Source organism: Eurytemora carolleeae, unplaced genomic scaffold (assembly GCF_000591075.1).
Source record: "Eurytemora carolleeae unplaced genomic scaffold, Eaff_2.0 scaffold986, whole genome shotgun sequence".
Taxonomy (NCBI): domain Eukaryota; kingdom Metazoa; phylum Arthropoda; class Copepoda; order Calanoida; family Temoridae; genus Eurytemora; species Eurytemora carolleeae.
In genome coordinates, this window is record NW_019397034.1 from 1 (window position 1) to 121,873 (window position 121,873).

At 32.6% G+C, this 121,873-nt stretch overlaps 8 protein-coding genes and 1 long non-coding RNA gene across 16 annotated transcripts; 7 read left to right on the forward strand and 2 right to left on the reverse strand.

The window, feature by feature from the left end:
- Window positions 1–7,790: 7,790 nt before the first annotated feature.
- On the forward strand, window positions 7,791–10,996 carry LOC111711295 (coiled-coil domain-containing protein 12-like; the record flags this gene model as incomplete). Its single annotated transcript, XM_023485619.1, has 6 exons — window positions 7,791–7,867; window positions 9,746–9,794; window positions 10,129–10,219; window positions 10,306–10,356; window positions 10,710–10,755; window positions 10,915–10,996. Coding segments are annotated over 6 exons (396 nt in total), but the record flags the coding sequence as incomplete, so codon positions are not given.
- LOC111711296 (bromodomain-containing protein 1-like) lies at window positions 10,706–40,512 on the forward strand. The gene is made up of 33 exons (XM_023485620.1): window positions 10,706–10,755; window positions 10,915–11,122; window positions 11,568–11,649; window positions 12,512–12,577; window positions 14,668–14,769; window positions 16,387–16,431; window positions 17,109–17,201; window positions 18,718–18,798; window positions 18,927–19,046; window positions 19,976–20,042; window positions 21,075–21,151; window positions 21,999–22,136; window positions 22,806–22,907; window positions 24,075–24,208; window positions 24,819–24,945; window positions 25,628–25,731; window positions 26,734–26,829; window positions 27,046–27,121; window positions 27,906–28,001; window positions 28,336–28,452; window positions 29,975–30,148; window positions 30,527–30,623; window positions 31,119–31,194; window positions 32,119–32,330; window positions 32,755–32,846; window positions 34,150–34,302; window positions 34,815–35,373; window positions 35,926–35,985; window positions 36,936–37,064; window positions 38,125–38,254; window positions 39,163–39,282; window positions 39,487–39,541; window positions 40,453–40,512. Exons 2-33 carry the CDS (start codon window positions 11,058–11,060, stop codon window positions 40,510–40,512), a joined length of 3,705 nt encoding a protein of 1,234 aa, XP_023341388.1. The 5' UTR covers window positions 10,706–10,755; window positions 10,915–11,057.
- Window positions 40,513–40,568: 56 nt separating this feature from the next.
- On the forward strand, window positions 40,569–41,890 carry LOC111711298 (uncharacterized). The gene is made up of 2 exons (XR_002767217.1): window positions 40,569–41,231; window positions 41,327–41,890. It is a non-coding gene; the product is annotated as an uncharacterized LOC111711298 (long non-coding RNA).
- Window positions 41,891–46,176: 4,286 nt separating this feature from the next.
- Window positions 46,177–49,452, forward strand: LOC111711299 (actin, clone 403). 2 transcript variants are annotated; one of them, XM_023485622.1, is made up of 3 exons: window positions 46,177–46,284; window positions 46,783–46,973; window positions 48,342–49,452. In XM_023485622.1, the coding sequence occupies exons 2-3, from the start codon at window positions 46,784–46,786 to the stop codon at window positions 49,280–49,282; spliced, it is 1,131 nt and encodes a 376-aa protein (XP_023341390.1). In that variant the 5' UTR covers window positions 46,177–46,284; window position 46,783; the 3' UTR covers window positions 49,283–49,452. The 2 variants fall into 2 exon arrangements, with proteins under 2 accessions (XP_023341390.1, XP_023341392.1); XM_023485624.1 differs by lacking the exon at window positions 46,177–46,284 and having other exon boundaries at window positions 46,781–46,973.
- Window positions 49,453–52,516: 3,064 nt separating this feature from the next.
- Window positions 52,517–63,878, forward strand: LOC111711292 (enhancer of mRNA-decapping protein 3). Its single transcript, XM_023485611.1, has 11 exons — window positions 52,517–52,623; window positions 53,398–53,496; window positions 54,163–54,282; window positions 55,355–55,636; window positions 56,252–56,378; window positions 57,089–57,171; window positions 58,350–58,641; window positions 58,941–59,011; window positions 59,223–59,350; window positions 62,207–62,300; window positions 62,946–63,878. Exons 1-11 carry the CDS (start codon window positions 52,546–52,548, stop codon window positions 63,015–63,017), a joined length of 1,446 nt encoding a protein of 481 aa, XP_023341379.1. The 5' UTR covers window positions 52,517–52,545; the 3' UTR covers window positions 63,018–63,878.
- LOC111711291 (putative ATPase N2B) lies at window positions 63,877–87,186 on the forward strand. Of its 3 annotated transcripts, XM_023485610.1 has the most exons (19): window positions 63,877–64,132; window positions 64,383–64,456; window positions 66,079–66,164; window positions 67,400–67,488; window positions 68,322–68,388; window positions 68,768–68,867; window positions 69,468–69,567; window positions 70,521–70,623; window positions 71,256–71,344; window positions 71,862–71,947; window positions 75,846–75,890; window positions 77,464–77,584; window positions 77,962–78,039; window positions 79,123–79,159; window positions 79,338–79,405; window positions 80,288–80,372; window positions 81,865–81,933; window positions 85,976–86,063; window positions 86,549–87,186. In XM_023485610.1, exons 1-19 carry the CDS (start codon window positions 63,897–63,899, stop codon window positions 86,614–86,616), a joined length of 1,689 nt encoding a protein of 562 aa, XP_023341378.1. In that variant the 5' UTR covers window positions 63,877–63,896; the 3' UTR covers window positions 86,617–87,186. The 3 variants fall into 3 exon arrangements, with proteins under 3 accessions (XP_023341378.1, XP_023341376.1, XP_023341377.1); XM_023485608.1 differs by lacking the exons at window positions 85,976–86,063; window positions 86,549–87,186 and adding an exon at window positions 85,624–85,851; XM_023485609.1 differs by lacking the exons at window positions 85,976–86,063; window positions 86,549–87,186 and adding an exon at window positions 85,624–85,851 and having other exon boundaries at window positions 64,383–64,447.
- Window positions 87,187–87,248: 62 nt separating this feature from the next.
- Window positions 87,249–101,624, forward strand: LOC111711293 (ankyrin repeat and SOCS box protein 1). 5 transcript variants are annotated; one of them, XM_023485612.1, is made up of 19 exons: window positions 87,249–87,356; window positions 87,473–87,519; window positions 87,588–87,637; window positions 90,563–90,595; window positions 90,768–90,802; window positions 91,454–91,516; window positions 92,022–92,111; window positions 92,450–92,501; window positions 92,893–92,941; window positions 93,654–93,707; window positions 93,895–93,960; window positions 94,448–94,504; window positions 95,233–95,306; window positions 98,860–98,943; window positions 99,004–99,083; window positions 100,023–100,130; window positions 100,189–100,237; window positions 101,371–101,485; window positions 101,543–101,624. In XM_023485612.1, the coding sequence occupies exons 1-19, from the start codon at window positions 87,258–87,260 to the stop codon at window positions 101,589–101,591; spliced, it is 1,254 nt and encodes a 417-aa protein (XP_023341380.1). In that variant the 5' UTR covers window positions 87,249–87,257; the 3' UTR covers window positions 101,592–101,624. The 5 variants fall into 5 exon arrangements, with proteins under 5 accessions (XP_023341380.1, XP_023341381.1, XP_023341382.1 ...); XM_023485613.1 differs by lacking the exons at window positions 100,023–100,130; window positions 100,189–100,237; window positions 101,371–101,485; window positions 101,543–101,624 and adding exons at window positions 96,178–96,324; window positions 97,240–97,326; window positions 97,770–97,972; XM_023485614.1 differs by lacking the exons at window positions 100,023–100,130; window positions 100,189–100,237; window positions 101,371–101,485; window positions 101,543–101,624 and adding exons at window positions 96,178–96,324; window positions 97,240–97,326; window positions 97,785–97,972.
- On the reverse strand, window positions 101,621–105,297 carry LOC111711294 (uncharacterized). The gene is made up of 5 exons (XM_023485618.1): window positions 104,718–105,297; window positions 104,094–104,204; window positions 103,048–103,143; window positions 102,361–102,458; window positions 101,621–101,794 (listed from the first exon to the last, which is right to left on the reverse strand). The coding sequence occupies exons 1-5, from the start codon at window positions 104,775–104,777 to the stop codon at window positions 101,704–101,706; spliced, it is 456 nt and encodes a 151-aa protein (XP_023341386.1). The 5' UTR covers window positions 104,778–105,297; the 3' UTR covers window positions 101,621–101,703.
- Window positions 105,298–120,517: 15,220 nt separating this feature from the next.
- Window positions 120,518–121,873, reverse strand: LOC111711297 (homeotic protein distal-less; the record flags this gene model as incomplete). Its single annotated transcript, XM_023485621.1, is given in 1 exon segment — window positions 120,518–121,873. A coding segment is annotated over 1 exon segment (438 nt), but the record flags the coding sequence as incomplete, so codon positions are not given.

Here is a 121,873-nt window from a genome sequence, read left to right on the forward strand (position 1 = left end):
GGAGGTTGCGTGAATGTTAAATAGCATGTTTTAAAATGTTCTCCGGTGGGAGGTTGCGTGATTAATTCTTACTCCGTTTCATCTAGCTCCGGCTCCGGTGGGCCGGAGCAAAAAAATATGCTGCTACTATCTTCCAGCATTCTTAGTGCAATCAGATTCTGTTTTAAAAAACATAAAAAATCTCTTTTTAATCAATTTTGACTGTGGGACATGCCAAATAATATCCTATGACTATGACTAGCCTTTAAAAGACATTTTACCCTAAGAAAAAGGTGTGGAAAAGAAATACTGTACTGTGCTGCCACAAATTCATTTTGTGGCGTCATTTGTGGAATAGAAGCATATTAACACATAGCAAGTAAAAAAGAGATAATCTAGCCAGTGCTAACCTCTATAAAGGACTGGGGACCTTGGGGGGTCGGAGTCTGAATCAATTTATGAACAGGGGCGCATTCATGAATTTGTCCGGGGAGGCCTTATTTTTTACTCTTTCCAGGAGGGAGGGGGGGTAACAGCACAAGCTAGGGCCTGAAACCCCCATGAAAACCATGGATTTTAATGGTCTAAGGGTGAGGGCTGAACCCCCAAAACCGCATCCGTAAATAAGTGTTACGTTTTGATTGTAAAATTGATTAAAAAAGGTAATCTCCTAAAAAGAAATTTTGAACATGTGGCCGCAACGCACCACCCCCGTGGATCCGCATTTGAACTACTGCCGTTTGAACATATTGATCATTTGAACTAATGATAATGACGCAGTTTCCTGTAGTTCAAACAACACATTATTTACTCATTTGAACTATCAAATATGAATTTAAAATTTAAAAAAAATACAGGTCCAACAATTATATCACAAATATAGATCAAAAAATATTTCACCATGCGGACATAAATATAATTCAAATGACCAAATAAATAGTTTAAAATGTAATAGTTCAAATGAGCAAAAAAATAGTTCAAATTAACCAAAAAAAAGTTCAAATGAAAAAAAAATATTTATGTTGTTTAAGTTCAGGACAATTTCTGGGCCGAGCGCTGCGGCTAAGACAGGCTAGGGGGCAGAAGCGCTGCGGCTAGGACAGGCTAGGGGGCCGAGCACTGCGGCTAGGACAGGCTAGGGGGCCGAGCCCTATGGCTAGGACAGGCTAGGGAGCCGAGCGCCACAGCTAGCACAGGCAAGGGGGCCCGGCGCTGCGGCCAAATAACCAACTTAATCCTTGTGTTTGTTTCATTTCACCTGATTTTTTTGAACTATTTTTTTTGGCTCATTAGAACAATTTTTTTGCTCATTTAAACTATTTTTTTGCTTATTTTAACATTTTTTTAAACTCATTTTAACTATTTTTTTTGGCTCATTTGAACTTTTCTTTTTGCTCATTTGAACTATTTTTTAGCTCATTTGAACTATTTTTTAGCTCATTTGAACTATTTTTTGCATCATTTGAACTATTTCTTGTAATAGTTCAAATGAACAATAAATCTAAGGAACAAAAAAAATAGTTCAAATGCGCACATAATGTAGGGTTTGAACTACTACACGTGGAACCTTGTGCATTAGTTCAAGACCAATTGTTTAAAAAGTCAGTAGTTCAAACTAAATAGCACCAGGTCATAGTCTAGGGGGTGGCACACAATTTTAACTAATCATCAACCTAATATCTATTTTTCATTATGTTAGCGTTATGCTGGGTTAGGACAATTTCTGGGTCGAGTGCTGCGACAGGCCACTTGTGCAACTATATCTATGTGTTGCCTTTAATTTTGGTCCGTTTCTGATTTTGAGATACAGTAATAAATTCTTGGTTTGTTTATTGGTTTCCTTCTTTTTGGATCCGTTTCCACATATTTTTGGTCAGTTTCCGGTTTTCAGGTTAAGTAAAAAATGTTTCAGTTTGTTGATCGGTTTTCCGCATATTTTTGATCTGTTACCAGTTTTATAAAGCAATCTAAATGTAAATATATAAAGGAAAATAGACCGTACATGCAAATAAATACAGGAAAATATACCGTACATGTAAATATATACAGGAAAATAGGTCGTACATGTAAATATATACAGGAAAATAGGCCGTACATGTAAGTATATTAAGGAAAATAGGTCGTACATGAAAATATATACAGGAAAATAGACCGTACATGTAAATATATTAAGGAAAATAGGTCCTACATGTAAATATATACAGGAAAATAGGCCGTACATGTAAATATAAACAGGAAAATAGGCCGTACAAAGTATATACAGGAAAATAGGTCATACATGAAAATATATACAGGAAAATAGACCGTACATGTAAATATATATAGGAAAATAGGCGGTCATGTAAATATGTAAATAGGTGGTTCATTTAAATAAATACAGGATAATAGGTCGTACATGTAAATATGTAAAGGAAAATAGGTCGTACATGTAAATACATACAGAAAAATAGGCCGTACATGTAAATACATACAGGAAAATAGGCCGTACATGTAAATATATACAGGAAAATAGGCCGTCATGTAAATAATATAAATAATAATAAATAAATAATATATAAACAATTTGCCCCTAGCAACATCTTTTTTTAACAGCCTCTTTGCAGATGATACTAGTTTTTAAAGTCATCTCCTGACATTGCAAGCCTAATACTTGATGCAAACACTGAACTAAAAAAAGCAGCAAAATGGTTTCAAGCAAATCGTTTGACACTAAATGTCTCCAAAACAAAGTATATAGTATTTAGAAATAGAAATATGCAGTTTGACCCCAACAGTTGTAATATATAAACAGGAAATGAGATAATTGAAAGAATTGGTAATGACTGTGTGAACAAATATTTCAAATTTGTTGGACTTAAACTTTTTTTTAAACTGGGATTTTCAAATTGAACATATCTCGAATAAAATTGCTAGCTCAATCTTAGCTTTGTCTCAAATTAAGAATATCTTACCATTAAACATTCGTCTACTTGTTTATAACTCTCTTGTAAGGCCTCATATTGAATATGGGGGGGTTAAAACTCTAAACTGCAAAAAATCAGATCTTTGCAAAAAAGGCAATCAGAGCGGTTAATAATAGTACTTTCAAGGCACATTCAAATCAATTATTTTCATAACTAAAAATTCTTAATCTTGATGATACATACAAACTTTGTGTTCTGACATTTATGCATTAATATACTTTAATAATAACCTTCCCTCTTCCTTCGAAAATATGATTAAGTCTCTAGCTGAACCAAATAGAACAAAATCATATAAATTAGAACGGGTTTAAAACAAAAATCTAGAAAGCTTTTCGTCCGCAATGTTTCCTAAATTGTGGAATGCAATTGAAATTGACCTTAAAGAAACTAAGTCTGCAAAAATATTTATACAAAGAGTAATCAATATTTATCCTGAGAATTATGAGAGGTTTAAATGCGAAAAACCTAGCTGTATATCGGGTGAATAGATTTTATATAAAAAAAAACTAAGAAAACTGAAACTGTAATATCTCATTGTGTTTCTGTATCCACCATCCTTAACACCCTGTATCTACATAAAAATCCCTCTGATCTCCCTGCCACAGATAACCTGACAATCTCCTTCCTTCCAAACAACTCCTTACCCATCATACATAACTTGATATGTGTAACCAATTATATTCAGTATCGTTAATTAACTTCGGGCCAACCACTCACAACAACCTACCCTGGTTAGGCGGGTCCAAACTGCATAATAAATTGTGATTGCTTATTTGAAATATCTCATGCTTTGTAGTTGAATAAAAATATGAAATGAAAATAAATACAGGAAAATAGGCTGTAATAGGCTGTACATGTAAATATATACAGGAAAATAGGCTGTAATAGGCCGTACATGTAAATATATACAGGAAAATAGGCTGTAATAGGCCGTACATGTAAATATATACAGGAAAATAGGCTGTAATAGGCCGTAAATGTAAATAATACAGAAAAATAGGTCATAAATGTAAATATATACAGGAAAATAGGGCTTCATGTAAATATATAGAGGAAAATATGCCGTAAATGTAAATATATACAGTAAAATAGGCCGTACATGTAAATATGTCAGGTACAATACAATACTACATGCACATATCTTTAGTACAATTTCTACAAAACTTAAATCCTTAAGTACGTGTTATTTTCTGCATTATATTATGAGGATTATTTCTTTTCAATGATATTATTTGCGATCCTTTACTTTTTTGACAAAATATATTTATACTGCTATATTATTCGACATTTTTTTTATAATTCCTTAACGATTTTTCGAAATTTTTGTGGGTTCTCTATAAGATTAAGAATTAATTGGAGATACTTTTTGCTTTGGATTACAATTGAGATTTGAGAAGATAAAAAAAATATACGGAAACCGTACATGGATCAAAAATATGGGGAAACATATTGAAACAAAGGGCAAACCATTTGATAAACTGAGAATTTTTTTTAAACATAATTACAATATTGTGAATAAATGCTAGAAGTACAATGTACAAATATATATACGAATTTGCTTTTACCCCAAATTACAATTACAATATTGTGAATAAATGCTAGAAGTACAATGTACAAATATATATACGAACTTGCTTTTATCCCAAATTACTCTCTGATAAAGAATTTATACGATCGAAAATAACAAAAACAGAAATATTCTGACAAATAAAGAGAAGACTTTTGACATTACATGATATTGATGGAGTTTGATGCAAAAATAAAATGTCCTTAAAATATTTTTAATTGTACACTATTAGAAAACTACCAGTACATTTTTCTCCTCACATGTTTGTCAGATTTCCGATATTTTTTATAAAATTCATAATACGTTGTGTGCACTCGGTATGTGCACATGTGTAGTGGAAAAAATTACATTTTGAAAATTTTATTTTAAGCCCACCAGTAGCGTACACAGGGGGGGAGGCAGTAGTCCTCTTGCCCCCCATGGGATTTTTGGGCAAAGGTAAAAATCAGGTGTTCTGGGTTAAAAAAAGAGCTTGCCCTCATCATCAAAGGGGTGTTTTCCCCCTTAAAAAGTATAGTTGAAAATTTTCTTGGCGCTTCACGCCATTTATTTTCAAAATTTACCGTTGTATTTCCATTTTATCTAAAATCTCCACCCCACTGCATACTTGATAAACAAATATAGATAGCTATATGCATTATGCACAGACGCGTACACAGGGGGGGGGCAGTAGTCCTCGTGCCCCCTGGGAAGTATGAGCAAAGGTAAAAATCAGGTGTTCTGGGTAATAAAAAAGAGCTTGCCCTCATCATCAAAGGGGTGTTTTCCCACTTAAAAAGTATGGATACTAGGAAATTACCAAAATTTTCTTGGTGCTGTGCGCAATTTATTTTCAAATTTTACCGTTGTATTTCCCTTTTATCTAAAATCTCCACCCCCCATACTTGATAAACAACTATAGCTATATGCATTATGCAAGCGTTTGGCATGTTTTCCCAAAAATACTGAAGGATACATTTAAATATATAGTCCGTGGACTTCAAGGGTAAGTAGTCTCAGGAATTGAGAGAACTATACAGAGGGATACATTAAAATATATATAGTCCTTGAATTGGGACTACAGTGGACTAGAAAGGGGAGTAGTCTCAGGAGATTACTCAGGACTTCAGAGAGTAATACAGAACTAAACAGAGGGAAACATTGTAATATATAGTCCTTGAATAATAAATGGGTCACCTAGGGGACTTAGTATACTTAATATAGAATAACAGCATTTTTAAGGCCAGGGGGGGGGGCAAAAAAATTCGCGTGGAAACTTGCTCTCCTGGCTTAATTCCTGTGTACGCGCCTGACGGTGAACAAGGTTGCTTTTAAAAGGTGATTTAATAGATAACGATTTTTGGACCCACCCCCCGCCAAGTCCATTAGTTAGACGAGTTTTAATTGATTGATTAACGTTTATTTCTATGTGCATCCAAATTGGCAAGCACCTTAAATGTGTTAGACGAGTTAGACTAGTTGCTCTGAGACTGAGTGAGCCAAGAGTAAGACTGAGCTTGAGTCCTGACTCTGATGAGTGATCGAATGCCGCGTTATATATTTAAGTAACTTTTCAAAGATGCGAAAGACGACATATTCGTATTACCAAACCAAATATTAGTGTACAGTAACAATAAGTTGTTTAGTTGCCGGATTTTTCAAAAACACAAACAACGATTTTTTTTGCAAAAAACTCGTTGAGTAAGCAAGAAATTTTCAATTTTGTTCAAATACAATATTTTTCAGACAGTTAAAGTTTATATTTACAAGACTTTATCTGCCAGATGGGAGAAATAGGTAATTTCTGGGTTTTAGATTGGCTACCATATTATAAACCTATAATTCGTTTCTTCGGCCTGAATTTAATGAATTTGTAATTAATATATCAAGGCGGAATCCAGATTCGATTAGAAAATAGGATTTCTACTGTGTAATTTCGTTATGTGAGATGAGATCTGCCAGAATTTCTTTATGCCGTGATAATATATAACTAAATTTGCCTCTATATGTTAAAGGTTAATAGGAGTTGGCGTGGAGGGGGGGGGTCTTTTAGGAAAATAGGCTGTAATAGGCTGTACATGTAAATATATACAGGAAAATAGGCTGTAATAGGCCGTACATGTAAATATATACAGGAAAATAGGCTGTAATAGGCCGTAAATGTAAATAATACAGAAAAATAGGTCATAAATGTAAATNAGCAGATTTAGATGTATAAGTTGATAAGATGTTTTGTTCTGAACCCTGCACATCCAATTTTACAGTAATGCACATCAAACTTGTGTAAAGTAAGACGACATTTAAGCTTTTATTTGTGTTTTTGATGTTGCAAAGGTTTACCAGTAGCTTTAAATTATTTTATCTATTGAAAAGGGAGTGTACAGTTCATCGCACAATTGCTTTGTTTATAATCATTGGATTACTTTTAAATCGTAACTTGCGTCCTACACTCGTCTTTCTATGACACAGTTAAAGGGTCTCACTATATATAATATAACCCGTCCCAGCGTCCTACCAAATTCCACAGCGACGAAATCTGATCATGATCAGATTTATTAAAGGGAGTGACCGGCAATGTATTAATTAGTTTACTGTAGAATTTTGTTACATTTTTTGTCGTCGTTATTTTAAAACAATCGATTTTCATAATGTAACCACCCAAATGGATGATTTTAAAAGTCGATTGCTTAAACTCAGTAATTATACATCATTAAAACTGTTTTATATGTCTGAAATGAATCCTAAAAAATTTCTCCACAAATCTACATTTTCAGCAATATCTGGAGTACCCGGCGTTGCCCAGATTTATATTATTATTTATAGTCATGGTTACTCCTGCCGTTTACTAATGCTTGCTATTATCTATTATTTCATTTGTTTTGGCTGAAGTGCCCGGGCCCTGCCTTACTCCTAGTATTTTAAAAATTTCAATTTTTTAGCTTTTGCCGCCCCTGGGATAAGGGATATGCATGGGTTCCCTAAAATTGTTTAGTCAATTTTGTCCTGGCGTTTGGCCAACTATAGCAAACATAAAAAATATATATATTTGAGCTGAACATAAAAAAATATATATATTTGAGCTGAACATAAAAATATAAATATTTGAGCTGAACATATAAAAAAATATATATATTTGAGCTGAACATAAAAGATTTACATATTTGAGCTGAACATAAAAAATATACATATATGAGCTGAACATTAAAAAAATATATTTAAGCTGAACATAAACAATATACATATTTGAGCTAAGTGCTTTATTTTAAAGATTTTTCCCTTGGTTTTATTTAAATGATTTCCAGGGTGATGGAGGAGTAGATGGTGGAGATGCTAAGAAGGAGAAGGAAGAAGAATCAGATTTACCTAAACCAATATTCAGGTTAAGCTAGATTTATCTTATCTAATCAATCAGTAAATCAATTAAGATCTTATCAATCAATTAATATCTTATCTTATCTGAGTTCGTTTCCCATATGTCCATTTGACAGCTCAAATTTTATTTTGAAAAATCTTTTTTGTTTGTTTATTTTCTTGTGATTTTTAACAAACATTTTTAAATTTTTTTTATCGATTTTGATGGTTATTATATCGTTAGAACTGACGTGGGTCAACCCAGACATTAATATATTTTCAATAAATGTGAAACTAACATCTACTTTTTACTCTACAGAGGTTTGGTCCATCACCATCAACGAATTTTAAAAATAAGATCTCGTCACCAATTAAGACCTCATCAATCAATTAAGATTTGATAAACCTATAAAATTAAAGAGTGACAGGCACTGGTAACGCCGGTTTCGTTCATCTCCTCTAGTTTTTATAACCAAGTTTGACTAAAAAAGTAATGTTAAAACTTAAAAATTATCAAATTGCATAATTGAATTCGCATTTAGTTTCAAAATGTATAAAAAAGGGGCAAATACAAAAGATTTGATTTCTCTCAAATGTCGTCTTCCTTTCAAATTTTCAATTAATTGACATTTGTTCGAGGCATAGATATAATATCTTGCGTTTTTTTTCTATCAAAATACATTAATAAACATCTAAAAGTGTCAAAACATAACTTTGATCTCTAGCATTGTGTAGAAATCATGAAATGGTTAAAACACCGGGAGATGAACTCAGGGGTGTGTATTTTATCGAAAAATCATCCCTCTCCCCTTCTTTGAAAACAATATATAAATTTTCTCTTAAAGATGTGTATTTTTTTAAGGTTTTATTTTCTGAATTGGAAAATTTATGTATTTTAATGAGTAAAAAGAGTGTAAAACACAAAAGAAAGAAAACTTGTCTGTCAATGTCCAAAATTCCATTTTTCCCCATATTATTCAAAAATCGTTTCCGGGGTGGTATTACAAATATTCACACTAGGGGTCTTCATTTTTAGGGTCACTTTTGGTACAGAGATGCAAGGTCGCCAGAAAGTTGCAAAATTTTGCAAGATTTTCAAAAATGATTTTTAAAAAATTCTTAAAATTTTTTTTCAGGGTGCGCCAATTGATTAAAATTTCACCTTTTTTCGTTTTTTTTTTTCACAAAAATTGTAATATGCCCATCCCTAATTTGGTTATCAACATGCAACTGTATATATTCTAATAATAGTATCTGCCTACTATACTGTATTAAACCAAGTACAACTATACTGTACATATTCAAGAAATAGTATTTGCCTACTATACTGCATTAAACCCAAGTAAAAATGTACTGTATATGAGGAGTTTTTATGATTTAATTCTTCCATTTCTACTAAAAAGAGGGGGGACACGCCCCCCCCCCGGACAAGTTGAGATGATACTGTCCAGTTTTTGCGTAGTTCAAGAAACCATTTTGCGCACACCTTTCCAGTCAAGATAGGGTTTTAATTTTTTGTGTGTGTATTCTAGACATGTTTATATCCATAATAACTGATATGCATGTTGATAACCAAATTAGGGATGGGCATACTACAATTTTTGTGAAAAAAACGAAAAAAGGTGAAATTTTAATCAATTGGCGCATCCTGAAAAAAAATTTTAAGAATTTTTTAAAAATTATTTTTGAAAATCTTGTAAAATTTTGCAACTTTCTGGCGACCTTGCATCTCTGTACCAAAAGTGACCCTAAAAATGAACACCCCTAATTCACACCTGTGTGAACTGGCGCAGAACACGGCGCGCTTTCCGCAAGTTCTAGTTTAATACAAAAGGAAAAGTGTAGAGATAAGAAAAGGTAAAAAGATATTAAAATAGAATTAAAATAATATTGAAATTTTGTTTAGATCTTACAAACCGGTTACAGAGGAGTTAGGTGCTAATGTTCTACCGACGGTAATATATTTTCTTTGAATCCAAAACATATCAGATGAAGAACTTGATTTATTCACTTAAAACCTTAAAAACTTAAAAACGTCGTTTCTGTAAATACCCTTTATTGGCATGTTATTGTGAATATGTATTAAAATGTGTATATGGGTGTTATTTTAGGNGTTGTTTTCCCTCTGAAAAAATCAATTTTAAGGTGAAATAATTGATTTTTCACTGTTCATTTTTTCCTTTTAACAATCACGGAATGGCATAGTGGACAAGATTTAAATGCTTAATCCCAAGATTCACTCTCAAAAGTTATAACTTCTAAGCTAAAACTAATATTGAAGAATACCAGGCTGAACCTGCGAATGTGGAAGAGGTAGTCAGAGAAACTATTGAAAGCGCTAAAGGAACAATACTGGAGGACTTGGACTTCATGAACTTAGGTTAGTTAATATATTCCTGCAACATTCATATCATTCTATTGGTACGATTTTACCATGATTTTAACATTAATTGGTTTTTTTTGTAGCTCCGCGGAAACCGGACTGGGATTTGAAGAGAGATATTGCTAAGAAACTAGGCAACCAATTTACATAAAAATTCCATTCTTTTGGAAACATTTTATTGCTCTAATTCTACTAATATATATTCATTGGTGGCCTTGCTGATATAAATTGGTAAAACAATAAAACCTAAACTAAAGATTGCGAATTTACTGCTTACTAGTTTGCGGATTTTTTCCATTTCTGTACATCCGACCTTTATTAAATTTTAGGATTAGATAGAAATAATATAGTCAATTATCTTTGCTTTCCTATCCTTCAGGTTTTAAGAAAAAGAGAAGTTTTGCGGATTTTATTCGCAAATTCCTTACTTGTATGCTAAAAAATGTTTTGTCAAAAAATATAATGTAAAATTGTTTTAACTTCATAGAAAAACTGGAAAAAAGAACTTCAAGAGCCATTGGTGAGATTATTAGGTAGGAAACCAGAAAATATTATTCTTTAAATATTTCTTGTCGGTAACACAAGTTAAAAACTTATAATTCAGAAGACGGTACACACTAGACACTAGACACTAGACACTAGACACTAGACACTAGAGACACTATTTTTTATTATTATTTATTTATGTCTAGGGAGAGACTGAAAGGAGTGGATCTAGCAGATGCAGTTGCTGCCGGAGCCTCTCATGCTGCCGCGTCACAAGAAGACGATTAATTATCACAATAAATGATAAACTTAACATTCTGTACATACATTCTTTTCATTTCAGATCAGAATGGGGTCAGATTTTAATCTGAACGCCTTTTTAGAAGAGATGAAGGCCTGTAAACCACCCTACAGGAAACCCAGACAACTTCAAAAAATTATAAACTTGTGTTTCTATCACCACAGATACCCATAATCGAAATTGAACTAAATGATAAGAACTTATTTTGAAGAATTTCCCCCTTTACCCTGAGGGGAGGGAAATGGTTTTTTTTGTAGTCGACATCAACTAATAAGTTTCCCGCCCTTTTTTGAAACTTCAAACTTTTAAACTTTTGTGCGAAATCCAATTATTTTCCCCAATCAGCAATAAAAATCGATACAGTTAACAACGGTAATATATTGCTAGGATATTTTCTAAGACCTATAACAATTAATTTCAAACTTGTTTGAATGATTTAATTTAATTTAATTTGTGTTTATCTAGATAATTGACGGATCGACTGATTAATTAAATAATCAATTTCTTCTTGATAATTGATCAATTGATTTATAACAGAATATTGTCTGGTGGGTCCAGGTGTCCGTTTGAGCACTGCGGTAAGGTTTACAAATCCTCCTCAGGAATTATTGCTCACATACATCAGTGTATATCTGACAAGGTAATAGGAGTTTATATTCATTGAAATGTCCGGGGAGTGCAAATTTTTTAACTTTATACTTTTCCCAATAAAACCCAGCTTTCCCAAAAATGTCTATTTCAGCGATAACAACATAAAAAGAAATTTTAAAAAATGTTTCAAGAAAATGAGCATGAGAGGCTGCTTTTTGGGTTTAAAACTTAACAGTCAAGTCCTAATTTTTTATTTTGCACTTTAAAAAATTATTAGAAATCGTTGGGACTAGGTTATGCTTTCTTAGTTGGAGTGCGTCTGAATTATGCAATACAGGATCCCGGAAGCCATGTCGGAATTATGCAATACAGGATCCCGGAAGCCATGTCGGAATTATTCAATACAGTATCTCGGAAGCCATGTCGGAATTATGCAATACAGGATCCCGGAAGCCATGTCGGAATTATGCAATACAGGAGCCCGCAAGCCATGTCGGAATTATGCAATACAGGATCCCGGAAGCCATGTCGGAATTATGCAATACAGGATCCCGGAAGCCATGTCGGAATTAATATTGACTGAATTTCGGAATTTGCCTTATTGCCATAATTCAGGGTTACCTATAAAGAATATGACATAAATGACGACCTGAAACTGTTCAAATAAGACTATCTTGAGGTTGAAATTGAACTCTTCTACTTATTTAAGTTTTTAAAATGTATATCAGATGATTTGGCTGACATAGAAACAAGCTTCCAACCACAGGGTAGCAGCAATTCGAGAAAATGACGGATTAAATTCTGTACAGTCGTCTCTGAAGTTTCATCATTTGTGTGTAACCCTGTACAATATACATTTATGTTTTCGAAGGAAGTCCAGATTTTCTATTTTTATCTCGATATTATTTTAGGAACGAGAAGCAGAAGATGAAGGAAAGGATTCTATTCCAAGACCTTTCTTTGGTTCCCCTCAAAAGGTAATACTAAAAAACATGAGTTTTTGAAATTAATAATTTTGATATATGAATTAATTCTGAATTTAACCTTTCTAATATTCTATACCTTGACTCATTTTCCATTTCATATTAATCTAGGTTAAAACCAAAAAGGCCAACTAGGCGTTATATAACGAGGTTGGTGGTGTGCATAGTACTGCTATTGTGTACCCACTCACATCAAACTACCTGAGTAGTTCGTTGAAAAAGCCATTATTTTTTCGAATAAATTAAAATTTTTATTCGGGAGAATTTTTGCGAGCCACCCTTATTGTATCTTATGTATTATGTCTTACACTTATTATATTATTAAATAACGCCGCAATTGGATAGTTTTCAATTGATTTTGAAATACGTATTGAATTCTTAATCAAACTTTTAAATAATTAGCGCAATTTTTTAACTTACATCAAAGACTTTGGATTTGTATGATACTCGAGTTCGATCATTTAAACTTTACATTTTTAACTTACTTTGCAGAAAGGTTGATTAGAAACTTATTTTTAATTAAATAGAGAGAATCAATACATTTTTAAGATCAATAAAAGGGGGGGGGGGGCATGAAACGTATTACTCTCCGTAAAATTTAAACAGGTGTTTAAACATAAGTTAGAATTGTCGTAGGAGGCTGATTTTCTGCATGCAAACTCAGAATTATGTATATGACAACGCATTTTTTGGTTTTGAAGGAATCTGAGCAAAAGTGCGCGCGCGCGTTTTTTGTAATATGTTTTGCATGTAGTATGTCGATTCTGGGGTACTAGAAACAACGATTCTCTTTCTTACGTAAAAAAATAAGTTTCAGGACTCTGATCGGCGCGTTGCTGGCCATAGGGTAATCATGGGTTCAACCTATCATAGAAAAATGATTCATTTCTGATATCATTCTTCTTCTTACCATTGTTCTAAAAAATTAGTTTTGTGCACGGGAATGGATTGCTCTGATCTAAATACCTATAAAATTACACACAACATGAAAAACTATGATAGGTTGAACCTAAGAAAGAGAATCGTTCTTTCTAGTACCCCAGAATCGACATACTACATGCAAAACATATGACCCACAAGGTGACTGCTGGCTGCTAGCACGTCGATCAGAGTACTCTTACAAAAGTTTTTACTAAGAAATGGATAATTGTGCCCAATTACCTATAAATCGACATACAACATGTAAAATATGGGAAGATGACCCATAATGGAACTGCTGGTTACTAGCGCGCCAGTCAGAATGCTCCAATGTTAAATTTGACCTCGGAAATGAATTTCTCGTGCCAAATCACCTATGAATCGACATACAACATGTAAGTATGTGGAAAGATGATCCATAATGTAACTGCCGGCTACAAGCGCGCCGGTCAGAATGCTCGAATATTTATTTTGACCTCAGAAATAAATTCCTCGTGCCAAATTACCTATAAATCGGCATACAACATGTAAAATGTAAATAATGTACTTAGATCACCCACAATGTAATGGTTGGCTACTATCGTGCCGGTCAAAATGCTCCAATTTCTATTTTGACCTCGGAAATCAATTTGTTGTCCCAATTTTGCTATAGTTTGATGTATCTCATGCAACTGTTATTCTAACTTAGGCCAAACTTAGCACATCAGTTTTCAAAGATATTTTCTTTTATTGCGTGCCTTGTGAATTTTTTTAGTGCATATTCGTTTCAAGAGTGTCAGGAAAAATGTTCAAGTGCAATTAATGAAGTTAACATTGATTTACTGTCAAAAAAGTCGCATTTTTTCACAAAAAGCGCGCGCGCACTTTTGCTCAGATTCCTTCAAAATCAAAAAATGCATGTACTATACATAATTCTGAGTATGCATGCAAAAAATCAGCCTCCTACGACAATTCTAAGTTATGTTAAAACACTGTTTAAATTTTCCGGAGAGTAATACGTTTCATGCCCCCCCCCCCCCCTTTATTTAAGATTAAAATCAAAATATAGCTTATAATTAAGTATTATATAAAGCTGCCAAATTTTCCAGAAGCAATTCTGAGTTGAAGCATTTTAAAGTGTCTTCTTTACACGAATTAAAAAGTTTTCTTACATTAGTATACTCTAGGATAGCCTGGTATACACTGAGTCTGAGAAGATGGTTGAGTTTGAAGCAGATGGCAGGTTTCACAAGTTCAGCATATACGATGCATTACAGCTTGTCACCAAGGAATACAGGATTCATTAGTATATTCAGATCTTACGCAGTCCCAGCTTGGTTTTGAAACCCGTTTTTACATTAAATAGATCTTAGTCAGCTCCAACTTGGTTTTGAAACCCGTTTTACATAAAATAGATATTTTTCAGTTCCAACTTGTTTTTGAAACCCGTTTTTACATTAAAATAGATCTTAGTTATTTCCAACTTGGTTTCGAAATCTGTTTTTACATTAAATAGATCTTAGTCAGCTCCAGCTTGTTTTTGAAACCCGTTTTTACATAAAATAGATCTTGGGCAGCACCAACTTGTTTTTAAAACCAGTTTTTACATAAAATAGATCTTAGGTAGCTCCAACTTGGTTTTGAAACCCGGTTTACATAAAATAGATCTTAGGCAGCTCCAACTTGTTTTTAAACCCCGTTTTTACATAAAATAGACCTTAGGCAGCTCCAACTTGGTTTTAAAACCCGTTTTTACATAAAATAGATCTTAGGCAGCTCCAACTTGGTTTAAAACCCGTTTTTACATAAAATAGATCTTAGGCAGCTCCAACTTGGTTTTAAAACCCGTTTTTACATAAAACAGATCTTAGGCAGCTCCAACTTGGTTTTAAACCCCGTTTTTACATTAGATAGAGTTTTTTTGTTTGCATTGTTTTTACATGAAGTAAATCTTACGCAGCTTTTCTTTTTATTCTGCAACGTGTCTACATAAATAGATCTTACGCAGCTTTTTAAAAACCGCGTTTTTTACAGAAAATAAACCTCTATAAATAGATGTTTTTAGATGGTTATAAAATGGGCCTTACGCAGCTTTTTTTTCAAGACTATTTCAGATGAGAAAAGATTAAAAAGTTTTATCAGCATACATCTCTTTTAAAGTTACAGAAATCCTTCTTGGCTTTCTTGTTGAGTTATTATTTTTTGATTATTATTGATGTGACTTAAAACTAGTGCTAAGGATCCATTCCATTTTGCTGTGAATCCTGGATCCGTCCTGTGGAATATGGATCCGGATTATCATCTTAATCCTTATAGAATACTAGCTTAAGCACCCGGCGTTGCCCGTGGAATAAAAATTTAGATTTTTGAATAAAAAAATATGTGTTTTAGCATACGTTAGGTACCTCCTGCTACCCATGGGTTCCCCCCCCAAAAATTTTTTTTAGCCAATTGGGGCCAGCCGTTTTGCCAGTTATAGCTAACATATATATATATATACATTATATATGAGCAAAGAGCTTTTTATAATATATGGATTTCTACAGTTTTACTAATCTAGAAATAAATGGCGCATGTTTTTGTTCTTCGATAATTTTTAAGCTGATCGCATGATTTACCATGTAGAGACCAGGGACCAGATTTAATGAATAGAAAGAATTAGCTGAACCATGGACTGCCGGGTCAACCAGAAAGCGTGTGTGGCTGGTCAAGCAGGAGAGTTGTGGCTCAATTTTGTGAACGTAGTTAAACTACTTCTCCTTTTCATTAGATTTGGTCCCAGGAAAGTTATAATAATCTCCGATGAGTTGACTTTAAGGTTCTGATTCGGATCCAGGGAGCCAATATATCCTAAAAACTGCGTAAAATCATTATTTATCTGTAAATGAACTGTATAATCCTTACAGGAGGACTACGAGGCTAGTTTACCCCCTGATATGAAGGAGAAAATGGTGGGTGTATAAATTTTCACAGTTTCATAATTAATTGTTTGTAGTTTTTTATATGTTTATAATGTATTTTTTATCTATAAAGCAGGATTGATATGTAATATACATTATTTAGTAAACAAAAACTGTTAAAAAAATAGTTTAAATGGTTGAGAAAGCCTTAAAAATGGCAGAATATTAAATTAATATTTTATCATTAACTTATTTAGGTCAAGTCAAGTGTTTCATTATGCATTTAAAAGGTTTTTGATTAATTGTTGCTGAGCTGGGAACTTTAGAATGGTGGATATCAGGATTAATGCTTAATCCTCTGTTTTGGCTAATCTCGAGACTAACAGAATCTCGAGATTATGTTAGTCTCGAGATTAAATATTTAGATCAACAAATTAGATTCCAAGAGCGCTACATTCTTACATCTTACAGATTAATCTACCTCCTCATTTTTCAAATCTTATTCGTATAGATACCTAGTCTTATTTAGAGACTGACTTTAAATTACAAGTAGTTTAGTCAAGTCTAATATCTAGTTTTATTCTAGATATGGTTCAATGGAATTTCCCAAAACTATATCCATGTACTGCATACTCTTTTAATCTAGTTTTTAATTTGAAGTACGTAGACTGCAACTCTAATATTTGGAATTTATATAATGACCAAATTCTTAATAAAACTATTTTTAGGTTAAAAAAGAAGAAGAAGTTGCGAGTACCCCAGTCAGTAACAAGAACTCGCATAAAAAACGAGGAAAAGCTCCCAGATTTTCAACACCAAAGGTATTTTCAATAGATTTTGTTGGTTGGTCGGCTTTTGATGAGTTGGTCGGCTTTTTGATGGGTTGGTCGGCTTTTTGATGGGTTGGTCGGCTTTTTGATTGGTTGGTCCGGTTGGTCGGCTTTTTGATTGGTTGGTCTGGGTGGTCGGCTTTTTTGATTGGTTGGTCCGGTTGGTCGGCTTTTTGATTGGTTGGTCCGGTTGGTCGGCTTTTTGATGGGTTGGGCCGTTGGGTCGGCTTTTTGATTGGTTGGTCTGTTGGATCGGCTTTTTGATTTTTTGGTCCGGTTGGTCCGTTGATTCGGCTTTTTTATTGGTTGGTCCGTTGGATCGGCTTTTTTATTGGTTGGTCGAAATTTTGATTGGGTGGTCCGGTTGGTCGAATTTTTGATTGGTTGGTCCTGTTAGCGGCTTTTTGATTGGTTTGTTGGTTGGTTGGTTGGTTGGTTGGTTGGTTGGTTGAATTGATTGATTGATTGATTGATTGATTGATTGATTGATCGATGTATTGATCGATGTACAAAAATGGAATGTCACGTGTGAGAAATTGTTTTGTTTTTTACTGATTAACAGATTTGCTTAATGGTTCCTGTTTGTTCTTACTGAATGGGTCAATGATTGATAAGTTGACTATAACTGTGATTGATTGATTGATTAATTGATCAATTAGAGTCGCTGTTGAGTTGATTCCTCCCTTATCTGGGTTTAATATTGTTATTCTGGGATTATAAAGTTTAATGTTTCTTTGAAGATTGAGAGATTGGTTTATGATTAGTGGTTGAGTTTTGGGTTGATCATGAATGGTAAATGATATGTAGGTGAAATATGAACTATGAGAAGTGGTTGTTGAAATAAGGTTGGTGATAAGTTGATTTATAAGAAGATATTGCGTAGTGTTGGCCAATATCGGATAACTGACTAGTTATTGACTTATTAGAAGTCACTGTTATTGTTTGTTAAGCGTTGATAATAAGTGGTTGATTTATGAGAAGTAGTTGCCTATGTTTTGATGAGGATCCCGTTGATAATCAATGGTTGATTTATGAGAAGTGGTTGCCTATGTTTTGTTAGGATTCCGTAGATAATGGTTGATTTATGAGCAGTGGTTGCCTATGTTTTGTTGAGGATCCCGTTGATAATCAATGGTTGATTTATGAGAAGTGGTCGACTATGGTTGATTTATGATTTTTGCTTCGGGCAGACTGCTTGGTATCTAAGGAGTTTCTAGAAATGGACCTGCATCAGGCAGCCCGCCTGTTGTAAGTTTTCTCCCTAGGGAACCGTAGACTGCGGTGCCCATGGATACGTTTCGGCGGCTAGGAGCGCTGATCCCTTTTTCACCGAATGATGTCCGTTAATAATAATGAAAATATGGAACGAAAGTTCCAAACCTAACTCAGTTTCAGGTCTGGTCAAAATCATGGTTTGGAACGATTTCCTCTGGACAAGAGATTGCCTGGCGGATTCATGATGAACAATAAATTAATTGATTGTTAAATGAAAATCTAAATATTTCAGAATCCTAATCTGATGCCACGTAATCTTGAGAAGACGATGGATAAAGATGAAAACAAAGATATTCAGCCAATAGATAAAAAGGTAACGCAATATTATTAGGACACCTAAAGGGACTGTACACGTGATTTAAAGTAAATCTAAAGCAAGGCATGTCTGATTTACTGGAGGGGGGGGGCGGAGGCTTCACATTTTTACTCATATTCCTGTAGATGTTGAAACTGCCTGAAGCCCAGTATCGCGAGATTTCCAACTACGCTCTTAAACCTGCGGATTCTATGCCGGAGAAATATTTCAAGTTCGAGGAGAAAACTCTAGAGGAACTAGACAAGGTAGATGGTGGGAATATTTGCTAATAAAGATGTTTTTCCATCGATTGACAATTATTATTGAAAATGGCATTTTTTGTCGTAACTTTTCATCAAAACTGAAAGAATTACTATAATAGGGGTAAAAAACATTGTAAAACATAAAAAAACACATTTTTAAGAATTATCTGTTATTAACTTTCATGCAATTTTAAGCAGAAAAAAATTGTCGTTATTTTGAAAAACCTCAGTTTGTACTTTTGTCTTCAAAACAGTTATTTTCGTTCGTTCATTTTCAGAATTAACGGATTTTGCTGTTTGTTGACGGAATGCTCCGTTAATATCCTGTTTGTTGGCGGAATATTCCGTTAATTTTCTGTTTGTTGACGGAATACTCCATTAATTTTCTGTTTGTTGATGGAATGTTCCGTTAATTTTCTGTTTGTTGGCGGAATATTCCGTTAATTTGTTTGTTTTTTGACGGAATATTTCGTTAATATCCTGTTTGTTGATGGAATATTCCGTTAATTTTCTGTTTGTTGACGGAATATTTCGTTAATATCCTGTTTGTTGGCGGAATATTCCGTTAATTTTCTGTTTGTTGATGGAATATTCCGTTAATTTTCTGTTTGTTGACGGAATATTCCGTTAATTTTCAAAAACTGGTCTGCTAATGGAATATTGCCTAGTCCTATCTGCCTTAGACCAATAATGAGAAAGATATTGCCTTTTTTATCTTGAAAATTGTTAATTTCTGAAAAATTCCTTCTTTGTCTCTGCTGCATATATCAGAGTGAAAGGGAAATCGTAATTGGAAACTATAAATGTTCTGTAAAATAAAAAAGGGTATCTTAATAAATTTTGCTCAGCCAATGGTTATAACTAAGGGCATGAAGCGGTTTAGGTAATTAAAATAGAACTGATTATCCTTTAAACTAACTCATGTTTATCAGGAGGTTGAGTATGATATGGATGAAGAAGATGTTGCCTGGCTAAAACTTATGAATACACGAAGAAAAGGTGATCAAGGAATAATAATTAAATCGATTATATTTGATGAAATAAAATAAGATAAAAGCGTGGAATTTGTTCGGTTGATGCAGGAGCTTTCTGTGGAGGTGGTTATAGGAGCCCTTATCTGAGCTTTAGATACTTTCAATAGGAGAACTTAGTATATAAGAGGATAATCTGGAATATTTGGAGGAAGATCTGGTATATTAATAATCTGGAATATTGAGAGGATAATCTGGTATATGTAGAGGATAATCTGATTTGTTTAGAGGATAATCTGGTATATTATGAGATAATCTTTTATGTTTGTGGCTAATCTGGTATATGACAGGGTAATCTGGTATATTTAGAGGATATTCTGGTATATTTAGAGGATAGTCTGTTATATGTAGAGGATAATCTGGTATTTTTAGTGGATAATTTGGTATATTTACGAGGATAATCTGGTATATTAGAGGATAATCTGGTATATTTAGAGGATAATCTGGTATATTAGAAGATAATCTGGCATATTTAGAGGATAACCTGGTATATTTAGTGAATAATCTGGTATATTTTGAGGATAATCTGGTATATTTTGAGGATAGTCTGTTATATGTAGAGGATAATCTGGTATTTTTTAGGATAATCTGGTATATATAGAGGATAATCTGAACTATAAGAGGATAATCTGGTATATTATTAGATGATAATCTGGTATATTTAGTGGATAATCTGGCATATTTAGAGGAAAATCTGGTATATTTAGGTGATAGTCTGTTATATGTAGAGGATAATCTGGTATATTTCGAGGATAATCTGGTATATAAGAGGATCATCTGGTATATTTAGAGGATAATCTGGTATATTTAGTGGATAATCTGGTATATTTAGAGGATAATCTGGTATATTTAGATTATAGTCTGTTATATGTAGAGGATAATCTGGTATATTTAGAGGATAATCTGGTATATTATGAGGATAATCTGGTATATTTAGAGGATAATCTCGTATATTTAGAGGATAATCTCGTATATTTAGAGGATAATCTGGTATATTTAGAGGATAATCTTGTTGGTATAAGTGAGGATCAGTTTGAACTCCTGATGGATCGACTAGAGAAGGAATCCTATTTTCAGGTAAGCTTTAAGTCTTCAAAAATTGAAATATAAATTTCGAAGTTTTCATGAAAATTATTAGAACAAATTGTATTTTGCACATTTTGAAGATTAGAAATGTCACCCTTGCAAAATTAGATCAAGTGCCATATAAAGAAAAAAAAGTTTTATCAGTGCAATAATGTTATTTGCATTAAAATTCAAAATAATCATTAAAAAGATGAAAACATAACTGATACAAACTGTTCCACTCTATCCCCGTAGTAAATTTGAATTCGAACAGGACCTACCCAGTTTGTACTGGCCTGCCAGATAACTGCGTGTACTGACCCGATCCTATGGTACAGTACGTCGCCCTAACCAGACTAACATACGACAGGGGTCAATTTTCTTGGCATAGTCCCGTGCGAGGGCTAACTATGACAACTCCCATGGCGCGTTCAGACTTTTTACAGTACACGGCCTAATCCTAGGTCTATTTGACCGACCCTACTGGCTTAGTCCACCGTAGTTCTTTCTGAAACTGAAACCAAGTTTGCAGACTACAGCTTTTCTAGAAAGATGCATGAGACTTTCTACAGCACAGTGCTTTTTTTCGAATTAAAAATGATTGGGTAACCTTTCGATGGTATTCGCTCCCCCATGAGATTTTTCCGAAGAGTTTGTTGTATGTAGGTATTTTAACGAAGTTATAAATGGAAAAAAATTGTCGGATAAAAGATTTTTTCTTTTCTGAAAATATTGAAATGTTTATGTTGTGTGGTCTCTTTCTGATTCCATTTCCTTATGCCCCTTACTGTTCCAGGATTTAGTATTAACTGTGTTCAGAATCCCTGTAAGAATACTTGTGTATCTATCCTTTTTCAAGGTTGCGTCCTCAGGAGGTTCCCAGAACTACACGGCTCCTGTTGATGAGGACGCTATCTGCTGTGTTTGTATGGATGGGGAGGCAACAAATACAAATGTTATTCTATTCTGTGATCTGTGTAATCTCGCCGTACACCAGGTTAGAATAACAGTAGGGGTGTAGATTTTGATGCTTGGGAGAGAAAAAAAATTTAAAGTGTTCTACATCCTTTTTCATTCACCCAAGAATTCATTTATTTTCCCTAAAAAACATACCTTACATCTGGGAATGAAAACACTTCAGGTGGAATAATTTTCAAGAAATTGTATACCCCTGTAGGATAGTTAGGATAATTTTGTCTAGGAATATATATTATAAACTAGGCTTTGAGGGCGCTTCGCGCCCATCTTCTATTTCAATTGTGAACATATTCTCTTTGTATACAATACATGGTAAAACAAAAACAAATAAAAATATCGCGGATTTTCAAAACTTTCAAAAATCGAATTTTGTTAGGAGTATTTTTTAAAAATTCAATCATCCATAAACCTTCCATGTGGTCACAAGAGGTCCCACAAAAACTTTGTGCCCGATCGGTTCGGCCGTTTTGACGTTTATTGGATACAAACAGACAAACAAGCAAAGTATATTTATAGATTATGTCTAGGAATTATACTGGATATATATAATGTCTAAGAATGCTAAGTTGTGAATATAAATCAGTGAAAACGCAACAATCTCCTGATAACCTTTTATTTATATTCAGAATTTTTACACTTGATTTGATTTGACGCTAAATTCTAAATGAAATCTATATATATTGTCTAGGAATGCTACGGAGTTCCCTATATACCTGAAGGACAATGGTTGTGTCGAAGATGCCTGCAGTCTCCAAGTTGTAGTGTGGAGTGCTGCTTATGTCCAAATAAGGTAGGATTCAGCCTAAGAATTCTAGGCTAAGATTGATATCTAACACAAAAGTTTTGTCCTTCGTTTATTTAAACTGTGGTTTGGAATTTATAAACACAGACTGGTTTGGATAGCGCAAAGCTACATCGACGAAGCTCTATATCCACAGCTTGGACTTTTAAATTGACGGTTTTGAGATAAATTGCGGGAATGTTTTTTATCCTTCAATTATTTTTGGAGCCGCATCTTTTATATTTGGTTTTCTGTGTACCTTGGTGAACTTTTTCGCGTTTTTCAAGCAAAATTTTAAAATTATACAAATCATACAAATGTCGTGTTCACAATTTTGTTTTAAAAAATTGTTAATAATAAAAGCAGTGGTTCTAACAAGAATAGAACACAAAAAAATGAAACTTTGCAAATCATTTAATACATTATGCATTTCAGGGAATATCTAAAGTTTCTTTATGAAAACTGAAAACTTTGTTTTACAAATACAATTATAATTTATAAGCATATACAATTATTGTTAACAAAAACTTTTTATAAAAAATGTAATCTATTTTTAAACAGTAAAAATGGCGTTAAATCAGCATGATATCTTAATGAAAATTTATAGCTGATGAACGCATATGTAATTTTGCTTGAAGTTTTGTTAAGAAACAATCTCAAGAACTGACGAGGTTCAACCCAGACCGAAATATATTTTCAATAAATGTGGAACTAACATCTACTTTTTTACTCTACAGAGGTTTGGTCCATCACCATCACCGAATTTTAAACCAGTGTGCAGGTCACATAATTCTGATTCTGTATTTAACGTTCTCATAGAATCTGCTAGCTGTGTGCAAAATTTAAAAACGTGCATTACATAGACTATTTTGGGGATGACCGACTTGATATAATAAAAGTGCACCGTTTATGAACAGCTTTATTTTTTATACTTGCTAGTTGGTTGGGAGTCGAGCTTTGCGTGGAAACTAAACCTTTTCTTTGCTAGTCAACTCACTAAACTAAGATTATTTTAACCAAGACAAAAACATTTCCATGGTTAGAACGAGTTCCCCAATCAAAATTTGAGGCAAATCGGTTCCCATGTTCCTATCGAACTTACTAAAAACAAACAGACTAACTAACATATTACTAATATTTAATTTTTGAGCTCAGTTTAACTACATTTATTTGCAGGGTGGAGCCTTCAAACAGACGGACGATGGACGGTGGGCTCATGTAGTGTGCGCTCTATGGATTCCTGAAGTTAGATTTGCTAACACTGTATTCCTTGAACCTATTGATAGTATAGCAAATATACCCTCAGCTAGGTATTTATCTATTTATATAACATTGTATTCCTTAGACCTATTGATAGTACAGCAAATATACCCTCAGCTAGGTATTTATCTATTTATATAACATTGTATTCCTTAGACCTATTGATAGTACAGCAAATATACCCTCAGCTAGGTATTTATCTATTTATATAATACTGTATTCCTTGAACCTATTGATAGTATAGCAAATATACCCTCAGCTATGTATTTATACTATTCATGTAACACTGTATTCCTTGAACCTATTGATAGTATAGCAAATATACTCTCAGCTAGGTATTTATCTATTTATATAATACTGTATACCTTGAACCTATTGATAGTATAGCAAATATACCCTCAGGTTAGGTATTTATTTATTTATATAATAACTGTAATAGTCATATTTCACCAGGAGTTTTTTAAAGATATTTCCTTGGGTATGTGCTCATGGAACCTCACAAAATGATATAATATGTAATAATGGAATTCTAAAACTCGATTAACAAATCTTGATGCATTCTTTACATCAAGATTATTTCATCTATTTCATCTCGTTTAACAATTTCCATTATTCAATTTTTTCCTCAATAGATTTATCATATTTTGATGATTATTACAGATGGAAGCTACCCTGTCGTGTGTGTAGACCGAAAGGAACTGTAGGAGCTTGTATACAGTGTCATAAGAATTCATGTTTTGCTGCCTTTCATGTCACCTGCGGTTTACTGGCAGGTCTACATATGAAGGTAATATTTCATGTCACCTGCGGGTTACTGGCAGGTCTACATATGAAGGTAATATTTCATGTCACCTACGGGTTACTGACAGGTCTACATATGAAGGTAATATTTCATGTCACCTGCGGGTTACTGGCAGGTCTACATATGAAGGTAATATTTCATGTCACCTGCGGGTTACTGGCAGGTCTACATATAAAGGTAATATTTCATGTCACCTGCGGGTTACTGGCAGGTCTACATATGAAGGTAATATTTCATGTCACCTGCGGGTTACTGACAGGTCTACATATGAAGGTAATTTTTATGTAGTAAAAGGAAATGCTCATGATCTTCTCCCCTTATCCTTCTTAGCAAAAACATAGCATCAGCATTTTTCAAAAACACTTCTGTAATCCATTCCACGAAATTTTTTCCAATTTGAGCTGGTTTCTTTTGCTTGATTTTTTTATTTATTATTGTTTTGCAATGATAAAAGAACCCAGCTTTGCCCGGAAAATAAACTCTCTCTAAAAGTCAATTCACTTAATATAGAATTGTTAACCTGGCCAAGAACATTTCCGTAGTTTCATTGAGCTTAACAATCAATATTTGAGGCATGTCAGTCAAGAGGTTCATGAGTTATGATCGGTCATTCGAACAAACAAATAAACAGATATACATACAGGGATTACTACTTCATTATGTTTAGATGGAGACTGTACATGAGTCTGGTCCAGGAGGTACAAGCATAACAGTTCGTAAAAGTGCATTCTGTGAACAGCACACCCCGGCAGATAGTGATGCAAAACCAAGGTATGTGTTCACTGTACAATTGTATGTTTATACATAATTTATGTAAAATTCTGTAAATCTTTTTTAAATTATTATTATTCAGAATTTTTACACTTNGTTATTAGTGTTATTAGTGTTATTAGTGTTATTAGTGTTATTAGTGTTATTAGTGTTATTAGTGTTATTAGTGTTATTAGTGTTATTAGTGTTATTAGTGTTATTAGTGTTATTAGTGTTATTAGTGTTATTAGTGTTATTAGTGTTATTAGTGTTATTAGTGTTATTAGTGTTATTAGTGTTATTAGTGTTATTAGTGTTATTAGTGTTATTAGTGTTATTAGTGTTATTAGTGTTATTAGTGTTATTAGTGTTATTAGTGTTATTAGTGTTATTAGTGTTATTAGTGTTATTAGTGTTATTAGTGTTATTAGTGTTATTAGTGTTATTAGTGTTATTAGTGTTATTAGTGTTATTAGTGTTATTAGTGTTATTAGTGTTATTAGTGTTATTAGTGTTATTAGTGTTATTAGTGTTATTAGTGTTATTAGTGTTATTAGTGTTATTAGTGTTATTAGTGTTATTAGTGTTATTAGTGTTATTAGTGTTATTAGTGTTATTAGTGTTATTAGTGTTATTAGTGTTATTAGTGTTATTAGTGTTATTAGTGTTATTAGTGTTATTAGTGTTATTAGTGTTATTAGTGTTATTAGTGTTATTAGTGTTATTAGTGTTATTAGTGTTATTAGTGTTATTAGTGTTATTAGTGTTATTAGTGTTATTAGTGTTATTAGTGTTATTAGTGTTATTAGTGTTATTAGTGTTATTAGTGTTATTAGTGTTATTAGTGTTATTAGTGTTATTAGTGTTATTAGTGTTATTAGTGTTATTAGTGTCACTGTCACTGTCACTGTCACTGTCACTGTCACTGTTATTATCACTGTTATTATCACTGTTATTATTATTATTACTATTATTATTATTATTTTCATAAACATAATCATAATAATTTTTTATAAATTTAAGGTTGGATGATGTTGCAGCCCTTGGTATAGTAACATCTAAGAATAAAAAATCTCCAAAGAAATCAGTTGATGATCATCCTCTTCCAATTTTATTCAGGAAAAAAATCAACAAAGATCACTTTTTAAAAATTTGTATCTCAAATGTCTAAATTGAGTTTGAAAGTCCATATTGCTCCTTCAGATTTTTAGAAATTTTTAGTTTTTTTGTTCATATAAACGTGTTGTTTGGCGATAAAAATATTAATTAAAAAAAAAAAAATTCTTTGTATTGTTTATTAATTTTGTTCTTTTGTCGACTTTGATTTTGATTCAGAGGATTAATGAACTTCAGTCCTCAGTGCCCCTGGGATAAGGTTCAGAAAATAGCTTCCCTAGTAGATATTCAGAAGGAATATTTTCAAATCAGAATTCAGAGTTTTATTATTTAAATAAAATTGGGTCTCGACTCTCACTCCGAGGATTACCAAATTCAATGAAATATAGAAGAAAGTAGTCGAACTACGTAGACTAAGTTGAATCATTTCTCTTAAACTGTAATCAACGCACAAGAGAAGTAGTTTAATTCTCTATTTACTCTCTGAAACCACACTTATATCAACCTAATTGACCGGATTAGAAGCTTTAGCCGGATTTCAAAGAATTAAAAATGGGCTTTTATTAAATTAATAGAGTTCTAAAGTTACAAGTTAATCAATATTTACTAACCCTATCCCTATTGAGCTATTTTTCTGTAATAAAGTTTGGATTAGGGGGGGAGGGGTTTCCAACCCCCCCCCCCTCGATTTTCTCTTTGAGATAAGGTTGTGTAATACATGTTCCTAGACCAACATTTCCAGGCCTGCTCATTAAAAAATTAGACCGCTTTCTTTAATGGTTAGGGTGCAAGGGGGGATTTTTAAGCAGTTCAAAAGGTACGTCGGAAAAAAGTTCAAAAATAGTTATTTTTACTTTTGACAAATATTAACATATGACACAAAGTTAAAGTTGAAAAAGTGAAGAAGTTTTAGTGTTATATGTCAGCCATCTTTAAGTTATTTAGTAAATACCACAATCGTGCTAGGGTTAAGATAATTCTATCAAACCACATTATTCATTATTCATGTAGTACACTTCCCAAACCCCCATACTTTAATTTAAGTGTACTACCGTTTCTGATTTGTAAACGTACTGCAGAAAAACCAGTTTATTCAACGGTTAATGGCGTACTGGACACTCAAGCGTCAAACTAGAAATGGAGTTCCTCTTATCAGACGGCTACAGTTTGCTAAGGAAAGAATATACAAAAGTGCTTAGGATCCATTCCATCATCATGAGGATTTCTAATTTCTAAACAATTATTTGTGTTCCTTCTTCTGAAACAGGAGGGGGGGGGGGGGATGTTAAACGTTCTGAGATTTTTTCAAGAAATTATCTGACTAAAACAACATTAGCATTATTTGTGAAATCAGAGGTTTAAAAGACGTCCGTTGAAAGTTTGGATAAAAAAGTTTTAAAAAAATGTAGACCTTCATTCTTTATCTTAGTTGTTGCAACTTACTTCAGGGTTACGTTTAACTCCTTCAATCTGACATTTCTCCAAGTTTTTATATTCTTGTTTGATCAGTGTGAGAAGAATATGATCGAGACTCCACAAAAGAATTCTCAATCACAGCGAGGAGACCGGATTAAGGAGTTAGAATCAGAAAACGAACAATTGTCTCCTGTTAGGAAGGAGAAAAAGGTAGGCTAAAGGGAATCATTCGGAATATTCTATAAGTGAGGAATAATTAATAAACTAAAGAAATGTTAAATTGTTAAAACATTTAAGGAGACAAGATTATCAATGAATATAAATTTTTTAAAAGAGGAGAAGAGAAGGAGCATTAAATAATGAAAGCGAACAAAATCAGAGAATGAAACGTTAATTTCCAGTTTCTTTATTCGGATGTAAATGTATAGTAATATACCGTCTACGGACCGATGAGGAATTGAACTTCAAAGGTTGAGTTACTAGTATAGTACTGTATAGTACTTTTCATAAGTTATGTACTTTTCTTTAAAAAAGGCAGAAAATACTGCATTAAGAGCCAGTAAATAAAAAAGGAATTCTCTTCATTAAATCAGAAAATGCCTCTAGGGATATTGTTTATATTTTTTATTAATGATCTGAAGTCAGAACTGTGTTGTAAATCTCAGTTTCAAGCATAGATATGCATATTCTGCTGATCTATGGATTAATCTTCGATATTCCGTGGTCATACCTTGCGGGGATAACTAACTGAGGGATTGATCCTAAAATTTATAAGTGCCCACATTGGATTTCGAGATCAAGCGTTCCGCTCAAAATTTCCAATCTCAGATCATTCTTGAGATTTATCAGTTGTAACACTTGCACAGTTCAGTAGTAGGTCTCTAATTATTACGCAAGCACAGTTCAGTAGTAGGTCTCTAATTATTACGCGAGCACAGTTCAGTAGTAGGTTTCTAATTATTACGCGAGCACAGTTCAGTAGTAGGTCTCTAATTATTACGCGAGCACAGTTCTGTAGTAGGTCTCTAATTATTACTCGAGCACAGTTCAGTAGTAGGTCTCTAATTATTACGCAAGCACAGTTCAGTAGTAGGTCTCTAATTATTACGCGAGCACAGTTCAGTAGTAGGTCTCTAATTATTACGCGAGCACAGTTCAGTAGTAGGTCTCTAATTAATTATTACGCAAGCACAGTTCAGTAGTAGGTCTTTAATCATTACGCAAGCACAGTTCAGTAGTAGGTCTCAAATTATTACGCGAGCAGAGTCCCTTTAAATCTGTGGTTCATCTAAGATTTTGTGGCAGGTGTAAGAATTCAATTTAATGTTTGTGGCAGATTCTACGTTCACTTTATTTGGAGCCGACTTTACGGTTTACATGGTCTTTGGTATTTGGGGCCGCCTTTACATGGTCCTTGGTATTTGGGGCCGCCTTTACATGGTCTTTGGTATTTGGGGCCGCCTTTACATGGTCTTTGGTATTTGGGGCCGCCTTTACATGGTCTTTGGTATTTGGGGCCGCCTTTACATGGTCTTTGATGTTGGGTGTGGCAAATTCTTTGTGTTTATAAGAGTAAACGCGTATATTTGACAAAATTTTCTAAAATAAGATATATAGTGAGATGGATTTGTTTGGAAAATGGGGAAGAGAGGTAAATATTGTTTTCACAAAAAAATTACCTACAGAAAACGATGCCCTCTGGAGAACAAGTTTACTATTTTTATATTTTTAGAAGAAGGAAAAGAAGAAGGTGAAGGAAGAGAATGAGACGGAGAAGACGGGAAAGGGTGATAAAACTGAGAAGGCTGAAAAGGTGGAAAAGACCGTGTTGACGATAGCGGAGAAGGCGGCGGAAGATTTCAAGAAGATGACGGATGAGAGAAGGAAGATGAGAAGATTAAGACAGGTTAACAATGGTTTTGATTTATTTAAAGGCAGTGTTCGCGGAAAATTAATATTTCGAATCTAAAGGGACTCTCCACGAAATTTGTAGTGAACATTTCAAGACTTATATGTCTGAATTACAACGGAACCCATTAAACCTATTTTTGAGAAAAATTAATTGAGATATTCCTGTTTTCATCTCTGAAATAGTTCAAAATTTTCGATTCCAGGGTCTCTATCTAAAAGATTGTGGTTTTATGCAGCAGAGACGAGACAGGAAACTTGCAAATTTAACCTTTTCATCATGAAAGCAAGAAAAAATTGATGTTTTCTTTTTCGTTTTTAATTATATAAATCTTTCAACAATAAAGTTGTGAATCTGACTATTGAGTATGTTTAGGATCTTGAAAGAGTTAGATTACTTTGTGAACTAATAAGAAAGAGAGAGCAAAGAAAACGGGAAGGTGTTCTTCTTGATGCTGATATCAAAGTTTTAGGTAATTTTGAAATAAGTTTATTAACAAACTCTTTAATTACAACGAAGAGAAAATTATGTAATTCTAAGAAGATTTGTAATTTTCATATTTCCATGTTTTTCTAATTTTCATATTTCCATGTTTTCTAACTTTCATATTTCCATGTTTTCTAATTTTCTAATTTTCATATTTCCATGTTTTTCTAATTTTCATATTTCCATGTTTTTCCAATTTTCATATTTCTACGCTTTCTAATTTTCATATTTCCATGTTTTTCTAATTTTCATATTTCCATGTCTTCTAACTTTCATATTTCCATGTTTTCTAATTTTCTAATTTTCATATTTCCATGTTTTTCCAATTTTCATATTTCTACGTTTTCTAATTTTCATATTTCCATGTTTTTCTAATTTTCATATTTCCATGTTTTCTAACTTTCATATTTCCATGTTTTCTAATTTTCAAATTTTCATATTTCCATGTTTTTCTAATTTTCATATTTCCATGTTTTTTAAGAATTGGATCCGTTCAACTACTTCCTGGGTCGGATAATAGATATTCTACAAGAACAGGATACACAGGATATATTCGGGTAACTTTCATTCATTTTTTTTACAAGCCTAAATAAGAACTATTGAAAAAAAGAGTATTAAAAACTTATTATTTATAAATGGTTTATCAAGTAATACCATGAAAAGTTGCCAAAAAAATATTTGAAAATTCTTTTTTTTTTAAAGATCAGTAAATCTTAGAGAAATGTTTATTACCTGGATCTGGATCCATTTTTTCAGGGTCTGGATCCCCAATCCCCATACACATTTAACGTATTCTAAGCACTGCATGCGTTAATTCATAATTGCTTTTAGCGCACTCACGTCAAAGAAATCGAAATTTTTTATCTTATAAAATAGATTGAAATGGGTATAGGCTGAAACTTGAGAATCTCAGGAGTTTATTGATGTTCCTGTCTCGAGAAATTGATATAAAACTGTGTCAAAATTATACCAAAACGTATAAGATTCGTAGTATTAAACAGATCATATTAAAAAAATACGCAACCATTCTGAAATCAACGCTATCCCAGAGGAGCCTGAGAAACTCAAGTTTTCTCCTATTATTATTTGAATTCAATAATTTTTCATTTTTAATAGATATAATTGATAATATTATTTATGCCTCCGGAACATGTTACCAGAACTCTAACCGATAGCAGTGCAGTATTATTGTCACGTGTCTCCGTCTGTATCACGTGACCAATCAACTGCACTGCCATTACAAGGAATTCTGGTCATGTGATACGGACGTATATCTTACATATATACGTTTTGGTATAATTTTGACACAGTTTTATGTCAATTTTATCGAGACAGGAACGTCAGATAGATGTCTTAAAGGTATCGTTCAACTTCTAAGATTCTCAGGTTTCAGCCTTTACACCCTTTCATTTTTCCTTTACAGTCCCTTTAAATAATTATTGAAAGCTCGGTGGCTCTGGGTCAATTTAACATATGTGTAGGGACCCAGTTGACCCAGCAGAGGTCCCTGATTACCTAGACCTCATCAAGAAACCAATGGACTTCTCTACAATGAGGAAAAAGGTTGCAGACTTCAAATACGACTCTTTCGGTGAGTGCGAGATAGTAATAACTAAATTAATGTTTTTGGAAAACCTTCCCCCAGGCTCTCTCTTGAGAAATATTCGTTCCAGTTTGTTCATGTTAAAATGTTAACTTTTTTATTACAAATAAAAAATGCTGGAGAAAATATGATTTGTATTTTGATAGTTTTATCAGTTTTGCTAGTTACAAGGATTGGATTTCAAGGAGTAGAGTAATTAAGGGGGCGGGGACTGGGGGTGGGGGGAGTATATAAAATGCCATGACCAAATATTATGAAAAACAAAGATTTCTCCATTATGGAAAATATGTATCGCTTATTACGAAGATCACTTCATCTTTTAAATAAAGCTCTTCTCTTTTTGTATATATAATATCTATATATATAAAATATTTCAGCCAATTTGGTTCTGCCATTTGATCAGCTGTAATTGTATAGGCATACTTGTCCTCAAAATCTCGTAATTTTCCTTAAAAATTTTAAATGTTTGCCTTAAAAGTTCAATTCAGCCAAAAAACTGTCCTAACATATTAAGCAGTTTATGATATAATATTTAGACAGCTAAGAAGACAAGTTGAACAGATTAGACAGATGGGGACAGATAATCCTTCCAACCCACAGGAACAGGTGAAAAATAAATGTTAAACTCGTCCTAGGAGCTAGTCCCTAAAAAATAAAACCCTGTACAAAATTCCTATTCCTGGGTGATTTATTCCAAAAAAATATCCTTAAAAAATAATACGCATTTTATGAATTTTTTCCAGCAGAACATATTTTCTACTGCTTAATGATGTAATTGTACACTGGTAAACAAGCGGACAAAACATGTTACAAAAAATAAAAATGAGTATGCACTCATTGAATATAATAGGTTTGGAATTAAAATAAAAATACAAAAATAAAGTTACCCATAGAAGTTTGCAGTCAGGGTTTCATTTTACGACTAAGACCAGCTCCTCAGATGTATTTACATCTTTTTTTTAAACATAAGATTTAGATATAGTGTGTCTCAATAATCATGAAAACTGTGAGATAGTTATGGTTTTCCGAAACTATTCAATGAGAGATAGTTCTGGTTTTCCGCAACTATTCAATGAGAGATAGTTATGGTTTTCCGAAACTATTCAATGAGAGATAGTTCTGGTTTTCCGCAACTATTCAATGAGAAAGTGTGTATTAGAAAACTTTTTTTTCTATCTTTAAATTGACATAGATGTTGAATGTTCAGACTTTAGCTTTATTTTATAAATTAAAATCTCCTTAAATTTTCATACGGTGGTAGGCGTATGTATCAATACAATAAAGACGACTTTCAATTTAAATTTTGATTTAAATCAAGCTGTTCAACAGCATGGATACACTTAAACATAGAAGTCAAGAGAATCTAACAACTAAAAAAGCTTCTTTTTGAATTACTTTTAAACTTGTAATTCGAAAAAAGATTGTAAACAATTAAAATAAAATTTCGTCTCAATTGTATTGATTTAATCGTTTACAACCTTAGCAAAAAAGCAGATCACATTTTGGTAACGCTAGTACAATGTTTTTTTCATGATTTTTGTTTCATGAATACTATATTTTTAAATAAAATTTAAATAAATTTTTAAATATTTCAAAAAGACAAGATGTTCTTCTTGACTGATCATGGCATAATCATGTTAAAAATGACTTTAACTGTTTATTAAATGAATTTTCCACGTTCAGCTGAAGAATGTGGATTTTTAACGGTTTGCAATAAGTATCTAATAATTTTGAAACTAGTTCAATTTAAAGGAAAAAATGTTTTGAAGCATAGAAAATATTAAAAATATCTTTTTTCATTATTATTTTAATAGAAACCAAAAACGCAATTTAACCTGTCACATGACTAAAATATCTTAACAATTCTTTAATCTGAAATTGCTTTATTTACAAAAACTTTTCTGATCAGGAGGAGTTGTCTGATTTGAAGTTGATGAAGGAGGTGGACACCTTCCTGAACGACGAGGGGAGGGAGAAGATGAACAAGAAGGAACACCTGGAGAAGTTGTTGGTCTGTAGTGACAAGGTTCAACAGATTCACCACCCGGCTGCAAAGAAAAAGGTTTAAATTATTTTCTAAAGGGAGGTGCGCGGTGAATTTTTTAAAAAGTTTAGCCAAATGGCATGGAACGAAAAAAATATTTTTATATCTTTTATTCTAATTTCGGAAAATCAATCATATTTCCTTTCAACTTTTTCATCCCAACGCTTTCAAAAACAAGGGCTGGGTGAATAACCTGTTACTTAGGTAATAACATAAGATATCATTTATAACCGATATACCATCGAAAGAATTCTTTATCTGATCTAAAGCAACGAAAAACTATCAAATTTTTGTTTTGAAGTTTAGATTTTTATACTCTTCTCTTATACTCTATTTTTGGACTTCAAGTTATTATTTTAAACTTTTCTTTTATGCTTTTATGCTTAAGCCTATAACCTAGATTGAAGGTTTGACAGCGATTATTATTATTATTATTATGTTATTTTTAAATATCATTATTTGTCAACAAAAAGCATTTACATATTTGTTCACTGCTAGTTACTAGTTTTCATGGTGTATCTATGTTCTAGAGAATACAGATTGTGAATTCTGAAATCCGTAAACTGAGACGCAAAATCAGTTTGGAGGATAAGAACACAGAGGAGACTGCAGAGGAGAAGGGAGGCAAGAAATCCACTAAACCTCTCGGGAAGGGAAGGAAAAGGAAACGAAGCGTAGCCGAGGAGGAAGAGGAAGAGAAGGAGGAGAAGAAAGAAGAGGAGGAAGAGGAAAAGAAAAAAAACGGGAAAGCTGTTGCGGGTGTCAACCGGAGAAATGCGGTTCTATTCACACGGAAGAAAGCAGCTACGGAGGATAAGACGGATAAGAAGGACAAAGACAGGGTGGAGAGCGAGGACGAGGATGGAAAAAAGAAAAAGACTGAGGCGGAAGAGCCGGATACTTTTGAGTTCCATGAACCGGAAACTCCTCGTGAAGGGTACAAAGGGCGGAAGACAAGGAAGGGTCGGGAGCTGGAGAAATCTATTCTTGAAGCTAAGGCGGAGAGGTTTGTTGGAGGACCTAAGATCCACGAGGAAATGTTTAAAACCTACAGACAGGGAGGAGGAGTAGATACAGATACAGACACAGGTATATCTTGTCAATAATTTCTGTATCTTTATATTTGGCTTGTCTTTTTTTTTGTATCAAATAAAAGTGAAAACGGTTGAACCGCAAAGCGCCATATAAACCTAGTATTTATGATTTTTGGATCTATATATATTTGGCTTCTTTGTTGGTTTTTATCCCATAAACGTCAAAACGGCTGAACCGATCGGACCCAAATTTCTAGTGGTAACTCACATAATCCCAGGGAAGGTTTATGGTCAAAGTTTAACAATGTTGTCAAAAAGAAATTTCAAGTTTTTTTTTAATTGCCTAAATTTACACGAAAATTTGAGAATGGTAAAATATGGCCACTTTCAGGGCAACAGTTAAAAGATAAAATTGTTATAAGGAAAAAGTGCGCGACTTCAAATTGTTACTAGAAAAGACGTGCGAAGCGCCCTGTAAGTTTACTGCGTATATTTGATTTCTACGGATAATGGCTTTCCATTTTTTATTATAATTATAATTAAATTATATATAAATGTCATGTATAGATTGTGATTTACTTTTTCATTTACCAGGTTTTATTTTTAGGTGCCGAATCTACCAACGATAACAATACTACAGATGACTCTGAGGATTCTAGTGATTCAGGTGAGTTTGTAAATTAGTAAACAAACAATTCTGGTTTAACAAAAAATCAAGTAAAGCCTTGTTCTGTCCCAAACTGGTCTTGATCAATGGTCAAAGCAAACCATCTTAAGATGGGAAAAAATTGATAATTGATTTATACTTGAAACTTGAATATTTTTTATCATATTACTTACAGGTTTCAAGGAATTCCTTTTTCAATCTTGATTAAACACTGAGCAGTGTCATATACTTTTTAGGCTAGTAAGTTGGGCAATTTCTTGCTCTAGAATGAGGCAAACATTCGGTTATCTTTTGCCCTTCTTCAACCTAGAAAATTCGGTGATTTTATGATATTTTTCAATTCTTGCCCCCTTTCAATCTAGAATGGAACAAAAATTGGACTTTATCTTGCACTTTTTTAATCTAGAATGGAACAAATATTGAGCAATCTCTTGTTCTTTTTTAATCTAGAATGGAACAAATAATTGACAATCTCTTGCTCTTTTGAATCTAAAATGGAACAAATATTGGACAATCTCTTGTTCTTTATTAATCTAGAATTTAACAACTGTTGAGCAATCTCTTGCTCTTTTCGATCTAGAATGGAACAAAAATTGGACAATCTCTTGTTCTTTGTTAATCTAGAATGGAACAAATATTGGACAATCTCTTGCTCTTTGTTAATCTAGAATGGAACAAATATTGGACAATCTTGTTCTTTATTAATCTAGAATTTAACAACTGTTGAGCAATCTCTTGCTCTTTTCGATCTAGAATGGAACAAATAATGGACAATCTTTTGTTCTTTTTCTGTATAGAATGGAACAACTATTAGCCAATCTCTTTTTTATTCATGTTAATGCTGTTCGTTTTTAATCTGAATTGGTTTAAAGATTGTACTTGGAAATCCCCAAATTAAAGATGGCGTAAAAATACGTTGACAATCTAGTGGATAACAAACTCTCATTTAGGAGATGACTCTTATTACGGAGCCGGAGCTCTGAATATACCTCTTGAACCTCTGGACCTAGTGTGGGCTAAGTGTCGAGGATATCCCTGGTATCCTGCTCTCATTATTAATCCTAAAATGCCAAGAACAGGTGACACCTTACTAGATCTTTCTGAATATTTTATTTTAAAATACAACCTACGGGGGTACTCACAAAGGATGAAACTTTAATGAAGACCTGTAGCTATTCAAATATTATGATCGAAAGATTGAATTTGGCTTTCTGTTAATAATAATGTTTATAATGACAAACTAATTGATTTGGCGCTGAACAAATTTAGCTGACAACTGATAGGGGGTCATAAATTTAAGAATTCAGACAGAATAAATTCCGTGCAGTCGTCTCTGAAGACTCCCCTGTAAGTAAATTGTTTTAAGATCAATTTTTTCGTCAATCTTTCGACAATGCATATTGCATATGAAAGTAGACCATGCTTTTTCTTTTTATTATTATTATTTATGATAGGGTCTCGGTTTTGATTTCCACGCAGTGATGGTTTTGATAGTTGATTGTTTTTATTATTATTGGGAAATCTTTAAAAACTTGTTCTAATGCAACAATTGCAACAATTTTCAATTTTTTAATGTTTATCAAGTTAAAATCGGCCGCTGATTCCCACGTTTACTGGAGCACTCTTTCCTCTGTATTAGATTTAATACTACTACAATAATTACAACAGTGATTAATTGGGTAACGAAATCCCTAACAGAAAATAACAAATTTTTCTAATTCCTAGATCATGGCTTATGGATGAATTTTAACTTATGAATTCTGCTAGACAATGAGAAATGTTTTTGAATAATACTAGATAAATTGAGATTATTTCTCATAGCGAATTTTTCTAATTCCTAGATCATTGCTTATGGATGAATTTTAACTTATTAATTCTGCTAGATAAAGAGAAATATTATTGAATAATACTAGATAAATTGAGATTATTTCTCTGAGTGCTGTACCCTTTACGCTCTCATGTATTTCTTAAAATTATAAAAAATTTCTGTATAGGATAATTCCACAACGGAGTGCCTATATTGTTATTATTATTATCAATTAACCTACAGTCAAAGTATCATGTCCAGCAGGGTCGAGCTGTTCTGGTTGTACTGGATCAAATGTATTTCTTAAAAATTAGAAAAATGTTTCTGTTTAGGATATTTCCACAACGGAGTTCCTATACCAGTACCTCCGGTAGAGGTTCTCAACCTAGCGGAGACTCATACTAAACCTCATTACCTCATTTTATTCTTTGATACTAAGCGAACATGGCAGTGGTTACCAAGGTACATACAGAGTTAAGAAGTCATTCTTCTACGCGGCATTCATTCATTCAATAAGTTTACCAATTAATTCATTTATTTATTCACCAGGTTGATCATGAAATGCATTCATTCATTCATCCATTCATTAGTATATTTATCAAATTGATTCTTTAGTTTCTTAATTAACACAAAAATTAACGCATTCATTCATTCATTTATTCATTCTTTGACTTGGAATTTATGAAATGTCACGTAAATTTAAACTGTTCCTAGAATTTTGTATTGTTTAGAATATATTGTAAAGAATTCTTCCAACCCCCCCNAAATACAAAAAAAAAACAGTTTGATACTTTTCCACCCAACTAATCAGTTATTTCCAATAAAAAAGCTAAATTTAGCAATGAGAAACTAAATTTTTAATTCATACAGGGTTCCCAACAAAGAATGAGATATTAATGACGGCCTTAAATTCTTAAAACATGACATTTATAATGTATAATTTGGACAAATGCCTGGAAAATAACTTTGGTTTGCTCAATAATTTTAAGCTGCGGGGAGCCAGGAATTATTAGAAATTAGAATAAATAAATTCTGTACTGTCGTCTGTCTCTAAATGCTCATACTATGAGGATAACTCTTAATATTCCCACTTTTCATATTTTAAATGCTTTGAGAGTGGGAGTGGATACAGAGCTAGATATATATATATTCCCACTACTATATATATTTTATATATTGTTTAGAGATAAACTTCAACCCCTGGGAGTGGATACAGAGCTCGATATATAAGTTAGATATTGTTTAGAGATAAACTTGAACCCCTGGGAGTGGATACAGAGCTCGATATATAAGTTAGATATTGTTTAGAGATAAACTTGAATCCCTGGGAGTGGATACAGAGCTCGATATATAAGTTATATATTGTTTAGAGATAAACTTGAACCCCTGGGAGTGGATACAGAGCTAGATAAATGCAAACTAGTTCAGAGCAGGAAACCAAGTGAGAAGAAAGCTGTCAAGAAAGCATATGAAGAAGCAATCCTTCATAGGTGACTCCTCCTTGTTCTCTTTTATTAAAACATTTTCTTTTGTTAAAGGGGCCTGGAACTTAAATTTGATTGACCATAAGTTTTAATTTGCTTCTTATTAAGCCGTACTCTGAGAAACGATGTCTGACATTTCTGAAAAATAATGATTATATTTTGACCTAAAATTTTTCATCCGGGGTTTTATTGAATTGATTTCTTGACTAGATGTCGTGTTACTGGAGAAACTGTTGATCTGCAATCATGTCAATACAAAGATCAGGTATTCATACATTTGTTTTATCAAGGAGTTGAAGTTTTTTTTCTCCTGTTTTCTTTTCTTTCACCATGTGTATTAAAAATGGAAAAAATTCCTAATTTAAAAAAATCTTCAAAAATTACGAGATCATTTTTTTTTCTTTCGAATCCCGACCATTTCTAACTCTGTTGGCCATGTCATTGCATGCCATGTCTTGAATCATGATCTTAATATTTTTGGTATTAATTCGAGACAAATAAAATCTTAACCCTATTCTGACACCCCCCCCCCCATGCTGTTATTTTTGCGATAATTTTTTCTAAATAATTCATGCCCCTCACTGGGCTTTTTCATACATACTGTCTGACACCTTAGGCACCTTGTTATATTTAATTACCAGACTAAATCTATAATTGGGCCTACTTCCCGTCATTGGATTTCAACATTTTATAGCTCGTTGGAAAGGGTATAACAGAAGAATTGTATAATAATATTTTTGCACATGTTTTGCTAAATAAATGAATTAGTATTATATTGATTGTGGTTCGAATTATTTATGATAAGGGCTCAGCCTTGATTTCCATGGAATAATAGTTGATTGGTTATTAATATATATTTATCATTTATAATTTGTCTTAAGCAAAATTACATTAAACAATATAAAAGTTTACAAACTAATACTCTTTTCTCTGGATATCGCATTTTATAATTGACAGGAATTGCCAAAAAAAAACAGGTGCAATACAAGACTTTTAGCATGAGTACAGTTTAGATATTCAGAGGTGGTTTTCAGGAATGGAGTTTCTTGGCCCCAGTCTAGTGTTTTTCGTTTTCTAAAAATGTGGTGTGAAGACAGTACTATTATTATTATTATTAATAATAATATTATAATTATTAGCATGTCACTGCTACTGAAATCAAACATTGATGTTTAGGAGTCGGAGGAGAAAGAAGAAGAAGAGAAAACGACGGAGAAATCAAAAAAGAAAAAATAAGAAAACTAGTTAACAACAAGCATGAACACTGTACAGTGTACAGTGCCCCCCACCCCCCAGCTTTTAAAATCATTTCTATATGTTAGGTATTTTTAAAGGTTTTATTCGCTGAATTTGGAAAAAAGAAAGATTTATATGGGATGAAAATGATCTTTGAGTATAAAGCCTCATTGAAAAATATACTCCATGTTTTGGGTGTGTTATGTATTTCCTCGTAAAATGAAATCCTTGTTTTATTTGTTTATTGTTAATTGTTTATTGTTTATTATTTTACCAACCCGTAATCCAAAAACCACATTTTGCGTATTTCAGCATACTATTGGTACCGGCATAGCCCGTTATTTCTTTAACGTACAATGGTCGATCAGATGATATGTCTCCGATTGTGTGCGTACGAATTATCTATCAGATAAGAATTTCGCGTGAGACATCTAGCGGCCAAATTATAGTCCCCTAAAGTACGTCTTTAGGACGGGCTCTATACGTTATTCGGGAAAGAACGGGCTCAGGACCAAGTAGAATCGGGTGAGTACACAGAAGGGCCTGCGGTGGCCGTATTAGCTTGACTCCCTCGTCTGGATTCATATTCAGCTCAAAACTGAATTAATGCTGAGCAACTTAAACAAAGGGGAGCTCAAGCCTTAATAAATATCGGATTAGTGGGCTGACTGCGATTATTATTATCGTTACTTTTCGAAAAAAAATAGCTAATACAATAGGTGCAGTGGCAATAGGATTTTTGTTTTCCATGGTGTCAAATGTGTCACGGAATTCAAGTTCCGTCCCATTTTCATCATGTTGGAATATTTAATAGAAACATTATAAATTAGACGTTTTTGTAGAAATTTTTCACAATTTTCAAATATTTTGTCGGACACTGAATATCGAAATTTCAACAATTGTACCGAATGTTTACTTTTTTTCTAGAGCCGGAAATTTAAGAGAATATCGTTAAACAAAATCCCGAGTCTCCTCATTGGGGTCATGCATTTGCGTAGATTTCAGAATAGAGAATGTTAAGAAACCACATGAAATAATATTTCTTAGCAAAACTGTTAGTATCTACAAAACTGCCTGACCTCATACATGAAACCGGGTTTCCGACACTGGGTTTAATTTCGATACTCGGGTTTCCGACACTGGGGTTCATTTCGATACTCTGTTTTAAGATTCGGACTCAGTTTATATTTATTATTATCTTTTTATATCTTCGCTAAGTTTTATAGACTCTAGAAATTGGCTCATATATAAAGTCTGATGTCGCCTCTTAATTCCCATGTTTATTGAGACAGTACCACTGTAATCTGTATATAATGTATAGTATATATCGGAAACTGTGCCGAGTAGAGTCAATTTCGAAATAAATAATTTTGATTGAGATATTTTTTATTTTAAAAAAGGTACGATTTTGCCGAAGTCCTTGAATTTAGTTCAGTGAATAAATCGGCATTCGACGAATTTGTAATCTATATATAAATTTGGCTTGTCTGTTTGTTTGTTTGTCTGTATCCAATAAACGTCAAAACGGCTGAACTGATCGGGCCCAAATTTTTTTTGGGACATCTAGGGACCCCAGGGAAGGTTTATGAATGATTGAAATTTAAAAAATTTGTGTTTAAAAGTTTTTTATTTTGTAAAATTTTGAAAATGCGAGAAAAAATATTACGAAATCCGCAAACTTTTTTTGTTTTTGTTTTATACTGTACAAAGAGAAGATGCTCACAGATAAAGCCACAATTAAAAGTTTAAATAGAAGAGCCTAATATATATATAATATATAATATATAATATGTAATAATGATGTTGAAAACAATGGTTTCTGTTAAACCGTATAAATCTGTTGGCCAAAACAAAATTAAGTTAAAAACCTATATATTAGGCTATTAAGTATTGAAGTGAGGTCCCCAATAACTAATAATCATTTATCATAATGGAATTAGGGCTGCACCACTTCCGGATTTAAGAATTTTAGGGCGCTTCGTGCCCATTTTCTATTTTAACTTTTAATTAATGTGGCTTTATCTCTGGGCATCTTATCTTTGTACAGTATAAAACAAAAACAACAAAAAGTTTGCGGATTTTACAAAATTTTCTTTTCTGAACAGAGTTTTTCGATTTAGTAGATACCACATTATTATTCCTTCAGTTATAATAGAAATATTGAATGCAAATACAAACATCTTTTCAATTCTTTTAATACCTTGTAAAGTTGTAAGAAAACGATAACATGTTTTAAAACAGTTGTATATCCATCTAAACTAAAATTTATTTATTTTAGTCTTGATTCATAAATCTTAAAATTTTCTGAAGTTTTTGAGGCCACTTTCCTTGTAGTAAAAATAAATATTTGAATGTCATTGATTTTGGGTTATCACTGTGAATAAAATATGGTCAGGTTTAAGAGAAGCTATTCCTTGTTAGTACTCATCCTCAAGTTTGCAGGGTAGTTGTTCTCGAAGTTTAGTACTAACTGAAGATTTTCTAGCTTGAGCTTCTCATGAACTTTTACAGGCATTTACACCCTTTCTGAGGCCACATTTTCTGGAGTAAAAATAAATATTTGTTAATGATATATCAGTCAATATAGTCAGTCATGAACATTGCATCATTGTTCATTATTCATTTTTTTGATGCAAATAGCTTCGCAATAGCACTGAAGGAAAAGAAAGCATAATGCAAAACAGGCAAAATATCAATCTTTATATTTTTAACTACGATCTGAAATGCCCCGCGTTGCCCGTAGAATTTAAAAAATCTAATTATGAAAAAAAAATCGATAAAAAAAATTCGAAATTTGTTTCGTATATATTACCCCGAGGAACTCGAGGCAAGCGCGCGAATACAGGGGGGGGGTCAATGGGTCGAAGACCCCCCTTTGGAAAAAAGGGGGGTCTAGAGTATCTTTTGACCCCTTTTCTGGAGACCAACTTAAAATTTTACTGTAGAATTTAACCAATGCTGTAAGTAACTCCTGGCAGTAATTGACTATCTTTTGTCTGTCCATAACCCATGCCATTATAGACCTTCTGATCGAAGTCCTTCCATGTCCTTGTTTGCCATGAGTAAGGGGCTTATCCATGTTTTCCTTTTATAGCTGCATTACCCTGCAAAAATCCTAATAGTCCGATATAATGCTTTTCTTAAGTTATTTAGGTTTTAAGTTAAGTTTTGTGTAACCAATTAAATGATAAATTTATTGTAATTGAGAAGTACGACATACATGTTTTTTTTGTGAGAATAAATTTATAATAATGACTGACTTCTCTAAGTTGAACTGCAGAAAATATAGTTAAAAATTTTAATGGAAAAAATTTGGTATTTTTTCTTAATTGGCAAAGTTTGACAAAAGATGGACGAGGCGTATTCAGGAATTTGTCCATGTGAAGGGCTTAAACTTTTTTCTTTAAAAGGGGGGGCTATTGGAGATGGATCTATTTACTTTGCACGTGGGATGAGAAAATTTTTAGTAAACATGCAGCCCGACCTTTTAGTATCTTAACGCCAATCATGCATGGAATGCAGTCATTAAATGAGCGAATTTTGGATCTAAGATTCGGCTAAAATCAACTGTGCCTTTCGATTCTCAGTTTTTGTTGGCCAAACAAATCTGAAAACCCCGCTATGTCGAAAATTGTGTTAAAAGTGCATTAAATTAAAATCTCAGAGAACAAAGTTTTACGGTGATTACCAATTGATGAGCGCGCTTGCCGCAAAACACATTTGGGTGGCGGTGATTACTCGTTGAGGAATTCTGGACTCCCCCTCTCTTGCAAAGAACCTTGCAGAAGCCTGGAGTGAGTTAAAATTTGAAGATTTAAAAAAACTATTTCAAGCTTTAAGCATAATAGTCATCAACTCAAAAAGAAGGAATTGGGAAAAATATTACATTGGTTTGAGTCTCCAAAATATAATTGGTCTAATCTACATTGAAAAAGGACAGATAATGTTACCTTTTCTCTTGAAGTTATTGAATTAATGATTGATAACCAACATTCATAATCTAAATTCATTTTCGATTTTATAGAACTTCTGTCAAAGAAGATAAATCTTGTAAGTTATCAAATATGATAATCAGTTAGAAAGGAATTGAGTCTCTGCCACAAACTCTGATTTTCTAATCTCCATTTCTTTGAATCTAAATGTCGTAGAACTTAGATATTCCAAAGTTTAAATTCTGTCGGATCAAATAGTCTAAGTTTGAAATATCAAAGATTTACACCATCAGGCTGCCAAGATAAGGGGATTATAGCATTTGAGTTTGTGGCAAAGACTCAATTACTTTGCCAGGTTCAGAATTTTCTCTAGATTTGGAACTGAGTTTTTGCCACAAACTCAAATATTCTAATCCCTAAATCTTTGTACCAAGTGGAGTAAATATTTGATATTTCAAACTTGGAATATTTTACCAAAAGAATTCAAAGTTTGATATCTACGACATTGGGTTGCAAAGATAAAATTAAGGGAATTAAAATATCAGAGTTTCTGGCATTTCAATTCCTTTAAGGAGAATTAAAATGTACTTTAAAAAAAATTCTTATGATTAAAAAAGAACAATTCAATAATATCTGTCCTTCAACAATGGAATATTGTAGGGCTCGTGGATGCAAATTTACAAAGAATTTCCCATGCTTCATCTTAACCAAGTGTTTAACCCATCCTGAGCGAAGAAAAAGACCTCTCGGCCTCACAGCTAGAGACAGGAAGTGTTTTTACTACTGCTGGTGAATAAGTTTGGGAATATTGAAGAATTTATTTTCTGCAAAGCTTCGTCTAGATTTGTTGGAATGGCTTTGCTCCCTCTCATCTCCAGGTTGCTCTTGTATAGTACAAGTTCGGTCCAGTAAGAGTAAAGGATTTGGAAGTAAAGACTGATAAAACTCTAAACTCTGAAAGTTTATCTTGAGATCAGCCAGGGTATGAGAAGCTATTTTCTCTGGTAACAATTGTAAAGCAAACCCATGGCTTTTGATGTTATTGGAGCAAATCTCTCATCTATAGCTGCATAATAACAGTATCCAATTGAGACAGTTTGTACTCTATAAACTCAACACAAATAAAATACAGTTCAGAACTTTTTTTTACATTAAAAAATATACAAAAGCCTTTAGAATTGAGAAAGATAAAAATATATTTTTTAAAACTAACATATAGTATAATAAAATTTCTACAATAACTCTTATTGGTTTTCTTGTTCCTATGATACTGATTTTCGCCATTCTTTCTTTCTTTTCATTCTGCAGGGGGGGCGCGCCCCCCCTCTCAGGTGCTAGGGGAGGGCGCGCGCCCGGCCGCCCCCCCTAGTTGCGCCTCTGGGTACAACTATAGGTCGTATCTACCTTGGCCAATTTCTTATTCATTTAACCATAGGTACAACTATAGGTCGTATCTATCTATCTACACTGCTCTGGTAAAGCGTAACCATAGTGTAACTATGGTTTTACCTATGGCAGAACGTCTAAGAAATTGACCACAATTCGAGTTTTTTACCTCAAATGTCGTCCCGATTCTCCCGATAGGATAGTAATGTTAAGTTGGGCTGAATCAAAAACCAGTTCTTCTAGGAAGTTTGTTTCTTACCATATATGGTCATACCGGGAATTCAGTGCTCTGATTGGTTGGAATGTATTATAGGTGAACTCTGATTGGTCAGAGGAAACCATTGTACTGGCCCGGATAGAAAAGCTACTAGGGCGCATTCGTCAAGTTATCAATCATTTAATACATTCAGAACTGGTGCTTTGAGCGGTGAAGGTCAATCTTTTCAACTGATAAGTGAGTTAAATTTATAAGTTTTGCCCCCTATTCTAGTTATTAGTATTTTGAACAAATGTAAGATTTAATTTTCTATGAATTATGTTCCATCGGCCGCCGTAACTCCCGTAAATGCAGTTTTTCGTAATTCTAGCCAAATTTTATATTAAAATATATTTATTATATGGAATTTTATTTCAAGAGCTGTTAGGACCCGCGGATCCATACTAAAGTATAAATTTATTTATTTTGATGTAAAACATGGTTAGCTGAAACAATGTTTTGAGAGTGCATGGAGGTGGAAAAAGGGGGCGTTATTAAGACAAAAACCTGTAAAACACTTTCATACTTTGCGGTTTTAACTGATTAAATTTAGTATTACTCATATCTTTGAAGTCTTTGATTTGAATTTTTATCTTTATTAGGCGTCTCTTTGAAATATTTGTTATTTCAAATTATTTTCAGTTATTTATTTTAATCAAGGTTTAAATATTTATTTTCACAATTTGTTTTTACTAGAATGTGTGATGACGAAGTAGCTGCCCTTGTTGTTGACAATGGATCTGGAATGTGTAAAGCCGGTTTTGCCGGTGACGACGCACCTCGTGCCGTCTTTCCGTCAATCGTCGGCCGTCCCCGGCATCAGGGGGTTATGGTCGGTATGGGACAGAAGGACTCCTATGTGGGAGATGAAGCTCAGAGCAAGAGAGGTGAGATATTAATCAGCAACTAAGCGGATCCGTAAAATTATTCGGATCCTGGCTTATTTCCAATTAATTCTCTGCTTAAAATTATTTAATGTTGAGTAGTTCAGGTATTACACAGATGGATTTCTTCCCCTTAATAGATTGTAAGCGTTTTAAGCGACTGTCCGATCAATTTTGTACATGGGTGTGACAGGAAGTTTCTCAATTCAACCTAACCCGTGGCCGCAGCGCTCGGCCCCCTAGCCCATCCTAGCCGCAGCGCTCGGCCAAGAAAGGGTCTTAACTAACCTAACCTGTGGCCGCAGCGCTCGGCCCCCTAGCCCATCCTAGCCGCAGCGCTCGGCCCAGAAAGTATCTTANTCATGTACAAAATTGATAGGGGAGGGGGGGGGGGGTCCAAAAATCGTATACTAGGACAGACCCAACTTAATAATATCTCATGAATTTGTAAAAAATCATTAGCTTGAGCCGGATTTTTTTTAACAGTACTGCATGATCTTGATTTGCCAAATTTTAAGAAAAATTTACTTAAACAGAAAAGCATTTTTTGCACAGACAAATCATGGTTTTTGTTAGAAACAAATATGTCATAATTTTATAAAATGTGATTAGTTTGGGATATAAAATTTTTGATAAAATGCATATATATTAATTTTGTAATGTATAGGGACCTTTCATAGACAGTAAATTTCATTTTCATAAACATGATATTTTTCAATTAGAATAAAAATAATTAAGTGTTCCTGGTTTTTTTTTGTTTGTTCTGCGATCTCCCGGATTTTTACTTCACATTTTTTTTTTTTTGCTTGAAACTGATAACATAATATATTATCTTAATAGTGGAAACACCCCCATTGCAAATCAATAATATGATATATTAATATGAAATATTCTAAAATTTTATCTATCTCAAATTGATCAAATTTTCTCAAAGATGTCATATTTTTAACGAACTTAACTGAAATCTTTTTTAAAAATCTTAAATCTGAGGAATAAAAAGTTTCTCTACTAAATTTATTTTCTGTTAATGAATCCTATCCATGAAATGTCCTATTCTTATCCTGTTTATCGAATGTCCAATCTATTATTTTGAAAATAGTAAAATGTCCTGATCTAAAAATACTACTAGTAAACTGGCTTTTACTTGGATAAATGTCGAGGCTGAAAACAAAACTAGATAAAACTAGATAAGTCTTAATCTAAAAATCTTAATCCAACCTGATGAAGTCAAATAAAAACCTGTTTTTTTGTTCTCATTTCTAGTATTTGAACATTGATTTTATATTTATTCACTATTGTTCCGTCATTTTTGAGGTTCTTTAATAGGCTGGATGCCATCTTGTTTAAGGTTTTAATCTGGATTATTTGCAGGTATCCTCACCCTGAAGTACCCTATTGAGCACGGTATCGTCACCAACTGGGATGATATGGAGAAGATCTGGCATCACACCTTCTACAACGAGCTTCGTGTCGCCCCTGAGGAGCACCCCGTCCTACTCACAGAGGCCCCCCTCAACCCCAAGGCCAACAGGGAGAAGATGACTCAGATCATGTTCGAGACCTTCAACACGCCTGCCATGTACGTTGCCATTCAGGCTGTACTCTCCCTTTATGCTTCCGGACGTACCACCGGTATTGTCATGGACTCCGGAGATGGTGTTTCTCACACCGTTCCCATCTATGAAGGATATGCCCTCCCCCATGCCATCCTTCGTCTGGATCTGGCTGGTCGTGATCTGACCGACTACCTTATGAAGATCCTGACCGAGAGAGGATACTCTTTCACCACCACCGCCGAGAGGGAGATTGTCAGGGATATCAAGGAGAAGCTGTGCTATGTCGCCCTTGACTTCGAGCAGGAGATGGCCACCGCTGCCAGCAGTTCCTCCCTGGAGAAGTCCTATGAGCTTCCCGACGGTCAGGTTATCACCATCGGTAACGAGAGGTTCAGGTGCCCTGAAGCCCTCTTCCAGCCTTCCTTCCTGGGAATGGAGTCCTGCGGTATCCACGAGACCACCTATAACTCCATCATGAAGTGTGACGTTGATATCCGTAAGGATCTCTACGCTAATACTGTCCTGTCCGGTGGTACCACCATGTACCCCGGTATTGCCGACAGGATGCAGAAGGAGATCACCGCCCTGGCCCCCAGCACCATGAAGATCAAGATCATTGCTCCCCCTGAGAGGAAGTACTCCGTCTGGATCGGAGGTTCTATCCTAGCCTCTCTTTCCACCTTCCAGCAGATGTGGATTTCCAAGCAGGAATATGACGAGTCCGGACCTTCCATCGTCCACAGGAAGTGCTTCTAAGAAGTGGCGCGAAGCGCTCTTGATTTTATGCATTTAATGTTTCTATGAACCTGTTAATGATGTGATCCTTGTACCGTAATCAAGCTCGAAATAATGTCTTAAATTATCACCATTTATATCATAGGCCGATATAATTAAATTATTTGGTAATAAATTGATTATTCATAATTTATTGACTCTTCTAATTACAAAGTTTTATTTATTTCGTAAACGTACACAATTTAAATAATTGGTACAATTAAACAGAAGAAAAAAGAACTTAAAGAGTATATATCAAAATTAAATACGAGAAACAAAATTATACTGTATTAGGTCGTGCATATAAAATTAATAATATCGTCAATCTCAGCTTGGTCAACTCTATTGATAAAAATCTTATTGTATTTTGCAGAAATTAGTTCATAAAAAATGGAATCCTCCATTCTTCTTCCAAGGGTATTTCTTGAAATATCATACAATTGTTTACAATACGTTGGTCGATAATATTCAAATCTTTGTTGCATTTGTCTGCAATATTTCTCAGATTTTTTGCAGTTACTGACCTTTGATCAAATTTCAAAAGATTTAACAAAAGTCTGATACAAATTTCTGACGAATTTTCTGATGAAGAAATGAATGAAACAAATCTACTGCAGAGCATGGTCATTAAATGAGTACTGTGACAATGGTTCGATAAAATACCTATGACAAGTGTTTGGCAATTTAAACACAATTCTAACTGCACTAGGGCACTTGAAAAACGTTCCTTTAAATTATTGGATATTATAACCATATAAATGCCTTAAATTGTTAATATTTCTGGACCTCAAGTAATTCAATTAGAAAGTAGGTTGAAGAAAATGTTGTTTAACCTTCCAAACATTCAGATTTAAGAACCATTAATCATCGATTATTTTTCGGCGCATTCGTATATAGTTGATATTTCATCATATATTTATTTTTTTATGATCTGATAGTTACTTTTGAAAACATAATTCCTGTTTCAAAGATTTTTGATAATGAAGACGACAGTTTCATATTTTCCAGGAATTTGTTTGAAAATCCAGCGCCAGCGAAATATTATTTAAATAAATATGTAATATTTTTAATATATGTTTTTACACGTAGGCCAAAAGTTTGAGAGCAGTTTCTGATGCTGAAAATATTAAACTTTTAACATTTTATACATATACTCATTTAGTGATATATTTCCCCCTGAATATTAGTCCTTTGTATCTTATCGTATTTAGAAAATTGTTTTTAGGAGCGCAAAATTTATTTTTTTCAAATTAGGAGCTAAAGATTTTATGTACTAGGAGGGGGTTGGATGAAAATAAAGTTTAGGGAAGGTAAAAAGAATTAAGTTTGGACCAAATTCCGAAAGAAGTAGTTGAGCTGCATATATCAAGTACCATTTACTCCTCCCTTAGTAACTAAAAAAGAACAAAGATGAATTTACTCTTGGTTTAATGCTAGAGCAATGATGAATTTTCCCTGGTTTGAATAATAGAGCAATGATGAATTTACTCTGGATTGAATTATAGAGCAATAATGAATTTACTTTGGATTGAATGCTAGAACAAAGATGATTTTACTCGGGATTGAATGATATAACAAGGATGAATTTACTCTGGATTAAATGCTAGAACAAGGATGAATTTACTCTGGATTGAATGCTAGAACAAGGATGAATTTACTCTGGATTGAATGCTAGAACAAGGATGAATTTACTCTGGATTGAATGCTAGAACAAAGATGAATTTACTCTGGATTGAATGATAGAACAAGGATGAATTTACTCGGGATTGAATGATAGAACAAGCATGAATTTACTCTGGGTTGAATGCTAGAACCAGGATGAATTTACTCTGGATTGAATGCTAGAACAAGGATAAATTTACTCTGGGTTGAATGCTAGATCAATGATGAATTTACTCGGGATTGAATGCTAGATCAAGGATAAATTTACTCTGGATTGAATGCTAGATCAAGGATGAATTTACTCGGGATTGAATGCTAATGCAATGATAAATTTACTCTGGATTGAATGCTAGAACAAGGATGAATTTACTCTGGATTGAATGATAGAACAAAGATGAATTTACTCTGGATTGAATGATAGAAGAAGGATGAATTTACTCTGGATTGAATGATAGAACAAGGATGAATTTACCATTGATTGAATGCTAGAATAAGGATGAATTTACTCTGGATTGAATGCTAGAACTTAAGGGTGAATTACTCTGGATTGAATGCAAGAACAAAAATGAATTTACTCTGGGCCAGGGGTATTTATCATCTGGGGAAATTAGACACAATCTAACCTAATGTTAGTTTAGAATGCTTGCATCTCTGGGACAAATTTATGCCAGAAATTTTATAGAGATTTGAGCCATAACCTTAAATGTAAGTTTAGAGATCTCACCCTGGAGAATTCCATCCCAGACTGAGGCCTCTATACGAACCAACATTTGGTAAATGCTAATCTCTCTAGGCGATCTTTAGATGTCATATATATACAGTATCTCGTATCCTGCTATAGTCCGAGCTAAAGCTATACCTAGAGAAGTTGCTTTAGAGAAAGTGGAGAAAAAGGAGAAACCAGATCGAGTTATATTCTATATCTCATATAATCCCCAGCTGCCTATGTATGTATCTCCTCCATCATACAGAAACATTGGAGAACCATGGTCCAGGATCCTTGGATTAAGGAGGTTTTTCAAAATCCACCTATGGTTACCTATAGGAGACCTCCTAATCTCAGGGATAAACTCATCCGGGAGGGTAGNTATATTATCTTTGGGTTGCAAAGATATATAGAAAATCTGAGCTTGTGACACAGACTTAATTCCATTGAAAAAATTAATTTGTTTAGAACTGCAGAACCTTTTTCATTGCTGATTGACGTATATATCGTTGTTGTTCCATGAAATAATGTAACAATAAACGTAGTTCAAGGAGTTCAAGCAAACGTTAGTGCGATTGATGTGGCATGATTTTCTGCGCAGACGCAACAGTCAGCTGTTTTTCATTTTCCGTTTCAAAATAGATTTGAAAGTACACAAATGGCAAATGGCAATACATACCTACATGTACTTGACAAGTTATAAATCAATCAACTCATATCCTATCGCTATAATATAGTTGGCTGTTGGGAGCTGATGCCGAACTTATAATTAACAACATATTAAAGATAAAATCTTGCCCAAAAAGGAAAATATTACAACAATTTTTGATAAAAATATTTATATAGCTTTAAATGTTATTGATGTAGAGAGGATAAAATGAGTTCTGACTGGGTGGGGTGCAGGGTATCCCTTGACTGCGGGGGTCTGGGACACTTCCAGGGCATCATCTCTATGGTGAACTATTTATTTATAACTATTCATAACTCTGTTATTTTTGTTCGCAGTGTTTTTGGACAGAAATTTTCTCTTTATTGATAAGGTTTAAGCCTTTTTAGATTTTATTTTGTTTCGAGTTTTAGTGAGGAACAAAATATAATCCAAAGAGGTGAGAACCTTCGAGATTTAGAGAAAATTTAAGTCCAAAAACTTTACAGCACGTCGTGTTAAAATAATAGTGTTATTGGTAATTTTTTAAGACGTTCAAATCAGCTTTGAAACAAAGCAAAAGTATAAAGTTGATTTCAATTTTATAAAACTACTGTGTACTTTATCATTCTTACTCACATCATCGTGAATTTCATTATGATCGTGTTATAAAGTAATATTAAATCTAAAAAGGCTTCCTTCTCTTAATTATTTTCATTATTTTGGAAATATCCTAATTTTTTTGGGAGGAAATCCGGAAACCAATCAGAACGTTACAGCTAATTTAACTTTATAGTACGAGGAGTACTTTTTAGCACGTTTATTACGAAATTCACGATGAAGTGAGTAATAATTATGAAGTACACAATAGTCTCAAAAAAAAAATTTTCCCTTGATATCAGATTGATCTTTATTTAGGTATCCCTTGATATCAGATTGATCTTTATTTAGGTATCCCTTGATATCAGATTGATCTTTATTTAGGTATCCCTTGATATCAGATTGATCTTTATTTAGGTATCCCTTGATATCAGATTGATCTTTATTTGGTTATCCCTTGATATCATATTGATCTGTATTTAGGTATCCCTTGATGACTCCTCTATATCACTAAGAAATCCCTTCCAGAATGGGTTACCCTGCAAGTTCCCTGCGATCACATTAAACGGATCAGATATCCAGGTATGAAATATTAAGTAAAGTAAGTAAAAAAAATTTTATTTATGAAATATAACAAAAACATACATAATAAAGTGTTTCAGGAGAAAATATTTAAAAACCTCTAAAAGTAGAGGTTGTGGGAATATTTCCCCCCAATTCTAAAAAAATATAAAAATAGAAATAAAAGGAAAAGGAAAGAAAAGGATAAGGAAAGTTACATATTTATTGTTTACACTATATTAGTGGTGGATTGTTTGTATTTTTCGACGATGAACTAACAACTTTTATCTTTACAGCACAGAAACCGGATTTAATGGTTTCGAATCCAGATCCGAAAAGTAAAAGTTAAAACTCTATCTCTTTTGATTGGATTACATTTGTTATCATTGAGCCGTTAGCAACTAAATATTGCTTGGATAAACTGATGAAAGTTTAAAGATAATTAAATTCTAAGAAAGTTTTGATAGTTTATGCTCAATCGTTTAATCGGAACAAAATGATCATGAATGAGGATTATTATGGATTTATTGACTGATTTTATGACTGTGATTGATTTAATTTATTTAATTTATTTGATTTGATTGATTTGATTGATTTTATAATATTTTGATTGATGACTTGAGTGATTTATTGATTGATTGATTGATTGATTGATTGATTGATTAATTCTTTGATTAATCTGTATAGGATCTACGTATACTAGAAACTAAAGAAGAGGTTGCTCTGTCCGAATCAACAGAAAAATCCCGCAGCACTGTTATTGTTTCAGAGAAGAAAAGAGCTAAGCCTGCTCCCACCAAGAATGGGGTATATTTAATATATTTTTGTTTATGTCATTAATACAATATTTTAAAGATATATACATGGTGAGTCAAAAAAAGTGGGATTAGCGGCGCCTGGTGCAAGATTGTACCTTTTTTTGAACTCTCGTGTATGGCGTTTTTAATATTGTTTTTGAAATTTTTTTTGGTATTCCAATGGCTCAAAAAATAACAGAATCACAGAAAATTCGCAAAATTGTAAAAAAAATTCTGGTAAATTTTTAAGGAAAAGTTATTTTCTAGTTCCTTTCTTCTTAGTATATTCTAAAGTTTTAAATTTATGTTTTTCAGTTGAAACCTGAAGATTAAGAACCATTGAATAACCACTTTTCCTTAAAAATTAGACTAGAACTGAAAATTGAAAGTTTTCTTATGACAATTTTGGGAATTTTCTATGATTCTGTGATTCAATCTTTATAAAATTTTAGATTTTAATAGAATTAATTCATACACATTTTTGATTTTCTGAACTTTTGATTTTAAGAGAAAAAAGGTTCGCGGATTTTTTTGAGCCATTGGAATACCAAAAAAAAAAATTTCAAAAAATATTGAAAAAACACCATACAGGAGAGTTGCACAAAAAAGGTACAATTTTCGCCAGGCGCCGCTAATCAAACTTTTTTTTACTCACTCTGTATATATATTATAATATCATACAATTTATAATAATATCCTTCAATCATCCAGGCCAACGGATCCGGATCCGGATCCGCGAAAATATCGATCAGAAACTGCAAAAAAAAGTTTTTACTCCAAAACCCCAAATCTGAAGTTTTGAAAAAAGAGATTATAAAAATTTCCTCATTTCTGAATGGTTCATCAAGTTTTAGGATAAAAATAGGTGAAAAAATAAAAAAATAAAAATTTGAAAATTATTTTTTGTTAAAAAAAAATCAGAAAATCTTAAAGAAATGACCTGGACCTATTTTTTTCCAGTGCGGATCCAGGATCCGGATCCGCATCAAAATTGAATGGATCCTAAGCACTGGTTTAATCCACGAAACAATTTGGAAAAATAATCTGTTTTTAGATATCAGATATTATATCTATTAATTCAGGGCAAGGACGAGAGAAGAACAAACTCGGCCCTTGATAAGAGGACAGGAGGATTCCAGCCTCTAATGTCCTATATCCTCGAGAACAAGCAGTCCCGACAATCTCCGAAACATGGAGCAGAGGAGTTTCGAGGACAGCCGAAGGGTGGGACTCGAACCCCAAACCGTCGATACAAAGACGAAGATTGTTTCAGTCCCTCGGTGTTCGATATTAATGAGGATTTTGATTTCGAGAAAAATTTGGCATTGTTCGACAAACATACTATTCTAGCAGAGATTGATCAGGGAAGGGACAAATAAAAAGTTATCCTCCATGTATGAAGTGTCCGGTCCGATTCACAACGGAAATCTTTTGTCTGAGTAACAATAAAGATGATATAATCCCTTTTTTACTATCCTTTAGTAGTGCTAAATAAATCCGCAGTTCCCTGAAAGGGATTTTAAAGGAAAAATGAAAGGGTGTATAGACTGTAACCTTAGAATCTCAGGAGTTGATTGAGACATATAATAGTTCTATCTGATATATACGTTTTGGTATAATTTTGACACAGTTTTATGTCAATTTCTCGGGAGTCGAGACAGGAACAGCAGATAGATGTCTTAAAGGTATAATTCTACTCCTGAGAATCGCATGTTTCAGCCTATACCCCCTTTCATTTTTCCTTTACAGTCCCTTTAACTTTGGAGAAAAAAAATTGAGAATATTTAATCTTCAGCTGGAAAAGCAAGGATATTTCAATCGTCCTTGATCAAACTTAGGTTTAAAGGGTACCGTTGTTAATCGTATCAGACACTCGTAGAGTGTCTACACTCTACACTCTCCCTTAAATGAATTCTGAAAATATAATAAATATTGAATTTGAAGATAAAATAATTATTACATTTATCCCATCTGATCAGGAATTTGCAAACAAACCTGATATAATTCGTCTAGTGGACTGCAACCGACGACCCCCAGAACCAAAATATAAAAACGACGAAAACATTCTTGGTAACTTCGTCACAGAGTATAGACAGATAGATACAGGTACTGGAATAACACGTGGTTCTTGTAAATCTGGAATCAAAATGTTAAAGGAACGAAATGGAATTAAATCCAATTTCAGAGAAATGTCAAAAATTGTATTTTTTTTTAATAAAAATTAGGCGGCTTACCTATACACTATACATACATGTATGTATGACTTGTCTTGTGGTCAGGGCTGTCTGTATTTTTTGTATCCATTAAGCGTCCAAACGGCTAAGTCAATTGGGCCCCACATTTTTGTGGTATCTCAGAAAAAAATGCCCTTTTTAGTTTGTTATTTATGTTTATTATTTACACTAGGCTTTTAGGGCGCTTCCCGCCCATCTTCTCTATCAACTTTTAATTGTGGCTTTATCTGTGAGCATCTTCTCTTTGTATAGCATAAATTTTTTTATAATGTTTGCGGATTTCAAACTATTTTTTGTGCATTTTAAAAATTGTACAAAAAAAAACTTTTATACACAAATTTTTGACGTTTATTGGATACGAACAAACAAACAGACACTCAGACAAGCTAAATATTATAGATATACGAAGACGACATGTCCTGGCGACTGTTACGTAAAATCTTGGAAATTTTAAATACATGAAAGCGATTCTTACAGCACTTTAATCTTGCATTAATTCGTGGAATCTAAAGAATTTAATTACTTATTTTCATTTCATTTTTAATTACAGTTCAGTATCCTTTAACCTTTCGTTGCTTATAGGAGAGGTTATGGAGACGGAATACGTTACAGACTCTGGGCTAGTTGTTCCAGCAATAAGCTTTCAGCTTAGGTTTAGACTACAGGTAATCAGTTTACAGCTTAGGTTTAGACTACAGGTAATCAGTTTACAGCTTAGGTTTAGACTACAGGTAATCAGTTTACAAGTTAGGGTTAAACTACAGGTAATCAGTTTACAGCTTAGGTTTAGACTACAGGTAATCAGTTTACAGTTTAGGTTTAGACTACAGGTAATCAGTTTACAGCGTAGGTTTAGACTACAGGTAATCAGTTTACAGCTTAGGTTTAGACTACAGGTAATCAGTTTACAGCTTAGGCTTAGACTACAGGTAATCAGTTTAAAGTTTAGGTTTAGACTACAGTAATCAGTTTACAGTTTAGGTTTAGACTACAGTAATCAGTTTACAGCTTAGGTTTAGACTACAGTAACCAGTTTATAGCTTAGGTTTAGACTACAGGTAAACAGTTCACAGCTTAGGTTTAGACTAAAGGTAATTAGTTTACAGTTTAGGTTTAGACTGCAGGTAATCAGTTTACAGTTTAGGTTTAGACTGCAGGTAATCAGTTTACAGTTTAGGTTTAGACTACAGTAATCAGTTTACAGCTTAGGTTTAGACTACAGGTAATTAGTTTACAGCTTAGGCTTAGACTACAGGTAATTAGTTTACAGCTTAGGCTTAGACTACAGGTAATTAGTTTACAGCTTAGGCTTAGACTAGAGGTAATTAGTTTACAGCTTAGGTTTAGACTACAGGTAATTAGTTTACAGCTTAGGTTTAGACTACAGGTAATTAGTTAACAGTTAAGGTTTACACTACAGGTAATCAGTTTACAGTTTAGGTTTACACTACAGGTAATCAGTTTACAGTTTAGGTTTACACTACAGGTAATCAGTTTACAGTTTAGGTTTACACTACAGGTAATCAGTTTACAGTTTAGGTTTACACTACAGGTAATCAGTTTACAGTTTAGGTTTACACTACAGGTAATCAGTTTACAGTTTAGGTTTACACTACAGGTAATTAGTTAACAGTTAAGGTTTACACTACAGGTAATTAGTTAACAGTTTAGGTTTACACTACAGGTAATTAGTTGACAGTTTAGGCTTAGACTACAGGTAATCAGTTTACAGCTTAGCGTTAGACTACAGGGAATCAGTTTAAAACTGTTTAAGTATTGTTTTTTTTCTACTTGAAAGATTAGATGATCATGGTTTTGGATTGAATATTGTTTTTTCTTGCAGGAAAGATTAGAGGATCACGGTTTCGGATTGAGTAAGCAGACAGAATTGATGGGCCGTGCAGCTACAGAACTTTGTCTCCAACTTCTCGGTGGTCAGCACAGACTTGCCGTTAATAACACACATCAACTCCCTCTAGCGGTATTCCTATGCGGCACTAGCAGGCCAGCTGTTTTCGGTTTAACAGCTGCCCGCCACCTGGCCGGTCACGGTGTACGGACCCAGGTCTACCTTCCGGAAACTGGAACACAGTCCGGAATTCTGGAACAGGAACTAAGGCTTTACAGGCTTACAGGAACACAAGTCAATTCTATTAAAGTAAATAAAACAACATCAGCAAATCGTTTTTTCATTGATTCTTCCTTTTGAACGGATGAGCACTGATTATATGTTGATTTAAATGGGGTTAATACGTCTTGAACAAAACTAATCTTTCATCTTTAAAAACTGTAAACAGGAAAATCAGTTAATTTCCCCTTTTAGCGAAAATAAATTGAACTTATTTGAATTGAATTTAAATATGTTTTTTTTTCTATTCAAAAGTTCCGAACTCAAACGTTCTTTAATCTTTATATTTGAATTATTGTGAATCAGGAGGGAAGGTTGTTACTAAGGCTAAAGATCTTCCGAAAGGCTCAGTAGACGCAGTTGTAACTGCACTAGAGGTACTTTTTAATAAGGCCCTAATCCGAAAAATATTATTCGTCTTAAAAAAGTCGCGCTTTTTTAAAATTTCTTAAGAGAATCTTCTATTTCTCCTCAACTTTTATTTATAGTTTACTAAATACATAAATCAATCAATCAATCAATAAATCAATCAATCAACAAATCAATCAATCAATGATGATTCGATCAATAATATTTGTCTAATGTAAGGATGAGGAGATGTGGTCACAGCAGAGAATACAGCCCTGGCACAGAGCAGCTGTAGCCTGGGCCGAGGGGTTGAAGGCTCCTGTTCTTTCAATAGATCCACCCCCAGAACTACCAGCTCTTAATCCTAGGTAGGGTTAGGAGGAGGGGGCAGGGGTCAATATTTTCTTGAAAAATCATTAAAATAAATGATTTTTTGGGGGGAAAGTTTAAAAGATGAAAAAATGTCTTTTGACTAAATTTTTCATTTTTTTCAATTCATAAATAATCATGGNGCGTTTCAAATGAAATCGTTGAAATGGGATTTTCTTGCTTTGATGGTGAAACAATTTTTAAATTTTTTAATTCAATTTAAGGTGTAAAAGCCTTAATGTTTGTATTCCTCTGTAGTAAAAGTCTATATAATTGTATTACATTGTGTAAAAGCCTTAATGTTTGTATTCCTCTGTAGTAAAAGTCTATATGTTTGTATTCCTCTTTAGTTTTAGTCTAAGGTTTTTGGTTTGTATTCCTCTAATGTAAAGGTCAATATGTTTGTATTCCTCTGAATTAAAAGTCTATAGTTTGATTTTCTGAGTAGTAAAAGTCTTTATTTTTGTATTTCTCTGAAGTAAAAGTCTATATATTTGTATTCCATTGTAGTAGAAGTCTATAGTTTCTATTCCACTGTAGTAAGTCTATATGTTTGTTTTTCTCTGGAATGAAAGTAAATATTTTTGGATTCCTCTCGCAAAAGTCTAAATGTTTGTATTCTACTGTAGTAAAAGTCTATATGTTTTCCATTGTAGTAAAAGGTTATATGGTTGTATTCCTCTGGAATTAAGGTCTATATGTTTGTATTCCACTGTTGTAAAATTCTATATGTTTGTACTCCATTATAGTAAAAGTCTAAATTATGCTTGCATATCACTGAAGTAAAAGTCTATAGTTTGTTTTCCTCTGAAGTAAAAGTCTATATGTTTATATTCCACTGTAGTAAAATTCTTTATGTTTGTACTCCACTTTAGTAAAAGTCTTTATGCTTGTATTCCACTGTAGTAAAAGTCTTTAAGCTTGTATTCCACTGTAGTAAAAGTATTACAAGTCTATTTTACAGAAGTAAAAGCCTATAGTTTGTGTTAAAGTCTATATTTTGGTATTTTACTGTAGTAAAAGTCTTTATGCTTGTATTCCACTGTAGTACTTACTTGGGAATAGTTGTAGATTTGTCATCAGAGTTCCAGATAGGAGCATAGAGATGACGTCTTTATGTATCCAGCATTTTACTCATAGGTTTCTCATTCCTGCTGTTCTGGTATTTTATCATATAAGTACTTGAAAGGTTTAATATTTCCTGCTCTTTTGATATATTCTGGTAATTTGTTCCATTTCTCCGCTACTCTGTTGGTGAAGAAATTTCTTCTAACCTCAGTCCTGCATCTTGTTGTTAGTATATTTAATGCATCAGAAGATTGCCTGGTAACCCTAACTGATTCTTCTCCTGCAGTTTGGAAGAACTGTCTCCTGTCTACATCATCGTAATTGTGCATGAGTTTGAACACTTGAATCATGTCATATCTAATCCTTCTTTCTTCTAAAGATTGAAGACCAAGCTCTTTTAACCTATCCTCATACTCCTTGCTTTGCAGACCTGAAATCATTGTTACAGCTTTCATTTGTACTTTTTCCAGAACCAATTTGTCCCCCTCTTGCCAGGGACACCAGACAGGTACAGAAAATTCTAGGTGTGGGCGCACAAATTGTTTATATAGATTCAAAAACACTCTCTTATCTCTGTAGTGAAACGATCTTGAGACTTGACTGAGAACAAATTTAGCTTTTCCAGCAGCTGCTTCACATTGAAATCCAGGTTTGAGGTTGTTGGCTAGCTTTATACCTACATCTGTTTCTTCTTCTACTGATTTAATATCAACTCCATTCATGCTATATTTATACTTCTGGTTGTGTTTGCCCAGGTGCATGACTTTACACTTATTTATGTTAAACTGCATGTCCCACTCCTCAGCCCACTTCACCAGTTTATCTAGGGATCGCTGTTCATTCTATCTTGATCATCTTTAATTTTGTTAGCTGCCTTAGTATCATCTGCAAATTTTTTAATGGTTGTTATGTTGATTGCACATTCACCCACATCATTTATATAAACAATAAAACCAAGGGGGACCCAACAGTCCCCTTGTATTGTAAAAGTATTAAAAGTCTATTTTACAGAAGTAAAAGCCTATAGCTTGTGTTAAAGTCTATATTTTGGTATTCCACAGTAGTAAAAGTCTGTTTGTATTTTACAGTAGTAAAAGTCTATAGTTTGAATTTCACTGTAGTGTAAGTCTATATGGATTTCCTTTGTAGTAAAAGTCTATATGTTTGTATTCCATTGTAGTAAAATTCCTCTTATTCCTCTTATTTAAAAGTCTGTATGTTTGTGTTCCACTGTTGTAAAAGACCGTATGTTTGTATTCCATTGTAGTGAAAGTCCATATGTTTGTATGCCACTGAAGTAAAAGTCTGTAGGTTTGTATTTCTCAGGAAACAGTGCTTATGATCCATTTAATTTTGATGCGGATCCGGATGCTGGATTCTGGATCCTCACTTGATAAAAAAGGATCCGGAACCAGGTCATTTCTTAAAGATTTACTGAATTTAACAAGCAGAAGTTTCAAATTTATTGTTATTTTTTTGGCTTATTTTTATGCTAAAACTTGATGAAACATTCAGAAATCGGGAATTATTATAATCTCTCTTTTTTCAATAGTTTTTATTTGGGTTTTGAGAGTAAAACAGTTCTTTTTCAGTTTTTGTTTGACATTTTGCCCCGGCCTTAGATCCGGATTCGTGGATCCGCACATTTTTGCCAGGAAGCCAGTGCCAGGAAGCCAAAATCTTGCGGATCCAACGGATCCGGATATGGATCCTAAGCACTGCCTGGAATAAAAGTTTATATGTTTGTATTCCCCTGTGGTAAAAGTCTATAGTTTGTTTTCCTCTAGAATGACCCTGGTGAGCCTACTGCCCCTGGCGCACCCGGCACAGTGTGGGAATCTGTACCTGGCTAACCTAGGGGTTCCTTGTAATGTATTCAAGGCAGGGGTCAACATATTTTTATAGTTCTACAGTGTTTGCGTTTAGTACAGTACAGTGTGTCTTACCAAACATGATATTTGATGGCTATTCAATGGCAATGTGCGTTTCAAATGAAATCGTTGAAATGGGATTTTCTTGCTTTGATGGTGAAACAATTTTTAAATTTTTTAATTCAATTTAAGCATGATTCTTCATGTCTCCTGCAATTTTGAAATCAATCAAAAAATACAAATTAATGCTGGAGTATAACCCACTACACTATCAGGGCGCTTCGCCTCCATCTTCTATTTTAACTTTTAGTTGATGATCAATCTTTCAGCATTTTCTCTTCGATGAAACAATAATAAATTTGTTTGCTGATTTGCTGATTTTGTTTCCGTTGATTTTCAAAATATTTACGAAAATCAAAATTTGTTTGAGACAACTGTTTGTTATTCTGACCATCCATTAACCTTCCTTGTAATGTGTATGTACCCCCTCAACCCTTCCCAGCTTTATAATCGTAATTTTCCTTTTGAAATAAATAAACTTCCAAATAATAAAAACAAAAATTTGAATTTTTTACAACCCCCCCCCCCCCTCCAAGATCCTAAAGGAACGCCTGCGATTATGAGCACAAATCTATAATTGACCCTTGCTTACTAGGAGGTGGGAATAAAGTTTGCATCTCCTTTCGGAGCCAAATTCGTTATCCAGCTCCATTCTATGCAGCAGTAGATCATCCTCTTCTACTAGATCTATCCAGCTCCATTCCATGCAGCAGTAGATCATCCTCCTCCACTAGATCTGACAACCATCTAGTTTTTATTGTTTTAACATATCAGACATTCATTAATTGTAATAACGAATTAAACTTGTCAGTTCATAAATTTTTTTAACTTATCATTCTGGGACCAAATTTACGAATAGTAAGAAATAATTTTCCTTCACAGGCTAAGTTGAACCACTTCTATTGAACTGGAACTGGTTCAAAAGCGATGTGGTTCAACTAAGTTGAACCACTTCTATTGAACTGGAACTGGTTCAAAAGCGATGTGGTTCAACTAAGTTGAACCACTTCTATTGAACTGGAACTGGTTCAAAAGCGATGTGGTTCAACTAAGTCAACGTTGTTTGAACTACTAGCTACTCAATAATTTGGTCCCTGGACTAGCTACTCAATAATTTGGTCCCTGGACTTTCTATTTATGTATTCATTCAAAATCTCTCGGGCATTTATTATGTTAGTTCAGCTAAACGATATTTTCAAAGCAATGTCCATTTTATAATCACTATCTACTAATATTTGTAGCGTTCATCTAAATTATGAATCTATTTAGTTGAGTTTTAATTTAAGCCGTTGAATGGACAAAAATCTCTTAAACTGGGATTTGAATATTATTCCACCAAAATCTCAAATAATCATATTGTGTTTCTTCTACCCGCGGACAGTGGTGGATTTCTGCGAAAACTTTCTGTGCCTGAAATAGCTCCATGTATAAAAAGTGGAGGGAAACATGTATACCTTAGTATTATTATCACTTTGTAATCATAATCTACATTGTTAATTTAAAAGGTGAAATTATTTTATTTTCAGAAGTTTATTTTCTCTTTGGAATGCTGGGATGTACGAATTTAACAACCCGGCGTGGTGGTGCCGTTACATGCATCGTTGGAGTCTCTAAAACAATTAATAATTCTAGTAATAATAATAATTTAAGAAGAAGTGGCCCTGTCCTGGTGAACCCATGTCAAACGTTAACAACTTCAAGAGCAGAGGAAGGAAGTTTAGGCAAACGTTTGAAAGGAATTCCGAGTTCTCGGCTCACTTCTCAGTTTAGTTTGAAATCTAGGCAAGATATTTTCCTTGTAAAATTCTAATTTGTTTTTTTCTGTCAAATAACAGAAAAAAAAAGATGTTAAAATGTTAAATATTCAAGTAAATAATAATTATACCCTTTTATCCAAATTATTTTACTTTCCCTTTAAATTTCTTTTTCCTTAAAAGTACAATTTTAATGTGTACATTTATTGTGTATTGAAAAGGTGTTGTACATTGTACACTGTACATGAACAAAAACATGATTATGTATTATGATTTAGATTTTACGAGACATCAATTATCAGATATTATTCTGCAGTACCTTACACAAATCCAGAAACTAGAGGTACACGAGGTACACGACCTAATGACCAAACGACAGTATGGCAACGGTTTGCCAATTACAAAAATCGATTTAGACATTTTACAGTTGGTTTTCACATTTAAAACCCATAAATTTTAAATCTTTACCATTTATTAATGACCTTGGGACATTAAAGAAGTTAAGAAAGAATAAAATATTAACTGACATTAAAATGAACCCTAAGTTGGACAAATCCATGATCCACGTAAAAATTTGCTTAATCGGCCGGTGTCCGAATTTAATGAATTTAAGCCGCGTCTTAAATTCCCCAAAAAACCGGTTTAAATTGAGCGCCGGCTTAAATCTTGAAAAATTAAATACAATTTTAAGTGGAACTGACTATATTTGTGCCGCGCCTTAATTTTAAGCCGCGCTCAAATTCTTAAAATTCGGCCTCGGTTCATATTTGAAATGTATATTTCACACTCACAGCCGTAGCGTTTCGAACGTCGAAAGTTTATTTTAAAGTATCACACAAAATTGTATTCTACTATTTCACTTAAAGAGACTGTGCGCGTACTCTCTAGTGACCCTCCGTGCAAAAATGACAATGTTCTATTCACATCGGTACTTTTTTTCATCAAGTATGAATTAAGACATCAATGTTTATATTTTTGAAAACTGATTATTATTTTGAATTGGTGTTTCACTACAAAAGTTACTCCGCATTTCTATTGCAGGAAAATATTTAGGAATTGTAAGAATTAAACCTAGAAAAACAACAATATCTCCCAAACTGTTGATCAGATAATGCATTGGTTTCAGCGCTGTGAATCGGACGTTGTCATCTTTGCATGGAGGCCGGAAGATCACTTGAAAGGGGATGGTGGAGTTGGCACATTTGATGTAGGGGGGGGGGGCCCTGCCTTAATTTTTGGTTCAAATCTTCCAATTTTTTGGGTGCACGCCTAATTAGTGATCGAAATTCATAAAATAAAATCAAATTGAATTTTAATGACCTCTAATGACCTCTAATGACCTCTAATGACCTCTAATGACCTCCACAAATAGAAAATATTTCAACTATGGCTTTATGCACATCAAACGAAAGCTAGGGACCCAGGGAATACAGTAGCAGCAAAAAATCCAGTGTTTGACCTTCTAATGACCTCTTACGACCTCTAATGACCTAAATGACCTCCAAAAATGAAAANTAAAGCCATAGTTGAAATATTTTCTATTTGTGGAGGTCATTAGAGGTCATTAGAGGTCATTAGAGGTCATTAAAATTCAATTTGATTTTATTTTATGAATTTCGATCACTAATTAGGCGTGCACCCAAAAAATTGGAAGATTTGAACCAAAAATGAAGGCAGGGCCCCCCCCCCCTACATCAAATGTGCCAACTCCACCATCCCCTTTAGCTTACAATCCCTTTAAAGATTTTGATTTCATGTAAAAAAAAGAGTTGTAGGTAACGTCAATATTGTTCATTAGTCTGAAAGAAAATATAAAATTCATTCTCTTTTATGTTTGTGCTTTGATTAAGTGAAACATGCAACCATGCTAAAAGTCCAGAACTGAGCAAAAATAAATCCGTTGAAATTTACGATATTAGTTGGTTATTGGTTCTTGACGGATATTTTTACAAAGAATCTTTTTTTATTTTCTAGCAAGTTCAAAACCTATTCCTGTTCCGGCAAATGAAAGAATTCCACTTCCTCCACATGCTAGTCCTGCAACTGTTTTTGATCATAAGGTAATTTAATCAGGGCCGGCGGAAACGTCATGTGTTTGTTTCTGTAAAAGAAGAGTGTGTGTAAGTAATACCGAACCGAAGGCATGTACTGTAGGTATATACAGTATATAAGAATCTCGGCATTTGTGCTTTATACAGTCTATAGAGTGAACATTTGTGTATTGTTAATTGTTCAATAAAAAATAAGTTTAATATATATGTATTTTATATTTATATATATATATATATTATAAAGCTTTTATATCATATCTAATAATATATCTAAATCAACACTATAAGTGAAAGAATAAAAGTTAAAATTCGTAGTTAACTATTTGTAGTTCGAGCTTAATTTTGAGTGATGAAAACAAATTAATTTTGTTTATACTTTTGAGTTGGAAGATCTGTCTTTTTACGCTCAGTAAATTAAATTTGTTGCTGTAACTCTAGCTTTGTATGTTGCGTTACAAAGTTTTTAATAATTGAAGAAAAATGTTATACTCTCTACTTAAAGTGAGTCTCAAAAAACATGATAGATTTATGTTCACCATGTATGCAGGGTGTGGGAGGGAGGGGAGGGGTTTACCCCCTTAGAATCCAGTGTAAAAAATTTTGAAAAAGGACCTTAATAATAAGATGGAAAAAGTAGAAGATCACATAAGTGTTGAATATTAAGAATTCAATGAGATTTTTGGAGATTATTGATGATTTATTAAAAAGGATAAAGAAGATACAAAGAGAATATTTGAAGGGTATAACGAATTTAGCGCAGAAAAGAAAAAAAAACTAAGCAGATTTAAAACTTAAGCTTTGTGTGTTGTTTGGAATTTAACAAATAATATACAGTGTACAATGATATTCTTCTTCAAGGTACCGTACAATGATATTCTTCTTGGAGGTACTGTACAATGTTATTCTTCTAGAGGAACTGTAAAAGTTAAAACAATATTTTACTTGAGTTACTGTATAATGATATTATTTTTGTAGATACTGTACAGAAATATTCTACTTGTAGGTACTGTACAGTGTACAATGATATTCTTCTTTTTTGTACTGCACAATGATATTCTTCTTGTAAGTACTGTACAGTGTACACTGTACACTGTGCTATGATATTCTTGTATGTACTGTACAATGATATTCTTCTTGTAGGTATTGTACACTGCACACTGTACAATGATATTAGGTATTGTACACTTTTCACTGTACAATGATATTAGGTATTGTACAATGTCATTGTATTGTACAATGTAAAGGTCATGTACAACGACTTGTCTGAGGATGTTCACCAGAGGGAGGTTGTTGCACGATTCCAGTCTCTATACGAGAAAATTGGTACTTACAGGTAATCAATAAATCAGATTATTTTATGTGAAAACTCGATTTGATAATCAACCAAAACGAATTAAAATCATTGGAGACTTGAATCTTAAAATTTTTCTATACTGTTAATGCGATGTCTATAGATGTGTCTCGAACCGCTGAATCCAGTCCAATTGTACGTTTTTTGATACTTCAAAATAGCTTAACTTGAAGCTTTAAAAAAATAGGTTTTTATACATTCACAAGTATCTTCTATTTATTGTGCTGACATCTTTACAATTTTAACGTTTCCGAATTTGATGTTTGACGAAAAAATTGATTGTTTATACCCATCTTGAGTTATTCAAAGATATTCTCTCTCACATAAGTGCACGAAAAAAGTAAAAATTCGACTGGGTTTTGAAAGTTACGAAAAATTTATGTCTCAAATAAAAAAAAAATTGATTTTAACAAAACTTTTTGCAAGATTGATTTGAGAATTTGTAACTAGTACAATATTAATGTTTAACTGTTCTAAAATGTGCAACCGATTTGATATTATTATTTATATGCAAAGTTTAACTGATCTAATTATTATTTTATAGTTTAAAGTTCAACTGATCTATTATTATTATAAGATTTGGAAAGTAAAACCGATGTTTCATTATCATTTATTTTGAAAAGTTCAACTGGTCTAGTTATTATTTAGTGTAAAGTTCAAAAAAAGATCTAACATTTTTCCCCTTTTCTTTCCCCTGCCCCCTGGAAACCATAGATTTTACTGATCCTGTGTACGCGTCTGTTTTTATTTATATAAAAAGTTCAACCGATCTAACATTATTATTTTATTTGAAAAGTTCAACCGATCTAATATAGACCAAAGACGTCAGCCTCCTTGTTTTCCATGTTGTTCCCTGGACCTTCGAGTAGACGATGGCAGCTGGTAAGGAAACGATTTTTAAAACAATGTATTCTAAAAATGTCCGCATTTAAAAAGAAATGAAGGATATGAGTCAAATCAAATATTAAATCAGAGTTTTAGAGACATCCTACTAACCACACATTCACCTCAGCTTGTGCTGTGTATGACGCATTTTTGAGTAAAGGAATTGTATGAATTTTTGTACGATTTTTTTCTTTATTTTTTTTAAATTGGAAAATAATTGAGATCTTTAAATCACAGCCCTAAAAACTTGGGCTGTGAATCTAATATAACAACACTTAAAATTAAACGTAATCTCGGCTTATTATTTTTTTAGATGGAAAACTCAAAAATAGTTGAAAATCTTTACCCCGGCTTTGACAAAATTTAATATGTTTAGAGTGGAGGAGGAGAAAGAGTGCCAAGGGGAATATATCTATGGGGAACTGTAGGAGGGGGGAAAACTATGTTGATGGATATGTTCTTTGACACATTGGAAGGTAGATATTCTTTTGATGGATACGTTATTTGATACCTTGGAAGGTAAATACTTGTGATGGATATGTTCTTTGTAACCTTGGAAAGTAAATACTTGTGATGGATATGTTCTTTGAAACCTTGGAAGGTAAATGCTTGTGATGGATATGTTCTTTGATACCTTGGAAGGTAAATACTTGTGACGGATATGTTCTTTGATACCTTGGAAGGTAAATACGTGTGATGGATATGTTCTCTGACACCTTGGAAAGTAAATACTAGTGATGGATATGTTCTTTGATACCATGGAAGGTAAATGCTTGTAATGGATATGTTCTTTGATACATTGGAAGGTAAATACTTGTGATAGATATGTTCTCTGATACCTTGGAAGGTAAATACTTGTGATTGATATGTTCTTTGATACCTTGGAAGGTAAATGCTTGTGATGGATATGTTCTTTGATACCTTGGAAGGTAAATGCTTGTGATGGATATGTTCTTTGAAATGTCTTGGCCTCTCAGAAAAGAATGATTATGAACTAGATGTTCTAAATTAAAATCTTTTCCTAAAAAATCTTTTTTAAATTTTATATTGATAGTTGATATTTTAAATTTGATTAGGATTAGACGCTGAGATAAAGAAGAGACGAATTCATTATTATGATTTCATGCAAGAGGTTCACACGAGGATGCACGAAGCTAAGAAGAAGGCTCCGCCGAGGTGAAATAAAATCGGGGTTTATAAGGCACTTGCCTCTAATATTATTTTTCTTATCTCTGTTTTTTTTTTTGTAAACCATTGAAAGTTTGAAGTATCAGAGACACCAGGTTGCAAAGAATTTGAAAATTAGAGTTTGAGGCAAGTGTACAGTTTCTTTACTAACCATCTGATCCTGTTGAAGATGGTAGTATTCGTATTGTCATGCAACCAAACTAATTATATATAATGTTCTTTCTATAATAATTGAATGAAAATTAAATTTGGAATTCAAACTGGGTAATTTTAGATGAACTCTAATTAATATATCTCGCATAGTAAAAACGCCGGTGATAGTTTATTTTGGTCAGATTAGAATTAAGCCAATACATGTGCTGTTAATCCAACGAGGTAATAGTGTATAGAGTGATGATGTACGCTAATCCTTTACTAATTACATAGGCCATCAACTATACCGAGAGCGTACTGCATATCTGTTTATTATAAGTTGATTCTGGCCTAACCTATAGTATATCAATATTAGTAAACAGTTGTAAGTGTACAGTACAGCTAACTGAGCACACAGGTAGAGAACTATCATCCCCCGTGTGTTGATCGTTATGGTTATGGTTAAGAAAATAACTAAACTTCCAAAACTTTAAATTGTAATGTGTTGAAGTTTGCTTTTATCAAACTTTGCAATATCTTTATTTTGATAAAGATAAAAATAGAAAAACGGTCCAAAAACGGAACACTTATGTTTTTGCATCGTTTTTGAACCGTTTTTGGGCACATATGTTCTGTCAGGGTCAAATATTGTCATAGTATAAAAAAGCAGATGTTTAGAATAAACAATTTAAAAAAACATTTGCTTTTATTATATTATTCCACTATTTTGAGCCTGAAAAAAATAAAGGAAAAAATCCACATTGCAACATAGGAGCCAAACTAATGTTTAAAAATACGCTTTTGTTCAGAGATATATCAAGATGGGATACTTACCAACCTTTTGATCCTGTTCCACCTGTAGGAGATACAATTCTAGCAGAGACATGGATACTTTGCCTAGATGAATTTCAGGTAGGTTGATTGGTTGATTGGTTGGTTGGTTGGTTGGTTGATTGGTTGGTTGGTTGGTTGGTGGGTGGTGAGTGGGTTGGTTGTTTGGATGGTTGGTGGGTTAGTTGGTTGGTTGTTGGGTTAGTTAGTGGCCGTAGATGGGTGTTTGTTGGTAGGTTAATAAGTTGGTTGGTGGGTTGGTTGATTAATTAGTGGTTTGAGGAATTTAAAGTAGTTTCACGGCCCAATAAGTTGAAAGTTTGTGAAATATCAAAGCAAATGTCAAATATATTTAAAAATAATTTTCAACTGCAAAATCATTATGATCACTTTAATTATAGCATCATTTCATTTTAGGTTTTTTACCTAAAAATAAAAAAATAAAAAAGTATTTTATCTTTCCATAATTATTTTTAAAGGAAAGGGGGAAGTCGAACAATTAAAGAATTGTCAAACTTATTAAATCACTTACTAAAGGAAATTGGTCTGTTTCCACTGCACATTTGCCATTTCTCATGTTCATTAGACAATTTAAACATGAAGTCATAACTTTAGCCTAAAAGTCGTCTTTCTCTTTCATAGTTTATAGTACTCACTGTCAGTTAAGTTTAAAAGTATGATATGTAATAGAATCCTATGCCTTGATTTCCTAGGTGACGGATATCGCTGATGCCATGATCCTTCGACAACTCTTTGCTTATCTTTTCGACAAGGGTCTGATTTTGGTCGCAACAAGTAACAGGTACGATCAGTGCAGACAGGACAGGACAGTGTAGTGTACATGACATTACACAGGACAGGGCAGAACTCAAGACAGGACACAAGACAGGACAAGGCACTGGACAAAACAAGGGACAGTACAGGACAAGGCACAGGACAGGACAAGGCACAGGACAGAACAAGGGACTGGAAAAAAACAAGGGACTGGACAAAACAAGGGACAGAACAGGACAAGGCACAGGACAGGACAAGGCACAGGACAAGACAAGGCACAGGACAAGACAAGGCACAGGACAAGATGAGGCACAGGAAAGAACGAGGGACAGGACAGAATGAGGGACAGGACAGAAAGAGGCATAGGACAGAACAAGGGACAGGACAGGACAAGGGGCAGGACAGGACAAGGGACAGGATAAGGCACAGGACAGAACAAGGGACAGAACAGGACAAGGCACTGAGTAAAACAAGGCGCAGAACAGGACAATGTTGAAAGTACACAGTATACTGGACAGTAAACCCATAAAGCTAATATTATTAAGGCCTCCGAATGATCTTTACAAAAATGGGATTCAAAGATCAAATTTCCTTCCTTTCATAGAGATGCTAAAAGAAAAATCACATGTAGGTAGGTCAACGTTTTTTAATAAAATTTTACAGAATCATTTACCCTTTACATTGTCTGATTTTTTTAAAAGTGACAAATACATCCTAACATGATTGGATTTTTTTATAGATGGGAAAGGTTATTTTTGTTTGCTGCAATATTGAAATAAGAGCATTTACAATAAAGTTCAGTCTGTTTTTACTTTTTATAAATGATCCCTGATTTTAAACAAGTCAAATATTTCTTAATAAGAAGAAATCTATGTATAATAATGAAAACGAAATAATCGATTTTAGCATTGATTTATTGACAAATTTCTTTTGAGAAATATGTTCCTAACCATCTAATTAGAATACTGTATAATTTTTACTTTATTTTTCGTAGTCTTTATTTAATAATTTAAAAAAACTAATTCTGAAAACGTATCCACCACCAAAGTAGGAGTTTTGAACGTCGGATTTGCGCTCAAACTCGGGATTTACAGATCTTTAAAAAGTTATATATGTCTCAAATGAATCCGAAAGAAGTTTTCCACTACACTGCATACTCAGTTCAACTACCTTACATAGCCGGTCACTCCCTTTAAAAACCTGACTTCGGCCCATTCGATATTTATAAAAATCAACTTCAAGTCCTCTTTTTGACCTCTTCATCCCTTCAAATCATAGGTTTCCGCTGTGGATATAGAGTTCATGCCTTGAAGACTGTTAAGCGTAGATTAGCTTTATGTTATGTGAACATTCTGGTATCATGATTTGGACGTGGGGGGGGGAGGGAGTCCTGTTCATATTTCTTAGCAACCTCTCGTGAATTTTTACCTGGAATAGTATAATCTCACACGATTGTTAAGAAATATCCACATCGCCAACTCAGGTTTTGCAGTGGAGACAAAAAAACTGTTCAATTAGCTATGTTGGAATTTGCCAAATCTGTTTTTCATATTTTACATTTAATAATCTAATTTTGAATAAAAATATTGTTTGTGTCCAGACCTTTGTGGACAAATGATTACCTAAAACTGACACAGGTATATTTTTATTCATATGTTAATAGCAATAATAAATAAAGTCAAGCTTTCAATTCTTTGAATTTTCAGAATAAAATAGTTTTTTTAGGGTGACATTATTTAGATATTTTAGGCTTTTTTCTAAGGTTTAAAAAAAAGAGAACCTTGCAAATTGATTTCCGGTTTTGTTTTTGTTTAGGTGTTCCATACAATTATAATACATGATATTCCATATCTTAGCCAGCAAAATAAATCTCAAGCTCGCAGGTAAACAGATGAAACATGATTAATGGTTTTTACTTACTTAAAATAGTAAAATCTTTTAAAAATGTTATTTTGCTTAGACATTTTATTTTAAAAATGAGTGTTTACCGTCGATACAATCATTATATGATTAATAGGCTTCCAGAGCGCTGCGCGCCCATCTTCGATTTAAATTGCTCTTTAATAGATTTTTTCTTCGTTGATTTCAAAACATCGTGATTTGTTTCAGGCGAATTTCAATTCGAGTCATTCTGATCTTCTCTGGATCCCACAATCGGTTTAGCCGTTTTGGCGTTTATCAATTACAAATAAAACAAACGAACACACCGACCTTTTTAAATATATATATATATATATATATATATATAAATATGTTGCCTATAGCCGGCAACGCCGGGCCAATCAGCTAGTATACAATACTTGAGTTTTTTAATTATCACTTGTTTTATCTTTTCATCTGTTTATATAATTATTGCGCAAAGATGTTGATTATAGAGTACTAGTAAGAACTAGGTAATATTTTCTTTAACCCAAGACAGGGGTGTAGGGAGATCTTCAGATTAAACATAACTACGCCCCTGATAAATCTTTTCTTTTTGGGGACGGAAAGCTTGAAAAATTGACGCTTTTCACAATCATGACTAAATAGAAAAAAAGAAAAGATACATATTGATATAATATACATACATTAAAAAATGATAAAATTGTTGATATTTTTCAAGTTGTTAATATGATGGGTTATCATTTGCAACTCTGTTTGTTTTCTCTAAAAAACGCTTTTTTGTTATCTGAAACACATTTTTTTCAATCTCAACCCTATGTAGGACTAAAAAAATCCTTGTGGTTAATGTTAAAACATTGTTTTGTTTTATATTTCATACAATTTTATTGATCAGCAAGTGCAATTTCATGTGACCCTCCATGCAAAGAGGACAATGCCCGATTTACTACGGTACACTTGAAACCTTTCACTGTATCTCGGTGTATAAACATATCGGAACCCGCTTGAATTCCTCTAAAATGCGGCCTAATGTACGCTGTGTACTGATTAACCTCAACGCAGCTGATCTGTTACTTACGCAACTTTAAATATTGACTGTTTTACGTAAAAAGCTGTTTTCAAAAGTAAATTTATATTTTCTGCCACATTTAGACCGTAGCTATTGATATTTCTTAAATATCTAACTAAGTGTAAGTAATTGAAAGCGTTTCAGTAGATTAATACATCCTTCATCAGCTCCATCAGCCAAAGTTTTAAACGACACCATTGCGAATCGTGTGTGCTCCTCTTAAAATGGAAGATGACTTGAGATTACGCTTACAGTCACTTTAAATCCAGTTTTTTTTTAATATCTTGACAACATTTTTGATATTTTTACTTATTCTTTATAGATATGTTACAGCTATTTATACAAATTTTATTATCTCTTTTCTCTGTTTAAGTTGTCATGATTTTACTTATTAATGACTAAAAATTGTAAAGAACCATCAATGTTATATCACTGCCTATGATCCGGATCCGTTAGATCTACAACATTTTGACTTCTTGATCCGGATCCGGAAGGAATATGCGGATCCACGGAAAAGGAACCATGGGGCAAAATATCAACTAAAACCTGCTAAAGGAAACTTTTATTCTCTCAAGACACTAACCTCAATTGTTAACTAATGTGATATTGTTAACAAATTCCCAATATTTGAATCGTTGAAGTTTCTACATATAAATAAGCGAGGAAACAAATGTAGAACATTTTTATTTTAAAACAAACAAAACGAAATCTTGAAGGAATGTTCATGATCTGAATTTTGATGATTTAGCATTTAAAGAATAAGACGCTTTCAATAATATCTCATATCCCAGAGTTTGTCTATAAATCGGAAACTTTTATTTAATTTGCAGTTCACACTGCACATACTCCATTTCATTTTAATGGGGATCCTCATCCGAATTGATTTTTTCAGGACGGATCCAGGATCCGAATACGGATCCGCATCAAGCTGAAATGGATCCTAAGCAATCCAGTTTAAATACAGTTCATAGACAAACTTTGAGATTTGAGGTTTTGTTATTTATTTTATTATTTATTGTTTGAGATAAGAAATTTCAGCAATATTCAAGACCTGATCTGGTTTTGTATCTTAATTCATTTTTTTACTTTATTTTTTTTACAAAATGGAGTTCTTCATGATTTTTGCTGATTTTCGTTTATTTTTAAATTTGTATTTATTTATTTTCTCCGGATTTTGATGGCACCACAAATTATGATTAAATAAACTATCGTTGTTTTTTGTTATAGAAACCACAATAAGAAACCATCAATTTTCAAAGTTTAAAAATCGGATATCTCATTCGATCTGGAACATACAAAGCTTTTAAGGATAGCGTTGTCGATCGGACATACTACTCTATAAATAGATGGTGGCTTATATTTACGTTAATAGTCCCCTTGACAATTCGACATTTTCTTACTGTTTTTTAGATACAAGGCTTTGACTTAGACAGCAACATGCCTAGACCATGTTGTTTTTTCTCAATATTTTTAAATCAAGATCCTCGCCTTTTTTTCTTCAGCTTCTGATAAAATGCTACGCTATCCTGCATGTTATGCTTGGGAATATTTAATAAATAATAATTAAATTTGTAATTAGTTTCCTTGGATCCTGGGGTCGATTATAGAAGGCAATCTTTAGCAGGTAATTAATTAAAGGTAATCTCTAGCTTCTAATTAATTAATTAATTAGTTGAAGGTAATCTTTAGCAAGTAATTAATTGATAAATTAAAGGTATTATTTAGCAGGTAATTAATTAATTAAAGGTAATCTCTAGTTGGTAATTAATTAATTAATTTAAGGTAATCTCTAGCAGGTAATTAATTGATAAATGAAAGGTGATCTATAACTTATAATTAAGTAACTAATTGATTAAAGGTGATCTCTAGCTTGTAATTAATCAATTAATTAAAGGTGGTCTCTAGCTGGTAATTAATTAATCAATTAAAGGTGATCTCTAGCTTTTAATTAACAAATAAATTAAAATTGACCTCTAGCTGGTAATTAATTAATTAATTGAGGTAATATAGCAGGTAATTTATTTATTAATTAAAGGTAATCTCGAGCAGGCAATACATTAATTGATTAAAGATAATCTCAAGCAGGTAATTAATTAATTGAAAAGTAATCTCTGGCGGGTAATTCATAAATTGAGAGTTAATCTCTAGCTGGTAATTAATTAGTAAAAGGTAATCTCTAGGAGGTAATTTATTGAATTTAAGGTAATCTCTAGCAGGTAATTGATTAAATTAAAGGTAATCTAGGTAGGTAGGTACTTAATTATCTAGATAGGTACTTAATTTATTAATTAAAGGTTATCTCTAGCAGGTAATTAATTAACTAATTTAAGGTAATCTCTAGCAGGCAATTAATTAATTAATTAAAGGTAATCTTTAGCAGGTAATTTATTATTTAAAGGTAATCTCTAGCAGGCAATTAATTAATGAATTAAAGGTAATCTCTAGTATGTAATGAATTAAATTAAAGGTAATCTCTAGCAGCTAATTAATTTAATTAAAGGTAATCTCTAGCTGGTAATTAATTAAATTAGAGGTAATCTAAACTAAATGTTGAAAATCAACTATCACTAGACCATTAGTCAATGAAACCTGAAAACCTTGTAAATGTCTTTACACATATATTTATTCATTTATTTTTAACAAAATCCTCGGTGGTATTCTGGTCTACAGTCATTCTAACTCATCAGTACTTACCATAAGTGGTCATCACGCCAAAGGCAAAGGGTTGTCTGTTTAGATCCGCCCAGGTTTTGTTTTCAGAAACCTGAGTTTGCTTTACCACTGGTCCCCCCCCCCTTTAATTAATATGTTCTGACCAGAGATTTTACAGGGGTAATTTAATCGCGCCAAAATTTAGTTTTGTAAACAAAATTTCCAGATTATGCAATATTATTTTCATTTCGATTTTTTTGGACAATCATTTTCCTCCTCAGATATTAGGTATTTTATTTTTGGTTTCATTCCCTGCATTAGGGGGAATTTAGGTGAAATTATGTTTCAAAAGGGGTGAAAAAAAACCTTCTCTTTCGATGTCCAATTTTCATTTAATAATGATTTTGAGAGGTTTCCTTAAATACTTAGTAAGTGTAAACTTTGTAAAGAGATGTCTAATCTGAATAAAATTAGACGGACTAGATGATGGTTCTCTATTAACCCCTTCTTTCAATAAACATTCTGTAAAATGATTTTGTTTTCAGGATCAGATAAACTATTTTTTGTGACCTCGAATCCCGAGGATGAGGCGGAGGCCTCCCTGACCGCCATGTTCAAATTTTTGGCGGCAAAAGAAACCGATACAGTTAAACCTGTTACAATCAGGTAACATTTTAACATTTAACATTTTAACATTTTACATTTTTTCTAATATAAAATATTTGCCCACAACAAAATCACTTAATTACCTTTTTTTTAGCAACGATTGATATTCGTTAATTTTAGTGCAACAAATACAGATGTAATATTTGAAAACATAATTATAAGATAATTCGCTGCTACACCGTTACTGACAAATGCCAAAATATAATCTAGTGCTGTAGTGAATTTCTTTTTTTCTAACTCAAAATTTTAAATTCTGCAAATACTCAAAACTGCGAGCGGAACTAAGATTAAAGCAAACCCTTGATTTGATTTTGGTTTGTTGTAAAAAATATTTAATTCAGGATTAAAGGAAGAGATGTAAAAAATATTTAATTCAGGATTAAAGGAAGAGATGTACACTTTGATAAAGGATGTGGAGGAGTTCTTGATACTTCATTCAAGGAGATTTGTGAAAGGAATATTTTTCATTCATAAGATTTATTCAATCATTTCTTCTATTTTCATTGATTTTATTATTTTATTTTTTTGTTTTAAAGGTCAGGAAAGACTCCTTTGAAATTATTAAATAACGACGACATAAAATGTTTAAAAAAGTTCTGCAATAAACTACAGATCTCATGTATAGGAACATGTTGAGAAAATAAAAATTAATCTTATCATCGAAAATAATTAATCTTGTTCAATTATTAGTTTCTATTTTCTCATTATTCACAAAGATTTTCTGCATATTTTCTAGATTTATTATTGAAAGGACGGCATTTGGAGAATTTGAAGAAATCTGCGAATAAATTCAAAGAAAATAAGAAATTCAATTTAATAATGAAAACGAAATAATCGATTTTAGCATTGATTTATTGACAAATTTCTTTTGAGAAATATGTTCCTAACCATCTAATTAGAATACTGTATAATTTTTACTTTATTTTTCGTAGTCTTTATTTAATAATTTAAAAAAACTAATTCTGAAAACGTATCCACCACCAAAGTAGGAGTTTTGAACGTCGGATTTGCGCTCAAACTCGGGATTTACAGATCTTTAAAAAGTTATATATGTCTCAAATGAATCCGAAAGAAGTTTTCCACTACACTGCATACTCAGTTCAACTACCTTACATAGCCGGTCACTCCCTTTAAAAACCTGACTTCGGCCCATTCGATATTTATAAAAATCAACTTCAAGTCCTCTTTTTGACCTCTTCATCCCTTCAAATCATAGGTTTCCGCTGTGGATATAGAGTTCATGCCTTGAAGACTGTTAAGCGTAGATTAGCTTTATGTTATGTGAACATTCTGGTATCATGATTTGGACGTGGGGGGGGGAGGGAGTCCTGTTCATATTTCTTAGCAACCTCTCGTGAATTTTTACCTGGAATAGTATAATCTCACACGATTGTTAAGAAATATCCACATCGCCAACTCAGGTTTTGCAGTGGAGACAAAAAAACTGTTCAATTAGCTATGTTGGAATTTGCCAAATCTGTTTTTCATATTTTACATTTAATAATCTAATTTTGAATAAAAATATTGTTTGTGTCCAGACCTTTGTGGACAAATGATTACCTAAAACTGACACAGGTATATTTTTATTCATATGTTAATAGCAATAATAAATAAAGTCAAGCTTTCAATTCTTTGAATTTTCAGAATAAAATAGTTTTTTTAGGGTGACATTATTTAGATATTTTAGGCTTTTTTCTAAGGTTTAAAAAAAAGAGAACCTTGCAAATTGATTTCCGGTTTTGTTTTTGTTTAGGTGTTCCATACAATTATAATACATGATATTCCATATCTTAGCCAGCAAAATAAATCTCAAGCTCGCAGGTAAACAGATGAAACATGATTAATGGTTTTTACTTACTTAAAATAGTAAAATCTTTTAAAAATGTTATTTTGCTTAGACATTTTATTTTAAAAATGAGTGTTTACCGTCGATACAATCATTATATGATTAATAGGCTTCCAGAGCGCTGCGCGCCCATCTTCGATTTAAATTGCTCTTTAATAGATTTTTTCTTCGTTGATTTCAAAACATCGTGATTTGTTTCAGGCGAATTTCAATTCGAGTCATTCTGATCTTCTCTGGATCCCACAATCGGTTTAGCCGTTTTGGCGTTTATCAATTACAAATAAAACAAACGAACACACCGACCTTTTTAAATATATATATATATATATATATATATATGTATGTATATATATATATTATATATATATACATAGATTTGTGGTTTAACCAGATGTAGATCAAAAGGGTAAAATCTGAGTGAAAGTGATTTGGACCCCTCCCATTCTTATATTTCTTGGCTTTTTTGGATGACTTTCTGTCTATCCTAACATAGCCTGGAATAGTATAATCAAGCAAGATTTTAAAGAATTTTGAAGAAGGTAGGGGGTCCACGTCTGAGTAATACTGACCCCCTGAAAATGGATTATTTTTTTTCAACAGCCTTTTCCTGCGACTATGAATTGAAAAATATTGCTGAAGTGTTAACAATGATCTAAAATATTCTTTTAAGATGCATATAGAAATAAACGTTAATCAATCAGTCTAAAATAAGAATTCTTAGAATAATAAGTTTTTTCCTCTTTAAGAATTTCCGCTCCTTTCATGTTAGAAACATTTTTTAAGGTTCATTATCTAAACTTTAAAGTAAAGATGTTTCAATAAACTTATTTGTTTTATATTATTATAAAATATTTTAGATTTATATGCCTGGTAGATACCTTGTACGATCATAAAATCCGCATAGTGGCATCAGGGGTAGCGCCTTTTTGGGAACTTTTTCAGGTCTGCTTTAACTCTATCTGTGCTATTTAGCTTAAACTCTCCCTGTCGTGTTATTTAGTTTAAAATCTCCCTGTCTGTTATTTAGCTTTAACTCTCCCTGTCGTGTTATTTAGCTTAAACTCTCCCTGTCTGTTATTTAGCTTAAACTCTCCCTTTTCTCTATTTAATACAAACTCTCCCTGTCTCCTAATTGGCTAAAACTCTCTGTCTGTTATCTTGCTTTAACTCTCTCTGTCTTCTATTTAGCTTAAACTCTCCCTGTCTGCGATTTAGCTTAAACTCTCACTGTACGCGATTTAGCTTAAACTCTCCCTGTCTGCTATTTAGCTTTAACTCTCACTGTCTTTTATTTAGCTTAAACTTTCCCTGTCGTGCTATTTAGCTTGAACTCTCCCTGTCTGCTATTTAATTCAAACTCTCCCTGTCTGCTATTTTGCTTAACCTCTCTCTGTCTGTTATATAGCTTAAACTCTCCATATCTGCTAATTAGCTTAAACTCTTCCTTTCTGCTACTTAGCTTTAACTCTATCTTTCTGTTATCTAGCTTAAACTCTCCCTATCTGCTATTTAGCATAAACTCTCCCTATCTGCTATTTAGCTTAAACTCTCCCTGTCTGTTATTTAGCTTAAACTCTCCCTGTCTGTTATTTAGCTTAAACTCTCTCTGTCTGTTATTTAGCTGAAACTCTCTCCGTCTGTTATTTAGCTTTAACGTTCACTGTCTGCTATTTAGCTATATCTCTATCTGTCTATTATCTAGTTTAAACTCTCCCTATCTGCTATTTAGCTTAAACTCTCCCTGTCTGTTATTTAGCTTAAACTCTCCCTGTCTGTTATTTAGCATATCTCTATCTGTCTATTATCTAGTTTAAACTCTCTCTGTCTTCTATTTAGCTTAAACTCTCCCTGTCTGTTATTTAGCTTAAACTCTCCCTGTCTGTTATTTAGCTGAAACTCTCTCTGTCTGTTATTTAGCTGAAACTCTCCCTGTCTGTTATTTAGCTTAAACTCTCCCTGTCTGTTATTTAGCTTAAACGTTCACTGTCGGCTATTTAGCTTTAACGTTCACTGTCTGCTAAAGCTAAGTTTCAGCTTTAAAAAACATTATTTGAGAAGAAAGAAATGTACCGCTTGAACATATTCTGTTGTAGAAAACTTAAATTTATTGAATAAATATATTGGTGCGAAAAGCTTTCCACACTGTTGTGTACGTTCTAAATTGTGTTTAAATCACGTTCTGAAGAAGAAGAATTATTTTCTTATCAACACTGTGAGTAAAACTTCTTCTGTCACAAGCGATATATTCATTTGTAAAGATGCAAAGCAAAATATTGCACGTAAATTTTATTAAATGCCACAACTAATATATTTCAATATATTGCTTTGCATCTTGACAAATGTTTATATCGCTGGTGACAGAAGAAGTTTTACTCACAGTGAAGCAAATAATAACAGAATTTTGTTTATCTTGAATAAAGAATGTTCTGTTTAGAACGAACGAATATCTGATGCTCAGAGACTTCAGGAGAACAGAGAGCTGATTGATGATTTAGGATTAAAGGTTTATTTTTTGTATTCATTACTTTCTTTAAACAGTAAACATGAGGTTTGTTATGATTGCTTGAAGTAAAAAAAATTTTTACTTTAAATTCGTTGATGGCGATGGACCAAACCTCTGTAGAGTTAAAAAAGTAGATGTGAGTTCCACATTTATTGAAAATATATTTCGATCTGGGTTGACCCTCGTCAGTTCTTGAGATAGTTTCTGTCACAAAGATAACGTAGGTCTAGTTGTTCGAGCCAGTTTCAAGCAAACTGTGACAATTGATCACAATTTGACATATTAAACATAAAACTGCAAACCAAAATGTGCTGTCAAAAAAATCAAGTAGTATTTGGTCAATTACTCCCTTTAAACTTAAGCTAGAAACATGCTTGTTGCAGTTTTAAAATGTATATGGCTAGGGCTACAAAAAATTATAAGTTAGTTTGTGAGATAAAACTGGAGGCCAAGTAGAGGGTGTCTAAAGACGAGTTGTCTATATTTAAGTGATACTGATAGATTTTTCTCTTAGTACCTATTGTCTGCGGATGCGTTTTTGATAAAAAGGTATTATTTATAAGACAACTCTGTAGGGTTTCCAATCGGAATTCCGTTGCGCGGAATTGCACACAATGATTGATTCCGCTTGCGCCTTTTTATTGCCCGGAATTGCGCTTTAATTGCGAACAAGAAAGCAATGAAATATTCGCGAAATTGCCCGAAATTAATAATTTTGAATTGTAACTTACAAATTTATGCAGAAGATACAAGAATGGAAATGGATACAAGTTATCCTGTAGATTTAAAAATAATCGAGGGTCACTTCAAATTTTTAAAATTTTTAAATTGTTTAAGTTTCTTGTGGTTAAGCTACTAATTAACAACTTAAAGGGAGTGTTCGTGAAAAATTGAAAGGGGTATAGGCTTACGGCAATAAATAATCACTTTTGATCGCTACTAATCTTTCTTCTATCTGTTGCGTCTATAATGAGAAAATTGTTTAGAAACGTCTCATACCGAAGAACATAGATTCCTTACAAATTCAGTAAGTTGCAACATACGACTCGGATCGTAACAAAATCAATTTAATTCCAAACAAAGCATTCAGATATTACAACTTATAATCATCGATTATTTTTCGACGCATTCGTATATAGTTAATATTTCATAATATTTTTTACTTTCTATGTTCCGAGAGTGACTTTTGAAAACATTCATTCCTGTTTCGAGGATTTTGATACTGAAGACGACATTTTCCATATTTTCCGGAAATGCGCCAATTGTGAAAACAAGTTGTAAGCGAAATATTAATTTTAAAAAACACCAAATAAAAAATATTATAAAATATCAACTATATACAAATACGTCAAAAAAAATCGATGACTATAGGATTTATTATCTAAATTATTTGTTTTATATCAATTTGATTTTTTTACGATGTACGATGTTAAGACGTATGTTCCAACTTCCTCAATTTGTACGAACGCTTCGTTCTTCGGTATAAGACGTTTTTAACAATTTTCTCCATATAGACGCAACAGATAGAAGTAATATTAGTAGCGATCAGAAGCGATTATTTATCGCCGTAAGCCTATACCCCCTTTCATTTTTCGCGAACACTACCTTTAATATGATACATTTTTTAAATTAAAATTGTAAGATTCATTTTATTGTATGTTTATATTGATTTTTAACTTAACGTTCTTGAACAGAATTGCACAAAAAATAATTGCATGTATTGCGTTCCATCAAGTTCAAATAAAATATTCTCAAAAAATTCAAATAAAATATTCTCAAAAAATTGAAACACAAACGCAAGAAAGTTGGACGGAATTCCGTTGCGTTTATTGCGCGCAATCATTACGGAACTGAGCGCAATAAATTCACTTGCGTTGGAAACCCTTCAACTATGTAAGTTTAAAGATTGTTGAATTATGGACCACTAGACGCTATTGTATTAAAATTGAAGAAATCGACCGCATCTTGATAGTAGTTGGTCCAGGATCTCCCAGGTACTGTCGAGGTTTCCTGCGTCTAAGGTCCAGTCGTTTTCGGGCAAAATGAAATTATTAACAAAATGAAAATTTTATTATTTCTATCTTCAAATTCAATCTGGGTTCCATAGTAGTAAACCTATCGTGTAAGAATTCCCATAATTACACGGTTCAGGAGGAACAATTTCCAATATTGTTCGCTTCCTGGCGTTTGAGAATGCTTATTCTTACACTGGGGGTGTAGAATTTTCTTTCTTTAAAGCTCAGACCGTGTAAGAATGGAAATTATTACACGGTCAGAGCGTGAAAGAATGTAAATTCTTACACCTCCAAGCATTAAAGAATTGGAATTATTACACTAGTTGAAGAATATTAATTCTTACACGCTTCTTTTATTGATCTTTTCGACTAGCTCAATATTGATATTAACTTAATTATTTTGTACGAACAAAGTGCACATACACCTTTTACCTCCTTTATATTAGCACATGCAAACTTACCTTTTTATACTTTATAACATCATGCTCACTTCCTTTTTTCATATTAAAACATGCAAGCTTACCTTTTTTTTTATTGCAAATCAAGTTTTGGGAGATTTAGCAAATCTCTGCATGTTTGTAATATAACGGTCGGAGCTTTTCCCAATTTCAATCAACTGCTTTTTACTTTACACCTGGATACTGAACTAAAAGAGCTTTTCCAAAATTCTACATTCAGTTGTAATATTTGGACAAAATAGACAGAATTAAGAGGTGATGGGGGTCAGTTTGCTCCCCACCACAGCTAAACTGGTTTTGAAATACCTAGATAACCTGCTTTTCTTTCCTCTTTAGGATTTAGGATCTAATATCCAGCAAACGATTCTTATGTAAATGATTTCACGCTATTGTTCAGTAGATTGAGACAACCCACTACTGTTCTCTACTTTTTTTCCATCTAAAAACTCTGGGGACATTCAACATGCTAAATCTAAATATAGCATTAACTTAAGAAAACAAGCAAATGCATTATAAATTAGTAAACAAACAAACTAACTAAGGAAACAATCACACCACATGCATTATTTACAAATACAGAACCAATTTTTACTTATAAAAGGGTTTTTAACATTTTACCATTGTAACATAAAAAAATTAAAAAATAATAGTTAGGACAAGGGCATAAGTGAAATATAAAAACTTATTTGCAACCCTTCATGATGTTAATTGTTCCTACTTGATATAGTCGTATTTCACACGAATTAAAAAATATATAATTTCTTGTGTATTTGCTCATAGAACCCCAGAAATATGATATAATATGAATCTTATGAGGATAAATATGTAATAATGGAATTCTAAAACTCGATGAAATAATCTTGATATAAGGCCTGCGGCTTTCGTTAAAGAATACATCAAGATTATTTCATTTCGTTAAAGAATTTCCATTATTAAATTTTTTTTCCTCATAAGATTATCATATTATTTAATTTTTTTAATTGATTATTTTCATTTACTGTTTCTTAATACTAGTGACTTGCACATTTCTGTTTCAGAAACAGGAAAGGAAATCGTAAGAATTAACTAATTTTAATCTAGAAAACGACAATATCTTCGACATTATTTATAATATTAAGGTTTAAAGGGTACCGTTGTGAAATAGGCATGCCTCTCTTATAAATGGAAAGTCACTTCAGTCTCTTTAAGACAACAAAATGTAACCCTTTGTATTCTAGGCTGCTGGATCTGGTTCCTTGGATTCAGGAGTATTCTCAGGGGAAGAAGAACTTTATCCTTTGTATTCTAGGCTGCTGGATCTGGTTCCCTGGATTCAGGAGTATTCTCAGGGGAAGAAGAACTTTATCCTTTGTATTCTAGGCTGCTGGATCTGGTTCCTTGGATTCAGGAGTATTCTCAGGGGAAGGAGAACTTTACCCTTTGTATTCTAGGCTGCTGGATCTGGTTCCTTGGATTCAGGAGTATTCTCAACAGAAGGAGAACTTTATCCTTTGTATTCTAGGCTGCTGGATCTGGTTCCTTGGATTCAGGAGTATTCTCAGAAGGAGAACTTTATCCTTTGTATTCTAGGCTGCTGGATCTGGTTCCTTGGATTCAGGAGTATTCTCAGGGGAAGAAGAACTTTTCGCTTTCGATAGAACAATATCTAGACTAACAGGTTATTAATATTTTAAATAAAAATTGTTATTTAGAAATATATTCTTGAAAAGTTTCAGTTAAGGTTGAAATATTTTGTCGCCTTAAAAACGAGTTTTATCATCTTTCTTAAAAAAGATATTTTTTTCGAGTATTTTGGAATTTTTTGCTTTGAGTTGAACTTTTTTAATAGCTCTTTCGGGCAAATCTATACTTTTTAAGAATTAAATGTTTTTTGTGGGAAATTGAAAGAGTTTTGAGGAAAAGTTGAAAAATTTAAATACTTAATTTTAGTAAGTTTTTTAATTTTAAATTTTTCTAAAAATTACTGGTTGATGTACAGGACAGAGAAGCAAGAATATGATTTGTATAATTTTAGTTCATAGTGAGTCAGTTATCATGTGACGCCTTGATTAAATGGTCAACACTTTTAAATAGGGGGAAACCCTATTTTTAGATGATAACATTCAACATTAATTTATGTTATATATATTTTTAAATGTTTAGAGATGCAGAGTAAGGACTACTGGAACCAATGGAAGTCCTATGTAGAGAATCAAGAGAAGAAATCTTAATCAAAATATTTAAAGAAATATTTTTAATTAATGCACCGCCAATAGGGTCATATTTTATTATGCAATAATTCCGTCTGACTCGGAACCATCCGTAATTATTTCAAAAATGCCGAAATATCTATGCAAGGTTCTAGTAAATTTCTGTAACCGCGACACCATATGCAAAAACGTTTCATGTTTTTCAAAATATTTTAGTTTTGATAAAACTAAGATTGAATGAGCATCAAGCTAACAGTTAGTTGTGTTTAGGATGAATTTAATACCACAAAATATTATTTGAGAAACTAAATATTTTTCTCCATGTTTGGATCCGTGTCGGACGGTCCAGCAGATGCGATATACATCAATTATACGATTGTCGGATATAAAACTTGATAAGAACAACTAAATTGTTCATCCTAAAATAAATCCTTTTTGGTGGCTCCTTCATTAAATAGATTATGTTTAGCCCTGAATATGTAGAAACAAATTTTAGTGACCAAGTCTGTAAATATGTTTATTTAAGTTTATGATATTGTTAATCTTGAAATTTGCATCCTGAAAAGAAACCAATAAAAAGATAAATTCATTTATAAATTCCCCAATACTGCAACTGACACTGCAAAATTGAAATATCCGTCAACTGGAAATTTTCCAGAATAATGGCGAGAGAGCTACCGGTGCATTTTATCCTGGACTTGGATGACGACGATTGTCCGGACTCCTGTCTACATCTAGCGGCGTTTTTGGGAAACATTCAGGAACTGTGGAGTTGGCGCCCTTTTTTTACAGATCTTAAACTATTTTATTTTTAATATTAAAAGTTTTGTTGAATTTTATTAATTTTAATATTTTTTGTTACTCCCATTGTCATCAGTCACTACGGGAAATTCTCCAAGATCCTCTGAAGAAAGATCTTATAAGGAATGTAATTCATTTTATATATTTATGATGTTTCTTTGATCTTTTAATTATTCATTTTATTTTTACAGAGCTCGTATTCGCCCTTTTCTATCGACTCCACTTCGATTAGCAGCTACCGGTAAGCTATGTGTGCTCCCTGTTTTATCCCCCGAACTCATTGATTGATTGATTTTACTTTTTTACAGGATTTAACAACTTTGCTTAGTTTTGTGTGCGTGTTTCATTTTACATAGTTTTAATGTTTGTAAGCTTTACCCACAGACTAACGAGGGTGGAAACCCCTGGACGCCATAAGCCTCCGCTATGCAGACACGAGCCTCCCATATTTACTAGACAGTCCGAGCCTCCGCTATGCAGTAAACGAGCCTCCACCATGGAGCACAGCTTTTGTTAATCTTGGATTTTACGTGTAATGAAAAATTTTACCATTTTTTGACTTAGTCGTATTAGAATTTTACTAAAGATTAGAGTTATTTATTGATTGTCACGGTATATGAACTCACGAAGTCCAAAATGAAATTCAATTTACTTGTTTTTCTCAAAATAGTTTTCTTTTCATGTAAATTTTTATCAAAGTTTTATATACCACTTAATATTAGACATAATTAGGCTCTATTTATAATAATTGTTAAATACTTCTCATCTTTGAGAAATCTCTCTTACCACCATGTCGAAAAATTTGTAAAACATCTTTTATTTATATGTAAAACAAAAGTTAACAAAACCTCCTGTATTACACAAGCACACTTTACTTGTATTGCACATGCTCATTACTACATAGCGGAGGCTCGGTTTGCCTAGCAAATCTGGAAGCGCTCGTGTCTGTATAGCAGAGGCTCATGCAGTCCGGAGGTTTCCTCCTTCGACTAACACTGACTGCTCAAAAGCTATAACAAGAAAGGATGAGCAGGGCTATAGTGTCCTGGCACGCCATGCTACATTTCCATAGAAGGATTTTTGACTGCCATCTAGCGGCATATAATGCCTATCTTATAATAATTAAAGAAATACTCAAACTTTTAACATAAAACATTAAATTGTTAATTTACTCTATAAATGAAGGTTTTGTTTTTCAAATCTAAAGGATCCTGAAATATTTCTGAATACAGACGTCTGTTTATTGTTTATAGCTGTACCCTGCTGTGGAAAATATCTTATTTTCTAGCCTTTGACAGATCTCTTATCACTGGTTTTACCAAGCTTGACTTGATAACTAGAAATCAAGCAATATCTAGTAATATGGAAGAAAATAACGAGCTGGAAAGTATTTCAAGCATATGCTAAATTCATTCTCAGTTATTAGTTCCAGGCTTTGCTGGTTTAGATCTTCCAGTCCCATGTCAGTCAATAGTTTATACCGACTAAACTGTGATTTTTGTAGAATAGTGTGACGGGATTTTTTTTAGGGATCCCAATTTTTGTTTCCTACGTAGGTATATTAGCAAAATTGGTGTTTTCATTTTTCTAGGTGTTGTGTAAAAGTAGACGTGGTTGCTCTTTGGCCTATACTTTTTTGTAGTTTTACTTTAAATAAAACTTTTGATTTGGGATATACCTACAAATAATATGCCAGGGGTGTCAAATAAGTATTTTCAGTTTTTTTTATGGAGAGCCAAAATCTCCACTTCAGAATTTTTAAAATTTATAAATGCTTGATTAATTTTAAAATGTTAAGTTGTTTTGCCCATTGAAAATATTTCTTCACTAAACCTGTCGATTGAGTACAATTACACTCAAGGAAAGTAATGATTGGAATAAAATACCCATGTCCAGAGAATTACAAGTTACCATTTGGTTTATTTCATGTACTTATAAAATAATCGATTTAAGTCAACGCCTTAACTGAACTAATCAGAGAGATAATAGTCAGTTAAGGTTCGTTTAGGCTAATGCATCTTCTGTCGTTTGAGTATTGTAAAAACGCAAAATTTTTAGAGAATACAATTCGTTCTTTTTAGCTTCTTGAAAAAAAAAGTTTATATGTTTGTTTAAAAAACTGATCACATAAGATTCTGAATAGTATCAGAATGTTAAATCCATATATTAACAAAAAAAAATGTTAACTGAACCATATTTAAGACAATTAAGTTGAGTTTAAATGGAAAATTAGCTTGATTCCCAGTTTTGTTTTCTAGCCACGCTCCCTCCCCGGAACCAATGGACACACTGCGGAAATATTCTACACCTCGATTGACGTATTAAAGGGAGTGACCGGCTATGAGACATATTAAAATTGTTAAAGATCTGTAAATCCCGAGTTTGACTGCAAATTCGACGTTCAAAACTCCTACTTTGGTGGTGGATACGTTTTCAGAATTAGTTATTCTAAAATTATTAAATAACGACGACATAAAATGAAAAAAATTCTACAGAAAACTAATTAGTTGTTCAGGAACAGGTTGAGAAAATATAAATTAATCTTATCATCGAAAATAAGTAATCTTGTTCAATTATTTGTTACTATTTTCTCATTATTCAAAGATTTTCCGCAGATTTTCTGGAATTATTATCGAAAAGACGACATTTGTGGATTTGAAGAAATCTGCGAATAAATTCAAAGAAAATAAGAAATTCAATATAATGATGAAAACGAAATAATTGATTCTAGCATTGATTTATTGACAAATTTCTTTTGAGAAATATGTTCCTAACCATCTGATTAATTTGCTGTATAATTTTGACTTTATATTTCGTCGTCGTTATTTAATAATTAAAAAAACGATTCTGAAAACGTGTCCACCCCAAAGTAGGAGTTTTGAACGTCGAATTTGCACTCAAACTCAGGATTTACAGATCTTTAAAAAGTTTAATATGTCTCAAATGAATTCGAAAGCAGTTTTCCACAACACTGCATACTCAGATCAACTACCTTACATAGCCGGTCACTCCCTTTACCTAGAAATATATTCAGCTCATTTGGACTAGATAAGCAGGGAGGTCCGCGTCAAAGATCCATCTATGACTACCTGATCTGTGTGCATTTGTTTATTTTTTTATTCACATTAAATTGATGAATACTTTTTAATAATGAATGTTACGTTAGGCGGGCATGTGGAGTGCATTGAAGAGCTTTTAGGAAAACTGTCAAAAATATCGGATTTTATTTCTAACAGAGGATTTATAATTCTTTTACGTAGATAAATTTTAGCTATGGTGGAGAAATAAATTTAAGAGGGAAGAGGATCTCACATTTTTTAAATTATTACAAAAAAAAATTCAAAAGTATTTTTTTGACTATTTACTTAAAGAGAATGGAGCTGAAGTAGATGAAGAAGACATTAAGGAATTTAAATATTTTTCAGATTTTTTAGTTTATGTAATTTTTTCTTCTGATATGGTTGATTGGTTACAAAATAATACCAACACAATATTCTATTAAGATAGATAAAAACCTCATATGACGTCACGATTAATGAGGCGAGAGTTACATACGAGGTTTTTATCTATCTATCTTATAGGAGATTACATTTTCCGTACATTAAAGTGCATCGAAAGTAACCTAACTTATTATACAACCATTTGGTACTGACAAACTTTGGGGGAAGATATTTAGGCCGCAAGATGATTCACGCTAGATTCTGATCAAATAGATACAGGGTTACCCGCAAAGGATGAGACTTCAGAGACGACTGTACGGAATTTGTTCAGTCATTTCTTACATTCAGGGTTCCTTGTTGGCCAGAACTGTTTTATTTATGTGCTTTATCGTTCTATAGACCATCAAAATCCACCATTGATCTTGAATGCAGAAACCAAAAATCAAGCTTCAAATCGTCATATTTTTAGAGTTTATGGGTCGTCTTTACAGTCTTTTCCTTTGCGGGTGCCCCTGTAGATAGTTATGACGTTCAGAGTTGGAGACGTTATCTGATCAACCATTGTAGTGTTGATAAGAAATAGCTCCTTAGTGTTAAAAATATATAAATGGATAAAGGCGCAGACTCCGCTGTTTGTTGCTCTTGTAAACCAACATTGGTCTGCAGCAAGAACACTACTGGTAAGAGGGAGGGATACCTCGGTCGCCCTGAGCCTCCTATTTTTGCTATGCAGATCCGAATTATTCCAAGATTCTGCTGTATAGTATAATTTTTACACTGAATGGAATTTATTTGAGAAACACACACTGAAGCAATTTCATTTGACCTTTTGCAATCTTTGATTCATTTGTTACGAAAAAAAATCAAAAACAAATTTTAATTTATTCTGGATTTTTTTCTCAATTTAATCTTCCTATCCACGTAGGAAATGTTTTAGTATAACTTTGCACCTTATGAGCGTGTCAACATGTGGTCTGCATTGTATGCATCTTAAAATACTGTCAATTTTGAAGGTCCAGATATAGTAGACCACATTTTGAAAATCCTGAGACTAGTAGTCTTTGGTGTAATTTGTCTAAATTGGATTACCACTACTGAAACATTTATATCTTCTAGGCTAATAGGAAATTTTAGAAATTATTTCGGCTATTTTTTTTCTCTTCTAATTATGACTCATCACTATAGGAGCATGGTGCGAACCCTAACGGCAGTTTACGGAACCTTTGCAGTCCCCTTTCCATCCTTTGTCAGAGAGGGCTAGAACAGGGTATACAGGTATATTATGACCCGGTAACTAGGGTATACAGGTATATTATGTCTCGGTAACTAGGGTATACAGGTATATTATGACCCGGTAACTAGCGTATACAGATATATAATGTCTTGGTAGCTAGGGTATACAGGTATATTATGTCTCGGTAACTAGGGTATACAGGTATATTATGTCTCGGTAACTAGGGTATACAGGTATATTATGTCTCGGTACTATATATATATATATACTATATATATATGTATGTATATATATATATGTATATATATACATATTTATATATATATTATGTAATTTTTAGGAACACTCCCTTTAATTCTATGATATTTTCTAATTTTAGTTGCTATGTGAGTACGGGGTGGATACAGAGGATATTACAAGAATAATGTCAGGGAAAATGCAGAACAGTTTTAAACTATTAACAATTGAAACTATTTAGAACATTTTGCGATGGTTAATATTATTTAGATTAAGAAGATTTCAGTTCGAAATAATTTTTAAAATTGAATAAATAAATGACATCATTATTATTCTTATTCTTATTCTTTTTATTATAGTTATTATCATTTGTATTGTTTTAATTATTTTTATTATTATTCTTATTCTTATTGTTCTTATTTTTATTACTCTTCTTCTTCTTCTTCTTGTTATTATTAATATTATTATTAATATTATATTATTATTATTATTATTATTATTATTATCATTATCATTATCATTATCGTTATCATTATCATTATCATTATCATGTACTGAATGTACTGCTCTATGTACACTGTACAGGGATGCCTGGACTACCTCTAACCACATGTGCAACATACCATCATCTAAGGGATTCACACTTTTTATATGATTCATTATTTATTTGTTATAAATTGTTAATGATTGATTCCAATTTCCAATTGAAATATTTATATTTCTTCATTAACAACCCTACAGCCAAAAGTTTAGTCACAACTAATAGAAATTTAGATCATAGATCATAAAAATATAAAATAAGAAAAAAAGAAAGCAAGATTTTATTTTATGAAAGATTCCTTGATTTTTAAAGACCTTTTATGTTTAACTGCCCCACTCAACATTGAAGTTTAAAGGGAGTGACCGGCAACGTATGTTGGTTGAACTGAGATTGCTGTATTGCCTAGAGACATTTTTTAGGATTCATTTGAGACATATACAACGTTTTAAAGATCAATAATTACTGAGTTTGAGCGCAATTTAATTTGTTTATTATAGAACTTTTACTATATTTTTTGTCGTCGTTATTCAATAATTAATAAAAATAATTCTCGAAACGTACTCGCCCAAATTAATGATTTTGAACGTCGACTTTGCGCTTAAACTCAGTAACTCAGTCACTCCCTTTAAGAGTAACTTTTTTTACTACCATTAGATAATTTCAAAAATAAAAGAGGATTTGTAAGGTTTGCAAATTTTATTCTTGTAAATCACGTTTTCAAGTGGAAAGAAATCTGTTATCAGAAAAATGCCTCAATTTCAGCTGCTCTAAAAATTATTTAACTAAAATATTTGAATCTGTTGAGGAGTTTTGTAATACTTCTGCTTAACGGGGCGGCCCCCGACCTCAAAACGTACAGGTTTATTTTCAACAAAAAATAGATTTTTTTTCGAAAAGAAAATAAACTTTGGGAATTTTATTAACGTGCTTCAGTATTGTTTAACGAGTTAACCCCCCAATTACTAAGTTTTTTTAAAATCAATTTTGTCTTGAGTAATTGTGTTGTAAACAGTTTTGAATGAAGCTATGAATGATTTTATTTTCAGAAACCTGGACCTTAGAGATTTTGTGAATTCGCAGTGCTCGGTTCCCCATACTGTAATCAAGTACAAGTAAGCAACATTTTCTTCTCTTGAAGTTTAAAGCTTGGAATATAACTTAATCAAGGAATATAAACCAGGAATCCTCATATATTTTGTTCTCTTGAAGTTTAAAGCTTGGAATATAACTTAATCAAGGAATATAAACCAGGAATCCTCATATTTTTTACAAAACAGTGAATTGCAGTATCTGAGAAGAATATTTAACAAAATATGAACTTTTTAAAATCTCCCATGAACTGCAATATACTGTTTTTTTGTAAACAATTAAATGGCGGTTACTAGTCTATCTTTTTATATTTTAAAAAATGTGTAAACTATTTTCTTCGGAATACATTATAAATACATTTTTTTCTAGATTATATATGAAAATATAATAACGTTACGCTGCACTTTATTATGATTCACCGTTTACCCTGCTGTCTGTGAATTTTAGATTGCAATCAGAAAATAAATTGTCACACATATTTTATGAAAACTATAAAAAAAACTTTTCTAGATGCCCTGTAGAGTTTCTTTACCTCTACAGAGAGTTTGGTGGAAACATGAAACTACGGTAATTTCAGTTTATAGATAGATAGATAAATAGATAAATTAGGGGCGCAAGAAGAGAGAGCAGACACATTTTAGTGCTTTAATTTTGATTTTTGAAAATAAATTTTTAAAAAATTTCCTTCGGCGCATTTTAATCACTCAAAATGAAGATTTTTTTTTATATAATCCAAAATTTGGTAGAACATTTTCCCTCTTCCTCTCCTGTAAGTATTCAAGGGGGGGGAGGGGTTTAAAAAGTGTGCAGATAGGTTAAGAGATTTAATCATAGGATGAGTAGAAAATGTGTAGAGAGTTTGAGAGATGGAATCATAGGATGAGTAGAACATGTGTAGAAAGTTTGAGAGATTTAATCATAGGATGAGTAGAACATGGGTAGATAGTTTGAGAGATGGAATCAAAGGATGAGTAGAACAAGATAGTTTGAGAGATGGAATCATAGGATGAGTAGAACATGTGTAGATAGTTTGAGAGATGGAATCATAGGATGAGTAGAACATGTGTAGATAGTTTGAGAGATGGAATCCTAGGATGAGTAGAACATGTGTAGAAAGTTTGAGAGATTTAATCATAGGATGAGTAGAAAATGTGTAGTTTGAGAGATTTAATCATAGGATGAGTAGAAAATGTGTAGAGAGTTTGAGAGATGGAATCATAGGATGAGTAGAAAATGTGTAGAAAGTTTGAGAGATGAAATTAAAGATACATTGGCGAAGAAAGAATTATGTTCAGGGACGCGAAAGGATTGACGGCCTCCGAAATATGTGATAATGCTCCGGCTCTTGAATATCTGAGAAAAGTGCAAGGTTTGAATATCTAACTCCATGTAGACTCAACATTGTTTACAGTTTACCCCTTGAACCATGATTCCTTTCTTTGTATAATCTAGGTGGAAACATATTTTTCCAAGTGAACTAAATGCAAAATGTAAAATGGTACATTTGGAAAATAAAATCTGCGAAACTTTTTTTGTGAAAATTTTTTTTCTTCCGAACTTGATTAGAAAGTTTCTATTCAATTATTTTCGGAAGTTTCATAAAAATCTTTTGATAATTAAAAGAGGTATTACAAAACATTAAATGTATATCAGCATAAATCTGCTTAAAATTTTACCAAATTTTACAAAGATAGCCAAGTGGAACTTTTGGTTCAAACAGCAGATTTTTTATGGTAGATTTTGTTAATCTCTTTTATTTGTTAAAAGATACTTATAGAATTTAGACTATTTTACTTTTTTTTCTGCATTTTTTTTTATTTCTGAAGAAAAATTTTTCGAAAAAAGTTTAGATGATTATTTTTTTAATGTCCCAAAAAATATTTCTGTACATTTTGATGATTACATTTTTATATTATTTAGTCTAAAACATGATTTATGCAAAAAAAACCGCCCGCTCTTAAAAATAAAATATGATTTTTCCTAACATGTAAGGGATGTTTACGTGGAGCCTAAGTACGTTTAAGATATGTATCGCGGAATAATAAACGATTTAAGGAGAAAATAAATTATTTTTGGATAAAAATTGTGAGAAAAAAAACTGACCATGGTGACGTTTAATTTTTAATTTTCTCGCCAAAAATCTTCGAATATATCCCTCCCTCTGAAAATGTAAACCCTGGATGTAAACATTACCCTAAATTGAAGTTTGCCAATGAAAAAATTTCAATTTTTGTTTTCAGACCAACCTTTATCCCTTGCTTCCCTCGCCCGACTGTGTATAAGACAACAGTTTGGGAGAAACCGGTTCCATCTCATCCAATCCCTGCCCTTGGCTCAACAGTACATTAACAATCTTCTTTTCAAGGATTTCAGGCTCGAGATAGAAGGATATTAAGCATACTTTCTTCATCTTAAAAATTGTTTTATTTTACCAAAATCTTCTCATGTTGTGTTTCAAGAATTTCTACTGATTTTAATTTAAGGTATTGGCTTTCATGGCGCTTCGCGCCCATCTTCTATTTCAATTGGGAACACTTTACATTGTAAAGTAATAGAAAAAGTTCGCAGGTTTTATGAAAAAAAATTTCGTGACTTTTCAAAATTTAATCAAAATCGAATAATTGTACTTTTGATTATTTATAAACTTACCATGGGGTTATGTGAGGTCCCGCACAAAATTTGAGCCTGATTGGTTCAGTCGTTTTGACGTTTATTGGATACAAACAAACAGACAAGCAAAGTATATATATACTAGAAATTCAAGGCGCTTCGCGCCCTTCTTTTTCGCGCCCTTCTTTCTAGACTTTTCGCGCCCATCTTCTATTTAAATTGTGAACATGTTCTTTTTGTTTACATTTAAAAACAAAGAAGAAAAAATTTTTGCGGATTTTAAAAAAAATTCGCCGATTTTTAAGAATTTTTTTTTTTTTTTACAAAATTAAAAACCTTCAGAACACATCTTTAAAAAATTTCATCATAAACCTTTCATTCATAAACCTTTCCTGTGGTCACGTGATGTCCCACAAAAAGTGTGGGCCCGATCGGTTCAGCCGTTTTGACGTTTATTGGATACAAACAGACAGACAAACAAACATCAGACAACCCAAATTTATATATAGATAATAGATATATAGATACGCATTAAGCATGTTCGGATACAACAGCGTTTTTCATAAAAAAGTTTTTATTTGTAACTTTTTGTGGGTCTAAGATTTATATCAATTATTTTGAAAAATTAATTTTCTAAAAAAATTAAAAAATAAATCGGAATAAAAAATAAACAAGATTATGCTGATCTACAGGTGGTTGTATGCCAGTAACCTGTTCTGCACTTGTACTATCTATCTATCCAAGATTTCCTCAAATGAAAATTAAATTCTTACATCTAGGTTTACTTTCTTTTTTTGTAAACTAGGAATATCGAGACAAATATTGGGTTTTGCTACATATGTATAACCAATGTCGTCTTTACTATTTGTTTAGACACCGTAACTATGCAGTTTGAACCATTTAATTTTTTAAAATTGGTTTAGTAGATTTCTAGCGAAAATGTTTGCTTTTAAACAATGTCATAAGCATGAAAATATTGATTTAATGTCGTCTTCCTATATTCCACAGCTTTGATTTTTGTGAAACAATCACAAGTTTCGAAATCATTAGCAGCATTTCTAGCTAAACGAAAGATTAAATACGACCTTCAAATTCCTATATTTCGGTGGTTTTACATCAGTATAAAAATAGTGGCTCGCTGAATGTGTCCTAATTTTCTGATCCAAAAAAATATTTTTATTATTTGTCTGGAAGGTCTCCTAAATACGGTAAAATTGTGAAGGTAAAATGCAAACAGTTTCAAAAGACAAAACTGTGTTTGAATCTTCTGAACCCTCTTCCCGTGGTATTGCAGTGGTAGAAACACTGACTAAACTAAGTAAAGCTTTATCCTGTTCTCAAACCAGCCCTCCCTCACCTCCCCCACCTCCCCCTACTGGTGCAAGACCTGGACTATGGAGAAATAATATTTTTTTACAAGAGCAGGTACACCACATTTGATTTTTAAAAAATTTCACTGTCATATATATATATTTTTTCTGTACATTTTGTATTTAATGATAATTTTTCTCTCGAGGTATTTGTCTGACCTAAAGATTAAACTTCCCTCACACAATAAGCCAACTAAAAGTTTTTATTTGTGAAGTCTGCGGTTAGATGTACCGTGATAACCAATTAACTGTGGAATAACATTCATCCAAGCGCTTTTCCATTCACCAAGAAATATCCTTGGGTCTGTTCTAGAGAACGATTTTTGGCCCCCCCCGGCCCCCCCCCCTTCCTATCAATTTTGTACATGACCACTTTTTCAACAATTTTCAATTAAATTAGTATTTATTTAGGGTAAGGTTAGGTTAAGACACTTTCTGGGCCGAGCGCTGCGGATAGGACAGGCTAGGGGGCCGAGCGCTGCGGCCACGGGTTAGGTTAAGTTAAGACACTTTCTGGGCCGATCGTTGCGGCTAGGATAGGCTAGGGGGCCGAGCGCTGCGACTACAAGTCTTACATTTAAGATGCATGTACAAAATTTTATTAGGGGGGGGGGGTTCCAAAAATCGCTCTCTAGGAAATTACCGAAGTCAGAAACAAATATATTTTACTTAAAGAGTCAGTTTAGGCGTCATTTGACCGATTCACCGTACCCATCAAATATTTATATAGTCAACAATGTGGAATTTGTCGTTCTAATTTAAAAAATATTTAATTCTGATATTTCCTAAAACGTTCTCCTGCAACAGAAATGCGAAAGACACCTCTGTACCATTGTTAATTGGACAAGGCACTCTATAAAAGGAGGGTATCTTCATATAACGCCTACAGACCCTTTAAATTGTTTGTTTCCAGCAGCTTTTTTATTGCATTATTTATTATAGATACCCCACTTAGTCTGCTTTCTCAGTCAAGATTAGCGATTCGTCGAAGCCTTAATAATAAACTTCATGAAATTCAAAACTTAGGTAATATAACACGGTTTCTCCAGTAAATTGTTTTGTTTATTTTTAACCTTATTTTTCTAGATATCGGAGAAAACCTGCTGGATATATTGTTGTTTAAATGTTTCAGTCCTTCCGATTTTGATCTAGATAAAACAAATGAGGTATATCATTATTGATTATGTATCTAATTATATATAATTTACAGTTTTTCTCATACATTTTTTTATTCGAAGAAAGAGAAAAATATCAAAAGATATTTCTCTACGAGTTCAATTATGGATCTTTAATTTTTTTTCGGGAATTAAAAGCGACAAAACACAATTTTTTTACTTTTATTTTTAGATCCTAAAAATTGTAAATAATAATCTTAATTGCTTCATAGCCATTTAATATGCCCTTATAGTTATGTTAACCCAATTTGGTTTAAGAATATCTAACTCAGAATGTGAAGAACACAAATATTAAGTTAAAAAGTGATAATTTTTTAACATATGTTCATTTTTTAGGTTGAAATGTACAAAACCGATATAAATGTCATAATTTCTTAGGTTGAAATGTGTAAAAACCTTCTAAATGTCATTGTTTTAGGTTGAAATGTACAAAAACCTTTTTAATGTAATTTTTTAGGTTGAAATTTACAAAAACCTTCTAAATGACATCTTTTTAGGTTGAAATTTACAAAAACCTTCTAAATGTCATCTTTTTAGGTTGAAATGTACAAAAACCTTTTTAAAGTTATCTGTTTGGTTGAAATGTACAAAATCCATCTAAATGTCATCTTGTTAGGTTGAAATTTACAAAAACCTTCTAAATGTCATCCTTTTAGGTTGAAATGAACAAGAACCTACTAAATGTTTATCTTTTTGGGTTAAAATGTACAAAAAACTTTAAATGTTATCTGTTTAGGTTGAAATGTACTAGAACCTTCTAAATGTTCATCTTTTTAGGTTAAAATGTACAAAAACCTTCTAAATGTCATCTGTTTAGGTTGAAATGTATAAAAACCTTCTTAATGTAATCTATTTAGGTACAAGAACCTGCTAAATGTTCCTCTGTTAAGGTTGAAATGTACAATAACCTTCTAAATGTCATTTGTTTAGGTTGAAATGTACAATAACCTTCTAAATGTATGCCGTACAGTACAAATACACGAAAAGACTCCGAAGGGAAGATTTTGGAGAAGAAAGCTGGACGCAGATGTTTTCCAAGTAAAAAAATATTTTTCAATAGAAATATTTTTATTTTATATTTTTTTGTTTTTTATAGTTTGCTCGAGATTTAGAAGCAGATAGTTTGGAAGAAAATAACAATCAGGGTAAAATATATTTTTCTTAAAATAAATGCTTTCAGGAGAACAAAATCTGCTTCAGGGTATGAGAATTGAGTATAGTTTCCAATTTCTTTTGGATATATTTTAATCCGTAAAGGCCCTACAGAACCCTTTCTGAAGCTGTTAAGAATTGTAAATTAACTAAATTAATAATACATGGTTACCCACTAAGGATGAGATTGAACAAACGACCCTAAACTTTAAAAATGTGACGATTAGAAGATTGAGTTTTGGTTTCTGCATTCCACTGAGTATTTTGATGGTTTACTATATGGTTAAGCACAGATATAAGCCAGTTTTTTCCTACAAGGAACCCTGAATGCAAATAAAAGGATTGATCAAGTTCCGTAAAATCGTCCCTGAAGTATTATCCTTTGTGGATAATCCTGTACATTACCTCCAGATGCTACACAGAGCTAGGATGTGACCTGCTGAAAAAAGTTTACCGGAAGATTATTCCGGATCAATTACATACGGGATAATCGTCCCGTAAACTTTTCCAGTTAAAGGGACTGTAAGCGTAATTTTAAGTTTCCCTCCATGCAAAGATAGCAATTATACCCGATTTACAACGGTACCCCTTGAAACCTTTTATCTGATCGGAAAAGTGCTTATTTCTGTGAATTTCTCCATTGTTTCTGAAAGGTGAAAAACGCGCAGAGAAACCACAAATGAAAATAAGCAGTTTGTAAAAGCTAAACCATGGAGATCTAATTCATACTTGATCAGACAACGTTTTCAAGTTTATTTTTGTAAATCGGGCATCTCACCATCTGTGCATGGAGGGTCACTTGAAATTATGCTAACAGTCGACTGTTAGTCCCGTTAAGAAAGCTTCTGTCCATAATTTTCAAAAAGTTCTAAATAGTTTGAGAAAAGGTTTGGTCTTTATGAAACCAAATCTATCCGAAATGAATTGAATTGAGGTTGGAAAAGGCTAATGTGAAATCAAAATATTTAATTGAGAAAGCAATCTTTTACAATTTAAACTTTTAATTAAAAGAATAAATTTGCCTGGTCATCAAATATTTTTAATTTTCAAATACTTCTTTTAGTAATAATGCTTTTTAAAGAGAAAAATGTAATAAAAAGTTATAATGTATTAAACTCTTGTTTAGAAACGGTATTCGGGCTGCCTCCACCTATAGGAGGGGGCCCTTTGCCTCCACCTGTCGGAGGGGGTCCTCCGCCTCCACCTCCACCCCCAGTTCCTCCTAAACCGAAACTCTTTAGGTAAATATAAATGTATTTTTTAGGTTTTTGTAGAAAATTTATTTATCTTTTGTTTAGATACCCAGGCGCTGAAGGAATGAAGAAAAAACATTTTAGCGGTTATTAAAATTTACAGAAAAAATACAATATTTATATTATATAATTTTGTTGTTTTAACTTGAAAATTTTATTAAACATTTGCAAATATTTGGTTTCGTTGTTTTCTTCATCATCAATCATTAATCAACCAGAGAGAATTTCTTGTAGCTAAACAAAATGTCGTCTTTGAAATCGTCCAGGAATTCCAAAACGTAGGGGGCAAGTCGGTCCCTGAAAATAGATATTAGATAGATTAGGTAGATTAGATAGATTAGGTAGATTAGATAGATTAGGTAGATTAGATAGATTAAGGTTTAAAATTATAATATTAAATGAAATGATTTCTCTCAGTATGGTAAAAACTTTAGATGTTAATTGTTATACATTTTTGTAAAAAAATGCTTTGTTATACAAATTTTTTTTAATGTTAGGGGAATACAATTTTGTTACGGTCGATGTATCAATACAATGAAGACGACTTTAGATTTAAATTTGTTCACTTCTACCAAGCTTTTAAGCAGCATGGATACACATAAACATGGTAACCTAGAGAAGCTGTCAATTAACAGCTTCTCTTTATTTACTTGTAAAATTGTAATTTGAAAAAACTTGTTAGAAATAAAACTAAAATAGAAATTTCGTCTTTATTGTATTTATATAAACGCCGACCATTGTTGATAAGCCTTTTCATAATTTCTAAAAAATGTTTTTTGTAGTAGTCCTTTATTAGAATTTCAAGGGCGTGCATGATCAATTGTAATGATCAAACACTTTTTTTAATAGAAAAAAGTTTCCACCTGTCAGCATCTGCCTCACTCTCCCAATCTTCTATAATAGCGAAGTTATTTCCGTTGAGCTCTCTGTACAAGTTGCAGGAAATATTCCCGATAGCTTTCTAAACAAAAACAATATTTCTAAATAGAAATTCAGTATTTATGAACAGAAATTCATTATTTATGAGCAGAAATTCAATATTTATAAACAGAATTTCAATATTTATGAACAGAAATTCAATATTTATGAACAGAAATTTAATGTTTATGAACAGAAATTTAATATTATGAACAGAAATTCAATATTTATGAACAGAAATTCAATATTTATGAACAGAAATATAGTGTTTATGAACAGAAATTTAATATTATGAATAATTCTTGATATCTACTGCCATAGAAAAAAATCATAATTTTTTAAGCCTTTTTTATGCCTTCAGATCAATAAAGATTCGCACTGAAGTATCCCTGGGATATACAAGAAGAAAGCGTAGTGAAGTATCCCTGGGATATACAAGAAAGAATAGTAAAGTCATTGATCCTTTCAGCATTTACATCAATTGGTATTATCTTTACAAAGATTCGATTTCTGTAAACTATAATGTTAAAAATCTGTATTTTGAGCTGATAGGACTAGATGGGACATTATATTATTGGAGAATGAAGATAACCCGTTCAATGACTTGTCCTATCTGTATAATCCTTGGTTACCTTAATCTTGCTGACAAGCTCTTTGGCTGCAACCAGGAAGTCCTCAACGGCCTCTTCCTTCACACTGAAGGAAACGTGGGTCTTCACGATACTTCTCTAAATATTAATAAATTGAAACAAAATGTTAGAATTAGTTCTCATACAGGGTGTCCCAATAAACATGGGAATTGAGAGACGATTTCGAAATCGTCTTTGTAAAGAATTAGTGTTTTGTTACATAATTCCAATGGTTTGAATAAAGCAACGTCTGCTAGAGTATATTTCATGCAAACTGTAAAAGACTGTTATGCTCTTTAACATTTTTGCAAGATAAACACTGAAAAGGAACAACTGTACTGTGTTTGTATACAAGAATTTCTGATATCGGAAGTATGCAATAAAAACATAAAAAAAAGAAATAAGTTATTAACTCTAGCAGACAGATTACGGCTTTCTTAATAGGCATCACCAAATCAAAAGATCATTTACAAAGACATATCAAAATCGTCACTGAATTCCTATGTTTATTGGGACAACAATCTGGATAACAATTATACTTTATTTATTTTTTTCAATGTTTCCGTAAATGATAAATACAAAAATGTAAAAAAGTATTTGAATAGTATTACAGTATTCCAATTTTTCACACAATGCCTCGCCCGCCTTGCCATATAGTTAAATTACCTTTTTTTGTATTAAATACATTATACCCCGCCATTTAGTTTAATTACCTATTAAATGCATTATATCCCGCCATTTAGTTCATTTACCTGTGTATGAAATACAGTATACCCCGCCATGTAGTTTAATTACCTGTGTATGAAATACATTATACCCCGCCATGTAGTTTAATTATCTGTGTATTAAATACATTATACTCCGCAATGTAGTTTAATTACCTGTGTATTAAATACATTATACCCCGCCATGTAGTTTAATTACCTGTGTATGAAATACATTATACCCCGCCATGTAGTTTAATTACCTGTGTATGAAATACATTATACCCCGCTATGTAGTATAATTACCTATTGAATACATTATACCCAGCAATGTAGTTTAATTACCTGTGTATTAAATACATTATACCCTGCAATGTAGTTAAGCATCTGTTTCTGTAAATCTAGCCGGTTAGCGTCACTAGCTACTAACTGGGCTTCTTGGAGCCTGGATACATCCTTAAAAGATTAAAATAGAATTCTATATTTAAAAATAGAATTCGAATAGCCTTCAAAGAATTCGACACTAATTGCATTAATGTTAAAAAAATTTAAAAATAGGATGACTACATAGTTATATTAGGCTTTAAAATTGTCTCCTGCAGTGAGCCCTTTTTTTAAGATTGCTAAGATTCTGCTAGCAACAGCTAAAATCAGTGTCTGTGCTCAAAAAAAATTATTTTCCTAAAATATCTAAAATCCACGAAAAAATATTTTATTCCGTAAAATTTGTTATTATTGTTTTATCGAAAAGAAAATGCCGAAAGATTAAGCAACAATTTAGAGTTGAAATGAAAAATGGGCGCGAAGCGCTTTGATAGCAAGGCCAGAGTAAAATTATCATTATCCATTCCAATTTTAAAAATAATATATTAGGTATTTAATACTAATCATTGCTTACGTAAAAAAATGAAGAATTATTGTAAATTAATTACATTTCAGATAGCTTTATACGAAATATAAAATATTTACCGAAACAGCTCCAAGAGCGTTTTGAGCTCCGAGGATGAGAACTAGGATTTTGCAAAACATGATGATCAGACTTCTCCACAATCTTCTCTCTTTATGGATCCAATAGTTGTGAACAACTGAATCTAGGTTTACACAACCAAACGTTCAACAGTTCGGGTGACCGCAAGAGTTAGGCGTAGTTATTGACCGTATTAATCCTAATTGACAGGTGGGTGTGGTCATTATACCGTATGGTTGGGGTGGAGGGGGCTCATAATATAGGGCGGGACGTGTAGATTACATTTATGGACTCACATTTTTTTCTTGGATCAAGAACTACCTGGCGACGCTTCAAAGTAGGTTCTGTCTCGATATTTTATGTATAATTGTTTTATCATGAATTGTGTAGGTATTTAATGCTTTTTGTAATATTCTAAATAAATGTTAAAATAAGGTCTCGTGCAAATATGAACGTTTTCAGGCATTCAGAATCAGGATTCGAAATATATAGTTTTGTGGAAGAGTTTCCATTCCTTTCTGTTATTTTAACATCAATACAAAATTTTAATGATTCTAAAGAAGGGCATCAAAACCTGAACAAGAGAGATATTTTAAAGTTATATTAATGTGCATCACGGCAAGATAGAGGTCCTGTTAAACAGTCGGTGAGGCTTAACATTGGAATCCATTTTTACCCGTTAGATCAAGGGTATAATGCAAGGACAGTTAATTACTGTCGCGTATACTCTGCGTACATATTGAAACCAGTTCTCTCTGGGCGGAATTTGTAAACAAGAATAGATGCATCAGTGTTCGTTTAGTATCCGGGGAGGTTAAAAGCATTAAATTTTGATAATTTACGTAATAGTTTCCTGTGACCAGAATATTTTATTGATTTTTTTATGTGAAAGATGGATCCTATCAGACTTTGACATCTGTCTTATGTTTACATTACCGCCCAGAGAGAGTACACTGCAGTACAAAAGATGTGTACACTTCTGAAATAACTTTCCTTTCATTACATTCTTGCGTTAGATGATGTTTTTGTTTTACTACAGTGATAACCAGAATACTGAAGAATAGGATGACGATATTAAAGCAATACTGAAGTGCATTTGATGTTGCTGCAAAGCAAATAGCTTTACTAGTAATCACATATTAAGTAAAATGGGTCTGTTTACACTGCACAATTACTGTGCCTCACGTTCTTTGGAAAATTTTAAGTCATAACCTGAGTCTAAAAGTTGACTTCCTATTCCAGAGTTTTCTGTTTATCACTTTATATAAATATTTTTTTAGAAATCTATTAAACTTTTTCCAACAGACTTTGAATTGGAGATAAAAATTTCAAAATTTGTGGATACAACAGTAGTTAGTTTGACGTGGTGTGTCATTTTCTTAAAATGAAAAACTTGAATCCCAAATATTAGATCCATATGTTTTATATGTAAACTAAAGCAATATACAATATACAGTGTTAAAATAACATCAGGCTAATTAAAATTAAACTTTTTATAGAGTGAGTCGTTAATACATAAATTGCGTGTTTTCTATTACACAATTGGAAGAGGCAAATCACTAAAAAAAGAGGTAAAAAGTTTTAAAGATTGATAATTTATATTCAAAAATCATTTTCTTTAACACAAGATCAATTTCGAATTTTAACTTTGTACAAAGAAATTTGGAAGACTTGAATTTTTTTCTTTAAGTTTGTTCATAAAGATCGTGAATGAAAGATTGGACAGAAACAAATTGTCAGGCCGCGATTTAGATCATTTAGGAGTCAGGGAATAAAGCATCATCATTGTAGACTCCCAGATTCTCGTTGGAGACCCCCATCTTTTTATTAGAGACCCCCAGATTCTCGTTGGAGACCCCCATCTTTTTATTAGAGACCCCATTATATAACTTTAAATCTAAATAATATAAAATATTTATATTTACATTTTATAGATGTTGTCCAATTATTCCCCTGGTCCCCAGATAGTTATGTATTCTCTGGAGTCTGCGAGAAGTAATGAATTCTGATGGTCCATTGAGCGCTTATCACACTTTGTGCAGGGTGAGCATAATAAATGAATATTTTAACCACAGATTGAAATATTCTGGATACTTTAGGATGATTTTGTTGAATATCTTAACATATATTTGAAATAAAAGCCTTGTCATTTTTTAACCTGACCCCCTGTAGTTCCCCTCAATCATGTATACTTAGATTCAGAAATCGTCTTAAACTTCTCACATTTTAATATTTCTCAATTGTTCATTGTACACTGTACAGGGTATAATTGTACAGTGTACACTGTGTACAGGGCATCATTGTGCAGTGTATCATTGTAAGCGATATACTGTATCACGTACAGGGTATCATTGTATCTATATAAATCTATTTTTGAGCTCTTTTTTTAAATGTTGAAATGTCAATGGGAAGAGTATACAGATCACGAAAATGACTATCAAAAGTATTTTTTTTCTGTTGATTAAGTTTGCCTCCTTTAAAGGGGCACGAAGAACTCTGAATTCCCAATAATCATAATATTTCTAGCGTAAGAGAGTAAGGTAAGAATATTTGATGAATATCTAAACTGTATAAACCGCTGGGTTGCCGTTGGGATCAATTTTATATTCTGATTTCCATATTCGTGGATACTGCACATTAATATTATAAATACATGCTAGGTATTCAGGAAGCTTCGTACCATCTTTATAATTTGGATTTGAATTTGTTCCTTCAACCGCGGGCATTATTTTCTTTTTACAATCACAATAAAAAAAATGAGTTCTTGAAACAAACTCTTATTTTTTCATCCAAATTTCATTGCAACCCGAGGTCATAGACCTTTCAAATTGCAACCCGAGGTCATAGACCTTTCAAATTGCAAACTAAGAATTTTTTAGATCAAGAATAGACTCAGTTGGTAATAAGAAAGATTTACACCATCAGATTGCAATAATGAAGGTATTAGAAAATTTGAGTTTGTGGCAATAACTCAGTTCCTTTCGCTGACGTTTCTTCTATATTTCTTTTTTTAGAACAAATTTTTTATTATTTTACTTTTGACCGTATTTTAATGATTATTTAGGCCATGTTATACAAAATTGGTCTGATCATTTTGGCTTAGCTAAGCAAATGTACATTGAGAAAGGCAAAATAAATGTAGTACATATAAAAGTATACAATTTCATAAAAACATTAAGCAACAGAGTCTAAAACTTATGATTGGAAAAAAATTATTGCAAGATCACTCCTGTATACCGAGTAAATTAGCGCCTGATCCAATCAGGATTCAGTCATATGTTTGTTGTTTATTCTGAACCAATAGAAATAGTATGGCGGTAACATCTATCTTTCTATCTATATCATTATCCAATCAGAGTTATGAATCCTTCAATCGGCGCTATCAATAAATGGAAATATTTAGTTCTACTGAAACTTTAGATTATATGTTACCATGATAATTTGTTAAACATATTTCGCTAAATTATTTTTTTCGAAGCAAAAAAGTTTTTTTCGTTAACAAATGTAAATAAATATTTTATTTAACTTTTTCAATGAACACCTATGTAGACTAAGACTTCCAACTCCTCTCTTCCCCACTTCCCCCCCTTTCATCCTCAATCCACCCCTGCACCCCCCCCCCTTAAATATTTTACTCCCCACATAAACTCAGTAACACGCACCAAGGAGTTCGCACACGCACAATACAGCACACGTGACCAACCGCTGCAGTTTTATCACACGAAGAAAAGAATTCGAGTCTTTGCCACAAAATCTGATTTTGTAATTCCTAAATCCTTACAACCTAATGTCATTGATCGTCAATTTGTAAAAGTAGGAATTCTGTTGGATCAAATAATCTAAGTTTGAAATACGTTGTATACACCATCAAGTTGCAAATATATAGGGATTAGAAAATATTCAATTTACTTGAGAAAAAATGTTTCCTATCAACTTTAACTTAATTTACCTTTATTTTTGAAGAAAACAACATTGCCTGGAGATCTAAACTAGGAACATTCCCCTTTTTCTATCGAGTCAAATAATATTTGAGGTAAATCGGTCATGGGATTCTTAAGTTTTGATCGGACAAATAAACAAAAATCATATCTTACTAACACAGGACCCAGCTTCGCCTGGAAACTATTTTTTTTCTCTCCACAAAATTCCACTTTCTCAACTTAATATTTTTAACCAAGCTAAGGGGTTTCTGAGTCATGATCGGACATACAAACAAACAAACAGAGATGATTTTTAACAAGTGTCTTCTGATTTGATACTAACGTAGATCCTTGTACTGCATACCCTATACACGTAGAGATGTTCACGCGTCATTTAGGGTTAATTATAAATATGCGTCATTTAATTTATCTTCTAAATCGTCCAGGATCTGGATATCAGGGTTTTACAAATGTAAGTCTACTTATCGTTTGCACTAATGTCCGATTAAACTAACGTACGTTTACACTAAAGTCATCTGATCAGAAACAGGTTTGTATTACGATTAAACATTAGTGCAAATGAACACAAATTGAGTTTTACTGTATTCAATTGAAATAAAATTTTATTTTCCCTCTAGGAATATTTTATTTTTTCGCCAGGAATATTTAGTACAAATGATTATTAGTGCAATTGATCTGGAATACTTAAAACATTTGTTCAAACGAACTAATTAGTGCAAATGAACATTTACAAAAAAAAATGTTCGTTTCGTTTTTTTTGTAAATATTATAGTGCAATTGAACATTAGTGAACATTAGTGAACATTTCCAACAAAAACTGTGTTCAAACGGACTAATGTTTTCTTTTTTTAAATAATTATAATTTATGGACAACATGGTGAAATTTTAAATTTTAGTTCGATTTAACATTTTTTTGTTCATTGTTCTAAAATAAGTTCAATTGTACTAATTAAGGTAAGCTGGTACAACAAAATGGCGGTTATACATTTTTTTCTACTTTATTTCACTCTATATAAATATTATACACTTTTTGGTGATATCACTGCTGTTAAGTTTGTACATTGCACAATGTACATCCTTGTACACTGTACATCCTTGTACACTGTACATACTTGTACACTGTACATCCTTGAACACTGTACATCATTTTACACATTGGACACTTTAAATCGTTGTACACTGATTGGACATCACTGTACACTGTACATCATCGTACACTCCTGCAAACATTTAGTCTCCAACAAACCGATGGCGGACATATAAAGTCCAGAATTATTTACCCGACATCTTCGCCATCGGCACATAAAGTCGGTAAAAATGTTTCCTGGGCTGTACATCATTGTACACTGCACATCATTGTACACTGCACATCATTGTACACTGTACATCATTGTACACTGTACATCCTGTACACTGCAGATCATTGTACACTGCACATCATAGTACACTGTACTTCATTGTACACTGTACATCATTGTACACTGTACATCATTGTACACTGTACATCATTGTACACTGTACATCATTGTACACTGTATATCATTGTACACAGTACATCCTTGTACACTGTACATAATTGTAAACTGTGCATCATTGTACACTGTACATCATTGTACACTAGGTTGGTTGTAAGGGCTAAAGATAAACGGAAGGGGAATGGAAAACACATATGTAGATATTATGTATAGTAGATATTATGTATGTAGATATTTAAATTTATTAAAATGAATATTATTTGTCTATAACCCAAGGATATAAGAATGTATGTACTCTGTAAGTATAAATGATGAAATGTTGCGACAATTTGTTTGGATCTTGGATTAATATGATTTAAAAAAAGAATTATGATTGACTTTTATGTTTTTTAATAAAAAATAAGACCCATAAAACTGAGAAGTTGGAAGACGACTTTCAGTTTAAGTTTTACACATGAAGTACAGCAATTGTGCAGCTGACACAAAACCATTTTACTTTAAAGTTTATTTTTAGGCTTTAAAACTATTTGCTTTGTAACAACATCATTATACAGAGTGTCCCACATCATATCAGCTAAATCGTTAATCGGTCAAAATCAAGATTTTCAGGACTAATCAGATAATTTAAAAAGAATGAATCATTTTGAAAATTTTAATAAGGCTAATATAAAAATTTTCTTGAGGAAAATGCTAGGTTTTCCAAGTATTTTGGGTTTATTATTGCGTTAAAACTTGGAGATAATCTAATATGATATAGGACGCTCTGTACAAAAAATTGCCTAAATGCCGTCTTCCTATTCCACAGGTTCATGGGTCCCAGGTAGTACATAAAAAGGATTTAAAAACGATGAGTTAGTATATGTTTTAAGAGTATATAGACTACAAATTTTAAGATTATAATTTTTAACGAGAACTTTTAAATCTATTTTTACTTTTCTAGGGTTTAAAAATGATTAGATTTGATTTAAATTATGAGCAATTACAGCATATCATGTTCCGAGCTGGTAGAGATATCAACTATCCAACCTTTTAATAGTTTCAATAGGGAGAGTTTACTACTACTCAAAGTAAAAAAATAGCAAGTCAAAAAAGTTTTCATTCGATGAATTTTAACTATTTTCTATAATATGAAAAGCTTTCTCGAAAATTCATTCATCGAACTGAATGTTTGATGAAATTCTTTCTCAATACACTTCGCCAAATATACTGACATCATGTGGAGTTTGTCCTAAGAAAGTAAAATATGAAAAGAATAAAATAAGATAAATATCAAAATATAAAGCCAAAACAAAAGAAAAACTATTAAAAAACCTGTTAAATTTCTAAAATTGTGCCCTAGAGATTTAAGCAAACCTAGTTCAGTTCTAACAATACAGAATATAAAAAAACCGAATCAAAAGCAAGAGTTAAGACGAAAATCATTCTTTTTTGGGGTTATTACTGTAGTTTTAAAAGAAAACGCTTGACACTCCCTTTCAGAGGATTTTTCCACAAAAATGCTGTAAATATTTTTTAAAAACCAAGCCATTTAAAATCCTAAATTCTTTTCGAGAAAGATAAAAAATATTAAATTGTTCAAAACTAATTTTTCAATTATTAGAATATTGAAAATTTCGTTCTGAAATCAGAACCTTTTATGTGCAGTTCTACTGAGTTCCCCAATGTGAGGCAAATCGGTCATGGGGTTCATCAGGTAAGATCGGACATCAAAACAGACAAAGACAGAATAGGAATTACTTCTTATATATAATATATATGTATAATATAATATATAAAACGTTCAGTATTTATAATAAAAATATTAGCCGGGTAATAAAGAATCCTATTGTCCCTGTTATCTCTCCTATCTATCTATACAATACAACAATTCAATTCATACGTTAATAAAACAAAATGAATAAATATCAATAAAAAGATTTTTTTGCCTTTGAAAACGCGCAAGTTAAGAATATTTGAAGTGTTGAGGGGGTGGGGGTTAAATTTCAGGGTTCATATTTTGCCCTATATTACAGTTATTGTGTAATCTGGGTGTTTCTCTGGAAGTAAAACTCCATAAGCCAGATAATAACACAGGGCTTAAAAATATTTTTTTTTCTTTTTCATGCATAGGCCTCCATTAAAATATTTCATATTTATTCATGTATATTGTATATTCTAAATTTGTGTGAATAAAATACTTCTTGCAAAAAAAAGACCATAATTTAGACAATGTCCATTTTGAGTGATCAAAAGAATGTAATTTGAATTTTCTAACATCCCTCATAATGTTTTTGTAAGACCTGTAGCATTGGAGATATGAACGGCGTTTTTATTTAAAGGAAGGACTATATACACACGCTAAATAGAACACATGTTCTTCACTTCCGGTTTAATTCAATCCTTTATCCGCCCCATCTCTAAAGGATCTTTTTTTGCAAGGAGGAGTTGACATCTTTTCTACAGATAGAGAACACACCCTTGGCTTAGATTTCCGCAGCAGTACAGGGTCACCCACAAAGGATGACGCTTCAGAGACGACTATACGGAATTTATTTAACCTTCTATCTTACATTTGTGCTTTTCTACAGCTGTTAAGGAATTGAGTTTTTGCAACAGACTCAAAAGTTATAATCCCTATATCTTTGCAATCTTAGGTTGTAAACTTTTGATATTTCAAACTTAGATTCTTTGATCCAACAGAATTCATAGTTTGAAATATCTAAGGTCTACTACATTGTGTTGTGAAGATATAAGGATTAAAAATCATTTTGTGGAAAAGACTCATTTCCTTTGCAGTTTTCTGCTGCCAAATCATTAGATTATATATGTATGGTATAGTAACTAGATTATACATTTTAAAACTTAAAAAAAAGAAAATCTTGTCGTTATTGAAGTTTCATCCTTTGTGATTAATTCTGTACTACAGGGTGCTGCATAGCCCTCGATTAGGACGATGGAAAGGTCGTTTAATTAATTCCTGTAAGTTATATAACGATTGTTTTTGTTGTTAATGATTATTTCCTTTTTTACATACTTTGTCATCCGTAACGAACCGATTTTTAAAGCGATAAATGATATTTAAACAAAAAATTTCAAAACGAGTTTACCAATCCAGTTGAAACATCGTTTTGGTTAATATCTATAGATAGCGTAAAAATTTTATGTTATGGTTATAAACAGCAAATTAAAAATGTTGAAACAGGTTATGCATCTCAGATTATAGCTTTAAAAATCCAATAACTTGAATGTTTATTGTTTAAGAACCAAACCGCCAAAAAAGTTCTTTTAAAAAAAGTCCTGTGCAAAAAAGTCTTTGAAATAAAAAAGTGTCTGGAAATAAAGTCCTACCATTTTAAGACTTTTTTCTGGTCCATTAAGATTTCATACAGAAATGTCCCCGGAAAAAAATTATAGTGGAAAATGTGTCACAAAAATGAAAAAAAGGAAAAAAGGGACTGGCTTGATATTAAAACACGACTGTCTATGTTCAATATTCAGATGTTATAGAAGAAAAGTCCTTTTTATGAAAACGTCTCAGACTTGACCTCGTCTTCCCATATTATTTAAGGGAAAAAAGCCCCAGGAATCTAAAATTAAAGACTTTATTTCCAGCGAAATTTTGTCCCAATGACTTAAGAAAATTGGAACTTTTGTACCAAAGTTAATATTTCCAGGTTTTTTCTTGTGACTTTCCTACAAAGATTTAAAAACGGATCTGAAAATGATGCCTATCAGTAAATCAACAAAACTTAAGGAGATCCTGACAGAAGCTGCAGTACACTTCATTTGTAAACAACAGGAATATAAACAGTAATGCTGACTAGAGATATGCTGACCATGTCAATCCTATATTTTCTACATAAGGAGTTCTTTTGTGAAGGATCAATCATTGATCTTATGCAGGCCTATAAGACTAATTCGATATCCATGCAGGGTTTGATTGAGGGATCAAGGGTTGATCCTTAAATTTAAAAGTACCCATATTGGATATCAAGATTAAGCGTTCAAGATTAAAAATGTCCACAAAAAGTTCAAATCTCTGATTTAATTTTAACCGACAAAAAGTTTCTCTGAAAAAAAGTTTTCGGAGATAAATTTTGCAATAAAAAAGTCCTGTGGAAAAAAGTCCTTAAAGTAAAAAGTAATTATTTTTTATTTCCAGACTTTTCTTTCCATAAACTGTTTTCCTCTGACTTTTTTCCCATAAATTCGATTCAATAAGTATGATTATATTGCATGTAAATTGTACAGTGTATATATTGTACAATGTACAGTGTACACTCGGACCAATTTTATTCAATATCCGGCCACTTAGTTACACCACTTTATACTTGCATATTCAAGGGATTTAAGGGGGAATATATCACGGGGGGAAAAAAGTGAATATGAATATGAAGATGGTAGGGAAGAGGAAGAAAGGTTAGAAACCATGGATTGAATGAAAAGGAGAGAGGAGTTTGAGGGAAGGGAGAGGTAGGTTTGAAGCCATGAAATGGATGGAAGGGAGGGGAAGGAGGGAAGGGTCGACGTAAAGGGAAGTTAAAAATCCTGAATTGGTTGGAAGAGAGGGGGAAGGAATGGAGGGTCGAGGGGAGGGGAGGGAGGTTAGAAACCATGGCTAGGGGTCAAGTTACGAACTATTCTATAATGATTCAATCGCGCGAATTGTATTTCTCAGTAAGTAGAATAAAGATATGTTTCCTTCTTTGTTTCTTACTTTCTTTCTTTGTTTTTTTTTTTTTCTTTCTTTCTTTCTTTCTTTCTTTCTTTATTTCTTTCTTTCTTTCTTTCTTTCTTTGTTTTTTACTTTTTTATCAGTTTTGGTTTGATAAAAATATTCGTATCTTTCTACTATTTCTTTATCTTTGATTTTCAGTATACATAGGAGGAGTAATTATTGTGGTTTAGAATTTTTACTTGTAAAGCCATTTTTTGAAAAATTGAATACGTAACCTTTGTAGATATATGTGTAATTGTATTTAGATTTTAAAGCCCAAGGTTGCGTGAGTAAAGGGCCTGGATTTGTTGAGAATTTAAATGAGTTTAAAGTATTTTTATAAAATAAACCCATTTCCTTCATTAAACAAACCCCGCCCAGAAACCTATATTTAACTTTACAGTATTATAATTTAGTTTTAATTACTATGTACTGGTTTTAAATTAATTTAACCTCAAATAAAAACTAATTAAAATCTTGTTTACAGAACACATTTACGGCCATTCAAGAGAAAGCTTTGTTGAAAGGGATTGCTAACATAATTTGCAGTGAAATCAGTAAAAGATTTAGTTTACTTTAATCTTTTCGGTTTAAAGAAGAATAGAGGAGAGAAAACTGATATTAGAATAATCATGGTAATTTTTCTCTTTGCATATGTGGGTTTGAAACTTAAGGCTAAACGTTAAATTCTTTCAATTTTTTGAAAATAATAAACACGTATGAAATGCGGGAATTGGAACAAAACGAAACAATAGTTTTCTTCAATGACCAAAACAATTATTGTTTTCTATATTACAAAACTAATTTTTTTTTCAACAGAATAAAATGTTGGATACAAGATTGTCAGCTGTAAACAGCGAAGTAAATCCTCTCCCACCCCCTTCCCCTTCTCATCACCAACGTTGTCACCTCATCCTCAACAATACACAGATACGTCATTTGAGGATTTTCACTCTCCATTGCTATGAAGACGACATTTCCGTACATTGCAGCCCATCCAGAGTATCTAACCTTTATAAACAACCTTAGTTGAACCAAAACCAGTTAGTTTGTAATATCCAAGGTTCTTTAATAAGGTTGCTTACTCTCAATGCGCTCCAATGTACGGAAAATGCCGTCTCCCAAAGTAGAAAGATAAACAATTCATATGACGTCACTGATTAGAGAGTGCGAAATTGATGTCATATGAGGTTTTATCTATCTATCTTAGAAGACGACATTTTCTGTACGTCGGAGAGCATCTAGAGTGAGCAACCTTATTAAAGAGGGTGACTGGTAATGTATGGTAGTTAAACTGAGATTGTGGTAGTATTGTGGAGATTCATTTGAGACATATTAAACGTTTTAATTTTGTATAATTACTGAGTTTAAGCGCAATGTCGACTTTCAAAATCATCCATTTGGGTGGTTACTTTTGAGAATCGATTTTTTAAGGGTACTTTCGTGAATCTGAGAGTGACATAAAACTACAGTCGACAGACCCATTAAGAAATATGACAAAATAAAACTGGACATGGTCGTCTTCTATTTATTTCTGATAATCCTAACTAAATATTGTAAAATAGGAATGAATGAATGTATGTATGATAAGCGCGTCTAGTTTGCGTGTGTGCATGAATAAAAGTGTGCGCGCGCATGATCTCTGCTCAATTTAGCAGATCTTGGTTTCCTTTATCGGAATCGCATTTTTCCGCGCGTCTGGTTCTATTATAATCCAACAGAGAGAATGCATGCAGACATCTTGTTTTTTAAACCTAAAACTTATTTGCATTATTTTCATTTAAACCTTCAGGCCAGATGTTTTAAAGATTTTTATTTTCCTTTCTCTAAATTTTTCTAATCGTAAATATTTTCTTAATACAGTATATACATATGCACACGAATAAGCCAGGGATATTTAAATGATGTAAATCACGTGAATAAAGCGATAGCTGTTGATTGAAAGGAAAATATTTGGTTGGGTTAACTGGCATGATATTTGATACCCCTACCACTACAGTGATGATCAGAAAGTTCTGGAATAGATAGTCGACTTTTCGTATAATTTTGAATTAGAATTTACAAATATATCCAAAAAGGAGAGAAAATATAACCATCTAAAGTTTTAAATAATTTGAATTTAAAATTTACTCTTAAGCAAACTTTTTAGTCCTTTAAAACTATAAAATTGGTTTCACTTTCTTGACATTTATTTCCTTATTTGTCTTGAAAAACTCTTGTAATTTATTTTCAATAATCTTTTTTTTCGACCTTTTCAAAATATCAAGCATTATAACTGTTTCTTGGTAAAAGTATAATTTGGATAACTAACCTTTTATTTCTCTAGATCTATTAGAACTAAATCTTTAAACTAGGAAAAAATTTTATAATTAAAACACTTAAGTGTTTAAATATAATCTTTAAACTTTAATTCGATTAATATTGTTAAAGATTCCTGGCTAAATCTTTCTAAATCTTACAATTTCTTCCATTGTTTCAGTAGCAAAAAAAAAATCCGCTAGAGACTGCTGAAGAAAAACTACAAGAAATCATGGATATCTCATTCACATTGATAACCAAAGCTTTTATTCTACCGTTGTAAATTATTTTTGTAAAAAATGATGAAGTTAAAATTTAATTTTCCAAGTTAGGTGTTTGTATAGTATAATAAATCTTGTTCCCTACAGTTAATATTATCACAAAAATATGAATAAAATAACTACACACACCATCTTCCTCCACCGGCCCTCTATGGACACGATTTTGAACTAAATTGAAAGAAAATCTAGGAAATTTATTTCATCCCAATTTTCTGGTTGTGTGAACCGACTTCTTCAATATTCATTAACACGCATGTTTGAATTAATATACAAATATTATTTTCGAAAAATATAAGAAAACTCTATCAGGAGATCATTGATTTCAAATTTAATAATCAACACATTGATCATTTAAATAAAATCGATGATGAAACAGCTGCTTACAATAAAAAAGTACAAATTTCAAAGCCGAATTTAAGATTTATTCGAGTTTTTATTTTAAAGTTTAAAATTGCTAGGTTTGAGCAATAATCCACTGCAAACTACTCTCTGTATACCTACTCTGTGTTCTAGTAAACATATACCTGCAAACTATTCTCTGTATACCCACTCCGTGTTCTATTAAGCATATAAATGCAAACTACTCTCTATATACCTACTCTGTGTTCTAGTAAACATACAACTGCAAACTACTCTCTGCGTATACCTACTCTGTGTTATAGTAAACATACAACTGCAAACTACTCTCTGCGTATACCTACTCTGTGTTCTAGTAAACATACAACTGAAAACTACTCTCTGCGTATACCTACTCTGTGTTCTAGTAAACATACAACTGCAAACTACTCTCTGCGTATACCTACTCTGTGTTCTAGTAAACATACAACTACAAACTACTCTCTGCGTATACCTACTCTGTGTTCTAGTAAACATACAACTACAAACTACTCTCTGCGTATACCNTAGATAGAACTTGACGCAAAGTATCCCAATCAAGATCAATTAAGTGCTGCGGCACATAAAGCCCACATCATCATATCTCAATACGCTAGCGTACGCATTTGTGACGCATTCTTTGCGTACATATGAAGATAAGAACCAATAGATACATTGTAGATATCTAAACAAATATTGTTTTATAACTATTAAAACTACAATTAAAGTGTATAATAGTCGCACTATTTTAACTAGAGAGGCACATGAAAAACATCAGAAATTGATTTGATTTTGTCTTTTATTTGTTATGGGGAACGGGGATAAGAAAATTGACTTTGTGTGTTCTAATACAATTAATAAGTGACTTTTTTAAATAGGATGTCTCAATAGGACAAAGATGTTAAGGGTACTATTGTGAATTTTTGATGGGAAACTTTAATTAAAAGACCCCTGATATCTCTACCCCTGATATCTCTACCTTGATATCAAAAATGTGAAGATATTAATTAGTTCATGTTATCATGTTATTCTCCTACTTTTCAACCTTAGAAATAATGTAGATATTTATATATTTCAGGTAATCACGAAACCTCGAATCATACATTAATTATTACAAAACACGGAGATCGGAGTTTTTTTCAAAATATCAAACTGCTTTTCTTACTTCTTTCAGGTTTAATTTTTGAGTCTTTGAGTAAAACTTTATCTATTTTCTAATCCTTAGTTTTCTATTTCAGTAATTTTTATCGGGTTTTCCTCAATTTCCCTTTTTCAAATTTCAAATTAGCAATTTTAAAATAAAACTGTCATTCATTTAAATATGATCATAATTATTCTTTTAGAAAAATATGTTTGTCTTTTTTGAGTGAAAGTGTAGAGCTGCAAATAATTACATTAGACAATTTTTAATGACCAGAGCTTCTTTGAACATTAAAGAACGTCTGAAACGTCTGGATGGGATTGTTAAGATTTTTTTTTTATTTATGACAAATCTTGGTACACTTTTACCTTCAGCCCTCAACACATGTAAAAGGCAAGTTTTAAAATAAAATGAACAAGTTTATGATTTTCCTTATACTTTGCTTTTTTTTCAATAATTTTCCTCCATTTTCATCTATTTTTTCTTATCTTTCCTCCTTTTCTTCCGTTCTTTTTTTCTTCTTTTATCTTATTCTTTTCTGTTTTCATCTTCCTTTTATTCTTTGCATTCTACTCTTTAATACTGCTATTGTCTTATTTTTTCATTCTTTTCTCTCTTTTCACTTTTTTCATCCTTCCCATTTTTATTTTTTCAAATCTCACTACAGTTCTCTTTCTTTCTCCGGTTCTTTCTGCATTTGTTTTGCATTCCCTTCTTTTTTTCTCGTCGTTCCGCCATTCACATTTTTAATTCTCCTTTACTTACCATTCTTTTCTTAAGCATTTATCTTTTTTTAGTTTTCTATATTCTTTAATCATTTTATCTTTTTTAGGCATTCTATCTTTTTACTTTTTTCATCTTTTCTCCTTTTCTCTTCTTTCTTACTAAAATTCTCTTAACTTTCATTTTTTCCCACTTGTCAAATATTTCTCTACTTTTCTACTTTTCTCTGTTTTCCGCTTTTATCTCTCACTTGCTTGTTTTTTCGGAGTTCTTTCTTCCTTTTCCCGTTTTTCCACCTTTCATTTTCTTCTACTATATCTATTCTCTTTTTTTCTAACTATTATTATCTTTATTCCTCCTACTCTCCTCTTCTTTTGTCAATATTTCTCTTTTTCCCTCTTGTTCTTTTCTTTTTCTCTTTTTCTATTTTTCACTTCTTTTCCTTCTTTTCCTTCTTTTCAATTCTTTTCCCTTCTTTTCCCTTCTTTTCCCTTCTTTTCCCTTCTTTTCACTTCTTTTCCCTTCTTTTCACTTCTTTTCCCTTCTTTTCTCTTCTTTTCACATTTTTCCCTTCTTTTCCATTCTTTTCTCTTCTTTTCCCTTATTTTCCCTTCTTTTCCCTACTTTCCCTTCTTTTTCCTTCTTTTCCCTTCTTTCCCTTCTTTTCACATTTTTCCCCTTCTTTTCCCTTCTTTTCCCTTCTTTTCCCTTCTTTTCTCTTGCTCAACTTTTCTTGTTTTCATATTTCTTTTATTTCTTCCAACATATCTCTAATTTATATTTTTTGTTCTTTTTCAACTTTTGAATTAGGTTTCTTTCCTCCTGCTAATTATTAACAGTTCTTTAAAAATATATAGTAAAACTGTCTTCTGTTTATATTTATTTTTTCACAATAAAACAACTTTTTTATACAACATTTAGCAATTTAAACAGATCTAGATGATTTATACAATTAACTAACAAATAATTCAAGAAATCCATCAAAATTATTTCAAACTAAGTTCCTAGTTAAATTAATTTTTGAAATAATTTTGGTGGAATTTTGATCGATTTTAAGTAAATTCCATACTATACTTGTCAATGGGAATGTAAAGATTGGCTTGGTTTCAGTCAATTAAGGGTCGGAATTATTTTTGAAAGTTTTTTTTTTACATAAAGACTAGTTTCGCGTTAAATAAGGTTTAAAACAGTGTCTTCGGATTGGATCTAAAGTGTGAAATGACCCAAAAATCTAGATGTTCTAAGAATGCATTTTTTCGTAATTTTCAATGGGGCTGGACGGAGGGGGGGGGGGATAGAAATTCACTATTAAGGGGAAACTTTGGCATAAACCTCAAATTATTCAATTTTATCAATTACTGATGTGGAGAAGAAAATAATAATTTTGATAATTTTACAATATTGATTGAGTGGTTTAACATTCTTATTGCACGTCGAAAATTTTCCGGAAAAAATCTAAATTTTAATCGTTGTCTCCTTTTTTCTATACATTTTTCTCAATAAAAAAGTATTTTCTTTATCGTAGAAGATATCCTGTTAACGATGGATATCCATATTAAGGACGAGAGATCGATGATGGATATCACTTCTACCCCCGTGGATATCCCTGTCTTAAGTATCTCGATATCCCGGATATCGGCAGAGGGAGAGGGCGGACAGAACTCCGCCGTAAATCAAGCATCACAGATATAACGACACTAAGTAACTTGTCGCCGATTGTTTATCCCCTGCCTCCGACCGGAGGTGGATGGAATTGGCGGGTTAAAGAAGAAGAGAGGCGGCGGAGGCATTTATGTAAGAAGCCCCTGATGTTGATTCATACCGGCCTCCGTCTGGTACCAAGAGTACTGAGGATATCCTCCCATTCCCATACCAGAGGTTGGAGCGAGGGGCATCATGGGAGGAGGCTTTATATCCTGCTGTAGGTGTGGCGGTATCTGAGATGGCCACTGGGGCATTGGCGGAGAACCAGAGTGATGGTTCATGTGAGGATGATGGTGGGGGGACATATCCCCATGAGGTGCAGGGGAGGGGGTGGTGTGATGGTTGGACCCCTGAGGGAGGTAGGATGGATGGTGGGGTGGGGGGGAGTGTCCATCACGCATTGACGGAGAATTCTGTGAAGGAGACATGGGACTCTGTCCTATCGGAGAACCTCCGGAGGGTGAGCCTGGCATACCGGAGATAGGTCCTCCCATCTGCCCAGGGTGACCGGCTTTCATCAGCTT

Coding starts and splice junctions, on each gene's coding strand:
- LOC111711296 (XM_023485620.1), top strand. CDS start 11,058: ATGGGGTCAGATTTTAATCTGAACGCCTTTTTAGAAGAGATGAAGGCC. Junction 30,624..31,118: donor TGCTGATATCAAAGTTTTAG/GTAATTTTGAAA, acceptor ATGTTTTTTAAG/AATTGGATCCGTTCAACTAC. Junction 34,303..34,814: donor ACCCGGCTGCAAAGAAAAAG/GTTTAAATTATT, acceptor TCTATGTTCTAG/AGAATACAGATTGTGAATTC.
- LOC111711299 (XM_023485622.1), top strand. CDS start 46,784: ATGTGTGATGACGAAGTAGCTGCCCTTGTTGTTGACAATGGATCTGGA. Junction 46,974..48,341: donor TGAAGCTCAGAGCAAGAGAG/GTGAGATATTAA, acceptor GATTATTTGCAG/GTATCCTCACCCTGAAGTAC.
- LOC111711292 (XM_023485611.1), top strand. CDS start 52,546: ATGAGTTCTGACTGGGTGGGGTGCAGGGTATCCCTTGACTGCGGGGGT. Junction 57,172..58,349: donor AGCTTAGGTTTAGACTACAG/GTAATCAGTTTA, acceptor TTTTTCTTGCAG/GAAAGATTAGAGGATCACGG. Junction 59,012..59,222: donor CAGTTGTAACTGCACTAGAG/GTACTTTTTAAT, acceptor GTCTAATGTAAG/GATGAGGAGATGTGGTCACA.
- LOC111711291 (XM_023485608.1), top strand. CDS start 63,897: ATGCTGGGATGTACGAATTTAACAACCCGGCGTGGTGGTGCCGTTACA. Junction 68,389..68,767: donor CGAGTAGACGATGGCAGCTG/GTAAGGAAACGA, acceptor TAATATGTTTAG/AGTGGAGGAGGAGAAAGAGT. Junction 70,624..71,255: donor TTTGCCTAGATGAATTTCAG/GTAGGTTGATTG, acceptor TTGATTTCCTAG/GTGACGGATATCGCTGATGC.
- LOC111711293 (XM_023485612.1), top strand. CDS start 87,258: ATGGCGAGAGAGCTACCGGTGCATTTTATCCTGGACTTGGATGACGAC. Junction 93,708..93,894: donor CCCGACCTCAAAACGTACAG/GTTTATTTTCAA, acceptor TTTTATTTTCAG/AAACCTGGACCTTAGAGATT. Junction 100,238..101,370: donor GGAAGAAAATAACAATCAGG/GTAAAATATATT, acceptor ACTCTTGTTTAG/AAACGGTATTCGGGCTGCCT.
- LOC111711294 (XM_023485618.1), bottom strand. CDS start 104,777: ATGTTTTGCAAAATCCTAGTTCTCATCCTCGGAGCTCAAAACGCTCTT. Junction 104,205..104,717: donor ACGCTCTTGGAGCTGTTTCG/GTAAATATTTTA, acceptor TAATCTTTTAAG/GATGTATCCAGGCTCCAAGA. Junction 101,795..102,360: donor AGTGAGGCAGATGCTGACAG/GTGGAAACTTTT, acceptor ATCTATTTTCAG/GGACCGACTTGCCCCCTACG.